This window comes from Cherax quadricarinatus, chromosome 82 (assembly GCF_038502225.1).
Source record: "Cherax quadricarinatus isolate ZL_2023a chromosome 82, ASM3850222v1, whole genome shotgun sequence".
Lineage (NCBI taxonomy): Eukaryota > Metazoa > Arthropoda > Malacostraca > Decapoda > Parastacidae > Cherax > Cherax quadricarinatus.
The window spans coordinates 12,679,340-12,823,518 of record NC_091373.1 but is presented as its reverse complement, the minus strand read 5'-3'; the positions used below and the strand labels follow the sequence as shown (position 1 = coordinate 12,823,518).

At 42.0% G+C, this 144,179-nt stretch overlaps 2 protein-coding genes and 1 long non-coding RNA gene across 5 annotated transcripts in view; 1 reads left to right on the top strand and 2 right to left on the bottom strand.

Annotated features, from left to right (window-relative positions):
- Positions 1–43,707, top strand: part of LOC138855139 (uncharacterized) — a 179,675-nt gene extending 135,968 nt beyond the window's left edge. The window contains exons 3-4 of one of the 2 annotated variants that reach the window (XR_011394297.1): positions 41,560–41,700; positions 43,160–43,707. This is a non-coding gene — a long non-coding RNA (uncharacterized lncRNA). The remainder of the gene's footprint in view (positions 1–41,559; positions 41,701–43,159) is intronic. The other variant, XR_011394298.1, reaches the window with a different exon arrangement.
- Positions 43,708–62,599: 18,892 nt separating this feature from the next.
- LOC128702835 (tuberin-like) lies at positions 62,600–123,997 on the bottom strand. 2 transcript variants are annotated; one of them, XM_053797259.2, is made up of 30 exons: positions 123,887–123,997; positions 108,014–108,235; positions 107,575–107,762; positions 106,471–106,668; positions 104,261–104,435; positions 103,644–103,835; positions 97,877–98,018; positions 96,582–96,733; positions 96,320–96,492; positions 93,899–94,067; positions 91,751–91,975; positions 89,611–89,824; positions 87,232–87,375; positions 85,936–86,054; positions 85,077–85,223; positions 84,518–84,704; positions 84,119–84,315; positions 83,576–83,647; positions 79,998–80,152; positions 77,914–78,065; positions 74,521–76,826; positions 72,969–73,026; positions 72,427–72,591; positions 71,245–71,360; positions 70,646–70,833; positions 67,667–67,898; positions 65,141–65,257; positions 64,264–64,404; positions 63,616–63,786; positions 62,600–63,176 (listed from the first exon to the last, which is right to left on the bottom strand). In XM_053797259.2, exons 2-30 carry the CDS (start codon positions 108,209–108,211, stop codon positions 62,940–62,942), a joined length of 6,930 nt encoding a protein of 2,309 aa, XP_053653234.2. In that variant the 5' UTR covers positions 108,212–108,235; positions 123,887–123,997; the 3' UTR covers positions 62,600–62,939. The 2 variants fall into 2 exon arrangements, with proteins under 2 accessions (XP_053653234.2, XP_053653235.2); XM_053797260.2 differs by lacking the exon at positions 123,887–123,997 and adding an exon at positions 123,455–123,686.
- Positions 123,998–132,999: 9,002 nt separating this feature from the next.
- The window catches only part of LOC128702906 (tuberin-like), a 174,499-nt gene continuing 163,319 nt past the window's right edge, over positions 133,000–144,179 (bottom strand). Inside the window, exons 30-33 of the mRNA XM_070102611.1 lie at positions 139,459–139,578; positions 137,966–138,106; positions 136,758–136,931; positions 133,000–133,726 (exon numbers count right to left, since the gene is read on the bottom strand). Coding sequence (XP_069958712.1) covers positions 133,508–133,726; positions 136,758–136,931; positions 137,966–138,106; positions 139,459–139,578 — 654 coding nt within the window. The 3' untranslated portion in view covers positions 133,000–133,507. The remainder of the gene's footprint in view (positions 133,727–136,757; positions 136,932–137,965; positions 138,107–139,458; positions 139,579–144,179) is intronic.

The following is a 144,179-nucleotide window of genomic DNA, read 5'->3' as shown; positions in this document are numbered from 1 at the left end:
GAGATGTCAGAATGAGGAAGAGTAACAAGCAGGGTACCACAAGGATCAGTACTAGAACCCGTGAGGTTTCTGGGTAATGTGAATGATGTGCCAGATGGGATTGAGTCTGATGCATCTCTGTTGATTTAAAACTAGATAGAAAACTAACAAATGAAGGGAAAGGGTGCAAAGGGATCTGATACTAAGATAACTGGGAAGATACAAGATAATCGAGATAGAGGAATACAGTTAGCAATATAAAACAGCGTTCTTGCTAGACCACTCCTAGAAGACCAGCCAGGCTCCTAGCTCTCTCCTTAGCTGATTTGGTTTCCGGGGAGGAAGTCCTGACGCGAGTCTTCAGCAGATGGTGACCCACCACTGGCTCCCGAAGGAGTGTCGGAATTTGCACAAGCGATGTACCGTTTATAGCCCTATGACAAGGGCACAGTTTCTCTCTTTAGCTACTTTCCCTGATCATATAAAGGCCTCAATCCCCATAACTTCTGGCTAGAGGTCAACTTCCATAAGAACATTCACCACATTGTTTCCTTAACTGCTATTGTGTGAAAATATGTAGCCAACACTCCAGCCTTTGCAAACAGATAGAAACAGGTCACCTGGTTTCCAGGTATTACAGCAGCTCTCCCGTTTCTCACAAACAAGATACTGGAGAGAAACACTCAAGATATCACAGAATGCAACGAGAATAGTTCCATTACCAGGCGGTAATGAACTGTGAATCGAATGACACTGGAGAACGGAAGTTCAGGGACGACATGATAACGTATAAAATACTCAGAGAAAGTGACAGGGTAGACACTTTGAGATGCGAGAAACACGTACTCTGTGGTAAAGCTGGAAGCTAAAGACGCCAGATGAGCCAACAGGAATGTCAGGAAGCATTTCTTCAGTTGCAGAGTGGTCGTGAAGTAGAATAATCTCGATGTGGTGGAGGCAGACTTCACACACAGTTTTAAGAACAGGTAGATAAGGTCCACATGGTTACAAGGGAGTGAGTCAAGTAAGTGGCAGTTTGACAGACGGAGGGCATGCAACCACAAATTAGCGCGGGCACGCACGCACGCACGCACGCACGCACGCACGCACGCACGCACGCACACACACACACACACACACACACACACACACACACACACACACACACACACACACGCACGCACGCACACACGCACGAGATAACGACATATAAAATACTGCGCGGAATTGACAAGGTGGACAAAGACGGGATGTTCCAGAGAAGGGACACAGACACAAGAGGTCACAATTGGAAGTTGAAGACTCAGATGAATCAAAGGGATGTTAGGAAGTATTTCTTCAGTCATAGAGTAGTCAGGCAGTGGAATAGCCTAGAAAGTGACGTAGTGGAGGCGGGAACCATACATAGTTTTAAGGCGAGGTATGATAGAGCTCATGGGGCAGGGAGAGAGAGGACCTAGTAGCAATCAGCGAAGAGGCGGGGCCAGGAGCTGTGACTCGACCCCTGCAACCACAAATAGGTGAGTACAAATAGGTGAGCGCGCGCGCACACGATAAAGCTCATGGAGCAGGGAGAGTGACCTAGTAACGACCAGTGAAGAGGCGGGACCAGGAGCTGTGGCTCAACCTCTGCAACCACAACTATGGAGTACATATACATATACTAGGTTGAGTACATATACATACACTCACTCAACAGGCCAGTGTCTATCGACAAGTTCCTTTGTCAACTAGTAACTACACACACACACACACACACACACACACCAGTTTGGAACCCACACCTAGCTCTGTTCCGCAAGGCACAGTACTCACCCCCATCTTATACCTTATCCTCATATCAGACATAGACAGAGATATACACCACAGCACCGTATCATCCTTTGCGGATGATACTAGGATCTGCATGAGGCTGTCATCTGCTGAGGACGCGGTTAACCTCCAAGAAGATATAAACAAAGTTTTCCAGTGGGCAACGGTAAACAATATGATGTTCAATGAGGACAAATTCCAACTACTCCGTTATGGAAAACTGGAGGAGATAATAACTAGAACAGAGTATACTACAGACTCTGGCCATACAATAGAGCGGAAAAATAATGTAAGGGACCTGGGAGTAGTAATGTCTGAGGATCTCACTTTCAAGGATCACAACAGTGTCACGGTCGCACGTGCAAAGAAAATGATAGGATGAATAATGAGAACGTTCAAAACGAGAAATGCCAAGCCATTGATGATCCTTTTCAAATCACTTGTTCTCTCTAGGCTGGAATACTGCTGTACATTAACATCTCCATTCAAAGCAGGTGAAATCGTAGATCTAGAGAGTGTACAGAGATCCTTTACTGCACGTATAAGTTCTGTCAAGCACCTTAACTACTGGGAACGCTTGGAAGCACTTGGCTTGTACTCGTTGGAACGCAGGAGGGAGAGATATATCATAATCTACACTTGGAAAATCTTGGAAGGAATGGTCCCAAATCTGAACACAGAAATCACTCCCTACGAAAGTAAAAGACTGGGCAGGCGATGCAAAATGCCCCCAATAAAAAGTAGGGGCGCCATTGGTACACTAAGGGAAAACACCATAAGTGTCCGGGGCCCAAGACTGTTCAACAGCCTCCCATCAAGCATTAGGAGAATTACCAGTAAACCCCTGGCTGTCTTCAAGAGAGAGCTGGACAGATACCTAAAGTCAGTGCCCGATCAGCCGGGCTGTGGCTCGTACGTTGGGCTGCGTGCGGCCAGCAGTAACAGCCTAGTTGATCAGGCCCTCTGTATAGCCCTTGTGGCTTAGCGCTTCTTTTTGATTATAATAATAATGATCAGGCCCTGATTCATCGGGAGGCCTGGTCATGGACCGGGCCGCGGGGGCGTTGATCCCCGGAATAACCTCCAGGTAGCCAAGCACGTATAGAAACTAGAGAAAGTGCAAAGGTTTGCAACAAGACTAGTCCCAGAGCTAAGAGCTATGTCCTACGAGGAGAAGTTAAGGGAAATCAACCTGACGACACTGGAGGACAGTAGAGATAGGGGGGACATGATAACGACATACAAAATACTGAGAGGAATTGACAAGGTGGACAAAGACAGGATGTTCCAGAGATGGGACACAGCAACAAGGGGACACAGTTGGAAGTTGACACAGATGAATCACAGGGATGTTAGGAAGTATTTCTTCAGCCACAGAGTAGTCAGGAAGTGGAATAGTTTGGGAAGCGATGTAGTGGAGGCAGGATCCATATATAGCTTTAAGCAGAGGTATGATAAAAATCACGGTTCAGGGAGAGTGACCTAGTAGCGATCAGTGAAGAGGCGGGGCCAGGAGCTCGGACTCGACCCCCGCAACCTCAACTAGGTGAGTACAACTAAGTGAGTACACACACACACACACACACACTCACCCACCCACCCATGCACCCACCCACCCACGCACCTCTTATCACCGTCAGCTAAGGCATGTTAAAGGAACACACTAGAGATCAATACTAAATTATCGTGTAAACAAGCAACATTGCGAACTGAACCATCCAAGCAATTAATAGTGTTTACCTTGTTATGTGTATTTACATTACTCTGGATTGTTAATGAGCTGACTGAACCAGGAATAGGCGATGGCTTGAGAAACAAAGGAAGGACGGCTGACTCTATCCTCTAACCCTGGAATACTGGATCCTCTCCGGTGGTTCATTGTTCGAGCTCTGATACTGCATAAGATTTATTCTAAAGTAGGCGTGTTTGCTCCTCTCACAGCGTAAGATCAAATTATATGATATGAGAGACCTATTGTTTGAGTGGGTTTAGGGGATAGAGGTGGATGTGGGGGGGTGATAGGCGTGGGTGGATTTGTGGGTCCGTGCTGAATGTGGGAAGACAGTTGAAAAGATGGGTGTGGGGGTGTGGTTGGATGCGAGTCTGTGGGGTTGAGATTTAAGGTGGATGTGTGGTTGCTAGAGTGGGTTGTGTAGGTACTGGTTGAAGGTTGGGATTGTAGTTTATGCTTGTATTTAAACCTAGCTGAGGTTTCAACAGCTGAACTCCAGCTTCTGACCCCGTTCCCCATTAGTCAGGTGGTTTCAGCAAGCTTCAAGTGTCTTCGTGTTATCCTCATCATAAACCCTGTAAAATGTTGCTGTGGTGTCCTCTAGCGGGCAACACTCAATGATACTTCTCCAGTCTGTTACCTCGTACACTTCCCAGCACTCCGTCTCTGTAGTTGTGAATCACGTCTTAAGAGATCACTACTTTCAACTTTGTTCTGTAGTTTTCCTACTCATATCAAGAACAGTATTTGTCATTATCTGAGCAACTATAATAAACAGAGGTAAGAATTCAGTAGAATGCCTAGACTTAATAACATCGTTCGTCAGTCCTTATTTTCTCACACGCTAGTCTCAGGTACCGAGTTACATAATATAACTGCTGTTATCAGTCGTGAGTCTACCTATCGTGTAGCTTCTGGTCTGGATGTACACAATATACAGCTTTTGAGGTATTGGCCCCAATAAAAGCTGCATATTACGTCTTTATAGGCATTGTACATCTACCTGAACCTCTGGTGTGAACACTGTCCCTCCCACATAGCTGACAACCCCTACATCATGATCAACTGAGTCACTTTTCTGCCTCTTCTCTTACCTAGTTCCTCTCTCCTTTCTACACTGCTGGGAAGATCAAGTCTCTTATTCCTGTTAATTTTGTCTAATAGGTATTTTTTCTTTACTATTATTACTACTAGTTCAAACATTATTATTATATGAAATGCTAAGCTGTGATCATTCACTGTAAGGAACTGAGAGAGAATCAAGAAGAGGGAAGCTCTCTGACAACTCTAGCAGTAATGACACTCCGGTGATACCTCTGTTGTTTGTTTAACTTCACCACTTTTGTTTGGTATTTTATCTGCATTTCTGTACCATATTTTCTTCCTTTTATTGGGTCATACTATGCTTTGAAATATAGGAAACAGAGAAGCGAGACGAATTCGTTAGGTTTTGGGGGGATGATGGAATACGTGGAAAAGTTTTTGCATGTGTGGGAGTTAGTGCTTGTAGCTGTATGTGTGGGATAGTGCTTGTAGCTGTATGTGGGGGATAATGTTTGTAGCTGTATGTGTGGTATAGTGTTTGTAGCTGTATGTGTGGGATAGTGCTTGTAGCTGTATGTGTGGGATAGTATTTGTAGCTGTATGTGTGGTGTGTAGTGCTTGTAGCTGTATGTGTGGGATAGTGCTTGTAGCTGTATGTGTGGTATAGTGTTTGTAGCTGTATGTGTGGTGTAGTGGTTGTAGCTGTATGTGTGTAGTGGTTGTAGCTGTATGTGTGGTGTAGTGGTTGTAGCTGTATGTGTGTAGTGGTAGCTGTATGTGTGGTATAGTGCTTGTAGCTGTATGTGTGGTGTAGTGCTTGTAGCTGTATGTGTGGTGTAGTGCTTGTAGCTGTATGTGTGGTGTAGTGCTTGTAGCTGTATGTGTGGTGTAGTGTTTGTAGCTGTATGTGTGGTGTAGTACTTGTAACTGTATGTGTGGTATAGTGTTTGTAGCTGTATGTGTGGTGTAGTGTTTGTAGCTGTATGTGTGGTATAGTGCTTGTAGCTGTATGTGTGGTGTAGTGTTTGTAGCTGTATGTGTGGTATAGTGCTTGTAGCTGTATGTGTGGTGTAGTGCTTGTAGCTGTATGTGTGGTGTAGTGCTTGTAGCTGTATGTGTGGTGTAGTGCTTGTAGCTGTATGTGTGGTGTAGTGCTTGTAGCTGTATGTGTGGTATAGTGCTTGTAGCTGTATGTGTGGTGTAGTGTTTGTAGCTGTATGTGTGGTGTAGTGCTTGTAGCTGTATGTGTGGTATAGTGTTTGTAGCTGTATGTGTGGTGTAGTGCTTGTAGCTGTATGTGTGGTATAGTGTTTGTAGCTGTATGTGTGGTGTAGTGCTTGTAGCTGTATGTGTGGTGTAGTGCTTGTAGCTGTATGTGTGGTATAGTGTTTGTAGCTGTATGTGTGGTGTAGTGCTTGTAGCTGTATGTGTGGTATAGTGTTTGTAGCTGTACTCACCTATTTGTACTCACCTATTTGTGGTTGCAGGGGTCGAGTCCTAGCTCCTGGCCCCGCCTCTTCACCGGTTGCTACTAGGCCCTCTCTCTCCCCGCTCCATGAGCTTTATCAAACCTCGTCTTAAAACTGTGTATGGTTCCTGCCTCCACTACGTCATTTTCTAGGCTATTCCACTGCCTTACAACTCTATGACTGAAGAAATACTTCCTACTATCTCTCTGACTCATTTGTGTCTTCAACTTCCAATTGTGGCCTCTTGTTTCTGTGTCCCCTCCCTGGAACATCCTGTCTTTGTCCACCTTGTCTATTCCACGCAGTATTTTATATGTCGTTATCATGTCTCCCCTGACCCTCCTGTCCTCCAGTGTGGTCAGGCCGATTTCCCTTAATCTTTCCTCATAGGACATTCCCCTTAGCTCTGGAACTAACCTTGTCGCAAACCTTTGTACTTTCTCTAGTTTCTTGACGTGCTTTATCAAGTGCGGGTTCCAAACAGGTGCTGCATACTCCAGTATGGGCCTGACATACGGTGTACAGTGTCTTGAATGATTCCTTACTAAGGTATCGGAATGCTGTTCTCAGGTTTGCCAGGCGCCCATATGCTGCAGCAGTTATCTGATTGATGTGTGCTTCCGGAGACATGCTCGGTGTTATACTCACCCCAAGATCTTTCTCCTTGAGTGAGGTTTGCAGTCTTTGGCCACCTAGCCTATACTCTGTCTGTGGTCTTCTGTGCCCTTCCCCTATCTTCATGACTTTGCATTTGGCAGGATTAAATTCGAGAAGCCATTTGCTGGACCAGGTGTCCAGTCTGTCCAGGTCTCTTTGAAGTCCTGCCTGGTCCTCATCAGATTTAATTCTCCTCATTAACTTCACATCATCTGCAAACAGGGACACTTCTGAGTCTAACCCTTCCGTCATGTCGTTCACATATACCAAAAATAGCACTGGTCCTAGGACCGACCCCTGTGGGACCCCGCTCGTCACAGGTGCCCACTGTGATACATCATTACGTACCATGACTCGTTGTTGCCTCCCTGTCAGGTATTCTCTGATCCATTGCAGTGCCCTTCCTGTTATATGCGCCTGATGCTCTAGCTTCTGCACTAATCTCTTGTGAGGAACTGTGTCAAAGGCCTTCTTGCAGTGTGTGGTGTAGTGCTTGTAGCTGTATGTGTGGTATAGTGCTTGTAGCTGTATGTGTGGTGTAGTGCTTGTAGCTGTATGTGTGGTAGTGCTTGTAGCTGTATGTGTGGTGTAGTGTTTGTAGCTGTATGTGTGGTGTAGTGCTTGTAGCTGTATGTGTGGTATAGTGTTTGTAGCTGTATGTGTGGTGTAGTGCTTGTAGCTGTATGTGTGGTATAGTGTTTGTAGCTGTATGTGTGGTGTAGTGCTTGTAGCTGTATGTGTGGTATAGTGTTTGTAGCTGTATGTGTGGTGTAGTACTTGTAACTGTACGTGTGGGATAATGCTTGCAGCCGCATGTGTGGGATAGTGCTTGTAGCTGCATGTGTGGGATAGTGCTTGTAGCTGCATGTGTGGGATAGTGCTTGTAGCCGCATGTGTGGGATAGTGCTTGTAGCTGCATGTGTGGTATAGTGATTGTAGCTGCATGTGTAGTATAGTGATTGTAGCTGCATGTGTAGTATAGTGATTGTAGCTGCATGTGTGGGATAGTGCTTGTAGCTGCATGTGTGGTATAGTGCTTGTAGCTGCATGTGTGGGATAGTGCTTGTAGCTGCATGTGTGGGACAGTGCTTGTAGCTGCATGTGTGGTATAGTGCTTGTAGCTGCATGTGTGGTATAGTGCTTGTAGCTGCATGTGTGGTATAGTGCTTGTAGCTGCATGTGTGGGATAGTGCTTGTAGCTGCATGTGTGGGATAGTGCTTGTAGCTGCATGTGTGGGATAGTGCTTGTAGCTGCATGTGTGGGATAGTGCTTGTAGCTGCATGTGTGGTATAGTGCTTGTAGCTGCATGTGTGGGATAGTGCTTGTAGCTGCATGTGTGGTATAGTGATTGTAGCTGCATGTGTGGGATAGTGCTTGTAGCTGCATGTGTGGGATAGTGCTTGTAGCTGCATGTGTGGTATAGTGCTTGTAGCTGCATGTGTGGGATAGTGCTTGTAGCTGCATGTGTGGGATAGTGCTTGTAGCTGCATGTGTGAGAGTTGGTGCGTTTACCTGCATGTGGGTTAGAGTGTGTGCTTGTAGCAAGAACATATGAATATTTTGAAGAAAGAATGAGAGGTTGTGATAAGTGTTCTGACAGTGATCGATTTTCCCTATTCCAGTGTAGGGACAGGAGGAGACCTGGAGAGAGTTCCGGGAGTCAACGCCCCCGCGGCCCGGTCTGTGACCAGGCCTCCTTAGGTCAGTGTCCCAGGATGCGACCCACACCAGTCGACTAACACCCAGGTACCCATTTTACTGATGGGGAACATAGACAACAGGTGGAAAGAAACGCTGGGAATCGAACTGGCTGGGAATCGAACCCAGGCCCTCACCGTGTGAAGCGAGAGCGTTAACCACCAGGGATGGGAGTTTGGAAAGGATGTGGATGTGAGGGCAGTTTGTTTTGTGGATCCTTTCATTAGAAGGGATCCATTTCAATGGATTCCTGTTGGTTCATTCAGGAGCCTATAGGGGAAGTTAGCTGTTGAAATAGGAGGATATGGTGGGGGGGGGGTTAAGGGAGGAAATATCTTTGAAATTATTGAGGTTGTACTTCGGGAGGGGTGATGGGTAGAAAGACGGGGAAGGGGGTGTTAAAGGTATTTTTTTCACTCTTTCTCCCATCCTTGTGGGGGGGGGGGGGGAATTTATCCTGTAACTGATGTATTCTGTCTCCTAGCGTTCTGTCTTCTTGATTCGCTGATACCATCTTTTCCAGATGGTGACCCGGCCGCTTTCTGTCTTCTATCAGATTCTTCATTTCTTTTTTATCTGAGCCTCTATTGGGTTTCTGCCTTGTAATATGTTTCATTTGTTTTTCGTCCTAAGATCTTGTCTCGAGAAATTTTTGATGTAGAATAAGCTTGAACGGACAGCGGGTCTTCCTGCAATATTTGTCTACCAGCAGAGGAATATTTGCAGTTTTCCAGCCCCACTAACCGCGCATTCCACGATTCCTCTAGTTTTCTTAACCTCATTTTTCCTTCTCTGCCTCGGAAAGTCTGTTAATCAATAATGATCTGTCAACTTTCACCATCTATCTTCGTACATGTCATATTAGCCGTTGCCATCCTATTGTATTTGTTTATAGTTGCTACTAGGGAGAAGAACTCTGGTTGAATAGCCTAGTACCTGGTCCGTTGATAAACTTTAGATCGTGAACCCCAACAATGTACTTGGTCGTTAGGGGGAAGCTGCTGCTGCTGACTGATTGAATGTAGGGAATGCAGGATGTTATGCTTTGCAGACATATCACATAAAATAGAGATTAGCTGAATATTTCAAACCCCAACTGAGGTCCTAGGCAGCATAATGTACGAATGAGGCAAAAAACACAATATAATGGAGATATGAGAGATCATTTAGCGAAATTCTTCAGCCAGGTCACATCTGTACTCATGTTTACTAAGGTGGCAATTTATTGTTAATGTTGGTCAAGTCTAGTAATTAAGGAGAGGAAATTTTAACAATTTACCAACCTGTTGCTCTGAGGCTTGGTGCTGTATGTACGTTTTTCAGTGCAAATTTGGAAAGCACACCCGGTCTTCTCTGTCCATTAGTGTAGGCTAAAGATTATTTGCGGCTTCAGTCAGAACTATTATTTTTCTCCTAAAACATCAATTTGTGTTGAGTGACATTTGCTCCTTTCCAGTTTATAGAGTGATTTTGGATTTTTATGCACTGGAACAGAGATGAATTATCATCTCTTCACTAAGTGTAGATTCAAAGTTCAAAGTTTATTCTCTATAAGGATTACAATGCTGAGTTTACAGAAATTTGGTTATTGTGTGGTTTACATGTAGTAAAATAATGATTACACAGTGTACCACTAGAACACCTAGCATGGCTAGGCATTTCGGGCAGATAAGTGTTCCAATACCCAACACTGTAAACTACGACCTGTCTGGTTTACGTAGTCACTAAGTAGTCTAGTAAACCTTGTTTTTGACGTTTTGAAAAACTATTTCATACAATAAACTTTTATTCCTTTTCTGTGGTATACAAAATGTAGTTTATATGTAAAAACTACTGTTAATCTTAGTAGACTCTTGACATAGTTTATTGGGAGAGAATTAGGCTGTTTCCCTGATTTTTTCCCCCTAATTCTCCATAAAAGTTTATTAAGATTATGAAATGCTTTTTCTTTTTAGTTTAAGTTGGTATAGAAATTTCGGTTAGATTCCTTTAGTCCTTTTAAACCAAAGTTAACCAAAATTTCTAATCAGTCCCCCATCATTGCTAATAATAATAATAATAATAATAATAATAATAATCAGCGTTACTCTCAGTACTTCAGCCTCCCGTCTCCCGTTGGCTTCATTTCCACTGTTTAAGTCCATGACTAATTTCTGGCAAAACTTTCGACAGGGAGAGAGGCAAGTCGGTACTTTTTCTACGTACATTTTAAACTTTGTGTTCTTAAGTGAACCAGGTTCATTTACACGAGTAAATAATATGTTGAATGGAAAGTGAACTTTTTTCTAAAAGACTTTTTTTTTTTTACTTTTTAAATATAACTTTTCAAATTATATATATATATATATATATATATATATATATATATATATATATATATATATATATATATATATATATATATATATATATTAAAGTCTCTCGCAGCTCCTCTGAAGTTGGACTCGAGTCAAGTATGCAGCAAGCATTTCTCTTCTGGATGGCCACGCTGAGGCGCTGCAGTATGAAAATGGCCGCCCTCGGGTCCCTGGTGTTATCACTGAGTCTGAAACCCAGTTCTCTGAAAAACGTGTAGCGTTATTTTCCCATGGTTCCAAGGTCTCTGATCCCACTGGGATAAATTGATACTAATTATATATCTGTACTTGCTGATCTTGTACTCCTCCCTGTTGCTGGCACTGTGACAATAGCATGGGACTATACTTGCGTCGACACGCAGGTATAGTCTCATGCTATACGTATAGCCACGCTATACGTCTGTGGGTCGGTGCGTGTTCCCATTGCCGAAATGGGAATTGTTTGGAGAAAGTCCCCAGAGTGAGGTGTGCTCACTGCTTAGAGACGGGCAGTCTCACTGTTGGATGTAGCAGCCCTGAGCATGTTGGCCAGCACCTTTCCAGCAATGGGGCCATCCCAGTTCGACTGTTTGTAGGTCAGTGCTGCACTAGGTTTTGGTGCTGGAGCAGCGAGTCTCCCATTCGGTAATTACACTGTTGTAGCTAGGATCCTATATTCCTGCTGAGTCATCAAGGTTGTCCAAAAGAATTAGTTTTATTAACTCTCCTGATGCTATGCAGGAGGATAAGAAAGCTGGTAGAGCAATCTGGGAGGATTTTCGTACTCCCACCCACCAAGTCTGACTGGAAGTGAGGCTTCAACCACTGTCATCTTCAAGGGCAAGATTCAGTACAATTTCTAGCATGGTCTTTAGGAGGGAGTCATATTCTTTGATGGGAGGCATCTCAAGAAGTAGGTAAGTTTAGGGAGGGACATGCACTTGGTGAGTAGGTAGAAGGCATCATTTGTATCATTGTCTTTCATCCTGCCTTCCATCGTTCTAACGTCTGAGATTTTTTTCCTAGGATCAGATCAATGACACTGGACCCAAGAGGAGCACCAAGGAGAGTGCTGTTGGCTGGATCGATGACTCGTGCTCCTCACAAAACAGCACCAATATCCTCAATGATTTGTCGATTAGTAGAAACTATTTCACACTTGGTGGGGTTTAAAGACAGGCCCATTGTCTTATTTTTCTGATGTCCTCTGAGAGATTCTTTAGTGCCAGCTAGGGTACCATCATCCAAGAACCAGATATCGAGCTCACTGGAGAGCGCTTCTGTGACCTCCTTGATGACCAGAATTATATATATATATATATATATATATATATATATATATATATATATATATATATATATATATATATATATATATATATTATAAAATTAAGTCCTATATAAAAATTTCTCTTATACATTTGAAGATATATTTTGTCATATATGTTAATGCAAAAAATAATAACTTTATACCAAAAGAACCTTAGGAAACTTGCCTAACCTTATTATAACAAGTGCAATTTAATTTAGCCTAATCCAAATATGTTGTAGATAAGTTTACAATAATTTAATAAACACAATGATATATTTTTTTTTGTTATTCAGAATGATTTTTGCGAAATTATTGCATACGCAAATTTTGTTTGCATTATTCGGCAAGAAGAGCATCGCTATTTAAGGCAAAATCGCAAGTTTTACCTATTCGGCATCACACACACACGAGAACGACATAGCATCGCAAGTCAAGTCTGACCCGAAACTGCTGTATAGCCACATTAGGAGGAAGACAGTCAAAGACCATGTGATAAGGCTGAGGAAAGAAGGTGAGGAACTCACAAGAAACGATCAAGAAGTATGTGAGGAGCTCAATATGAGATTTAAGGAATTATTTACAGTGGAGACAGGAACGTCTCTGAGGGGAAAGAACAGAGGGGGACACCAGCAAAGAATATACCAACAAGTGTTGGATGACATACAAATGAGGTGAAGAAGCTGCTAAGGGACATCAATACCTCAAAGGCAATGGGACCGGACAATATCTCCCTGTGGGTCCTTAGAGAGGGAGCGGATATGCTGTGTGTGCCACTTACCACAATCTTCAACACATCCCTGGAAACTGGGCAACTACCTGAGGTATGGAAAACGGCCATAGTAGTTCCCATTTTTTAAAAAAGGAGACAGAAAAGAGGCACTAAATTATAGACCTGTGTCACTGACGTGTATAGTATGCAAAGTTATGGAGAAGGTTATCAGGAGGAGAGTGGTGGAGCACCTGGAACGGAACAAGAGTATAAATGCCAACCAGCATGGATTCATGGAAGGCAAATCCTGTGTCAAACCTTCTGGAGTTTTATGATAAAGTAACAGAAGTAAGACACGAGATAAAGGGGTGGGTTGATTGCATCTTCTTGGACTGCAAGAAGACCTTTGACACAGTTCCTCACAAGAGATTAGTGCAGAAGCTAGAGCATCAGGCGCATATAACAGGAAGGGCACTGCAATGGATCAGAGAATACCTGACAGGGAGGCAACAACGAGTCATGGTACGTGATGAGGTATCACAGTGGGCACCTGTGACGAGCGGGGTCCCACAAGGGTCGGTCCAAGGAGCAGTGCTATTTTTGGTATATATGAACGACATGATGGAAGGGTTAGACTCAGAAGTGTCCCTGTTCGCAGACGATGTGAAGTTAATGAGGTGAATTAAATCTGATGAGGAACAGGAAGGACTTCAAAGAGACCTGGACAGACTGGACACCTGGTCCAGCAACTGGCTTCTCGAATTTAACCCCGTCAAATGCAAAGTCATGAAGATAGGGGAAGGGCACAGAAGACCGCAGACGGAGTATAGGCTAGGTGGCGAAAGACTGCAAACCTCTCTCAAGGAGAAAGATCTTGGGGTGAGTATAACACCGAGCATGTCTCCGGAAGCACACATCAACCAGATAACTGCTGCAGCATATGGGCGCCTGGTAAACCTGAGAATAGCGTTCCAATACCTTAGTAAGGAATCGTTCAAGACACTGTACATAGTGTACGTCAGGCCCATACTGGAGTATGCAGCACCTGTTTGAAACCCGCACTTGATCAAACACGTCAAGAAATTAGAGAAAATGCAAAGGTTTGCGACAAGGTTAGTTCCAGAGCTAAGGGGAATGTCCTATGAAGAAAGAATAAGGGAAATCGGCCTGACGACACTGGAGGACAGGAGGGTCAGGGGAGACATGATAACGATATATAAAATACTGCGCGGAATAGACAAGGTGAACAAAGACAGGATGTTCCAGGGAGGAGACACAGAAACAAGAGGTCACAATTGGAAGTTGAAGACTTAGATGAGTCAAAGGGATGTTAGGAAGTATTTCTTCAGTCGTAGAGTTGTCAGGCAGTGGAATAGCCTAGAAAGTGACGTAGTGGAGGCGGGAACCATACATAGTTTTAAGGCGAGGTATGATAAAGCTCATGGAGCAGGGGGAGAGAGGATCCAGTAGCAGCCGGTGAAGAGGCGGGGCCAGGAGCTAAGACTCGACCCCTACACTAATCTCAGGTCAAACTAGACTCCAACCTACAAACCTTGGAACATGGTATGCAGTGCTCTACTACCGCACTACACTGGTCCAATACGTTGGCGACAGCTAACGCTAGACTTTTTTGTCAAAGGCAGCCAGCCGTCAGGCAGGTGGTTTTCAGCATTTTATCTCATCCCCTGCATGCATGGGGTTCTATCTCTCTCTCTCTCTCTCTCTCTCTCTCTCTCTCTCTCTCAAATGATGAAAACTGACCAAAGAAAACGAAGACTTGACTCGTACTTGCCAGGATAACTCAAGTAAATTTCTCACACTCCCTAATAATATATCTTTATTTTTACAAGTACATGTACAAGGTATACAGGCCTAACTGACATCAATGACATACTACTATATAGGAAGCCGTTTGTTATGCAGAGGATTTAGGGCAAATTAGGTCAGTTTTGTCCCAGGATGCGACCCACACCAGTCGACTAACACTCAGGTACCCATTTTACTGATGGGTGAACACAGACATCCGGTGTAAGGAAATACACCCAATGTTTCTACCCTCGCTGGGAATCGAAGTAGTTCTTGATATGTCGTAATTTCTTGGTTCAAGCTTGATTACCTTCCATTCCCAAGGCGCTCATTGACCCCTTGTTGGTTTAATATTTACACGTGATTTTATGAGAATATAACGTGGTTAATGGGGTGCAAATACAATGGACTACACACAGAATAATTAAGGCCCCATGCAACGTGTACTTAAATTCAAGAATACTTTAATCCCTAATATTGTTTTAATAGACTGTCAGTGCATACACATCAAGATATATTCGTGAAAATATATATAATGGACTGGTTGTAGTGGTATACACATCAGGACGCAACGAGTGGTTGTGGTATATACATCGGGACGCAACGAGTGGTTGTCGTGGTATATACATCAGGACGCAATGAGTGGTCGTGGTATGTACGTCAGGACGCAATGAGTGGTCGTGGTATGTACGTCAGGACGCAATGAGTGGTCGTGGTATATACATTAGGATGCAACGTCGATTTTCGGATTGTACACACGACTCGAGATGTCCCTCCTCTAACCTTCGTCCAAACGACCTCGACATGTCACTGATGACACGACCTCAGTTTCCTCTGATACTTCCAAGAAACGTCCAGCTAATAAATTCCTTCTCTTAAGGACAGTCTCCTGACACTGGTGTTGTAAGGAGACACCAGTGATAGTCTCCTGTCACTGGTGTCGGACCGAAACTGATGACGTTTCGGTCCGACTCGCTGTGTGTCCAGTTAATGGGCCAAGTCGGACCGAAACCTCGTCATAAGTTTCTTTCTCCTATGTGCGGGTTATCTGTGTATTACGAACACAGGTGCAAATGAAAGGCCTGTCGTACTTCACCCTAAATAATAATACCCGAGGAACGAACCAAGAGAAATGCGGGCAAAGACAAACACCAAGGATAGGTCGAGTATCTGTGAATTCCCACCACCAATGGTTACAATATTTACAGAGCGCAACCAGGCGCTGTATAATCCTCCGGGTTTAGCGCTTCCCCCTTGATTGTAATAATAATACAGAGCGCAACAAAACATTAATGTAGGTGGTTCCCATACAAATATTATAATAAGTGAGTGCAAAGTGAGTTTGCTCACTCCTATTGGATTATAACTCATCCAAAAGAGGCTAGTATGCGTAATCAGCTGTAGTAGGTGAGAGACTGACTCCAAAAGAGGCTAGTATGCGTAATCAGCTGTAGTAGGTGAGAGACTGACTCCAGACTAGGGGTGTAGGTGTAGGTATTGCATCAATTTTTCTGTGGTCAACGCCCCACATTGATGTTTCACTTACTGTTGGACTTTTTTCAGGTACATGATCAATTCCCACTGCGAGTGAAACAGCGTAAAATAAATTTCTACATTGCGCAAATTAAATGCCTTGTAATTACAGTTCATGGGCTTACCCCCTTGTATGCCTGGAATATTCTTGTCGAGTTTAAATCAGGCAGGCATTCATAGTGTAGCTGAGAGCCCTACAACTGCATAGTTCACAACTCCCGGTTTGGATGATTAGAGGAAATGTAAGTAGATGTGTGATGTACCCTCAGTAAAATATAACGCACTTGGAGCACGCGACAGCTGGTGCCCTGACGGGGATCCTAAAGACAGAAGAGTTGGTTAATGGGATTTCAAGCTTGCCCGAAATGCTCTGCGTAACCATGGGCTTTCAATATGCTCTCAAGTGTCACCCATTTATGTATAAATAATGTCATGTTGAAGGAAGCTTTTATTTATATATGGTACACGAGGGGCATCGAGACTACATCATACCTATTCATCACTATTCCATGATACTCTAATACCAAATATGTGCCCATTGTGATTAAAGTAGGGTATTAGTGCATATATACCAAGATATATATCCCACTAGGTTTGTGATTATTATTATAATCAAGGGGAAGCGCTAAACCCGGAGGATTATACAGCGCCTGGGGGGGGGATGTGGAAGGCATTCAGGCTTAATTCGGGGAACTGGAGCACAGATCCAATTCCCTAAATCAAGAGCCCCTCACCAACATCAAGGAACCTTCCTTGAGGGGACTAGGTTTGTGAGCATTGTTGTTCTCGGCGTGCACGCATATTAAGAGATATCCAATCATCAGAATATACACTAAGTGGGATAACATTAGCTGTGTACGAGGAATCTACATAGGGTTTCACAGTATAAATTTGTATAATAATTCTGAAAGCACATTACATATGATGGCGCACATGTGTTACATTATGTAGAGTCTACATAGTGCCCTGGTGGGGGTACCCTGGTGGCTAAAGCTCTCGCTTGACACACGGAGAGCCCGGGTTCGATTCCCGGCGGTGTGGAAACATTTCGACTTGTTTCCTTACACCTGTTGTCCTGTTCACCTAGCAGCAAATAGGTACCTGGGTGTTAGTCGACTGGTGTGGGTCGCATCCTGGGGGACAAGATTGAGGACCCCAATGGAAATAAGTTACAGTCCTCGATGACGCACTGACTTTCTTGGGTTATCCAGGGTGGCTAACCCTCCGAGGTTAAAAAAACAGAGGAAAATCTTATCTTATCTCATTGCAGTAAAACATGAGCGGTGTGCGTGCACTTGCTGGTGCTTACAGATACTGGTCCATATATCCAAGTATGTTGCCTTTATATATATGTTTTGATATATTCTGATGAGTATATCACTCTGGTGTGTAGAGCAATAGTGTATGTATACACTAAGAATTTATTTCAGTCCCTATTTTAAGAATTAAAGTGCTTCTATTGGATGTGTGGGTGACAAGCAACCTTAATGACCCTCGTCTAGTCAAACTGTTTAACATCGTCAAATTTCAGAGTTTAAATCAGGCACAAATCCGTAAGGTATTTTATATTTTAAAGACAAAATCGTCAACTGTATACAATTTATACAATTAACAGACAGATGTGACGAGGCTGTGTGTGTGTGTGTGTGTGTGTGTGTGTGTGTGTGTGTGTGTAACAGAAGAAACAGTGTAAGAGTAGTAAAAAAAAAAATACCGAAATCATATCAATTTTAATATTTATCTTTGAATAAATTTCTTGAGCGATACCCATTTATGGGGGGACGGGGTTATTAATGCTGGTGAAGGGCTCTTGATCTATGGGGTGTTGATGGTGAAGGGCTCTTGATCTATGGGGTGTTGATGGTGAAGGGCTCTTGATCTATGGGGTGTTGATGGTGAAGGGCTCTTGATCTATGGGGTGTTGAAGGGCTCTTGATCTATGGGGTGTTGAAGGGCTCTTGATCTATGGGGTGTTGATGGTGAAGGGCTCTTGATATATGGGGCGTTGATGGTGAAGGGCTCTTGATCTATGGGGTGTTGATGGTGAAGGGCTCTTGATCTATGGGGTGTTGATGGTGAAGGGCTCTTGATCTATGGGGTGTTGAAGGGCTCTTGATCTATGGGGTGTTGATGGTGAAGGGCTCTTGATCTATGGGGTGTTGATGGTGAAGGGCTCTTGATCTATGGGGTGTTGATGGTGAAGGGTTTTTGATCTAAGACATTAAGCTACCTTCTCTTCTGATAAAACCTACTGTATTAATGTATTCATTTATTGAGGGAAGACAAGAGGCAGCCCCAGAAAAGAGGGAATGTGGATATAACTGTCACAAACAACGGGATGAAGTTTCTCCCTGGAGCCGAGCCTGGAGCCGAGCCTGGAGCCGAGCCTGGAGCCGAGCCTGGAGCCGAGCCTGGAGCCGAGCTTGGAGCCGAGCTTGGAGCTACCCAGAATACGTTTATAGCAACTCCTGAGGAATAATATTTTGTTTAAAGCGCTGACACTTGAGGTTCTTCTGGGTGTCGCTGGTTTCTTCACACACACACTGTTGCTGCTCCTGCAACTCTCACTCCTGTGGCTTCTTCTTGTACATTGCTGATTGTTTTCTACCACTGGTGGCACTTTGCCACATATTCTAATACTTCATAGCCACTTAGGTGTGCACATATATATTCCTCTGAAGATGTGTGTAAACACATGAAAGCGATTTGGTTTTTCCTATTTTCACTTGAAACTTGGAAGCAGCTCCCGAGATGATTTGACAAACTATGTACCTAACATCAAGTCAGGTAGTACCGAGGCTTATTTTAATGAAGGAATGCAATACAGACGATTTGGTGAATAATGCATATGTGCAACACCTGGACAAAAAAAAGGTGACAAGTGTTGCACACGTGTTATTCAAGGCTGACGCTGCTTGAACACCTACCCTTTGTTTAACCAACATCTGCTTTGTGTTAAACCAAGACCAGGCTGTCACCTAGAAAATTATTGAGCTGGGCTTAGAAAACCCACTTCTGGAATCGTTACTCGGCTAATAGCAGTAGGCTGGGCAACCTAAAATGCCAGGAGTATTACCCTTTCAGTCGCCACTCCTGGACCACAACCTCCGGGACTACTACTGTTGTCAGAGCCTATGCTAGGCGGCCCTTCGTTGCACCAGAGGGCCACTTAGCACGGCCCAAGATAATCCAGTTGCATGGAATAACACCACAACCATAGATCTACCTCACAATGCTACATCACAACGACCACAGCGCAGCTGATGGAGCTGAGTTAAAGGTTAGGTAAAGTTCGTCAGGAAACAGGAAATGTTTCCTGGCGCGGAGGCTTTGGTCATCTGACCGAGGCCTTCGTTAAAATAAGGCTGATAATAAGTCGTTTTGATAAGGACCTGCCTTGTATGGGCCAGTAGGCCTTCTGCAGTGTTCCTCCATTCTTATGTTCTTATTCCTTTGGCCACGAGGAGTTGAGTTGTACAAGGGAAATTTTCAAAAGTGAAAGAGGGACGGCGAAGGATACTTAGATTCTACTCCAGGAAGAGTGCGTCCTTCACCGCGGCAAGAACGTTCCTTTGAAGGGTAGCCTGATTATGAAAAATACTTTCCATGGCATAGAGAGGGTGTGGGTTGATGAGAGGGTGTGGGTAGGTGAGTGGGTGTGGGTAGGTGAGTGGGTGTGGGTAGGTGAGTGGGTGTGGGTTGGTGAGTGGGTGTGGGTAGGTGAGTGGGTGTGGGTAGGTGAGTGGGTGTGGGTAGGTGAGTGGGTGTGGGTAGGTGAGTGGGTGTGGGTTGGTGAGTGGGTGTGGGTTGGTGAGTGGGTGTGGGTTGGTGAGTGGGTGTGGGTTGGTGAGTGGGTGTGAGTTGGTGAGTGGGTGTGGGTTGGTGAGTGGGTGTGGGTTGGTGAGTGGGTGTGGGTTGGTGAGTGGGTGTGGGTATGAAATATGGGTCGATTGATTTTACAAGCTTTTGTTTGCAGTAATATTTAATATCTTTGGAAATAAAACGCTTGTTTAGAGTAAAAACAATGCAAACACTTTATAAACAACAAGGAAAGCACTTCTTGAAGAGTATAAACAAGAATACTGCCATTCAACAACACACAGCAACCTGTGAACTAAAACGAATGAACATCGGTCACTATTTGCGCACTTGTCAACCCGTCACTCTAGCAGTATTGAAGTGTATTTGTCATGTAGGGGGAGTTAACCGTGGCTGTCAATGTGTTTTTTAATGTTTTTATTGCTGACGAGCGCCACCTGTTGTTGACTCTGGCTCTTTTTATGGCCACCGTGTCTCGTAAAAGACAGTGGCCACAGGGGAACTTACGTTTGTAGTGATGTATGTTGTGTGTGTTCCGTGGGAAACGCTTAAGTTAATTGTCACACGATTGAAACCACAACAACAATCTTGATATTCAATGGGATGGGAGTCCAACACACGCAGCAGTGACTTAGTGCATTTCACAGCTAAGTCACTCAATTTCTGGACTGATACCCTACACCATAACTGAAGGATACTTAAAAAATGTTTTCGGGGATCAGCGCCCCCCGCGGCTGTCCCAGACCAGGCATGGGTACAAGTTAATGAGGGTTTAAATTCACGAAATTTTCCTACGACATAGGTAAGCATTGTACTGATATAAGTGATATTAAACATGACTAACATGCAGGGAACCATGCTAGTCCCCCACTGACCCGGGATGACCTGGGTGACCATGCATAAATGATAGTATAAAAATTAAGCAAATTTTCGTCTGATTATTTTTGTTTCTCATGACAAGTGCCAACGCAATTTTTTTTTAATATTTTGGGTCATTTCTAAAAAACTAGGGGAATAATTGGGTGATAGTGAAAGCATACATGATAATGAAATTATAAACTCTATGCTAATGAATAAATTGTCTCTTCAGGTCACTGAAGCCTTTTTTTTTTTTTTAGTTGCAAGAATTCAAACCAGGTAGTGCCCAGTTAGTCAGGCGGATTATTACGTTGATCTTGTTGACGTGGATGTTATAGACCCAGACTTCATCTTGGATTTGACTGAGGTTGATCCAAGCTGGAGAACTGCCATCCAAGAAAAATGTTTTTAAATATTTGTTTTGGGTTGTCTCCTACTCCTGTTATTCAAGCAGAAGGCCCTATCCATGTACCTATTCTGACTGTCCCTAACAAGAACAGTATTCTTACTTTCCTTGGCGGTGTTCGTTGTGACGTTCCCATTAGTAGACTCTCTCTTCGGGTAGCACCGAGAATGGGTTCGATGTTTCTACAGCAGCCTCCTGGATCTTCTTTTCTACCTCTCCATCCGTCCTCTTGATCCTTAGCTTTGTTCCATACTATCCGGCCACTGTCCAATTTCCTTTCTTGACTTGGATTCACAGCAGGAGGATTACTACGAATCCTTTTGTTTTTCTCAGCCTGTCTCTGTATTTCAAACTTAGCCACCCTCAGCTCCTCCCTCAGCTGCTAGTAGAGTTGCTCGAGAGAGGACATCTTGGTTCAGATTCACAGAGAGAACACTAGACAAGTCTTCACAGAGCAAAGTACAGGTCACCACTGACAAAGGTCACCACTGACAAAGTACAGGTCACCACTGACAAAGTATAGGTCGAAATATTGATTTATGCTTTGATATCATAAGTCTTAACAGTAAGTCATCAAGTAACACAGGATGATAACAGAAACTGGCTAAAAGCAAAGCTGAATAGGAAAAAGATTCAGAAGAAAAAACATATTAATTTATTTTATAGTAACTGTCGAAGCCCCAGAAATAAAATTAATGAATTACGTTTGGTAGCGTGTGCTGAGAACTTTGATGTTATTGCAATAACTGAAACATGGTATAATTTAAGAGTCGGGATATGATTGCTGAGTGTCATATTCAAAGGTTTAAGTTGTTCCATGTGGATAGATATAACAGGAAAGGGGGTGGAGTTGCATTATATGTAAGAGAAAATATAAACTGTTGCTTGAAAAAAAAGGTATAAAAATAGATGAATTAGTAAGAGAATCTGGGTAGAATTTCTAGAAAGTTAAGGAGGGAGACTTTGGGATGAAATTGTTAGGGCTTCCAGACACGATTATTTAGTAATAGTGGGGGATTTTAACTTCAGTCAAATTGACTGCATTTCTTTGACCAGTAATCTGGAGTCCAGTGATTTTCTGGAATTACAGGATTATTTTCTGATTCAGTGTGTAACAGAGCCTACCAGAGGTAATAATCTGCTTGATCTAGTCTTGTGAAATAAACCCTCGTTAATAATCTGGAGATCACTGAAGAAGTTGGGCCAAGTAATCACAAATCTGTTACCTTTAATATTACCTGGGAGTACGAAAATAAGGATAATACAGTAAAAGTCTCCTGGTTTCGTTCTACCGATTATAGTGGACTTAGGGATCACCTGTCTAATCTCGAGTGGGGTAATCTGGCTAATGATTTTATTCACGATGATACTAACGGTAACGAAGGGATTTGCGTTTATAATTTTTTTCTTAAATGATATACAAAGTGCTCGTAGTATATATATTGCCCAGAGAAATTAGGTCAGATAGGAATGATCTCAAATGGATTAATAATAGACTAAAACATCTATTAGGGGAGAAAAGAGGAATTTATAGGCTCATCAAGAAGAGACGTTCACCTTATTGACCAATAATTTAATTTTAAAAGAGAAGTAAAAACGGAGATTAGAAAGGCTCAACGTGACTATGAAAATAAAGTTGCTAACGAGTCAAAGACTAACCTAAAAGTGTTCTTTCATGTATACAGGACAAAAGTCGGGAGAAAAGTAGGACCGCTGAGAATTAGGGATGGAAAACTGACCGGTAATGAACAAGAAATGTGTTCTTTATTTAATTACTTCTTGTCAGTCTTTACACAAGAAGATATAAATATCCCAGAAACTGACAGTTATTCAATTCATGAAGAAAACGACGGAAATGGTTATCAAACAAAATAAGTCCCCGGGCCCCGATGAATTGCTTTCACGAGTACTTAAGGAATGCAAGTTGGAACTTAGTCATTAACGAGTGTTTAATGCGTCCATCCAAACTGGTGTTGTGTCAGAGATATGGAAGATGGCTAATGTAATTCCTATATTTAAATCAGGGGATAAGTCCATTTCCTCAAATTACCGTCAAATTATTAAAATCTATTATAGTTGATAGAAGTCACCTTGAGCATAATTTGATTGACTCTCAGCATGGATTCTCCAGAGGTCTTTCGTGCCCGACAAATTTAATGACTTTCTTTAATAAAACATTTGAGGCAGTAGACAGTGATAAAGAATATGATATTGTTTATTTAGATTTCAGCAAAGCTTTCGATAGATTACCTCACAAAAGACTCTTAAAAAAAAAAAAGTGGACGCTCATGGTATACAGGAGGTAAGGTTCTAAGATTGACAGAGGCATGGCTTGCCAATAGAAAGCAGAGTTTCCATTAATGGGGTCAAATCTGAGGGCGATTAGTCACTAGTGGCGTTCCACAGGGATCAGTTTTGAGCCCATTGTTCATTGTTTACATTAATGACTTTGATGAAGGAATTGCAAGTGACATGAGCAAACTTTCTGATCATACAAAAATAGGCCGAATGACTGATTCTGAGGAGGATACCAATGAACTCCAGGAGGATTTGGGCAAATTAACGTCTTGGTCTGAAAAGTGGCAGATGAAGTTTAGTGTGGACAAGTGTAAAGTCCTAGTCCTTGGTAATGAAAATAACCCTCCAAGTTATAAATTAGGTGATGTAGAGGTTGATCATACGGAGTGTGAAAAGGACTTTGGAGTCATGGAGAGCAGAAATCTGAAGCCAAGAAAACAGTGCCTAAGAGTGCGCAATAAGACTAACAGACTTCCTGGATTTATTTCGAGAAGTTATTCCAAAAGTTATTTTACAGCTCTATACATCACTAGTAATGCCTCACTTAGATTATGCCGCTCAAGCATAATCTAAATGTCCAGGCCCTCGTGGAGGGCCTGGACACTCCCAGCAGCTTGGAAGAAGACTACCATTGTACCAATTCCAGAACCCAAGTACCCGGGCAGTATGAGACCCATATCGCTGACCAGCTGTTTAGTAAAGACTCCTGAGAGGATTGTGTTAAGCCGCCTCCTGTGGAAACTTGGATCGCCACATCAACACACATTCGGCTTCACCAAAGGAGTAAGTACAGCAGAGTACTTAACCACTCTACTAAGCCAGATTGCTGATGGTAACAAGAAACCTAGTATCGTCGTCTACCTTGACCTCGAGAAGGCATATGAGCTTGCCAGCCCCACAGTAATTCTAGCAATACTAGCTCGGAAGGGGATCAAAGGACGCCTCCTGGACTGGATACAGTCGTACCTCAGGGACAGGCAGACCTGTGTCAGCTTCCAGGGACACTTCTTTTAAAACCCTGGAAAACGGCACTCCACAAGGAGTTGTGCTCAGTCCTACCCTGTTTATCATCCTTATGCAAGAACTTGTGAGCCTTCCATTTCATAGTGGTACGCAGCTACTCAGCTATGTTGATGATCTTGCACTCGTAATGAATGGGAAAGGCCATTTGGAGTGACAGGCCCAGAGAGCTTTGAACCTAATAACGCAGTCTTGCAAAGAACTAGACCTTAAGATCTCCACCGAGAAATATATTGCAATGTTCAAGGGACCAGATCCTGTGAACAGATTACGTATTCAGGATATAGAACTTGAGTGGACAGGCTCTTACCTATACTTGGGAATCACATTGATAAAAGTTGACCTTTCAGAAACAGGCCGAGTATGTTAGATCCCGTGCTCTACTCAGACTTAACGCCTTGGTTTACCCAAAGGTGTAGGGAGGCAAAAACTACGTGCGCCAAAGAATGGAAAGTACAGACAACAAAGGACCCAGGAAAATAGATTAGTGGAAGAGCCAGAAACAAGTATGCACAGATAAGGAGGGAGGCCCAGCGACAGTACGAAAACGACTTGGCATCGAAAATGAAGTCTGACCCAAAGCTGTTGTATAGCCACATCAGGAGGAAGACAATCAAGGACCAGGTAATCAGGCTGAGGAAGGAAGGTGGGAAGATCACAAAAAATTACCAAGAAGTATGTGAGGAGCTCATCATAAGATTTAAGGAAGTATTTACAGTGGAGACAGGTCTCTGGGAAGTCAGAACAGGGTGGATAGGGTACACCAACAAGGGAAATACCAACAAGTGCTGGATGAGATACACACAACCGAGGAGAAGAAGCTGCTAAACGAACTTGATACCTCAAAGGCAGTGGGACCGGACATCTCTCCATGGATCCTTAGAGAGGGAGCAGAGATACTGTGTGTGCCACTAACAACAATTTTCAATACATCCATTGCAAATGGGCGAATACCTGAGGTATGGAAGACGTCAAATGTAGTCCCTATTTTTAGGAAAGACAGACACGAGGCACTAAACTACAGACCCGTGTCACTGATGTGTATAGTATGCAAAGTCATGGAGAAGATTATCAGGAGGAGATTGTTGGAGCACCTAGAACGGAATAAGCTTATAAACATCAACCAGCACGGATTCAGGGAAGGAAAATCCTGTGTCAAAAGCCTACTGGAGTTTTATGACGAGGTAACTGCAGTAAGACACGAGAGAGAGGGGTGGGTAGACTACATTTTCTTGGACTACAAGAAGGCCGTCGACACAGTTCTTCACAAGAGATTAGTGCAAAAGCTTGAGGATCAGGCACACACAACAGGAAGGGCAGTGCAATGGATCAGAGAATACCTGACAGGGATGCAAAAACGGGTCATGGTACGTGACGGTGTCAGAGTGGGCGCATGTGACGAGCGGCGTTCCACAGGGGTCAGTCCTAGGGCCTCTGCTGTTTATAGTATATGTAAATGACATGACGGAAGGGATAGACACATCTGTGTCCCTGTTTGCAGATGATGTGAAGCTAATGAGAATTAGATCGGATGAGGATCAGGCAGGACTACAAAGAGACCTGGACAGGCTGCAAGCCTGGTCCAACAATTGGCTCCTCGAATTTAACCCCGCCAAATATAGTCATGAAAATCGGGAAAAGGCAAAGAAGACCGTAGACTGAGTATGGGCTAGGTGGCCAAAGACTGCAAACCACACTCAAGGAAAAAGATCTTCGGATGAGTATAATACCGAGCACATCACCTGAGGTGCACATCAACCAGAAAACTGCTGCAGCATATGGGCTCCTGGCAAACCTGAGAATAGCTTTCCGATACCTCAGTAAGGAATCGTTCAAGACACTGTACACCGTGTACGTCAGGTCCATATTGGAGTATGCAGCACCTGTTTGGAACCCGCACTTGATAAAGCACGTCAAGAAATTAGAGAAAATGCAAAGGTTTGCTACAAGGTTAGTTCCAGAGTTAAGGAGAATGTCCTATGAAGAAAGGTTAAGGGAAATCGGCCTGACGACACTGGAGGACAGGGGAGACATGATAACGATATATAAAATACTGCTCGGAATAGACAAGGTGGACAAAGACAGGATGTTCCAGGGAGGGGACACAGAAACAAGAGGTCACAATTGGAAGTTGAAGACTTAGATGAGTCAAAGGGATGTTAGGAAGTATTTCTTCAGTCATAGAGTTGTCAGGCAGTGGAATAGCCTAGAAAGTGACGTAGTTTTAAGACGAGGTATGATAAAGCTCATGGAGCAGGGAGAGAGAGGATCCAGTAGCAACCAGTGAAGAGGCGGGGGCTAGGAGCTAAGACTCGACCCCTGCAACCACAAACAGGCGAGTACAAATAGGCGAGTACAAATAGGCGAGTACACACACACACACACACACACACACACACACACACACACACACACACACACACACACACACACACACACACACACACACACATGCTGCAGCATATGGGCGCCTGGCAAACCTGAGAACAGCATTCCGATACCTTAGTAAGGAATCATTCAAGACACTGTACACCGTGTATGTCAGGCCCATACTGGAGTATGCAGCACCTGTTTGGAACCCGCACTTGATAAAGCACGTCAAGAAACTAGAGAAAGTACAAAGGTTTGCGACAAGGTTAGTTCCAGAGCTAAGGGGAATTTCCTATGAAGAAAGATTAAGGGAAATCGGCCTGACGACACTGGAGGACAGGAGGGTCAGGGGAGACATGATAACGACATATAAAATACTGCGTGGAATAGACAAGGTGGACAAAGACAGGATGTTCCTACCTTCACTATAATACACATTCACCTTCACTATTATTCACATTCAGCTTCACTATTATACACATTCACTATGAAAGTGAATGTGCACATTCACCATCAGCCTTGTAGAACTATATGCGAAGGACAGAAGGTGAGGTAATCAGTCCCTCAGTCTTGCAAAACTGTATATAGAAGACAGCGGAAGAGAAGGTAATCCGTCCCCCAGCCTTGTGGAACTATACACAGAAGAAAGTAGAAGATAAAATCATCAGTCCCTAAGCCTTGTAGAATTATACACACAAGACAGGAGGAGGTGAGGTTACCAGTGTCCTTGTGGAACTATATAGAGAAGGCAGAAGATAATGCGGCAATCAGTCCCTCAGCCTTATTGAACTATACACAGAAGACAGAAGGTGAGGTAATCAGTCCCTCAGCCTTACTGAATATACACTGAAGACAGAAGGTGAGGTAATCAGTCCCTCAGCCTGAAAGCCGGTATTAATATCTTAACCTTGATGAATAATAAGTATAGGCAGGAAGATAGGGTCTTAAGTACTGGAGTCAGGCGAGATGCAGCAGTCATTATCACAGGTGGGTGGGACCCACTAGTGAAAGTTGGTTATTATCACAGGTGGGAGCGACCCACTAGTGAAAGTTGGTTATTATCACAGGTGGGAGCGACCCACTAGTGAAAGTTGGTTATTATCACAGGTGGGCGACCCACTAGTGAAAGTTGATTATTATCACAGGTGGGCGGGACCCACTAGTGAAAGTTGGTTATTATCACAGGTGGGAGCGACCCACTAGTGAAAGTTGGTTATCACAGGTGGGAGCGACCCACTAGTGAAAGTTGGTTATCACAGGTGGGTGGGAGCCACTAGTGAAAGTTGGTTATTATCACAGGTGGGAGCGACCCACTAGTGAAAGTTGGTTATTATCACAGGTGGGAGCGACCCACTAGTGAAAGTTGGTTATTATCACAGGTGGGTGGGACCCACTAGTGAAAGTTGGTTATCACAGGTGGGTGGGAGCCACTAGTGAAAGTTGGTTATTATCACAGGTGGGAGCGACCCACTAGTGAAAGTTGGTTATTATCACAGGTGGGAGCGACCCACTAGTGAAAGTTGGTTATTATCACAGGTGGGTGGGACTCACTAGTGAAAGTTGGTTATTATCACAGGTGGGAGCGACCCACTAGTGAAAGTTGGTTATTATCACAGGTGGGAGCGACCCACTAGTGAAAGTTGGTTATTATCACAGGTGGGAGCGACCCACTAGTGAAAGTTGGTTATTATCACAGGTGGGTGGGACCCACTAGTGAAAGTTGGTTATTATCACAGGTGGGTGGGACCCACTAGTGAAAGTTGGTTATTATCACAGGTGGGAGCGACCCACTAGTGAAAGTTGGTTATTATCACAGGTGGGTGGGACCCACTAGTGAAAGTTGATCATCACAGGTGGGCGGGACCCACTAGTGACAGTTGGTCATTATCACAGGTGGGAGGGACCCACTAGTAAAAGTTGGTCATTATCACAGGTGGGAGGGACCCACTAGTGAAAGTTGGTCATTATCACAGGTGGGCGACCCACTAGTGAAAGTTGATCATTATCACAGGTGGGCGGGACCCACTAGTGAAAGTTGATGACCAAGAGCTGGACCACAGCTTAACAAGGAGATTGTAGGAGAAATCCTCTGTTACAAGACTTCATGAAGTGTGTCATACAATCATCATTACAATCATTGTATACAATACCAGTATTGTGTACAATCATTACAATCATTGTATACAATACCAGTATTGTGTACAATCATCATTACAATCATTGTATACAATACCAGTATTGTGTACAATCATCATTACAATCATTGTATACAATACCAGTATTGTGTACAATTATTGTAATGAGAGATTTAAACAGGTGACACACCTGGCCAAACATACCCAGCTGCTACATATGTGACAAATCCATCAACTGTGTCAGAGTTGGATTTGCGAGAGCAGGAAGTGTGTGGAGCCTGGATCTGTATTGTGTGAGAATTGTGTAAATGTTGGATTTGTGCAGGATTTGTGTGAGGACAGAAATTGTGTTGTAGCAGTATTAATGTTAAGAGTAATAACAGTGTTAGACAAGCAATGATGTTAGTTAAATAATTTTGTTAGTTATGGAATGATGTTAGTTAAATAATTATGTTAAGGAATGATGTTAAATAATTTTGTTAGTTAAGGAATGATGTTAAATAATTATGTTAAGGAATGATGTTAGTTAAATAATTATGTTAGTTAAGGAATGATGTTAGTTAAATAATTTTGTTAGTTAAGGAATGATGTTAAATAATTATGTTAAGGAATGATGTTAGTTAAATAATTATGTTAAGGAATGATGTTAAATAATTATGTTAGTTAAGGAATGATGTTAGTTAAATAATTATGTTAGTTAAGGAATGATGTTAGTTAAATAATTATGTTAAGGAATGATGTTAGTTAAATAATTATGTTAAGGAATGATGTTAGTTAAATAATTTTGTTAGTTAAGGAATGATAAATAATTATGTTAGTTAAGGAATGATGTTAGTTAAATAGTTATGTTAGTTAAGGAATGATGTTAGTTAAATAGTTAAGGAATGATGCCAGTATCAAATCTTGTTTGCACGCACTTTCTCCGTTATTCACTATTTTTTGCCATTTTCCATTCAAAGTTTGTTTCTGTATCTAGTGTCATATAAGACTATGGTAAATTTATAAGGTTGAATTCATATTTCTCGATTTAATGAGAAAAGAGATGCAATAATTTATATTTAAACCACCATTTGCTATCGTTGATATCCTTGATCATCATCAGTGAGTCAACATCCTGGATATTTCTTTTCTTGTAAAATATTGCAGGTATATGTGTTGATGGCATGTAATTTCTTCCCCCCATTTGACTTCTATATTTTATGTAAAGAATATTGCAGAAGTCGGTAATAAGGAAGGTATTGTCCAAGGATAAAGTCGAGTCATAGGAGGATTCATGGCTACCAGAAGTGTAACTTGACCGAGCTGACAAGACCACGAGCACTGTTACTTGACAGATTTGACAAAACTACCAGCAGTGTCAGTTTACAGAACTGACGAAAGTGTCGGCTGCCAACAGCAGTATCAGGGTGAAATGACTACAACAGCACTATCAGGGTGAAATGACTACACCAACAGCAGTATCAGGGTGAGATGACTACAAAAACAACACTATCAGGGTGAGATGACTACACCAACAGCAGTATCAGGGTGAGATGACTACACCAACAGCAGTATCAGGGTGAGATGACTACACCAACACTATCAGGGTGAAATGACTACAACAGCAGTATCAGGGTGAGATGACTACAACAACACTACCAGGGTGAGATGACTACACCAACAGCACTACCAGGGTGAAATGACTACAACAGCAGTATCAGGGTGAGATGACTACACCAACAGCAGTATCAGGGTGAGATGACTACAACAACACTATCAGGGTGAAATGACTACAACAGCAATATCAGGGTGAGATGACTACAACAACACTATCAGGGTGAAATGACTACACAAACAGCACTACCAGGGTGAAATGACTACAACAGCAGTATCAGGGTGAGATGACTACACCAACAGCAGTATCAGGGTGAGATGACTACAACAACACTATCAGGGTGAAATGACTACAACAGCAATATCAGGGTGAGATGACTACAACAACATTATCAGGGTGAAATGACTACACAAACAGCACTACCAGGGTGAAATGACTACAACAGCAGTATCAGGGTGAGATGACTACACCAACAGCAGTATCAGGGTGAGATGACTACAACAACACTATCAGGGTGAAATGACTACAACAGCAATATCAGGGTGAGATGACTACACCAACAACACTATCAGGGTGAGATGACTACAACAACACTATCAGGGTGAAATGACTACAACAGCAGTATCAGGGTGAGATGACTACACCAACAACACTATCAGGGTGAAATGACTACACGAACAGCACTATCAGGGTGACATGACTACAACAATAGCAGGGTCACATGACAACTGTCCACCAGAGAACATTACACACCTGGTAACAGTACTATTGTAGATACATGACATAATTTGACGAAACACCGGGTGACGAGGGTGATGGATGGTAGAGATTGAGGGCTGAGTGATAAGAGTGTTGGACGTTTGACAAGTACAATGGATAGGTGAAGAGGTTGATGAACTAGTGTTGAGGGTGATTGAAGGGTGATGAGTGTCGAATGGGTGACGAAGTTGATGGATGGGTGATGAGGGTAATGAACAAGTGACGAGGCTGGTCGAGTGACGAAGGTAATGGCCTGGAGACGAAGGTAATGGCCTGGAGACGAGGGTGATGGCCTGGAGACGAAGGTAATGGCCTGGATACGAGGGTGATGGCCTGGAGACTAGGGTAATGGACGGGTGACGAGGGTGATGGACGGGACACATGGCTGTCTAGTAGACACCGGGCAACAATAAAATATTCGTCTATTACTGAAATCAGTGTTTGTGTTCATAAACTCGTGTGTGATGACTTCAAATAAGAAGTCACAAGTGACCCAATACATCAGGATCTTTAGAAAAAAATGCATTTTTCCAGGCATTGTTATAAAGTTAAGTAAACCGTCAAAATTCATATTTCATTTCCCATCAATAAGACTGTGCTCAGCACCACTACATTATTAGCGAGCGGCATTTGTTTTTATGTTTACTGGACGTCCACGAAGGAGCAACTTAGACCCAACACTGCCGGCCATCACTCCTGGTTATATCATGACACTATTAAACCTGGTCCTTGCATATATCACATAAATCTAAACTACTAATTGAAAATGCATTAGAACGTTTCGACTTATTTTGGACCAAGTTAATTCAAGTGAATTCGTAATGTTTTTGACGTATTTTTTAAGTATAAACTTAAATTACAAAGAAACTTGAAGTGTTTCCGTCAATATGCAACTTCAGTAGAGGACAAGCTTTTGTAATAGCTATGGTCCCTAATATAACGAGAGAGAGAGAGAGAGAGAGAGAGAGAGAGAGAGAGAGAGAGAGAGAGAGCTCACTGTTTTTTTTTATTTGTCTAGTGTATATACCAGGCATATTTCCCGGTATATCTAATTGTTTTCGTCAAGTGAATGAAGTCACTGTAAATTGTGATATAAATTTATATCCGAGCTTGTAAATATACATTAACTAGGAAGAGTCTTACCAAATAGTGGGACTGACAGCTGGTGTTCTTAAGATCATCAGGTCGAGCCGATAATGAGAACCTATCTTTTTCAGTTATGTAAATCGTTTTCTCTAATACTTACTCAAAAAGGAATATTTGAAAAGTCGAGTAAAATGTGTTGGGTGTGTGGGTGGGGGCAGAGAGAGGGGAAATGTTTGAGTGTGGGATGTGTGGAAGGGGGTGAGGTGGAATGGTGGTGATTGCTAGTTATCGCTTGAAAAAAGGTACATATCGATACACACGGCATTTTTTTTTTTGGCGTGTAATTACCTAATTGCAGCTAGAGGAGTAGCGAGATGCTCGTGATGTCCCGTCCTCAATAAACTTTTCATATTTTTTAATGACTTAGGTACTTACTACCTCTTTTTAAATCATTTCATTGATCGCTCTGGGTAGAAAAATTATCTAGTATTCTTTCGGTCCCACTTTTTACTAAATTTACAACTTTGACCTCTTATTATCGCTGCTGCAGATACTGATAAATCCTCTTTATCTATTCTTTCATGTCTTTTTATGACTTTGTAGTTATATTTGTTCCTTTAACCTGATCAGCCAGCGTACCGTAGGTATCTTTACTGTTAACACTCATATAATTCAAATTTTTTAACTTTGTAAGCAATTTCGTAGCTTTAGACTTCTAATATTCAATGTGTTTTTAACCGTGGCTGTCAATGTGCTCTGTAATGTTTTGATTGCTGATGAGCGCCACCTGTTAACTTTGCCTCTTTTTATGGCCACCGTGTCTCGTAAAAGTGGCCACAGGTGGACTGATGTTTGTAGTGAGATATGTTCTTTGTGTACCGTGGGAAACGCTCGAAGTTGTCACACGATTGAAACAACAATCCTGAGATGCACTGAGCAGGCACGAAACCGACAGGGGTTGAATGACTACTTGAGTGGAAGAGTGAGGTTCAATGCAAGGGACGGAGAGAGGGTAGGTTCAGTTACTAGGGCACCTAGATGCCCTTTCATCGGGATCAAGGTGCCCTTTGGAAAGGGGCTGTTGGTGAAGTAACACGACCATGGTTGCTGCTCTCGTGAGGTAACACAACCATGGTTGCTGGTGCTGGTGAAGTGACACAACCATGGATACTGGTGCTGGTGAGGTATAAAATACCGACACAATGGAAACATAAACACATATGCAGTTTAATGTGATCCTTTATTGACAACGTTTCGCCCACACAGTGAGCTTTTTCAGGTAACACACAGATCTACCTGGGGTGGAAGGTACGGGAGTATTTATAGTCAGGTTCAGAATGTTAAGGTCAGGTTGAGAATGCTGCATCTGATGATCTACCGGGTGGGGTTAGAGTCTTGGGTAGCTTGGCAGGGGTATTGGACAAGTTGTGAGTAGACCTTCTGCAGTGTTTTATGTTCTTATGTGGGATAGCGATGAAGAAGTTTCTTGGCAAGTGGTTCAGCTATGTTATAGAAGCCATTGTTCTGGTTGAAATTGTTGGTTATGGACATAAGCGATGTCTTCTGTGGCGATAAGTCTTGAGTTTCTGTAGTTAATTAAATGGTTGTGTGAATTGCGATGTTGTACACAGGCATTCCTTGTATCGTCAGTCCTGCTTGCGTATTGGTGTTCTGAAATACGTGTTTGGAGGTCTCTTGATGTTTCGCCCACGTATAATTTGTTGCAGTCATTACAAGGGATTATGTATATCCCTGCAGAGGATGGAAGCTTGTCCTGTCTACTACTGGTGATGTCCTTGATGGTCGTGGTTGTGGAGGTAAATACTTGGAATGATGTATTGGAAAAGATGTTGGAAACATGTTTGGCAATGGAGTTGGTGGGGAGGACTATGTATCTCTTCTCGGCAGTGTCTTCTCTGGGTGTGTTGAAGATGTTTAATGACCGCCGTCTGCAGTCTCTGATGAAGTGACGAGGATAGTGGAGTTTAGAAAATACTTGTTCAATTATAGTGCATTCTTCCTCAAGGAACTCATTGCTACTGATTCTGAGTGAGCGCAGGAAGAAGCCTATAATTACACCACGTTTAGTTTTGATGTCGTGGTGAGAGCAGAAGTGGAGAAGATCGTTTTGGTTGGTGGTTTTCGATAGACTTTAAAACGAAGTTCATGGTCAGTTTTGCAGAGAAGAACATGTCAACATAACGGAGCCAGGTGACAGTCGAAGGAATAATGGTGGAGAAACGCTCGGCTTCCAGATGTTCCATGTATAAGTTCGCCAGAACGGCACTGAGTGGCGAGCCCATGGGTAGACCAAAAGTCTGTTGAAAGAGGTGATTTTCGAAAGAGAAACACGTAAAGCCGACACATAGTTCAACGAGGTCGATGAAATCGCTGGCTGGAATAGGAAGATCAAGTGAATCGTCAATTTTTCTGCGCAGGAGATCGATGGCTTGTGCAGTAGGTACTTTGGTGAACAGGGAAGTTATGTCAAGGCTGGAAAGTTTCTTGTTCCTGATGTTGATGTTGCGAATGCGATTGAGAAGATCACCCGAATGTTTGAGATGTGCTGGACTGATAGTGCCGAAGAGTTTGGAGAGGTGTTTTGCGAGAATTCCTGAGAGTTGGTGGGGAGCAACTAACCAAGTGGACAACCTTACTAAAACTTTTCTTCAAAGGACTCGCCGCATTCTGAGGAACTCAGAACAAGGGAAAAAACTTCTGCACACCATACCCAGCAACCCCAGACCTGTCAGAATGTACGGTCTACCAAAAACTCACAAGCCTGGTATCCCATTGAGGCCCATATCTTCGGGAATATGCAGTGCTCCCCACCAACTCTCAGGAATTCTCGCAAAACACCTCTCCAAACTCTTGGGCACTATCAGTCCAGCACATCTCAAACATTCGGGTGATCTTCTCAATCGCATTCGCAACATCAACATCAGGAACAAGAAACTTTCCAGCCTTGACATAACTTCCCTGTTCACCAAAGTACCTACTGCACAAGCCATCGATCTCCTGCGCAGAAAAATTGACGATTCACTTGATCTTCCTATTCCAGCCAGCGATTTCATCGACCTCGTTGAACTGTATGTCGGCTTTACGTGTTTCTCTTTCGAAAATCACCTCTTTCAACAGACTTTTGGTCTACCCATGGGCTCGCCACTCATTGCCGTCCTGACGAACTTATACATGGAACATCTGGAAGCCGAGCGTTTTTCCACCATTATTCCTTCGACTGTCACCTGGCTCCGTTATGTTGACGACATTCTCCTCATAACTCCCAGGCACTTCAACGTTCAAGTTCTCCAAGACAAGCTCAACCAGGTCGAGCCCTCAATCCAGTTCACACTTCAAGAAGTCGACAACACTCGTCCTTTCCTTGATGTTCTTCTCTGCAAAACTGACCATGAACTTCGTTTTAAAGTCTATCGAAAACCAACCAACCAAAACGATCTTCTCCACTTCTACTCTCACCACGACACCAAAACTAAACGTGGTGTAATTATAGGCTTCTTCCTACGCTCACTCAGAATCAGCAGCAATGAGTTCCTTGAGGAAGAATGCACTATAATTGAACAAGTATTTTCTAAACTCCACTATCCTCGTCACTTCATCAGAGACTGCAGACGGCGGTCATTAAACATCTTCAACACACCCAGAGAAGACACTGCCGAGAAGAGATATATAATCCTCCCCACCAACTCCATTGCCAAACATGTTTCCAACATCTTTTCCAATACATCATTCCAAGTATCTACCTCCACGACCACGAACATCAAGGATATCACCAGTAGTAGACAGGACAAGCTTCCATCCTCTGCAGGGGTATACATAATCCCTTGAAATGACTGCAACAAATTATACGTGGGCGAAGCATCAAGAGACCTCCAAACACGTATTTCAGAACACCAATACGCAAGCAGGACTGACGATACAAGGAATGCCTGTGTACAACATCGCAATTCACACAACCATTTAATTAACTACAGAAACTCAAGACTTATCGCCACAGAAGACAACACTCAATTCCGAAGAATCCTGGAATCATCGCTTATGTCCATAACCAACAATTTCAACCAGAAAAATGGCTTCTATAACATAGCTGAACCACTTGCCAAGAAACTTCTTCATCGCTATCCCACATAAGAACATAGAACACTGCAGAACGTCTACTCACAACTTGTCCAATACCCCTGCCAAGCTACCCAAGACTCTATAACCCCACCCGGTAGATCATCAGAAGCAGCATTCTCCACCTGACCTCAACATTCTGAACCTGACTATAAATACTTCCGTACCTTCCACCCCAGGTAGATCTGTGTGTGACTTGAAAAAGCGCACTGTGTGGGCGAAACGTTGGCAATAAAGGATCACATTAAACTACATATGTGTTTCCATTTTTGCTGGTGCTGGTGAGGTAACACAACCATGGTTGCTGGTGAAGTAACACAACCATGGTTGCTGGTGAAGTAACACAACCATGGTTACTGGTGCTGGCGAGGTCACACAACCATGGTTGCTGGTGCTGGTGAGGTAACACAACCATTGTTGCTGGTGCTGGTGAGGTAACACAACCATGGTTGCTGGTGCTGGTGAGGTAACACAACCATTGTTGCTGGTGCTGGTGAGGTAACACAACCATTGGTGCTGGTGAGGTAACACAACCATGGTTGCTGGTGCTGAAGTAACACAACCATTGTTGCTGGTGCTGGTGAGGTAACACAACCATTGGTGCTGGTGAGGTAACACAACCATGGTTGCTGGTGCTTGTGAAGTAACACAACCATGGTTGCTGGTGCTGGTGAGGTAACACAACCATGGTTGCTGGTGCTGATGAAGTAACACAACCATTGTTGCTGGTGCTGGTGAGGTAACACAACCATTGGTGCTGGTGAGGTAACACAACCATGGTTGCTGGTGCTGGTGAAGTAACACAACCATTGTTGCTGGTGCTGGTGAGGTAACAACCATTGTTGCTGGTGCTGGTGAGGCAACACAACCATGGTTGCTGGTGCTGGTGAAGTAACACAACCATTGTTGCTGGTGCTGGTGAGGTAACAACCATTGTTGCTGGTGCTGGTGAGGTAACACAACCATGGTTGCTCCTGCTGGTGAGGTAGCACAACCATGGTTGCTGGTGCTGGTGAGGTAACAACCATTGTTGCTGGTGCTGGTGAGGTAACAACCATTGTTGCTGGTGCTGGTGAGGTAACACAACCATGGTTGCTGGTGCTGGTGAGGCAACACAACCATGGTTGCTGGTGCTGGTGAAGTAATTCAGCTCCGTCAAGAACCAAACATTCTGAAGCTGACACAAACAATTAGCGAAACTGTCCAATAAGGTTCTCTCAGACTACACACTGTGTTCATGTGTTGCCAGTCTACCCAAAAACTCAAACACAACCCAAACAGAAACAGCTTTGTATATCCATTACTTTCCTCTGATAAAACTATTTCTGTGCCTTGTGACAGCAAGAGAACCTTGCAAGATAAATGCCTCTCCAGTTCCCACCATTAACATCATTTATGGTAATGATACCATAGTCATTTATGATATACTATAGTTATGATACTATAGTCAGTTATGATACTAAACTCATGATAATGATACTATAATTATTTGACCTTAAAATTGTTATCGTCATTATGTTTCTATACAAGATGAATGTCGTCAAGTATTCTTGAAGAATTTTCAAAATATTCTTATTTTGCGCAATATTCTAGAAAAACTTTATAAAACTGGGTTGTTTAAATGTGCGTGGATGTAGTGCGGATGACAAGAAACAGATGATTGCTGATGTTATGAATGAAAAGAAGTTGGATGTCCTGGCCCTAAGCGAAACAAAGCTGAAGGGGGTAGGAGAGTTTCAGTGGGGGGAAATAAATGGGATTAAATCTGGAGTATCTGAGAGAGTTAGAGCAAAGGAAGGGGTAGCAGTAATGTTAAATGATCAGTTATGGAAGGAGAAAAGAGAATATGAATGTGTAAATTCGAGAATTATGTGGATTAAAGTAAAGGTTGGATGCGAGAAGTGGGTCATAATAAGCGTGTATGCACCTGGAGAAGAGAGGAATGCAGAGGAGAGAGATTTTGGGAGATGTTAAGTGAATGTATAGGAGCCTTTGAACCAAGTGAGAGAGTAATTGTGGTAGGGGACCTGAATGCTAAAGTAGGAGAAACTTTTAGAGAGGGTGTGGTAGGTAAGTTTGGGGTGCCAGGTGTAAATGATAATGGGAGCCCTTTGATTGAACTTTGTATAGAAAGGGGTTTAGTTATAGGTAATACATATTTTAAGAAAAAGAGGATAAATAAGTATACACGATATGATGTAGGGCGAAATGACAGTAGTTTGTTGGATTATGTATTGGTAGATAAAAGACTGTTGAGTAGACTTCAGGATGTACATGTTTATCGAGGGGCCACAGATATATCAGATCACTTTCTAGTTGTAGCTACACTGAGAGTAAAAGGTAGATGGGATACAAGGAGAATAGAAGCATCAGGGAAGAGAGAGGTGAAGGTTTATAAACTAAAAGAGGAGGCAGTTAGGGTAAGATATAAACAGCTATTGGAGGATAGATGGGCTAATGAGAGCATAGGCAATGGGGTCGAAGAGGAATGGGGTAGGTTTAAAAATGTAGTGTTAGAGTGTTCAGCAGAAGTTTGTGGTTACAGGAAAGTGGGTGCAGGAGGGAAGAGGAGCGATTGGTGGAAGGATGATGTAAAGAGAGTAGTAAGGGAGAAAAAGTTAGCATATGAGAAGTTTTTACAAAGTAGAAGTGATGCAAGGAGGGAAGAGTATATGGAGAAAAAGAGAGAGGTTAAGAGAGTGGTGAAGCAATGTAAAAAGAGAGCAAATGAGAGAGTGGGTGAGCTGTTATCAACAAATTTTGTTGAAAATAAGAAAAAGTTTTGGAGTGAGATTAACAAGTTAAGGAAGCCTAGAGAACAAATGGATTTGTCAGTTAAAAATAGGAGAGGAGAGTTATTAAATGGAGAGTTAGAGGTATTGGGAAGATGGAGGGAATATTTTGAGGAATTGTTAAATGTTGATGAAGATAGGGAAGCTGTGATTTCGTGTATAGGGCAAGGAGGAATAACATCTTGTAGGAGTGAGGAAGAGCCAGTTGTGAGTGTGGGGGAAGTTCGTGAGGCAGTAGGTAAAATGAAAGGGGGTAAGGCAGCCGGGATTGATGGGATAAAGATAGAAATGTTAAAAGCAGGTGGGGATATAGTTTTGGAGTGGTTGGTGCAATTATTTAATAAATGTATGGAAGAGGGTAAGGTACCTAGGGATTGGCAGAGAGCATGCATAGTTCCTTTGTATAAAGGCAAAGGGGATAAAAGAGAGTGCAAAAATTATAGGGGGATAAGTCTGTTGAGTGTACCTGGTAAAGTGTATGGTAGAGTTATAATTGAAAGAATTAAGAGTAAGACGGAGAATAGGATAGCAGATGAACAAGGAGGCTTTAGGAAAGGTAGGGGGTGTGTGGACCAGGTGTTTACAGTGAAACATATAAGTGAACAGTATTTAGATAAGGCTAAAGAGGTCTTTGTGGCATTTATGGATTTGGAAAAGGCGTATGACAGGGTGGATAGGGGGGCAATGTGGCAGATGTTGCAAGTGTATGGTGTAGGAGGTAGGTTACTGAAAGCAGTGAAGAGTTTTTACGAGGATAGTGAGGCTCAAGTTAGAGTATGTAGAAAAGAGGGAAATTTTTTCCCAGTAAAAGTAGGCCTTAGACAAGGATGTGTGATGTCACCGTGGTTGTTTAATATATTTATAGATGGGGTTGTAAGAGAAGTAAATGCGAGGGTCTTGGCAAGAGGCGTGGAGTTAAAAGATAAAGAATCACACACAGGGTGGGAGTTGTCACAGCTGCTCTTTGCTGATGACACTGTGCTCTTGGGAGATTCTGAAGAGAAGCTGCAGAGATTGGTGGATGAATTTGGTAGGGTGTGCAAAAGAAGAAAATTAAAGGTGAATACAGGAAAGAGTAAGGTTATGAGGATAACAAAAAGATTAGGTGATGAAAGATTGAATATCAGATTGGAGGGAGAGAGTATGGAGGAGGTGAACGTATTCAGATATTTGGGAGTGGACGTGTCAGCGGATGGGTCTATGAAAGATGAGGTGAATCATAGAATTGATGAGGGAAAAAGAGTGAGTGGTGCACTTAGGAGTCTGTGGAGACAGAGAACTTTGTCCTTGGAGGCAAAGAGGGGAATGTATGAGAGTATAGTTTTACCAACGCTCTTATATGGGTGTGAAGCATGGGTGATGAATGTTGCAGCGAGGAGAAGGCTGGAGGCAGTGGAGATGTCATGTCTGAGGGCAGTGTGTGGTGTGAATATAATGCAGAGAATTCGTAGTTTGGAAGTTAGGAGGAGGTGCGGGATTACCAAAACTGTTGTCCAGAGGGCTGAGGAAGGGTTGTTGAGGTGGTTCGGACATGTAGAGAGAATGGAGCGAAACAGAATAACTTCAAGAGTGTATCAGTCTGTAGTGGAAGGAAGGCGGGGTAGGGGTCGGCCTAGGAAGGGTTGGAGGGAGGGGGTAAAGGAGGTTTTGTGTGCGAGGGGCTTGGACTTCCAGCAGGCATGCGTGAGCGTGTTTGATAGGAGTGAATGGAGACAAATGGTTTTTAATACTTGACGTGCTGTTGGAGTGTGAGCAAAGTAACATTTATGAAGGGATTCAGGGAAACCGGCAGGCCGGACTTGAGTCCTGGAGATGGGAAGTACAGTGTCTGCACTCTGAAGGAGGGGTGTTAATATTGCAGTTTAAAAACTGTAGTGTAAAGCACCCTTCTGGCAAGACAGTGATGGAGTGAATGATGGTGAAAGTTTTTCTTTTTCGGGCCACCCTGCCTCGGTGGGAATCGGCCAGTGTGATAATAATAAAATAAAAAAAAAATTCGTTTTTTTTTTTTTTAATTTTGTGGTGGTTTTTAAGACTGAAGATTTTAGAGGATATTCTAGGAATTTTGTAGAATTTTTGTGAGGGGGGGGGTGATATTTTGCAGTCGAAGATTTGGAGAATTCGAAAATTCGGAAAGTTGGCGTGAAATCCCCATAGATTATTTCCTCAACTACATTAACTGGTATTTTTTTAATTCAAGAAATGGGAATATCTTCAGAAAATGGAAAGATTGATTGGAAAACTTAAGTTTTGAGAGCTGGACTTCAAGTTTACGGATGGGAACGTTTGATGGTTCACATGAAAAGTGTCGGCACAAGCTTCCGACGACGTTTCGGTCACGGTATTGTGCCTTTTTTTATTTGTTATTAAATAGCAAGCATTCAATTATCTTAATTATATTTATATTTTTAAATAGCAAAATGCCAAGCACCTTAGTTATAAATATATTTATAAGTTGAGTTTTAAATTGTTAATACTCATTTAAATTTCAATTACCACATTTTGGGGGGGCTGTAAATTGTAAAATGGCACATTTAAATATCATTAGTCTTAAATTGGAATAGTTTTTATTTTACAGTTCACCTGTGTTGCAACCCCTGAATGGGTTACAATGATTATTATGTATATATGTAATGTATATTACCTTTTCATTTAATTTTATATTGCTTATATTTGCGATAATAGCTAAATCGCAAATGTATTGCCTTGTATTGTTATTTGACGTAGCTTATGTTGTTAGGATGTATATAAAATGTGCTCAGTTAGTCTTGATTGTCAAACTACTGTAATTATCGCTTGTCGCTCGTTATACTGCCGGCTTCTGAGCTGCGCTGTCCACAGGGCTATCACGTGTTCGACGGGGGGGTGTCCTCACCTCTCGTGAAGTAGTCAGTCTGCTGTAGACTCGCTTGGTGGTTGGACAGATTGTCTCATTATTCTTGTTAGTTCTGTAGAACTCTGTTCTCAGAACATTGTATAGACTTAGTGATTTTCGACGTTGTACTGAGGTTGTGTGTCGCTTAGACACTCTGAACATCTCAGGTCCTTAGCTATAGCTTCTGACCTAATTTTGTACTGGTTTCTGTGTATTGTCACAGTCAGGGTATTTTCCTATGCTGAACTTAGATTCAGTAGTATGGGAGTTTTGTAACTTTTGTGGAGGATCTGCTGATGGTCCCTATTTAGTGTCGTTATATTATCTCCTTGTTCCTGATTGTGTGTTGCAGTCGCTTATTGCATTGCTATGGGGCTTAGCATTCTTTGTTGTTCAAGCAGACTGTTCGGGTTGCCAGTCGGTCAAGAAGTTAGTTTATTTGAGGACTTTGTCAGTCACTTGTTTAAGTCTAGTCGAGTCGTGAGACATAGCGAACTACTTAGAGCACTTACACACATACACACTTACTTGTACATATTTGTAATATCTTATTAAATGTTAATGTACCTGACGGAACTTAAGAATTATAAATGTGATATGTGCTTTCAGCATAATAATATTGAAATCGAGAGATTGATTTTATTTTGATTGCTTTGATTAATTTAATTTGATAATATACCTCTAGACTTAATAAATTTATTAAATTTTAATTTCTCTAGTTAGTAGCCTACCAGTTGTAATCCTAAAGCACTATTGAACCATACTGAATTTTAATGGATAATTGGACAAGGATACTGACTACTTGTTACGAAAACCCAGTAACAGGCTGGATGCTAGAAGGGCAGTCCTTTCTAGTATTCACTGGAGATCTCTAAGCTTTTAGAATCGCGTTTTTTGTAACCTGTATTTTTTATTTGTTTTACAGTTCGTCCAAAGGCATCAAAGCTACAGCTCTTGAGTGGCACTGACGACAGGGTCATGATCACACATCTCTAAAACAGAGAGTCGGATGGTATATGCGACTTTTTACCTAAGTGAATAACCTCTCTGTAATTCTTGCTTCCTGTGCAAATAGGATTGCAAGTCCCTCCTGAACTGAGACATCCCGTGCAAGATTGAAGAAACCAGCCATTCCATGTACGCTCATCAGATGAGGCTGTGAGTGTTGCTACAACGAAATCAGAGAGGAGCCATTAAGGCTGTATCGCCTCAGGATTGAATAACGTAGTACATCACACTCCACAGTTCTAAGAGAGACCTGTTAATGCTGAGGGATTGAACAGTGCAGTCCAGAGAATCCTGTTGTACCTTCCCTTCCCTCCAGTTACAGGATGCACCGCCCTCTTCCAGTTACAGGATGCACCGCCCTCTTCCAGTTACAGGATGCACCGCCCCCATCCAGTTACAGGATGCACCGCCCCCATCCAGTTACAGGATGCACCGCCCCCATCCAGTTACAGGATGCATCGCCCCCATCCAGTTACAGGATGCACCGCCCCCATCCAGTTACAGGTTAATCCTGTAAATTTAAGAAAAGTCTGCAACAAAACTTTGGAGAAAGATGGTGCCCTTAGCGTGAATGAAGGGGCCCTGCCCCTATAGAGAGAATAAAGGGGTCTAAAAGGGGATGCCGGTATCAAGAACCCTTCATTATCATCCCAGGTATCAAGAGCCCTTCACTTGCATCAATCCACATATCAAGAGCTCTTCACTGACATCAACTCGGGTATCGAGAGCCCTTCAGCCTCAACACTCCAGGTATCAAGAGCCCTTCAGCCTCAACACTCCAGGTATCAAGTTTTGCACTACATTCACCCCCCTCCTCCATAAATGGGGGTCACTCAGGTAATCATTTTACAAATTTTAATAAACTTCAAAAATAACGACTGTGACAGATATACCCTTTTCTACCCCTCTCTTCTGCTGCCTTCTTCCCTTTCAAGTTTTCCTCTTCTCGTAACTCTTCTGCCTTATCCAGGTCTGATGCTGATCTGACATTCCCTATTCTTCCCTATTCAACACCGATTTTCCCCCCCTCACCCTATACATGATCTACAAAAAAGGGATACCCAGACACGAATTCAGGTATACCTTCTTACCCTCACTGAGGGTGATGGGTTTCTTTGTACCGTGATGAGTTCTTGCAAATATTTAAGAACATAAGAACATAAGAACGAAGGAACACTGCAGAAGGCCTACTGGCCCATGCGAGGCAGGTCCAAGTCTCCTACCGGCTTAAGCCAATGCACCCAACCTAGTCAGGTCAGGTCACATTGACTTAAGGGAGGAACACGGCAACCGACCTGTTAGCACAAGCTATCAGGTCTAACTCACACCCACCCACATCTACTCATGTATTTATCCAACCTATTTTTAAAGCTACACAACGTTCTGGCCTCTATAACGGTACTTGGGAGTTTGTTCCACTCATCCACAACTCTATTACCAAACCAGTACTTTCCTATATCCTTCCTGAATCTGAATTTTTCCAACTTAAAACCATTGCTGCGAGTCCTGTCTAGGCTAGATATTTTCAGCACATTATTTACATCCCCTTTATTTATTCCTGTCTTCCATTTATACACCTCAATCATATCCCCCCTAATTCTACGTCTTTCTAGAGAGTGCAGTTTCAGGGCCCTTAGTCTATCCTCATAGGGAAGGTTTCTGATACATGGGATCATCTTTGTCATCCTCCTTTGTACATTTTCCAGAGAATTTATATCCATTCTGTAATACGGTGACCAAAACTGTGCAGCATAATCTAAATGAGGCCTAACCAAGGATGTATAGAGTTGAAGAACAACCTGAGGACTCCTATTATTTATGCTTCTTGATATGAAGCCAAGGATTCTATTAGCTTTATTGCGAACACTTATGCACTGTTGTCTTGGTTTCAGATTACTGCTAACCAGAACTCCTAAATCTTTTTCGCAATCCGTAATATTAAGATCTACATTATTTAGTTTATATGTGGCATGGTTATTGTCCTGTCCAACATTTAGAACTTTGCATTTGTCTATATTAAACTGCATCTGCCACTTCTCCGACCACTGCATCAGTCTATTCAAATCTTCCTGGAGTGCTCGAATGTCCTCGTCAGAATGAATTCGACGGCCTATTTTGGTGTCATCGGCAAACTTGCCGATGTCGCTCTTTATGCCCTCATCTATGTCGTTTATGTAGATTGTGAACAGCAGGGGGCCCAACACTGACCCCTGTGGAACACCGCTCGTGACGCTTCCCCACTCTGATTTCTCCCCATTTATGCAAACTCTCTGCTGCCTATTTGTCAACCATGCCTCTATCCAGGAAAAAATTTCTCCTCCTATTCCATGTGCTTTAATTTTCCTCAATAGTCTCTGATGTGGGACCCTGTCAAAAGCCTTACTGAAGTCCATATACACAATATCATATTCATTACCATGATCTACCTCAAATACCTTAGTGAAAAAAGTTAATAAATTCGTAAGGCAGGAACGCCCCTTTGTAAAACCATGCTGAGATTCGTTGATTAATTTATGCTTTTCAAGGTGGCTACGAACTGCCTCGGCAATTATTGATTCCATAAATTTTCCCACTATGGAGGTTAGGCTTATTGGTCTATAGTTCGAAGCTAAGGACCTGTCACCTGTTTTGAAAATAGGTATCACATTTGCCATTTTCCACTTATCTGGCACCATGCCAGTTTGTAGTGATATGTTGAAAAGATTAGCCAAAGGTGTGCTAAGCTCCTCTTTACATTCCTTTAGAACCCTTGCATACAGTTCATCAGGGCCTGGGGATTTGTTAGGTTTTAATTTATCTATTTGCATAAGGACCATGTCACTTGTGACCCTAATAGTGCACAGTTTATTATCGTCCTGTTCTACATAATTTATCATTACTGGAATATCGCTGGTATCCTCCTGTGTAAAAACTGAGAGGAAGTATGTGTTAAAAATTCTACACATTTCCTTATCACTGTCAGTGAGCTGACCCGAGGAACTTTTGAGTGGGCCTATCTTGTCCCTGATCTTACTTCTGTATACCTGAAAGAATCCTTTTGGGTTAGTCTTCGATTCTCTTGCAACTTTAACCTCATAATCTCCTCTTGCTTTTCTAATTCCCTTTTTTATTTCTCTCTTTAACTGAATATATCGATTTCTTAATTGCCCCTCTCCTCTTTTGATTTGCCTATATATGCCTCTCTTTTGACCAATCAGATATTTTAATCTATTGTTCATCCATTTAGGATCATTTTTGTTTGATCTGATTTCCCTATTTGGAACATAATTTGACTGAGCAGCTAGAACTATGCCCTGGAAAGCATCATATCGGCAACCATCACCACCTACCTGACCCTTAGGTGGGCTGAACTGGAATGACCTGACTAAGTAATTTTTCAGTCCTATGAAATCAGCCAAGCGAAAGTCAGGGACGGAGACTTGATTGCCATTATTAGGGGAATTCCATGATATATTAAAACTGAGTGATTTGTGATCACTCTCCCCAAGCTCATCATTAACCTCAAGATTATTAATTAGTGTTTCCCTACTGGCAAGAACCAAGTCAAGGAGGTTATTTCCCCTAGTTGGCTCTGTCACAAACTGTTTTAAAAAACAATCCTGGATCGTATCAAGAAAGTCACCCGACTCTAAATTTCCTGTCAAATTGCTCCAGTCAATCTGTCTATAGTTGAAATCTCCCATTAGCACAACATTTTCGTATGTAGATGCCTTACGAATTTCGTCCCATAGAAGTTTACTGCACTCCCTATCAAGATTTGGGGCCCTGTAAATCACACCCAAAATTAGTTTTTCTCGGCCCTCGAGAAGCTGTAACCAAACAGATTCAGTGGCTGACGCTTCTAATTTAATATCTTGTCTAACACAACAATTTAAATTGTCTCTGACATACATCGCTACTACACCACCTTTCCTGTTGACCCTGTCAGTGTGGAATAATTTATAGCCTTGTATGTGACATTCAGAGGGCATCTCTCTATCTTTCAGATTGAGCCAGGTCTCTGTTATAGCAATAATATCTATGTTTCCTGCACTTGCAATTAATCTTAGCTCATCTATCTTATTTCTAACACTCCTGCTATTAGTATAGTAAACCTTAAGGGAGCTAGTCCCTTGCTGCCCTCTGCTGTCCCCCTTTGTTTGCTGACCTGTTCTATTGTCTTTATAACTTCATGCTGAATGCCTTTTATACATTTACTGTTTCCAACCCTAGTGTTGCAACCTGCTTGTTTCCCACACACACCCATACCTCTATCTTCCATCAGTTTAAAATCATAGGCATTTCACCAATGGCCTTCTCAATCGAGTCTGCAAGTGCTACCACCCCTGCCCCAGAGAGATGTACCCCATCCCTTGCATACATATCATGTTTGCCATAAAAGTTGTTCCAGTTGTCAATGAATGGGATTGCAAGTTCCTTGCAGTATCTGTCTAGCCAGCAATTTACACCAATTGCCCTAGACAACCATTCATTTCCTACTCCCCTTCTAGGCAAGATGCTACATATGATTGGGATCCCTCCCTTAGACTTAATGAAATCTATAGCTGACCTGTACTTATCTAGCAGCTCTTCTCTCCTACCCTTCCCAATATCATTTCCACCAGCACTGAGACAGATAATGGGCTTGTTCCCATTACCTGACATGATATTATCCAGCCTGTTGACAATGTCCCCAACACCAGCTCCAGGTCTCTTGTTTTCAAATGGAGCCCCCAGATCTTGAGCAAGTACTCTGTCTACTTGGGCTCGTGCAGTGCATTTGAAGCGTGCTGCGTGAGGTCGTTATCGTTACAATAAGACCGCAAAGCGGATCCTTGGTTTTCGGTGAGCGAGGTCGGTTGCCCGACGTGTTATCCGTGAAGCAAAACGCATTTGTTTTAATGTTATCTTTATTTATACAAGTATACAGGGTATACAGTCGTAGCTGACATCAGTGATATACTACTATATAAAAAGCGGCTTGTTATGCAGCGCATTTCGGCTAGATTAAGTCAGTTTTGTCCCACACCAGTCGACTAACACCCAGGATGAACGTAGACAACCGGTGTAAGGAAATACGCCCAATGTTTCTACCCTCTCCGGGAATCGAACTAGGACCCTCGGCGTGTGAAGCGAGAACTTTATCCACCAGGCCAAGGGGCACTGGGTTATATTTCTATCACTTCCACTTCATTTATGAGTGCAGTTAGGACAAAAGTAAGACAGTTGAGTAGCAGGTACTCTCCAGACCCAGCCCCCCCCCTTAAAGTAGCCAGTGTCAGGAATACTGAAGTTGCCACAGCAGACATCTTGTCCGTATATCTCAGGGGCTCCATCTGTGCCCCTCGTTTTTCTCCAAATCTGCCGGTGTGTTAACGCTTTTAGAATTTACTTCTAGCATAAAAGTCTTTAATGTGTGTTATGCTTCTAGAATTTGAGTCGACACTTCCCGCTTGCTGGGCATCGGCAGCTGGACCTGATAGCGTTCATATTTGTATGCTACAGCATTACATCTGACAGCCCTCGCAGTCCTCTTACGTCTCTAATCTTGTTTGGTCGCAAGTTTTTCCGCGTCAATGGTAAGCTGCTGCTGCTGCTGTTCTCCACTTAGGTAAACCGGGTACTCTGTACATGATGCCTTCCATTATCTACTTAGTGCAGTTTGTAAGTTGCTGGAACGTCTGGTAAATAGACGTTTGATGTATTTATAAACCCTTTCCACTCGTTAAATTAGTTTCCGTAAGGCCGATCCATTGTTGCCTCTTACTCCGTTTACCTATGTTCGTAACGCATTTACTGCCAAACACTTGGTTATCGCATGTTTCTTTTTTTTTTTTTCTATCTTGAAAAATTTTGACACTGCTTGTTGATATAACATCTTGGCCTATGCACATTCCTTAGGCCTTTTTAATTCGTTCTTGGGAAGTTCTGACTATTCATGTCTGGTTCTAAATCCTCTAAAGGTGTCGGGTTTGCACCAGTTTTACCTGCATTAGAAGTAATTTGACTCCATTAGTGCTTTACATGCTATCCAAAATATCGATGTCGTGTTTGGGAGACTACACACTAGTCTCGAACACGCTAGTCTTGTGGATATCTCATTGGCAAGTTTTCTACGAGGGGGTTTGCGGTATTTCCCTACGACATCGTCACCTTTGACGCAGATTTGCTGTGACAGCAATAGCTTTGTCCCCCTAACTCTTGCCTCTTACGTTCTCGTAACACGCTGATCTTCGCACATTTCATCTTCCGCCCATCCTGCCCTGCAGTACTGTATGACCGTAGCTTTATCGCTTGGTTTTTGATTGTAGTAATTGTCACAGGTCAGTCTATTAGACACTTGAAAACCTTGGAGCGAATTAACAATGCTAAACAATAAATTGCTGTATAGCCCTTGTGGCTTAGCGCTTCTTTTTGATTATAAATAAATTTCTTAAAATTTAAGAACTGCTGGTCATCAGTTGAGGCTTCTACTCCCCTCAAGGATGGTTCCTTGATGCTGGTGAGGGGCTCTTGATCTAGGGAATTGGATCTGTTCTCCAGTTCCCTGAAATAAACCTGAATACCTTCCTTTACCTATCCTCCCAGGCGCTGTATAATCCTACGGGTTTAGCGTTTCCCCTTGATTATAAAGAAGTCTTGCTTAGCGCGTCTTTGATTATAATAATATAAAGAAGTCTCCTATATAATATCCACCTTGAAACAGGTCGTGTAGCATCATTGTCTTAATATTCGGTAATAAAACAGCTTGTTGGGTTTAGTGTTAAGTTGTGATTGTAGTAATAAAACCTGGGCATATGTATTCACTTTCCTCGGAGCAGTAAACCCTCATGAGTTCATTTTGGCAGAAATGGATAAATTTGTGAAAAGAGAGTGCTGTATAGCCCTTGTGGCTTAGCGCTTCTTTTTGGTTATAATAATGTGAAGAGTGAAATTCCCAAAGCTTTTTCTCGTTTTCTATACCACAAATTTTCAGGGCATCACAGAAAACGGGAAATTTCTGAAAGTGGGCGTGAAATTCCCATAGACTTTTCCGTTTTCTATGATGCCCTGAAATTTCAGGGCATCACAGAAAACGGGAAATTTCTGAAAGTGGGCGTGAAATTCCCATAGACTTTTCCGTTTTCTATGATGCCCTGAAATTTCAGGGCATCACAGAAAACGGGAAATTTCTGAAAGTGGGCGTGAAATTCCCATAGACTTTTCCGTTTTCTATACCACAAATTTTCAGGGCATCACAGAAAACGGGAAATTTCTGAAAGTGGGCGTGAAATTCCCATAGACTTTTCCGTTTTCTATGATGCCCTGAAATTTCAGGGCATCACAGAAAACGGGAAATTTCTGAAAGTGGGCGTGAAATTCCCATAGACTTTTCCGTTTTCTATGATGCCCTGAAATTTCAGGGCATCACAGAAAACGGGAAATTTCTGAAAGTGGGCGTGAAATTCCCATAGACTTTTCCGTTTTCTATGATGCCCTGAAATTTCAGGGCATCACAGAAAACGGGAAATTTCTGAAAGTGGGCGTGAAATTCCCATAGACTTTTCCGTTTTCTATGATGCCCTGAAATTTCAGGGCATCACAGAAAACGGGAAATTTCTGAAAGTGGGCGTGAAATTCCCATAGACTTTTCCGTTTTCTATGATGCCCTGAAATTTCAGGGCATCACAGAAAACGGGAAATTTCTGAAAGTGGGCGTGAAATTCCCATAGACTTTTCCGTTTTCTATGATGCCCTGAAATTTCAGGGCATCACAGAAAACGGGAAATTTCTGAAAGTGGGCGTGAAATTCCCATAGACTTTTCCGTTTTCTATGATGCCCTGAAATTTCAGGGCATCACAGAAAACGGGAAATTTCTGAAAGTGGGCGTGAAATTCCCATAGACTTTTCCGTTTTCTATGATGCCCTGAAATTTCAGGGCATCACAGAAAACGGGAAATTTCTGAAAGTGGGCGTGAAATTCCCATAGACTTTTCCGTTTTCTATGATGCCCTGAAATTTCAGGGCATCACAGAAAACGGGAAATTTCTGAAAGTGGGCGTGAAATTCCCATAGACTTTTCCGTTTTCTATGATGCCCTGAAATTTCAGGGCATCACAGAAAACGGGAAATTTCTGAAAGTGGGCGTGAAATTCCCATAGACTTTTCCGTTTTCTATGATGCCCTGAAATTTCAGGGCATCACAGAAAACGGGAAATTTCTGAAAGTGGGCGTGAAATTCCCATAGACTTTTCCGTTTTCTATGATGCCCTGAAATTTCAGGGCATCACAGAAAACGGGAAATTTCTGAAAGTGGGCGTGAAATTCCCATAGACTTTTCCGTTTTCTATGATGCCCTGAAATTTCAGGGCATCACAGAAAACGGGAAATTTCTGAAAGTGGGCGTGAAATTCCCATAGACTTTTCCGTTTTCTATGATGCCCTGAAATTTCAGGGCATCACAGAAAACGGGAAATTTCTGAAAGTGGGCGTGAAATTCCCATAGACTTTTCCGTTTTCTATGATGCCCTGAAATTTCAGGGCATCACAGAAAACGGGAAATTTCTGAAAGTGGGCGTGAAATTCCCATAGACTTTTCCGTTTTCTATGATGCCCTGAAATTTCAGGGCATCACAGAAAACGGGAAATTTCTGAAAGTGGGCGTGAAATTCCCATAGACTTTTCCGTTTTCTATGATGCCCTGAAATTTCAGGGCATCACAGAAAACGGGAAATTTCTGAAAGTGGGCGTGAAATTCCCATAGACTTTTCCGTTTTCTATGATGCCCTGAAATTTCAGGGCATCACAGAAAACGGGAAATTTCTGAAAGTGGGCGTGAAATTCCCATAGACTTTTCCGTTTTCTATGATGCCCTGAAATTTCAGGGCATCACAGAAAACGGGAAATTTCTGAAAGTGGGCGTGAAATTCCCATAGACTTTTCCGTTTTCTATGATGCCCTGAAATTTCAGGGCATCACAGAAAACGGGAAATTCCTGAAAGTGGGCGTGAAATTCCCATAGACTTTTCCGTTTTCTATGATGCCCTGAAATTTCAGGGCATCACAGAAAACGGGAAATTCCTGAAAGTGGGCGTGAAATTCCCATAGACTTTTCCGTTTTCTATGATGCCCTGAAATTTCAGGGCATCACAGAAAACGGGAAATTCCTGAAAGTGGGCGTGAAATTCCCATAGACTTTTCCGTTTTCTATGATGCCCTGAAATTTCAGGGCATCACAGAAAACGGGAAATTCCTGAAAGTGGGCGTGAAATTCCCATAGACTTTTCCGTTTTCTATGATGCCCTGAAATTTCAGGGCATCACAGAAAACGGGAAATTCCTGAAAGTGGGCGTGAAATTCCCATAGACTTTTCCGTTTTCTATGATGCCCTGAAATTTCAGGGCATCACAGAAAACGGGAAATTCCTGAAAGTGGGCGTGAAATTCCCATAGACTTTTCCGTTTTCTATGATGCCCTGAAATTTCAGGGCATCACAGAAAACGGGAAATTCCTGAAAGTGGGCGTGAAATTCCCATAGACTTTTCCGTTTTCTATGATGCCCTGAAATTTCAGGGCATCACAGAAAACGGGAAATTCCTGAAAGTGGGCGTGAAATTCCCATAGACTTTTCCGTTTTCTATGATGCCCTGAAATTTCAGGGCATCACAGAAAACGGGAAATTCCTGAAAGTGGGCGTGAAATTCCCATAGACTTTTCCGTTTTCTATGATGCCCTGAAATTTCAGGGCATCACAGAAAACGGGAAATTCCTGAAAGTGGGCGTGAAATTCCCATAGACTTTTCCGTTTTCTATGATGCCCTGAAATTTCAGGGCATCACAGAAAACGGGAAATTCCTGAAAGTGGGCGTGAAATTCCCATAGACTTTTCCGTTTTCTATGATGCCCTGAAATTTCAGGGCATCACAGAAAACGGGAAATTCCTGAAAGTGGGCGTGAAATTCCCATAGACTTTTCCGTTTTCTATGATGCCCTGAAATTTCAGGGCATCACAGAAAACGGGAAATTCCTGAAAGTGGGCGTGAAATTCCCATAGACTTTTCCGTTTTCTATGATGCCCTGAAATTTCAGGGCATCACAGAAAACGGGAAATTCCTGAAAGTGGGCGTGAAATTCCCATAGACTTTTCCGTTTTCTATGATGCCCTGAAATTTCAGGGCATCACAGAAAACGGGAAATTCCTGAAAGTGGGCGTGAAATTCCCATAGACTTTTCCGTTTTCTATGATGCCCTGAAATTTCAGGGCATCACAGAAAACGGGAAATTCCTGAAAGTGGGCGTGAAATTCCCATAGACTTTTCCGTTTTCTATGATGCCCTGAAATTTCAGGGCATCACAGAAAACGGGAAATTCCTGAAAGTGGGCGTGAAATTCCCATAGACTTTTCCGTTTTCTATGATGCCCTGAAATTTCAGGGCATCACAGAAAACGGGAAATTCCTGAAAGTGGGCGTGAAATTCCCATAGACTTTTCCGTTTTCTATGATGCCCTGAAATTTCAGGGCATCACAGAAAACGGGAAATTCCTGAAAGTGGGCGTGAAATTCCCATAGACTTTTCCGTTTTCTATGATGCCCTGAAATTTCAGGGCATCACAGAAAACGGGAAATTCCTGAAAGTGGGCGTGAAATTCCCATAGACTTTTCCGTTTTCTATGATGCCCTGAAATTTCAGGGCATCACAGAAAACGGGAAATTCCTGAAAGTGGGCGTGAAATTCCCATAGACTTTTCCGTTTTCTATGATGCCCTGAAATTTCAGGGCATCACAGAAAACGGGAAATTCCTGAAAGTGGGCGTGAAATTCCCATAGACTTTTCCGTTTTCTATGATGCCCTGAAATTTCAGGGCATCACAGAAAACGGGAAATTCCTGAAAGTGGGCGTGAAATTCCCATAGACTTTTCCGTTTTCTATGATGCCCTGAAATTTCAGGGCATCACAGAAAACGGGAAATTCCTGAAAGTGGGCGTGAAATTCCCATAGACTTTTCCGTTTTCTATGATGCCCTGAAATTTCAGGGCATCACAGAAAACGGGAAATTCCTGAAAGTGGGCGTGAAATTCCCATAGACTTTTCCGTTTTCTATGATGCCCTGAAATTTCAGGGCATCACAGAAAACGGGAAATTCCTGAAAGTGGGCGTGAAATTCCCATAGACTTTTCCGTTTTCTATGATGCCCTGAAATTTCAGGGCATCACAGAAAACGGGAAATTCCTGAAAGTGGGCGTGAAATTCCCATAGACTTTTCCGTTTTCTATGATGCCCTGAAATTTCAGGGCATCACAGAAAACGGGAAATTCCTGAAAGTGGGCGTGAAATTCCCATAGACTTTTCCGTTTTCTATGATGCCCTGAAATTTCAGGGCATCACAGAAAACGGGAAATTCCTGAAAGTGGGCGTGAAATTCCCATAGACTTTTCCGTTTTCTATGATGCCCTGAAATTTCAGGGCATCACAGAAAACGGGAAATTCCTGAAAGTGGGCGTGAAATTCCCATAGACTTTTCCGTTTTCTATGATGCCCTGAAATTTCAGGGCATCACAGAAAACGGGAAATTCCTGAAAGTGGGCGTGAAATTCCCATAGACTTTTCCGTTTTCTATGATGCCCTGAAATTTCAGGGCATCACAGAAAACGGGAAATTCCTGAAAGTGGGCGTGAAATTCCCATAGACTTTTCCGTTTTCTATGATGCCCTGAAATTTCAGGGCATCACAGAAAACGGGAAATTCCTGAAAGTGGGCGTGAAATTCCCATAGACTTTTCCGTTTTCTATGATGCCCTGAAATTTCAGGGCATCACAGAAAACGGGAAATTCCTGAAAGTGGGCGTGAAATTCCCATAGACTTTTCCGTTTTCTATGATGCCCTGAAATTTCAGGGCATCACAGAAAACGGGAAATTCCTGAAAGTGGGCGTGAAATTCCCATAGACTTTTCCGTTTTCTATGATGCCCTGAAATTTCAGGGCATCACAGAAAACGGGAAATTCCTGAAAGTGGGCGTGAAATTCCCATAGACTTTTCCGTTTTCTATGATGCCCTGAAATTTCAGGGCATCACAGAAAACGGGAAATTCCTGAAAGTGGGCGTGAAATTCCCATAGACTTTTCCGTTTTCTATGATGCCCTGAAATTTCAGGGCATCACAGAAAACGGGAAATTCCTGAAAGTGGGCGTGAAATTCCCATAGACTTTTCCGTTTTCTATGATGCCCTGAAATTTCAGGGCATCACAGAAAACGGGAAATTCCTGAAAGTGGGCGTGAAATTCCCATAGACTTTTCCGTTTTCTATGATGCCCTGAAATTTCAGGGCATCACACCCCTCACCTCTTTAAGGAAGCTGCCTTGAGGTCATAGGGTGTCCCCCACAATGTTTTTCTCAGTTATGTAATGTCAGGATTAAGCGCTAGACCCACACGGCAGCTGCACTTACTGGACAACCAAACTTTACCATCTGTTTCAACCGAAGTACCTGTTTGTAGATCTAACCTGGCGAGACAAAATATGCTAATTATTGTTTTGAGTATTACTATTAGCCGACTGGTAAACCCGAGGGGGTCATAGTTATTAGGTTACATAGTGCAGCTATATACAGCTGTAGATAGCACTATACCTGCAGGGATAAGAGATGGGCCAACATCCTTGGATCAAGAGCTTCTTTCTAGCGCTGTATAGTAAGTTGCTTGAGGGAATGGGCCAAACCCGTAGGTCATGTGGCGGGGAATGGGAGGTATTCAAGTTTGATACTTCCTTGGATCAACAGATGGAAGATGAGGATCAAGGTGGTCTTTATAAAGGGTAACTTATTACCCTGCCACCATAATCACCGTGCCAACATCCTGCCGTCATTATCACCACCACCCTGCCTCCATTACCCTACCATCATTACCATTACCTGCGACAGGGTCTCAAATTATCAAAAAGAAGCGCTAAGCCACAAGGGCTATACAGCGCTGCAGGGCAGGAAGGAAGCGAGGGCATCAGGTGGCAAAAAGGAGATGGACGAGTAATAGGTTACAGATAACAGTGGGGCAGTGGATGGTGAAAGGGTAAGGGCAGCAAGAGACTGAGCTATAAAGGGCTGAGGGGAGTGCAAAAGGTATCATCATCAGAGTTTGTGGAGTAAATCAGTCGTTGTCAAGAAGTCAATGAGAGGGTCAGGATTAAAGGAGGGTCCATCAGCAAGAAGGGAAGGTAGAGAGAGTAGTAGTAGAACGAAGACGACGTTGGAGGTAAATTCCGCGTGCTCGTTGATAGAGGGGGCAGTAACAGAATGTGGCTAATCGATACTGGAACTTGACACTGCTTACAGAGAGGAACAGGGTGCCTCTCCATGAGATACCTATGAGTAAGACGAGTGTGGCCAATGCGTAGGCGGGAGAGATTGGTCTCCCAACCTCGGCACTGATGACAAGAAGACTGCCAGTAACCTATGTTGCAGCAAAATAGTCCAGAAATGGAACACCTCTATAGGAAATTGGTAGATCATGTACTGCTGACCGCGCAGCAGTCTGCCTGTTCATTGGCCTGTACGTCGACATGACCAGGGACCCAACAGAAAACAATATCTTTATGCTTGGTAGAGATACGGCATAGCCAAAGTTGGATATGGAGAACTAGGGAGCGAGATGTATCAAATTTTCGTATAGCCTGTAGAGTACTAAGGGAGTCTGAGACTACAACAAATGATGACACAGGCATAGATGCAATACGAATAAGTGCTGCAAGAATAGCATACAATTCAGCAGTAAAAATGCTAGCGGAAGATAGTAAATGCCCCTGCACGACGCTGTCCGGAAACACTGCTGCGAATCCGACGCCATCTGAAGACTTAGAGCCATCTGTGTACACAGCGATGGCATGAGAATGAGAGTGGAAGTGATCAAGAAAAAGAGCGGGAAGCCACTGTAGGCAGTTGGGCTTTCGAGCAAGGGAGTTTGAAAGAAGATCCAAACAGCTGGAACTTCCCAGGGGAGTAAGGAAAAGTGAGATGCTACATGAACATATAAAGGTGGTAACTGAAGGGAAGACAAGAGCGAATGTAGGCAAAGAGAAAAGGGATGGAGCAAACAGGGGCGGCGAACAAATAAAGAATGTCTACTAATATCGGTAACCATTCTATAAATGGAAGGATTGCGGAGATCGTGAGAGCGTACATAGTAGCGAAGGCAATGGGCATCATGGCGATCAGACAAGGATGGAACATTCGCTTCTGCATAGAGGCTCTCAACAGGGAAAGAGCGAAAAGCACCAAGGCATAAACGTAATCCTTGGTGATGGATGGGGTTAAGGCTAGAGAAAGTAGCAGGAGAGGCCGCTGAATAAATCTGGTCACCATAATCGAGTTTCGATAAAACGAGGGTTGAATGTAGGCGAAGCAGAGTTCGATGATCAGCTCCCCAGGAAAGATGAGCAAGGGTTTTAAGAAGGTTTAGCAGGCTGTGACAAGTTGCCTTCAGAGAGGTAATGTGAGGTTTCCAGGATAACCTAAGGTCAAAGAGAAGGCCTAGAAACCTGACTATCACGTTCGGGGATACGGGAGCCAGAGAGATACAAAGGATGATTGGAGATGACAAAGCGTCTAGTGAAAGTAATTTGGCGAGTTTTTGTACTGGAAAATTTAAACCCATGCGTGGTGGCCCAAGTGGACACACGGTCGACCGCATGCTGGAGAGAAACTGCAATGAGATGACAGTCAGCGCCTGCACAAGCAATAGCGAAGTCATCAACAGAGTGATGACCAAATATTGGGTGGAAGTACAGAGGCCAAATCATTAATAGCAAGGAGAAAAAGTGTTGTGCTCAGAACACATCCCTGAGGGACACCTTCAGCTTGGACGAAGTCCGGGGAAAGCACATTATTGACTCGAACACGGAAGTGTCTGTCAGTCAAAAAGTTCTTAAGGAAGGATGGTAGATTGCCTCTGAGGCCTAAGGAGTGGGCTTGGGCCAAAATATTATACCTCCAAGTTGTGTCATATGCCTTCTCAAGGTCAAAAAACATGGCAATAACCGAGTGATTATTCGCAAAGGCATTACGAACATACGTATCCAAGCGTAGTAAGGGGTCTATGGTAGAACGGCCCTTACGAAAGCCATATTGACTAGCGGAGAGACTGTTCTCTCTAAATACCACATTAAACGTCGATTTACTAGACGTTCCATCACTTTGCAAACTGCACTAGTAAGAGCGATGGGACGATATTGGGAGGCATGTCCTGTAGTACCCGGCTTGCAGAAAGGGAGAACAATGGCAGATTTCCACAGCTGGGGAAGAACTCCTTGTGCCCAAATAAGATTGAAGGTGTCAGAGGACTACAAGGGCTGACTGATGTAAATGTTGTAACATATGAATATGAATGTCGTCAGGCCCAGCTGCCGATGATCGGCAAGCTGAGAGTGTTGCCTCCAGTTCCTGAAGCGTAAAAGGCACATTATACTGTTCTTCTCTGAGAGAAGAAAAGTCCAAGGGTACTAACTCTGGCAGATTTTGAGGAAAGAAACGAGGGGCACAGATGGAGCCCCCGGGAAATACGGACCAGATGAGTGCCAATTTCAATGGCAACGTCAAGAGGGTTTGCTACATCAATACCGGCGACCCGTAGAACAGGAGCCGGGTCAGGAGAGTATTTACCACTCAATTTCCTCACTTTTTTCCAGACTGCACTCAAAGGAAGCAGAGGTGATGGTGGAAAAAGTCTCGCCAGCAAGTGCGCTTAGCATTACGGATGACACAGCGAGCGATCACACGCTTCTGCTTAAAATCAAGAAGTCTCTCATTGGTTCTATTGTATCGGTACCTGCCCCTTGCAGCACGTTTCAAACGTACTGCACGAGCACAAGCAGGAGACCACCAAGGCACGCACTTCTGAGAATGCCTGCCTGAGGTTTGGGGGATAGAATGAGAAGCTGCGGTATAAACTGACGTCGAGAAGAGGTGTAGAAGCTCATCAATGGAGGATGAAGAAGGAACCTCACTAAAAGCAGTTAGTTGCGAGTAAAGGTCCCAATTTGCCCGATCAAATTGCCACCGAGGGCTACGGAAAGGTGGTGAATATGAAGGAGAAGTAAGAATGATTGGAAAATGATCGCTGTCATGCAAGTCCGGTAGAACAGACCAGGTGAAGTCTAGTGCAGTGGAGGAAGAGCAGACTGATAGATCGATGCAAGATAGAGTATGAGTACGAGGGTCAAAATGGGTGGGAATACCCGTATTTAAAACATGGAGGGGGTGAGAGGAGAGAAAAGCCTCCAACTGGATGCCACGCGAGTCACAATGAGACCCCCCCACAGAGGAAATGGTGGGCGTTAAAATCACCAAGTAACAGAAGTGGTGGTGGTAAGGATGAAACTAGAAAGGCAAAATCTGGGATAGAAAATGCTCGAGAAGGAGAGAGATATAAAGAACATATTGTAAACCACTTATTCAAGTGGATACAGGCTGCAGTATAATGCAGCGAGGCATGGACAAATAGTTGATATGGAATATCACTGCATAGAAGGGCACTTTCATTAAAGGTCCCATCTGAGAAAGGATCCGAAGAATACAATAAATTATAGCCTGAGATAGGTTGGAAAACAGCTGAGTGTAATTTTGGTTCTTGTAAGCAAGCACCAACAGGGGAAAACCTGGAAAGCAACATCTGAAGCTCACCCCAATTACCCGAGACTGCGGATATTCCACTGTAAATAGGCCATGATTGGCAATGAAGAAAATACCAGGAATCCATAGGGAAGGGCACCTATGGACTAGAGGGGTTAGAAAAGTCAACGTGTGGTGGCATTGGAAGACGTTCAAGCAGTGAAGGAATGGAGCGTTGCGAAGAATGGAGTTGTGAAGATGGAGGAGAGGGAAGAGAAGGAACAGGAGGTGAATCAGTGTCCATTGAAGGTTTAGTCTCTGCAATACATTCTGAAATGGCTTCAAGTGTTTCTGAATTCAAAGATGTATGGGAGACCATATTGGAGGTAGAAGGAGGAGGGTGAGCAAAGATTGGGACAGTAATGGACTGTACCAAAGTAGAGGGGGACGCAAGAGTGTAGGGGGGGGGACAAAAGAGGCAGAAACCTGGGAGGTGGCAGAAGAGGGAGAAACTTGGGAGGGGACGGGGGTGGAAGGCATAGTACGAGGAGGAGGGTGAACCTCCACACTTGTAATAGAGCCAGAGAGGGGGAAAGAACTGGGCACAGAGACTGGAAAGGTAAAGTGCGGAGGTGGAAGAAGGGAAGGAAGGGGCAAAAAAGATTTGACCAATGTGGATTTTTTGGACTTCTGAGAAGTAGAGGGGCGATTGGTATAAGGTGTCGTACGAGGTCTTGTCGATACTGGGGCTTGTGAGGAAGGACGCGAATATGAGAGAACAGACCGAGTTGTAGTCGGGACGTCAGAGCCAAGGACAGCAAAAGGATTAGATGCCGGAGTGGCTATGGGAGGGGTAACTACATAGGAGGCTGCAGAAGATGGGACCCCAGAAGCAGGGGGGGGATGTTTTGAAACACGAGAATAAGAAACACAGGGTAGTCTTCCTTGGAGGCAGAGATGAGTAACTGCCATAGCATAAGGGAGACCTTCTGCCCCTTTGAGGCAATGGATTTCACGCTCATTTAAGTAGACCTGGCAACGGCGGGAGTACGAAGGGTGAGCTTCATTGCAATTAAGGCAAGATGGAGGTTGACTGCAAGATGTATTAGAATGGTCGTCGGCACCACAGACTGGGCATTCGGCTATAGATCTACAATATTTCGCTGGGTGACCAAAACGCCAGCAATTTCTACACTGTTGCGGTGTAGGGATCACCTTTCGAACTTGTAACCTATGTCCCGCGACAAACAGAGGACGGGAGTTCTCGGCTGTCGAAAGTTAATCGAGCCACATTGCAAGGGTAACGTCTCCGCCCACGGGCAAGAAGGACTTAAGTGTCGACTTTGAGGATTGGGAGATCCTGGAGTTCCAGCTGTTCGAGAATGTCATTGCCACATGACTGGAAATTCTGTTGGACTATGGTATGGGGTAGAATGACAGTACCACTACAAGAATTGAGAGAGAGATGTTTTTCAATAGTGATAGTAGTATCGATATGCGAAAGGAGAGAAAAATCATGAGCTTGGGTAGCATTCTGGACAGTGATGATGCGCATACCGCTTTTGAGAGCATGAAATGAAATATCTCTACCAACATGATGCAGGAGCGCTTTGCCAATACTATGGTCAGAAAGATAGGCAAAGAAGTCGGTCTTAAAGTAAAGAATTTAGTCCATTGTGTGGTCCACAACTGAGCGTGGAGAGGGAGTGCATGATGTGTCGGTCTTTTCCGAGTAGAATGGGAAGGTAACGAAGGAACATCATCAGGAGATTGATGTTGGCGTTTAGGAGTAGGACCGGAGTTGGTCCGTTGTGAACCGGGCTGGCGATTCGAAAATTGCCGTACCATAGAGGGAGAGGCCGGAAGCATAGTCAAAGGAGAGCAGAGGTCAGACAAATCGAAGGAGTCAGTTGAAGCCCCGGTACCTGAAGCAGGTGAGGAAACATCACCAGCAAGAGGTACAGGGGCATCAGGAGTGTCCGAAGAGTGGTCTATAAACAAGGCAGGGTCAGAATGGGGTGCGGTATCAAGGGACCCGGGGGTAGTGGGTTCATGGATTGGGTTCTCCATGGTTAGGTTACTCCTTTGCTTTTTGTTTTTAAGAGAAAAAAAAATAAAACTAAAAAAAGGAATAAAAAAGGGGGGAGTGGGGAGGAATAGTTCCCAGGAGGAATGAAAGGGCCGGAAATCTCCCTCCGCGCCCAAGAGGACCTCAGCACCGCTAGTAGCACAGATGCAGCATGGAACCCGTGCCATACCCTACCCTTCATGCCAGTAAACCAGCAATCCGGGATAGCAACCTCACATCTGTCGAGCTACCTCGGTGGACAAAAGAGAGGGCAGCCAGATATCCGCCACAAAGCATACCTCCTTCGGCCACCACCCCCGGAATCTGAAAGGTGGCTTCCAGAGATACACCCAAAGCTACACTCGGGGATACCGGAGAGGGATCAGGACATCCCCAGGCGATCCAGATTCCACGGCAAACTACGCCACCGCCAAGAACCTCAACGGAATGGAATGGAATGGACCCCGGTATCCTTTCCCCTACCTAGGAACTAGTGCGCCTGTGGGAGAAATCCCAAAGGCCAAAGAGAGGAAGGGCAAAAGGGAGGGGTGGGGAGGAGGAGGAAAGGAAAAAGGGGTTGGATGGGGAGGATGGGATAGGGAAGGGGGGATTGGGGGTAATTAGGTTCGGTCTGAGGAAGGAGACCGACAGGTCCAATTCCTCAGACCAAGAGCCTCTTCACCACAAGGAGCCCCCCTTGAAGAGGACAGGGTCTCAAAATAAAAGTTAAATAGCAGGAAGACACTTTTAATATTTCACTATTATAAATAACAGAAGCAACTTTATAACTTAGTTTAGGGTTAGTAAGACACTAAAAAACAACATAAATTAAACTTCATATTTATCATGCAATAAAATTTTTTTTAATTTTCTGAAGAATTTTTTTTTAAACGAATTGTGTACACCAAAATTTCTGCATTAATCAGCATTTGACAATCTTTCATTTTCCTGATCCTTCTGTTTTTTTCTGGATCTCTTCACGTAGTTTTTACCCCTCAGTCTTAACTTGTATTTTCGACCCTTATTCTTAATCACTTATCATATCTCGTCTGCGTAGCTAAAATATTTCTAGATCAATGTATAAAGGGTATCCGATACTTAACTTTCCCCGTCCCTCTCCCTCGTCTTTCGTTAGGTTCTACTACGGCTGTAAAATCCTTAGAATCTAAAGCTTTCTGTCTGGTCCCATCCTTTGGCATACTGTCAGTCACAATCTTCCGTAGCTTCCTGATCCTCTTGAGTCTCTCCATCCAGTTACTGGCTAGTGGAGCTCCAGTTCGATTTAGAGAGTCCCACATTGTTGAAGCAATCTGGAAAGTGAAAGTGTATTAAATTTCCTCCATAATCGTTAGCATTTTCACAGGAAAATAAAAAAAGAAATTGCTGTCATTTGGGCCTATGTCAACTGAAAAGCATGGAGTTTTAAGGCAAAAACCAGTATTAAATATTAGTCATGCATATAACCCCTATTAATTTTTAGCTAGTAATATCAATGTATGGCAAGTTTTAGCTAGTACTGTATATTAATTTTTAGCTGAGCCTATCAGTTTCTACAAATTATATGCACATTCTGCTACCTTTGTATTTTTTCTTGTTACGAAATACAAATTTGAGCTTAAAATATTTATATCATTTATCTCAAATTTCATTAGCAAAGTGATCGTCATTAAACCTATCTGAGCAATAATTTACAAAGGTAATAAACGCCACAAGCCCTATTTTTGTAAAGTGACTTAATTTTCCACTCACATTAGCATGCAGAGCAAGTTGTCTGACCAGGGCAGGAAGACTAGCGTCAGACACAAGTCTGGTAATTTCACCGCCAACAAACTCTTGGAGTTCAGGTTTACGCTGGATACTGACTCTGTTGATTCCGTGGTCTCCTGGAACCACTTCAACTACAACATAGTTAAATTGGCCCTGAAATAGAGAATTGTGTAATTAATTCAATATTGCGTAGTAATAATGTAACCCTGCATTTTCCACATGTAAATTATTACTAGATTAGTTATACAAATCCTTAGCTTACTGTATATTGGCTGTGGATCCAAATCTGTACAATGATTTGGCTCACTATTAATGTTCACATTAATGGGGAGAAGCGCTAAACTCGTAGGGAAGGGGGCGATTCAACTAAGCAATTAATGCCAATCCAATGAAAGAGAAGAGATTCAATGCCTTGGCTAAAGAACCTCTCGCCGGCCTCGAGGAACCTCCCTTGGTCACTCACAGGAACCATTAAGTGCTGGAGTTTTACAATATTTTTCCAACTATAGGTCAGAATTGTCAAATTCGGGTGCTAACTTGCGTGGGGGTTTTGCCAAAATTCGGAATGCTAGATAATGTGTACAGATATTAGACCACAAGTGGCAACTACAGAATACTTGTAATGCTTACTCTTATAGTGTTGATATCATAAGATTCACCACTGTCATTGTAAACAATGGTTACAAAGTCGTTGCCTATATGTCTCTTTTTCCCATTACAGTTTGGATCTGAATCTCTTGTTGGCATGACAGTTGCAATGTGGAATACAACCTGGAATAAATCCAATGGTCGATTAATGAGTTTCACAGTTCCAGAAGACAAAATAGGTTGGCACATTCTAAACGAGTCGACGGGAATTACAGATACTATCTAAATGGTATTTAAGTGTAGCTGAAATGAAATACATGGGTTCAAAACTAAAGATTAGGGTGCGTAAAATTCCTCAAAGTTTAGGAGGAAGTCCAAGAAGTGTGCCATAATTTTGAAATCAGTTTAAACATTTAAATTCTGCAAGGCATTTTAATATTCTACAAAGGTCGAAAGATGAGAATTTTTACTTAAATGTCTTAAACACGAGGGAAGACGCAACTTGGTTATATAAAATTTAGACTAACAATTTACAGAGTACAGATATAGCTACATTACAAAGATATGTCAGACTTGTGTAATTTGATTTAATGGCCCATGACTTCGAACTGATTATAAATATGAATTGCATAATTTTAACTGTTAATGCTAGCAGCAAATAGACTGATTTTATCTATTTAGACTGCTAAATAAGCTTTGGTTTCGAATTTCGAAATCTTTCAGACCAATCCAAATGAAAAGCCAGATATATTTCATTACAATTTTTTTTTTTTTTGTAGAGGGGCCGTGTATCACCTTATACTTCCTTATTACATTATGAAATTTCAAATATGTACAAAATGATAGAAGTTACTTTAGATTACCCGTTAACTAATCTAATGACATCTTTGTGGACAGTAGTCAAAGAAAGAGACCAAACCTGCGTATATACGTCTTGCCACACATGGACACATTCTCCATCTGTTCCTCCCTTGTCAAGACCACCAAGAAACAAATCCTCAGAGGCAGAGCTGAGTTTATATACTGATCCCAAACCCTGGAAAGAAACATTATGGGTTAGTGTACTTAAGTAGATTTAAGGCATTTCTACGTGTTATAGAGGAGGAACCCAACTTACAAGAATTTACTTATTTTTTTTTCCAATATCAGCACACAAGCACTATGGTGTTCAAACCACATACGTATTTGTACTGTGGCTCTGTGACTTAGTTTACAAGTGTTCAGTGTACAAGTGAGGATGTATGCAACTGAAGTTTATGTTGGGCACCTTCTCTAATTTGAGACTTTATACTAGTGTTTGAAAAAATATATCTAGGCGAAATGTAAAAAAACACTTTTTGAAGTGAGGTTGGCTTCGTGCGGTAGCTAAATTACTTTTCATTAACATGTTTCACTATACAAGCACAGACTAAAGTCCCTCCTTCCCCCCCCAGCTGGACTATCGTAATCACTACTACTACACACTAGGGCAGAGATCTGACATTTGATCAGTTTTATCCCCCGTCAAACTAAGGGTATTCATTCTTTACAGTTGGGTTATAATGTACCTACAAATTTATTTTTATAGGTTCCAAATATTTCCCATTAAGATGGATAAATCAGTAATGGGAGGGACAAAATTATTTTTTTTCCGCTATTCTTCAAGACCATCCAGTTACATACTTCTATTATGAACTAGGTTATCCATTGTTAATTGGGGGTCGAAAGTTGTATACAGAGCGTTAGGTTCAATCCAACATGTAGAGGTGCAAGTTTAATGGCGTCCCCCGAGGCTAACAACCTCAAGTATATAGTACTAACATTAAAGAAAACTGTAGAAGATATATTACCTAACATGAACCTGGTAGTGATTGATGCCTTATGCTCATGAGAGTTTAGGGCATCAATCAAAAAATGTCCACCTGAAGAATAAGTTTTAAGACATTTTAAATAAATTACATCAATAAATTATGTAGAGTATGAAGCTAAAGAATACAAAAAATACAGGGTTACAGTAAAGAAAATTTTTTCACAACAAACTATAAACTGACCATTTCGGATTATACATAATCCTTTCTCGTCATCCCCTTTCCCTTTTGTACCTAACCTAGAACAACTGTATATTAAATTGTGGAAAGAATCTTGAGAAGCTGACCAAGTATAAAGGCAGAGAAAGTAGCATTTAGTGATAGTTTCGTACATACAATTTTGACATGCATCCTTTTTTAAAAATAGTCGTCTTCCCCCCCCCCCCAATGATGAATGGTATACTCGCCATTTTTAATGGGATAGAACTTTAATGATATGTCTTACTTTTCTTGGATTCACCATACCTTCAAATCTATATATATACTAAATCTATATACTAAATTTGGTTCTTGCTGATTGATCCAAATCTCATTGTCTCACCTCTGATAAAATTTAGTTTGGTTAATGACTCAGTGAGCAAACATGCAAATAGGAAGTGAACATTAGTTACAAAAAGAACAAAACTAAAGTATTAAATGCTGGTTTAATGGCAAAAAAAAAATACTTAAGTAGCCATTTGCGCAAAGAAATTTACTATATTAATGAAAACTTGTACAAAATATGTAACTACATTCCATTATTTTCTACCACTGATTACATTACACTAATAAATTATCTTCATATTTCCATTACATTATGCCTCAGTAACGTGTAGGTCCAGAAGTGCTACGAAAAATACTTTTATTATTCTCGGCTAATATATGACAATGTTAATAGAACGTTAATAGAGTAAATTGTATGGCTGTACGAGTATTAAAAACTTGGTAACTAGTGTATTAACGAGGGGAAAAAAGTGACAGGGAGAATCATAAGATACAAATAAAATGCATCAACAGTAATGGGTAATTAAGTATTCCAACAAGAAGTAATTAATATTGACAAGGAAGGAGTCTGCAGGTATGACTATGAAGACGGTAGTTCGGAAACTTAAGAAAATAAACTAAAACTGACATTTCAAAATATTAAATCTAGCATTGCCGAAAACAATGAATATGTTAAAAAGAGAAGGGTGGTGACCAGTTTGGTACTAACAACCATCACTCTTGCTGAAGAAAGAGTAAATGAAGTAGTCCCCAAAATAAGCATTCTGAAGAACTCAAAACAGCGAAGACAAGATGAAACCAACAGGTCGACCCCACCACCACTCGGTATTAAGTATTTCATGTATACGAACTTCATTAAAGGGGAACATGAAAATAAAATGCTACATAGTTAAAGGTTAAAAGGCTCCTTAAACCCCTCAACCAACAAGATTTCACAATTATACACCAAAGAAAACTTGTTAAACTACTAGATTGTGTATGTATACTACGAACAGTACATAAACAGAATGAGCTACAAGAAGCACGTACTATAATTGAGGAAATACTGAATACTGAAGATAGGACACCAAGCACTATAATACTGTAGTGCAAATAGTCCATGATAACATCATTACCTCAATAAAATTAAAGTATCTGGAGGAGCCGAAGGTGTTCCTCAAAATTTCTTGTTCAGTTCTCTGTCCTTCGCCCACATACAGCACTCCTACTTTGTGAGTCTCCTGAGGCCTGATTAAATCTATTATTTTCAGTGCTCGTTGGATTTCTAAACTCTCCATCGGAAGTGGTAGTGCACGCTCACCAGGGTTTGCTAGTTGTCCGTGGTAAAGCAGCTGAAGAAACACATTACTGACGAGAAAATAAAAACTTATTGAAACGATTTGCACTAGTCTTAATTAGCCAACTGGGACCGAATTTCCAATATTTCGTTCATTACTATTAACATTACTGAAAAATAAAATAGATATACACACTACTGAAACACCATATACAATATTAAAGGCATCAAAGAGGGAGTGAGGCACTAGTATTTCAGGTTACTTGATGCGGAAGTGGACATGTGCTCTCCTTTCTTGGGTCAAACCTGAATACCTCTCATTCCCCCCTCCCCCCACAGGCGCTGTATGAGCCCCCTATGGATTTAGCGCTCCCGCATGAAAAAAAGGGGGGGGTTAGGCAGGAAAATTCTTAAAGTTTTGGAGGCTAAGGAAGTTTGACAGTTTTCCCTGACGACATTTTACGAAAGTGGTATATACAGGAGTGATACAAGGCTATTACAATGTATGCAAAATTGTTAGGAAAATACGATTATAATCATGGGGAGCGCTAAACCTGTAGGGATTATACAGCACCTGTGTGGGGGGAGGGATGGAAGGCATTCAGGCTTAATTCAGGGAACTTGAGCACATATTCAATTCCCCGGATCAAGAGCCCCTCACCAGCGTCAAGGAACCTTCCTTGAGAGGAAAATGCGAAGTTATAAGGAGTGTCTTGAAGGGAGCGGCAATGTTAAATCGGATGCCACAAGATCAGTACACTTTTTTTTTTATTAATTATGAAAAAGTTGCTGGAAGGACGAGGAAACAAATTTGCCGACCGATAAAATGTACAATATAAATCCCCATAGCATAAATCTGATGAATTGAGCAAATGGTGAATGCTGGATGAATTTCATGTACATTAATGTCAGGCCACGTAAGACTCAGAAAATATTATGTATCAAAAAGATGGAGATCTGGAACATCTGGAAAAATTGAGAACAGATCATGTAAATGAAATTGAGAAAATCTTACTACGCTGGCAAGTTATAAATATATATATGGAAAAATGTTAAGGCTAGTCACACCATATTAGGCCAAAATTAGAATGCTTCTGCTCTGATGCATTGGGTTTAATATAAAGCGAAATTTCACTAAAATGTGCATTTTCCCCATTTCAAAAAAAAATCCAGACAAGCCCGAGGGTCACGAAAAATGCCCATTTTATAAACATTAAACATTTGTTATGGCAGAGCAATTCAAGAAAAATAACTTCACTGCCACCACCTCTGGCTTCATCTCTAAACGTAGACTGACATCGTAATGCAGTCTAAACCATAACATACCCATCAAACATCTTAGTCCGGCAGCCACTTCTCAATTTATTGTTCAGTTTTAAATGTTCGGGTGTTCAATGTTTTTATTTGCAGTTTCATTATCCTGAGGCGTCCCTAATATAGGAAGACTGCTAACATGGAAGCAATAAAAAACTGGCACAGTATACACTGATAAGATGGCAGCCATGACAATGAATATGTTTTGTCCATTTCATACGAATTTTAGATAGTTCAAATGTCTAAACTTATGCTGTCTCATCCAGAGAAAAATAAGTTATAGAGTAAATAAAATATGAAATTCATTGTGCTAGAGAATGAGCAAGCCAAACTTTGCTTAAATGAAAATAAGGATTTAAAAAAGATTGCAGTGTAATGGTTTATATAGCTGCAAGCATTTTAATGTACCATGGAAACACAGGTGGAGGACTTACACATCTCAGTAGCCGACCAGTGATAATTCAAATTCTAAGTTTATTCTCTATAAGGATTACAATGCTGAGTTTACAGAATTTGGTTATTGTGTGGTTTACATATAGTAAAATACTAATTACAGAGTGTACCACTAGAACACCTAGCATGGCTAGGCATTTCGGGCAGACTTAGATTAATTCTTAACTTTAAAATATTACAAATTATGAGGTAAGTTGGTATTATGGCTAAGTGACTAAATACTAGTTCGTGAGTTTAGCAATGTGAATGCTTTTGTTTTGGCACAATACATAGTTTCACTATTGGAGTATCACAGGCCAACTTATGACTAGTTAGGATTCATTATTTTAAGATTGAGATTGATATTTCTGTTTATCAACCGCCCAGGGAGGTACTACCGTCCTGCCAAGTGAGTGTAAAACGAAAGCCTGTAATTGTTTTACATGATGGTAGGATTGCTGGTGTCCTTTTTTCTGTCTCATGAACATGCAAGATTTCAGGTACGTCTTGCTACTTCTACTTACACTTAGGTCACACTACACATACATGTACAAGCACATATATACACACCCCTCTGGGTTTTCTTCTATTTTCTTTCTAGTTCTTATTCTTGTTTATTTCCTCTTATCTCCATGGGGAAGTGGAACAGAATTCTTCCTCCGTAAGCCATGCGTGTTGTAAGAGGCAACTAAAATGCCGGGAGCAAGGGGCTAGTAACCTCTTCTCCTGTATATATTACTAAATGTAAAAGGAGAAACTTTCGTTTTTCCTTTTGGGCCACCCCGCCTCGGTGGGATACGGCCGGTGTGTTGAAAGAAAGAAATTTCTGTTTATGGTCAAATGGGCGAGTATGAACCACCAGGTGGTATTCGTGTAATTAGTTGACGGTGTATCAGGGAGATAAGATGTTTTCTAATGGTAGTTTTGAAGGTGATGAATGTGTCTGCAGTTTTAGAGTTTTCAGGTAGGGGGTTCATGATGCACCAACAGTCAAATGGCCTTATAAATCAAATTATCACTGCCCATTCTTTCCCCATGCCACTGATATTCAACATTTTCTGGGGACAATTACCTGGGTGTTATGCCTCTTTCAATTTCCTTGGGCGGCTCCTCTTCAGAGTCCCAGTGTTCGTCATGAGCCCTGCTGCTCGGAGAACGCATGTCAGAGATGGTGTATCCTCTGTCGCGTCTCACCCGGGGGGGAGATGACGGCCCAGCACCACTAGCCTGGGACACACTGCTGCTCCTACTTGTTCTTCCCTGCATAAAATTACTAGTTAAATACAATTCATGCATGATGATGTGCAGGTAACTGCAGTAGACAAAAATAATTATTCTTTCAGTAAACTATGCACAAATTTAACTGATTAATAGTATTTCTACATCGCAAAATATGTAATCATGAATTAGTAAAACTAACTAGGTATGTTTTTGAATTATTGCCCAACACTAGCCTGTTCAAAAATTAATTTCGTGAGCATTGTTTACTTCCATATTTTTTGACTAAGCAAAATTATGTATACGAACTAGTTAAAAAAAAAGACGTGCATTTTAAATTTGGGGAACAATTCACCACAATTTTCAGTGTCAATCACATAAATGAAGGACCTGTATTCCACTACTGAATTTTCAGGCCCCATTTGCCTGTGGCCAACAGATTTCATTAAGTACCTCAGCCTTTTGTTTCGCACTTTTTGTCTTGCATTGCTCCGTCAGCTCCTGCAGGTCAAATTCCCGAGTAGTCAATGTTGGCAGATTTTTCCCCGTCAGAGTCCATGATGAATCACCTATAGAAAATATGCAAGCATTAGCATCATGCAGAACAACCATCCTAATTAACTCTGCTTAGCCACAAGAACATTAAGAATCTTACGTAATATTTACAAATTAGACTGCCACGAGTTCAGCATTTCGCCTTTAACAGGTGTTAGCCACAAAGATTGTGTGATAATGTACACCGCTATTGAATGACAAGATATTGTTTTCCCTAATATTTAGCAAGATTTCTGAAATTAGAGAAAAACTTTCAGTTCCAATTGCTAATAAACAAATGGTAAACTTAGTTAAGTAGGTGCATTCATAACTGGGTTGTTCAGTCTCAAGATTTTATGGCTTAATCCCTTCAAGGGAGGTTCCTGAAGCACAGGTCAATTTCTAAGGAACTTAACCTGTAATGATTCCTTCAACTGACTTGAAATGTCTACCATTTCCCCTAGGCGTTGCATGACCTATTTAGAGCTCCCACATCAATGTAATAATTCTTATCTTCTCTCGAGTTTAGTTTCTTTGAAATGCAATTTTTTATATATGCTAGTATAATGAAAACTGCCATTTCCACTACCAATCGCAATGATACGGAAGCTGGAATACAATGTTACATCATAAGACTGCTATACCATAGGGAAATCATTACCAAAATCAGTTGGTCAGCACTGTTGATCTTGTACGACTGATGAGGGGAGGACCGAGCAAGTCTGACTGAAATGTCATCGTTATAAGTATATGTGTAGCTTATTGTGTATTGTACAAGTCCTAATACTATGACGTTCATTTATGGCAGGATTTTTTTTTTTATTAAAGCTGTATTAGATGAGAAATTCAGTTGTTGCTGTTACGGGTTATTTTGTCGAATTTTGATGCCTTTCTGTTGTGAATACTAATAAACCCTTTACCAGAGGAAGTGACAACTTCGGACCCGAAAATAGTTACTGATGACATTGAAACGCCCAAGACTCCACAGCTACGGTTATATAAAGTCCCGAAAGGATACTAATCGCTAACTCATTTAAAAGCACGAATGAACAGAGCAATCCACCACCTCCAAATTACAGTATTATTACTACCCCCACCCACCAGTTGGCTGTCTGACGGATATTTCCGCTTGTCTCCCGCACAAGCAGCCACACTGAACGACGGGGTCTTTCTGCTTGATCTTAGTGCGACGCCTAACAGCCCCTCCACTGCTTTCAAGTGGTAAACCTCTTTCACGTTCATCTGATTCCAATCTTGCAAAAGTATCTGTAGAATAAACCAAAAGATTAGCAGCAAATTTAACTAGAGAAATAGGACGAGGTAGCAACTCACTGCAGTAAAAAACTTAATACATTTCTTCATTAGCAAAGTTTTGCAGTGTTCGTAAGTGTTACTGACAGCAATTAAAGCAGCTTTATACACTTTCAGTCTTAAATCGTTTTCCTCAATTACTAGTCTAGCCTCACAATCTCATGAGGTGTCCATGATCCCTGTGTTGAACACACGCACTACTTTGTCACAGTAATTAAAATTTACATGCGCTTTCTCTTATTTTTTCTTAGTTTCCCCTTGAAAGCAGGATGACACCAAGAAAAACATTACTCATTCCTTAGGTAACTGAATAGGACAGACAGCTAGCTCACCTTCACTCTTTGTAAAGACTGGTGGCTCTAAATCTCTACCGGTTAAACTTTCCTCTGCCTGAAATTAAAATACAAAATTGTATGGGTCATACAGCTGCGATTAGGGATGTGCAAGAGTAAGGATTGATGGAGATCATGGAGTGGGGGTGAAAAATGGAGATCATGGAGAGTGGGTGAAAAATGGAAATCAAAGGGTTTGCAACATATTTCCATTAGACATCATTGTTAAATGTGGGTCGAGGTCAGTGTGTCAGGGCACCGTAGATGTTAAAAGTAAATTATGAAAGCTCTGATAGGACACTCTTAAATGCCAAACTGCCAAACTTAGTAGTGACCTAGTACTCCTGGCAGCCCTGGCTGAGGTGCCGAGTCTCTCCCCCAGTGATATTTATGCGATAGTTGTGTGCCAGATTCGTAAACCTGACAGTTACCTTGACCCAATAATGGTGGATAAATAGCTCGCAACCTAATTTGTTGCATTAACTAGAACAAATGCAATAGAACCTAGGTAGTAAGCTGGTAGACAGGAATCACCCAGGGAGGTGGTACTGTCTTGCCGAGTAAAACAAACCTGTAATTGTTTTACATGGTAGGATTGCTGGTGTCTGTCTCAAACATTCAAGATTTCGGGTACACCTTGCTACTTCTACTTACACTTAGGTCACACTGCATGCAAATATACACACACTACCTTTAGGTTTTCTACTTTCTTACTAGTTCTTGTTTATTCCTCTTATCTCCATGGGGAAGTGGAACAGAATTCTTCCTCTAAGCCATGCGTGTCTTAAGAGGCGACTAAAATGCCTGGAGCAAGGGGCTAGTAACCCCTTCTCCTGTATACATTAAAGTTTAAAAAAGAGACTAGTTTTTCTTTTTGGGGGCACCCTTCCTCGGTGGGATACGACCGGTTTGTTAAAAGAAATGCAAGAAATTTTTCAGTAGTAATCTAACTAGAAAGTTATTGCCAGTAGTTTCCAAGTAATTTAGGGAGTTTAAAACAGTTCCAGGAGGAACACCATTGCTGTAGACTGGTAGGCGACTAGATGACCAAGCGAAAGTGTTCATTCCTCTGCTCACAAGAAATGCTATTACCAGTGTTATGAAAGACAGGATATGGATAATCTAATTTCTCTATAGCTTGTAATACACTTCAGAAGTCAAAGAACTAATGACGAGGCTGCAGTGTGACAGCTATGAAGATTATGTACAACACTGCTGTGGAAAATGGTCAACTAGTAATTAATGTACTTAGAATCCTCTACGTTAAACCTACCGCGTACCCTGCATTCATCTGGGGAATTTGGAACCATCAATGCATATGGCTATAACATGTTAAAGAGTGTACTTAAGTCTGTAGTAGACAAACGAGCCTCTGGGAACAGAAGGGAGTAGCAGGTACCTTGAATTAATGTAACTTGCCAAGGGAGGAGTAAGATGCTTTGTGATCTTAAAGTAGAAGTAAGAGGCTGCAAAAGTAAATACGCTACTCTCCCTACTACGTCCCTGGCTATGATACTGGTTATACATTCTATATACAATACTGTAAACTTACACCTTGAACTGAAGAGGAAGGGAATGGAACAGACACTGAAGAGACAGGAAGTGGTGAACCAACCACCCTACGACCATGTGTTGAACCAGGCGTACCACGACTCTGGACGGATGAACCAGGCGTACCACGACCCTGGACGGATGAACCAGGCGTACCACGACCCTGGACGGATGAACCAGGCACACCACGACCCTGGACGGATGAACCAGGCGCACCACGACCCTGGACGGATGAACCAGGCGCACCACGACCCTGGACGGATGAACCAGGCGTACCACGACCCTGGACGGATGAACCAGGCGTACCACGACCCTGGACGGATGAACCAGGCGTACCACGACCCTGGACGGATGAACCAGGCGTACCACGACCCTGGACGGATGAACCAGGCGTACCACGACCCTGGACGGATGAACCAGGCGTACCACGACCCTGGACGGATGAACCAGGCGTACCACGACCCTGGACGGATGAACCAGGCGTACCACGACCCTGGACGGATGAACCAGGCGTACCACGACCCTGGACGGATGAACCAGGCGTACCACGACCCTGGACGGATGAACCAGGCGTACCACGACCCTGGACGGATGAACCAGGCGTACCACGACCCTGGACGGATGAACCAGGCGTACCACGACCCTGGACGGATGAACCAGGCGTACCACGACCCTGGACGGATGAACCAGGCGTACCACGACCCTGGACGGGTGAACCAGGCGTACCACGACCCTGGACGGGTGAACCAGGCGCACCACGACCCTGGAGTGGTGAACTAGGCGTACTACGACCACTTAGTGATAAATCAGTAAGTGATGAACTAGGCACTTTTCGACCAGGGAGTGAGGAACGAGGCACTCTACGACCAGTGTGTGGATCCCAGGTCTGTGCCCCTGACTGTGTAAATCTAGAACCTCTCAAGTCTGATTCTGAAAGGCTCAACGACTTCATAGATAAGATGCCGAAGGAAGAGTCTGAAACAGCAGCTTCGGGCGGGAGGGCAGCAGCACCTTCGGGCGGGAGGGCAGCAGCAGCTTCGGGCGGGAGCGCAGCAGCAGCTTCGGGCGGGAGGGCAGCAGCAGCTTCGGGCGGGAGGGCAGCCAGATTTCGTGGAAGTGATACAGGTATTGACTCTGGCTGGAGGTATGCCGATTCAGGCGAGATATAAACTGGGACCGGATCAAACCGAACAGATGGCTGACACCTTTCAGGACAGAAGTATGTCAAGGACCTCTCGGGTGATAAAGGCGTCAGGGAAGAATCGGACGATTCAGATATCAGGGTCGTTTCAGGCAAGAGGGGAGCCTGGGTGGCTTCAGGAGAGGCAGACGGCTCGGTCCCTTCAGCAGAGGCAGACGGCTCGGTCCCTTCAGCAGAGGCAGACGGCTCGGTCCCTTCAGCAGAGGCAGACGGCTCGGTCCCTTCAGCAGAGGCAGACGGCTCGGTCCCTTCAGCAGAGGCAGACGGCTCGGTCCCTTCAGCAGAGGCAGACGGCTCGGTCCCTTCAGCAGAGGCAGACGGCTCGGTCCCTTCAGCAGAGGCAGACGGCTCGGTCCCTTCAGCAGAGGCAGACGGCTCGGTCCCTTCAGCAGAGGCAGACGGCTCGGTCCCTTCAGCAGAGGCAGACGGCTCGGTCCCTTCAGTAGAGGCAGACGGCTCGGTCCCTTCAGTAGAGGCAGACGGCTCGGTCCCTTCAGTAGAGGCAGACGGCTCGGTCCCTTCAGTAGAGGCAGACGGCTCGGTCCCTTCAGTAGAGGCAGACGGCTCGGTCCCTTCAGTAGAGGCAGACGGCTCGGTCCCTTCAGTAGAGGCAGACGGCTCGGTCCCTTCAGTAGAGGCAGACGGCTCGGTCCCTTCAGTAGAGGCAGACGGCTCGGTCCCTTCAGTAGAGGCAGACGGCTCGGTCCCTTCAGTAGAGGCAGACGGCTCGGTCCCTTCAGTAGAGGCAGACGGCTCGGTCCCTTCAGTAGAGGCAGACGGCTCGGTCCCTTCAGTAGAGGCAGACGGCTCGGCCCCTTCAGTAGAGGCAGACGGCTCGGTCCCTTCAGTAGAGGCAGATGGCTCGGTCCCTTCAGGAGAGGCAGATGGCTCGGTCCCTTCAGGAGAGGCAGATGGCTCGGTCCCTTCAGGAGAGGCAGATGGCTCGGTCCCTTCAGGAGAGGCAGATGGCGTAGTTTCAGGAGAGGCAGACAGCGTAGTTTCAGGAGAGGCAGACAGCGTAGTTTCAGGAGAGGCAGACAGCGTAGTTTCAGGAGAGGCAGATGTCTCGATCGTTCCAGTAGCGGCAGAGGCCTGGGTCGTTTCAGCTGGAAAAGTTTCCAGAGGATTGATCATTCGAGGGGTGACTGACAGCGCTGTCAAAACTTTCAAATCAGTTAGAAAAAAATATGGTTAGTCTGGACAAACTGATTTTTAACACTAAATTTTAAACTTTTTTTTATTTTTTTTAGAATTTAATGTATTCAGCTCACCCCTCCCAACAAACTTAATTTACGAATGGCTCTATTTATCCAAATTTATTAGTGTATTTAGTCATTAAGACTCACTTTGCCTTAGATGCGCCCGAATCGTAGGTTGCGTGTAACTTATTGTATAATATTACACATGTACCCATCTGCTACCAGTGTTACATTATCCTAGTGGTAAATATACTTGTCAGTGAGCGGCAGGGAAGTGACAAGTTTACAGGCCAAACAGAAGAGGCTAGTGCCACCTTATTGAACAGTAAAAATTAAAAAAAAAAATATGAAATTAAGATTGCGAGGGAATCAGATCAATATCAATGTTTCCTGTAATGATCTGTATATTTCGATCTCAGAAAGGGATCGAAATATACAGATCAATTAATCTTCCGAGTGTACATGGATTATTACTGAGCACTGACAAGAGTTCATTATACTTTAGTTATCCATGTAGCAATAAGATTAGGGACAAAGATAAGCTGACTTGAATGTAACTCAAGTTAGCTTACGCTAATGAAAAATGTGCAGTATTGTCAACACTCATTTCCTTTGCTTTTACACAAGAGGATACGAACGAAATACCAGATAATTATACCAGTTAGGAGGAAAATTATGCAGTACTAGTCACTAGTGACACTGTCTTTCAAGTAGTTTGGATCAGGTAAATACCAAGTCCACAGGTCCTGGTTACCAGTTTTCACGTGTTCTAAAGGAATGGCAGCAGCGGCTTCTTAATAAACCATCAGATAGTATCTTCCACACATTACATTCATGCATCATACTCTGGTAATAAGCTTTAAGCCATCCACAAATACTATACAAACTGAACTTCACAAAAAATTCTAAATCACCAATATACAGTGTTTTGTCGAAGAAAATTCCTTAACCTAATAGAAAAAAAAAAGTTATTTAAAGTTTTATGAAGTCTAACCATGTTTCAAGCCTCTCCTCGGAAGGCAGATGTCTTCACACACTTCACAAAATCCGCTTTTCAGAGCATATTGAGTACAGCCTGACGTCGAAATGGTTATTATTTTGTATCCGACTATCCATGTTTTAGTTCGACCTCCTTCCATGACGCTTCTGAAATTTAAACTCCAATATATTCTGGAAAAGTGGAGGGAGGGACGGGGGGGGGGGGGGAAGGGGCGATGATTCATGTTAGGCGTTAATAATTATGGGAAGAAATCACAGTGCTTGAGAAAACATACGAAAAGTAAAGGTTGGGTTTTATGTACATTTATTGTGTGCACACCCGCCAACACCACCCGCCAACACCACCCACCAACACCACCCACCAACACCACCCACCAACACCACCCACCAACACCACCCACCAACACCACCCACCAACACCACCCACCAACACCACCCACCAACACCACCCACCAACACCACCCACACATTTCACTTCAACATTTACTATAGCTAATAAACTTGGAATCCCTGGATTGCTTGAGTTTACCGACAGTTTACATCAGGTCGGTATCAAATTTACAACTTACATCACTAGTGTAGAAGGAAGCTTCGCATTTTGAGCCGTGAAAAAATGAAATGTCCTAAGTATTTCCTGTAAAATACCTGGAGAATGTTTATTATAACTAAAAAAAAAAAAAGGGGGGGGAGGGGACTTTGGGTTGATTGTTAGGTCGTAATGCCTATTTGCCAATTTTATTTAATTTTGGAAAATTTGAAGGGCTGTTTTCCCATGCAATAACTGGTGAATGTGTCACCCGATCAGCTTTAAACCTAAAACTCCGATAACGCGACTTCTCAACATTTGACTATTGTTCCGTTATAACTAGAATGATTCGTCTGATCGTCTTTGAACTTTCAAAACTGGTGCATCTTACTGTGTACTAGGTTTGAATATTTTGGGCTGTGTAGTAACCTGCCATTTTCATTGAAGAATTGAGTACAGTATTAGTTTCCACGAGATATGGAATGGTATAACGTAGTGATTCAACCTTCTCTAAACCCACACCAAGAAAATGTTTGATTACTGTAGCAACCACTATGTAAATGGTGTCATATGAAGATTAAGTCAAATATGCAATATTTATGATAAATCTTTTATTCTGCATTTTAATGAAGGTAAAAACCTGGAATATCTAAAACCGAAATGTCGTCTCTCGCCCTTGGGGTGTGCCCCCCCCCCACCCCAGGTTGGGAACCCCTGGTATAACAAGTTGCAATGGGTGAAATCATTGTGTTAATAAGAAAATGTAATTTTCAACGGCTTGGAGAAGTGCAGAAGCTGAGGAATGAAAATCTCCAAGCCGTTGAAAATTACATTTTCTTATTAACCCAATGATTTCACCCATTGCAACTTGTTATACCAGGGGTTATACCAGTGCAGAAGCTGAGGAATGAAAATAGTAAATAATGTGTATAAGAAATGTGAAGTAAACAAGAGTAATTTCACTACTGCACTCTCCTAAAGCAAAGTACAAGAGTGTATATGGAATATCTATCAGTAGTGATGTACAAGATGGTGCAGCATATGAGTATTTTAAATTTGTAAGCTTTTCGCCAGTTAGTGGTTATCTATACAAGGACAATGTGAAGAATAGAACTATATACGAAGGATGAGGTAGTCAGTCCCTCAACCCTGGAAGCTGAGGGACTGATTACTTTATCTTTTGTATATAGTTCTACATTCTTTTATGTCCTTTTGTAGATGAAGTCAATAGATTGCGAAAAGTCTACAAATTTAAGATACTCAGAGGCTTCACAAGTGTCTTCCTTCAATTGTGGTGAAAGGATTTAACAATCAGGTCTGAAAATTAAGGATTTTCGAAGTCACTTCTGGAAAGGAAAGCCCATGTGACCACAAAAATCATTTAAACAAAGCAGAAAATGTCTTTCAATTATTTTTTATGATGCTAATCCATTTTAGACATTAAAAAAAAAAATATCAAAAGTCCAGCTTTCAACTGCATTTATAACTTCATGGACATACATTTATCTGTACATATCTGCTGGTTGCTCAAAGAAAATATTTTAGTACGTTACCCTTTTGTATAAGGTGAACACACTCCATCTGTACACCTTGACATTAAGTCGATACAGGTATCTCTCAAGTCATTGAAATAGTCTATCATATCCTGTGCTTTCTTCAATTCCTCTTCCCTCTCCTTGGCCTGAATTTTCTTGGCTTTGGCTTTCACCTGTAAAATATTAATGGCTAAAGTAAAACAATGAAAGTTACAGTACTGTGGCGGTCACAATTCACAACCGAGAAACTCAAGATGGAAAAGAATACTTCAGTCCAGCCGTGACTTACCAAGCAGCAGCCTTGATGATGATCCAGGATGGACAGATTAAGTTTAATCTCAGATAAACATTGCAGTACATTATGGTAGCAGATTTTAAAGGCACAGCTGCAAAACTAAATCTTGTACGTATTTATCGAACCTTGCGGCAAACGGTTATAACAAAATTCTAATCGAAAGCTGAAATGAACTCAAAATTAAGTAGGGGAACCAGGGTAAGTGATCCAAAATTTAAATCTACTGGGTAACAGGCTCAAAAATTGCACAAATTATTTAACAAGCGAGGCAAATAATGAAAATTATATTTTTTAGTACATACTTTTCAGCTTTTATGACTATTCTCCATACAAATGGATTGAATAAACTATTTTGAGTTTGAATGTTCCTTGTGTTCTCCGGATTCTGTGGACTTTCAAGTCTAGTGGGTAATTTCGCTGTACACACTTGCTTTGGGCTAATACCCAATAAAGCTCACCGACCTTTGACGGTAGAACATTGGAGTGTTAATTTACAAACTGCTGTTCGAGCCCCTCGTCCACTCTTCTGTTTATTCACTGAAAGCAATAATCATTAACAATTAGTAACTGGTACAACTGGCAAACTCTTGTCGACTCTGTGGTAGAATTGGTAAGGCGAGGCTGTGGTCAGTATGCATGCTGGAATTACAAGTTGAGTCGACACACTCCTGAGGGCCTCTTGTTACTGTGCCTGAGTAGATGGTAGTGAAAGGTTTTAGCTATGATGACACTTGCTGCATCATAACGTTTAGCAGCTGTAATATTAGTACTGGTTTTAAAAGTCCAAAACTTTCGTCACTACTGTAGTGTCCCAGTCCAAAGCACATCACAGGTCAGCATTTCAGTCCAGGGGCACATCACAGGTCTTACAGAGAAGTTAGGGACCCTTTACGACTCGAGAATTAAGATAGTTTATAGCAGTGGTCACAGATCTGGCTATGGAGGCGTTGATCCGCGAAACCTCCTCCAGGTACACTCCAGGTAGTAGTACCTTTGGCTCACAGCCGAGGTACTGGCATTCTACCCCAGGAGACTCGAGAAGTGGGCGAGGGTGTATACACAAGTTGACCCCCTTCCCCCAATCTCTGTTCACTTAAAATAGTTCTGTGGGTGACAGCTGACTGTTTTGATCCCATCCTAGGGGTAAGTGTACCTTAAAGAAAGTTGATCTTTGAAATGTGTTAAGTAGGGTAACAGCTAAGCCTATAAGATAAATTTTAAATGCTAGTGTTGAAAGAACGACGGACGCAAACTTCACCTTCCATTCTACACACCTGTTTTAGTGCAAGTATCACTGGGCTTGTCAACAGTTATTTGTGTAGCATTACACATTTCCTGGTAACATTTATAGGCAGGCTTTCTGGCCAAAGCAAGTCACGTGACCTACCCTTCACACAGGCCTCTACCTCAGACTACCAGCCATAGCAGGTGTGCAAACCTGACAGGTTGGGTTAATCTTTTTAACATATCACTACAAACTGGCATAGTGCCTGATAAGTGGAAAATGGCAAATGTAATACCTATTTACAAGGCAGATAACAGGTCCTTGGCTTCGAACTATAGACCAATAAGCCTTACCTCCATAGTGGGAAAATTTATGGAATCAATAATTGCCGAAGCAATTCGTAGCCATCTTAATAGGCACAGTTTGATTAATAAATCTCAACACGGTTTTACAAAGGGACATTCCTGTCTTACGAATTTACTAACTTTTTTCACTAAGGTGTTTGAGGAGGTAGATCATGGTAATGAATATGATATTGTGTAGATGGACTTCAGTAAGGCTTTCGATAAAGTTCCACATCAGAGGCTATTGAGGAAACTTAGGCACACGGAATAGAATTTTTTTCCTGGGTAGAGGCATGGCTGACAAATAGACAGCAGGGAGTTTGCATAAACGGGGAGAAATCAGAATGGGGGCACGTCACAGGCGGTGTTCCTCAGGGGTCAGTGTTGAGAATAAATAGCGACATAAGCAAATTTGTTGATGACGCCAAAATAGGCCGTCCAATTCATTCTAATGAGGACACTAGAACACTCCAGGATGATTTGAATAGACTGATGCAATGGTCGGAGAAGTGGCAGATGCAGTTTAATATTGACAAATGCAAAGTTCTAAATGTTGAACAGTTAAATAACCATGCCACATATAAACTAAATAATGTAGATCTTAATACTACCGATTGCGAAAAGGATTTAGGAGTTCTAGTTAGCAGTAATCTAAAACCAAGACAACAGTGCATTAGTGTTCGCAATAAAACTAACAGAATTCTTAGCTTCATATCTAGAAGTATAAATAATAGAAGTCCTCAGGTTGTTCAACTCTATATATCCATGGTTAGGCCTCATTTAGACTATGCTGCTCAGTTCTGGTCACCGTATTACAGAATGGATATAAATGCTCTGGAAAACGCACAGAGGAGGATGACAAAGATAATCCTATGTATCAGAAATCTTCCCTATGAGGACAGACTGAGGGCTATGAATCTGCACTCTCTCGAAAGGCGTAGAATTAGGGGGGATATGATCGAGGTGTATAAATGGAAAACAGGAATGAATAAATAAAGGGGATGTAAATAGCATGCTGAAAATTTCCAGCCAAGACAGGACTCGCAGCAATGGTTTTAAGTTGGAAAAATTCAGATTCAGAAAGGATATAGGAAAGCACTGGTTTGGTAATAGAGTTGTGGATGAGTGGAACAAACTCCCGAGTACAGTTATTGAGGCTAAAACGTTGTGTAGTTTTAAAAATGGGTTAGATAAATACACGAGTGGGTGTGGGTGGGTGTGAGTTGGACCTGACTAGCTTGTGCTGCTGGGTCTGGTGCCGTGCTCCATCCTTGAGTGGAGGTGACCAGACTGGGTGAGTCATTGGGCTTATCCCGGGGGATGGGTCATTAGGCTAATCCGGGGGGGGGGACATGAACCTGCTCCGCATGAGTCAGTAGGCCTGTTGCAGTGTTCCTTCTTTATGGTCTTATGTTAACTTTTTTTCCTCCCACCATCGCTCCTGTAAAGAACCCCCGTAACATACTAATTCCTCGACATTGCAATGTAAGATAACTATTCACTAATTGTAGAAGCCTCCAATTGTGCGCTCAACCACTAAATATATTACAGAACTTAAATAGTTACTTATCACTTAAAATGAATATCCTACTTTCACAGCTGCTGCCCTTCTCTTCTAATGGAAATATTCACCACTTTTTTTTTTTAGGGGGGGGGTTGTCGTTTACCTTGGTCATGATCTTCAAAAGATTCAAATAATTTAACTACCTTACAAAAAATTATAAACACTTACTTTTGTTTTTTTCTTATCTGTGGAACTCGAAGTTTTCATGGACGTCACTTCACTTAGAATCTGGTCTAAACCCTGGCAATATATGAACGATTTGAAAGAACATTCAATGAAACAAATTGAAAATGGTACGTAAATACAAATTTTATTAGAGAAACTCAGAACTATGCAATTCTTCGTACCAAATGAACTATTTTTAAACACCACATAAGTACAAGAAAATGTGAGAGGACGCAGTCTAGCAACAAGACCAGGACGACCAACAAATGATCTGTCAAGTTTTTAAACGTAATGATCAGCTTCATGAGTCAGAACAGGTTAGGCCAAAACTAATATGAAGCAGTTGTACAGTGCTGCATATTAATTCTTTGTCTTTATGAAATTAACTTCCTCTTCACCTGTGTATTTCTAACTTCCACGAACCTGGCAAGTCTCTGGGTTGGAAAGTTCCGTATATTGATTCCAAGTTGATCTAACCAGGATAAAGGGTATTCCAGTATAAACTAAGTATATAGCTTTGAAATACTGATTCTGGGAGGACCTTACCTGAGTTATGAAGCTTACAAAGTCCTTCCTAAATGCCACTCTACACTTGATAAACCACATAGCAATGACACGGTAGGCCAGGGAGATTATGTAGTAGTTGAACTTCTCAGGATTGGTATAAGATAAAGCAATGGCAAAGGCTTCCTTGTAATGTTCTGTCACAAAGTTGCAATATACATTGGGAAAGTGCAGGAGAGCTGAAAAGAAATTTTTCGAAATTAAACTGCAAAAAGTAATACATCTGATATGTACTTCTATCAGCACAGAGAACTTTCATATATTACGTTCATCTGTTAGCAATATTTGGCCACTTTAGTTTCGCAAGCAAGCTTCACAATTTTGCGTTAGGTATCAGTCTAAAAAATTATGTAACTTAACACACGAATACAATGTATTTACTTGAAAGGAATTCCATCATTGCCCGGGAATTAGAGACAGTGGCAGAGATCCTGGCGAAGCTGAAGATCACTTTATTGATGACCTTAACCATGGAGGCTTCCATCTCTAAGAGACACAGTGTTATAGAACTCACACACAACGGTCCTGAAATCTTGTTTATTATACCATTCTGTAAACATCCAATTATCTGAAAGAAATTCGTACCATCAATATCAAAATATAGAAAGTATTATCTTCGCTTTGATTCTAAAATAGCTTATAATATAGTATTAAAGGCGTCCTGTTGATGGACTGGCATTATGTACTTTATTATAATTAATTCATTGGATGAAATGGATTGCATTATTCTTTTTCCTCTTATTTAAAATCTTTCTCCAACTCTCGCGACAAATCTGGAAAGTAAAGACTAAAAAAAAATTAGGCGAATCAAATATAAAAGGAATATATAGTTAATACTCACGAGGCAACATTCTACCTTTATTATCTGTGTATATAATTTACTTTAAATGCATGGTTAATTACATTAGAGAACATTAATATGTACATTATACTTAATTACCTTCAACTGGACAATGGGTTTCAAATGATGTTTGTGTGGGATCAACATTGTCAACACCGGGTAGACGTGACTGTGGAAGTCTGACATTGTGAATGCATTTGGTACATTATACAAGGACGCTGGTAAACCCAGGCTTCTATCCATAATCTAAAGGAAGAAAAGCTTATATATTAACTCCATTTATATATTTAAGTAAATTTTCTTTATACAGAATTTGCAGACGATTATAAATATTCCGCATCAAGAATGAGAATTTAACAATTCAGCATCTTTGATGAAAAAATTTCAAGGGAGAACAGCGAGTGATGGGAAGGATATTGTAGAACTTACAGAACTGTCATACTTAAGTTTTAAGAGTTTATGACAGAACTATACACAAACACTAGTCAAAACTATAAATAATCTGACCTAGCATAAAATTATCCAAGTCTACATTACTCACAGCAGGTGAGAATATTTAATTTCACACAATCTAGAACGTATACAGGTATAGAATGTGTGTTAGTGGTTCTGGGAATGATTCCAGAGCCCGGCCTCAGGCAGGTCTTTAAAAGTAACTGAAGAAATTCACAACTAAGAAATATTAATAAGCAGAGGAAAGTAAAATTCGTACGTAATGTATATTTACGTCATTTAATGTCATTTACGTTCACTAGACAGGAAAGACAGTAATCAAAGCATAAAAAACACTAATGCCTTATAAATTGATGAAATTTATTAAAAAAAAAAAAACGCTCCAATGGTTTATTTTTGCTCTTGAGGAAATAAACAGTGGCGGAGGAGACTGCAACATGGGCAGTTAACAACAATGCACGCTAACAAGGACTGCATACTCAGTGTTCATGGTAAGAGTACTAACCAAGGACATCAGCGCAGATGCAAGAAAATCCAAGTCACTGTTGCCAATAGCTGGGATGAGAATCTTGTTCTCCAGTACCTTCAGCAACATGCCTAGCACAGCGCCCAGCACCAACCAATCTAGAGTTAAAATAAGTTTATTTAAAACTAGCAGACAAATTGTGAAACATTAAAATACACCTGACAAACCTTACCAGAATAACATTTCACGCGAGTTCTTTAGATTCACAGTCATGTGAAGTAAATACACATTAAACACATTAAGTTCTAAAACAAATTTAGGACAATTAAATTAGATAAATCATGAAGTTAAGAGATCGAATACTTCACAAGATTGTTAGAGAGAAAAGGTTGAAGACGCTACCGAATGTGAAGAATAATTGAACCAAGAGGTCAGGGGAATTCGATCACAATATCCGAGAAAATACAAAGATAATTTTGGTTCCACTTCTGCTCACCAGGTTACCAGCGACTGATGTGCGTTACATTCAGGTGAAAATAGTGTCATGTAAATATGCAAACCTCCAGATCTGTTAAAGTCTTATCCTGGGCAAGAGTAGAAAAACTCCCAACCTGCTGGAATTAGTATTAGATGAAAGGTATACACAAAGCAGTATAGAATATAGAAAGATTAAAATAAAATATTTATGATGATTTGGTATAATATAGAAAATGTAACAATGCCTCTGATTTAACTTTTAATAAAGTTAAAAATTATATTTGCACATTCCACTGTGCTCTTGGACAACTTTCAGAAATTTTGTATTTATCAAGTTTTAACACACTTTTAGAGTTAACATGTATTAATATAGCAGATTCCTTCTATCCATTATTTATACAAACACACAGTTTAGGTATGGATACAGATCGCAGGTTCCTCGAGATCGGAATATATTTTGTACCAAGTGTACAACCCACGATGGTTATCTCTAAGTGATCTCCAAAACTATTTTGAACGCTGGAAGATCCTACTCTAAGTTTTAAATTGACACATTGACAAGTAACAGTTATCTGAACAAATAAAATTTATTAAAACATTAAAATTCCTTTAGATCCTAAGGCCAATCAGAAAAAAATCTGGACTTTTCACCCGATATAACTAACGTTTTGACGACACTAGGGTCGATGATCTTGCGTACTCACGTAACACTGATTAATGAGTAATAACTTTTTTTTAAATATTCATCAAATTCATTAAATTCAGTTTCTCATACAGTCAGCCCGACAACCGGAATTCAAATTAAAGTATATACTCGAATATAAAGATAAATAGAAATTTGTGGAAAAAAATATTTACCCCTCTCTTGCTGGAGTACAGTAATGATTAGTCTTCTGGCCTTGGTGAAAGAAAAGAGTGATTGGTCGTTCTCATTTACTCTCCTCTGAAAGTTCCCTGTGAAGCTTACAACTCTCACTCTCCTCCTCAACCAACTGGATATTTCTGTAGATAAATTTGTCTTATAAAGTTGTGTTGTACTTTAATAGACAGAAATAGAGTAGTGCAGCAAGGTACTAAGATATAAGTTGTTAGATTGGTGGATAGTTGTGTTAACAGATGGAAGAGTTAGCTTATGATTGACCTAACACTGGAACAGTTATACAGGGGTTTAAATAATGTTATTAATTTTTAATGGACCGAACAGACTCCAGGCTGGGGAACTGATTGCCTCAAATTATTTATCTTCCACATTCCTTCTCTGTATTGAACTGAAGAAGCCAGTGGCTGACTTAACTTCCACAAAGATTCCATAACGTTGAACAAGTGTCTCGTTAACTTGTCTGTTTACTAAACCTTTAATATTTTAATTATCGGTAACATTGTTTGTTTACAAATTAATTTACTTCTCTCTCTACCATGTCAGTAAAACAAGTCGCAGTATTAACGTCATGTTACAGTGGCATTGTTTCCTTTCAATTTGTGAGCGTGTTAATCGTTCTTGTTCTATTCTAGTATCATACAGGACCAAGAGTGTTGTCAGCGGTATCATTTACCAGGTAACAGGTGTCCACCGGAGCATGATTCACTGAACCACCCAGACATAAAATCGTTCAACTGTGAGCTAAGTTACTTGGTAGTCTCCTTTCCCTACGTGAAAGACTGAATGCTCATTCACGCAACACTTCGAAGAATCTGCCTTATTAAAATCATTTTAATCTATAACCAAACTTTAAACCAGAGCTTTGGGGTCGTAGTGGAGTCTGAAGCCATTCTTGGGTTACTGGAGTCGGTAAAATGTAATTAAAGGAGTTGGAGGAACCGCAAATTTGGGAGTAGAAGTCTAAGGTTTCAAGTGTAGACTACAACCCTTCTTAAAATTCTTATAGCTATTCAGAAAAAAAAAATCCTGCCTCGAATCAAAGTGTTAACCACTTAAGGGTACTCAAATTTCACCAAAACTTCTGCATGCATGAAACATTATATGTAAGCCGGTTCAGGTCCAAAGACTATAAAGTAAAACAAATTTGTAATATGTCATGTCTTAAGAGGATTCCTCCACAAGCTGGTCACCAGGAATGGTGGTGTGCTGAAGCATCTATTAAAGAATTATGTAAAAAATTTCCTAGGCTGATTAAACACATCCTGCTGACCCCCCCCCCCCCGCCTTTTCTTTTGGCCACCGAAGAGCAAACCCCAGGTGTCCCAAGGTTATGGGACAAAGATGCTATAGATTGCATTCTACAACAGCCTTCACCTCAAGATTAATTACTTGCTGCCTTAACATTGTCCAGGCATGAACAGAACCCCCAGTTCCGTATGCTGGACGTGGGAGACTATTCAACCTTGACATTTGTGGATCAGTGTGCAGCTGAACTACCCAGCCAGGGTGAAAAAGGCACGCATTAGTCAAAAATGAAACAACCTACTATAGTCTATTAGAGCAGTAATCTCTAGCAATGCATGTTATTTAAGAAAGTTGCACAAGACCATTACCATTGACGATGGGCAGGTCGAAAATCTAACCTAGACTGGAAACATCTTGAGCACAATCTTGAGAGTGAACCAGCATTCACTCAGTCCATCGAGCGAACAGCAGGAAAAAAAAAAAAAACCTACCACCAAGACAAGGGCACAAGTTCGAGTGCCAGGCGTGCACCTGATACAAAAGATAAATGCGAGTTTTAAGTCGCTCGAATTTCACTACCAAGATATGATAACCGAGGGATGGAGGAAAGTGTATTTTGATGGGTATCCAAATAATATAAAACAAATACACAGAAGTAGCTGTCTTGACAGCCACACCTTGCATAGAAAGCCAGGCAATGCGACCATGGCATCGACCGAGGCTTAAAATCAAATATTAATCACCCTACATGTGGAATATATAAATTAAAAATACAGCACTTCTACCTACAGAAAGCAAAATGTTGATTTGCTAATCATAGCAATATATTTAACAATTAGTAATGGTAGAATTACCGACAATGTTAGTTAAATGGACAGCCGCCGCAAACATTTCGTGGCAACATTGCCACAATAAAATGCCACAGTTGCATCCTTGTTCATTTACCTAACATTTTGTAGACAAGTGTTTCAGAGAACATACAAGTTGATAAATTAAACATGTGCAACACTTATCTTTATCCAAAATCAAGACATCAAGACGTTGCACACCTCTAATTTACCTAACATCTACCTCAACGTTTACAAAATGTTTTTCAATTGTAAAATTCTTACTTGGAGGTGAACATGTTAGATATTCAGTGTCCTCTTGCACCAGCACGCAACACTCGTCATCATGATCAAGAGGTTTGCGCTCCAAAATAAGGAACTGAGAAAATTGCGAAAATTGAGCCATTGGATCAACACCACCAACAAAATGTTCATCTGATCTCATAAAACCAATCTGATACTTCTGGTCGACTCTCATCTCTAGGATCATTTCAAGGATCTGAAAATAAATAAGGAAATTTCGCAACCCAATATGCAGTTATATGTTTTGGTGCACAGATGTTATGGAGGAGACCAAATTTCAACTACGTGTTCAAAATTTGCTATAAATGCTTATTTAAATGTGCATGTTCTTAAATGTTTAATACTGAAACACTGAGTAGGTTAGTGTGAAATTATATATGTTAAGTAGTTCTGAAATTCAAAGAAAACTGACAGATAATTTTACCCTTGTGGTAATAAATAAACTATAAATTCTATCACCATGAAAAACACATTATAATCAAACCATGTATAAAATAATCATCAGATTAAAAATCACATTAAAACACTCCTTAATGTTCCCAGAGATCCCTACGGTAACCCAATGACTATAAAAACTATGAAGCAAAATGGCCCAAGTCATGGGCCGACTTAAAAAAAATTTTATCACAGTCATCTGCACTCCACAAGCCGTGTGCATGAGGACAAGCGCACACAGGCTGCAGTCCAGGAAGCAGCATCCACCCGCCAAACGGTACAGGCATCCCCCCCCCCCCCTAAACGACGAGCAACAGGCTCTCTTCCCCACCCTTTTCCTAAGACAGCAGCTGGTGAATACGACACTTACACTAACTGGGGTATCAGATTTGTCGTTTTTTCAGTCAAATACAGAAGTGACACGAGGCAATGGATAAAGTGGTTAGGTATTTTAAGTGTTCAGTCTTTCAGCCTAGATAGGTGTTCTGTTCCTCAGTCTATTAGTCATATTAACAAAGCCTAAGGGATTGAACACTTCATAATTGCCTTTTTATTTCCACCGTCTCCAGTATACAAGTCAATGATTGAAAAAAACCTGCCGAAAGTCAAAACGTCCGGTTAAGATACCCATGTGTTACATAGGTCTGAGTCGTCAATTTGTCGGCAGTTTCAACAATTAATGTAAAAGCTTAAGCTAGGTATCCACGTATGCTGAAACTGAAACCTGTAGAGCAGGCCGAGCACCTCACGGCTCGGATCAAGGGGAAGCTCACCCGACTCAAAGAAGTTCTCGACATGGGGAAAGCATGGAACGCAAACTGTCCTTAAGTGATACTAATTTTTCAAAGTGCAGTGGGGAAAAGTTGGATTAGTATCAGCTCTGGCAGCCACGTACAGATACGGTGGTAGAGAACGCTTTAAAAGAATGTCTAGTGCCCACAGAGCATCCACTTCGAGCGTGTTTGAGAACCTCGACAAGCCCTCGATCATAGATCCACATGAAAGTCACTTGCTACTCATAGGAAGGAACACCACACTATGAGCAACACATGGGTAGCAGGTTCTAACCTGAAACCGGGTAACAGTTGGCACCATCATCAAAGTGGGGAAATCTGTAGTCATTAGAAGCAGCAACTCTACGTTATGTCTACTGCTACCTGAAGCTGGTGGCAGAGTGGGCGAATAACTATTATCAATGAAATGCCGGTGGGGTACAGGGTATTCCCTGTCCGAGACCTTGTCACTGAGGAAGGCGAGAGCCTAACCTGTTAGGACGTTTATTAACAGAGACTACCAAACTCGCTACTTCCTCGTTCAGTGGTGCCGATGATCCAGGATAGGTCAACGAGTGCTGGGTGTATGCACCAGTATTGGCGCCATTAACTTTTAAAGGCACTTCGCCAGGAGGGCCATTAATCCCCAACCTAAGAAAGTCTAGTAATGCGTCTTACTGTCAATAGTGGTCATTCTGTTATCTTACCCATCATGCAACCCAAAACATTGTTAACACATCGGGAATTATTTACCACTGGGTAAAGAGACAGTAAAGACTATTACAGTGTTTCGTCTCGCTTGGAATTGAACCCAGGTCTTCCAGTTTCCAGTCAACATACTCACACGAAGGACATTATGAATGCAAAGACTACAGTAAGTACTTTAAGAACTAATAAATGTAAACAGAACTTACCATGTATCTGACTGAATAGACCTTCTCAAAAATTATTTTATTGCAGTAATGCTGTTCCAGATACGAGAGTAATAATTTATATATCTCAATAGCATGGGAAGATGGTAGTGTCCATATTTTAGCCTTGAAAGCTTGTATCAAACCATCAACGGCAATAACAATGTCATCAGTTTCTCTCTCTCGCAGAGGAGATACTTCCTCTCGTCCATACGGTGCCAGTAGAACCTTCAGAAGCAGAAAGAGGAGGTAGTTATAGATTTCTTTTGGTAATTTACATGCTGCCACTAACACTAGAGCCTAAAAAATATAAAAATCAAGCAAGCAAACTGTTAAAATCACAAATAAATACCCCCTTCCTGAAAATGTCTGAGGTCCTGGTAGGCACCTCATTACACGTTAACTTAAATTGGATCAACAAGTATTAGCCGTGAGGAACTAATTAAAGTTTGCTCCATATTTGTTTTTAGTTTTAAATCACGTCGAATATACTTTGAATTTAAATGTTTTAGAACGGCTTCAACATCTTCACTGGCTCAGGCTTCTTGTACGTATAATAGTACCATCCAAGCTGAGTCTGCGTAGACAAAAATTTTCCAAAACACGAACAGTAATTGAACTTGTGATGCAAATTACAATGCCTCTCAAGATTGTTTAACTAAAATTACAACAGTCTTACCTAAACGAAGACATTTTCACGTCTTTCGTGGCCTCTGATTTCCTATTTTTTATATTAAAGGACAAAACGACACAGTACCGTGACTGGAACAATGCAAAACTAACACTCGCACATATATAAACGCTTATGACTGTTTCTGTCCGACTTGGGCCAGTGACTACTTACTGATATTGAAGTTAGTCATTTTAAAAGACCAACTTGCAAAAACATCTGTCTGCTAGTATGATATAAACAAGAGTTTCCAGACTACACATTTCAAGTAAACTATGATAATCATCTAATATTAAGTGAATGTCTTGTATTAGTGAATGTATACAACGTACATATACAAATGCACGAGCAAACAACACACATTTACGTGCGCATGTATACATACGCAAATTTATACACATGCACAAATACCTATACATTTTCATTATGTATGCATATGCGTACAAGAATAAATACGTGTTCATACGTATACACTATTATAATGAAGCGCTAAACCTACAAATACATTTGCACAAACACACAGTTGCACTCGCATTCAAATGAACATACGTACATGCCAGCTGTGAATCGACCCTTGCAACCACAATTAGGTAAGTACAGAAACTTGGGCACTTGATATTTTGCTGAACTAGGATGTAATTACCACCCTCCACTATTCCTTTAGCTTGTAGGATACTGGGATTCCTTTTTGCTTGTAGGATACCGAGATACCTTTAAAGCCAGTTTGAAAAGTGTATCCTCGACCCCAACATGGTAAGCCACGGAGACACCTACACAACTGCAGCGGGCGAAACATCATCAATAGACTTTACACTACATCTGTGCACCCACATTTCCATCTAGTCGCAGTTTTACATCTCTAAATTAAAACAGTCACAACACAGTGGCTGGAACAATACACAAATAACCCGTACTTCATGAGAAACTCGAGATGTATCTACCAGTCCTGGACCAATCAGTGAGCCAGTTAATGGACTGGGTAATGGTCCACATCGGACGAAATCCTTATTTTCAGTTTCCAAAGTCCGGGTTATTTGTCTAGGGAGAAAGTCCCGCGAGCCAATTCAGGTGTTTTTCGGAGTAGCCTCCTAGTGCCATAGTCAGGTTCTTAAGTTCCTGAAGTACAAGTAAAAGATTGACTTCTAGTACAATCAGATAATTCAAGGAGCTCCTGTGGCCAATTTTTTTTTTTTTTAGTCACTCAAATTACCTCCTGATCCATTTTTCATTTCCCCAGCTTAACTTTAGTTCCCACTGCGTAACAACCATAGCCCTGGGTAGTAGCACAACTTTGATTTATCCAATTTGGTTAAAATTCCTTCCTTTGCTATGATGCCTTCAACAGTAAACATTTCATATTAAAGAAATTTGACAACTAGATATGGGCCAAACCATGAATCTTAAATTTTGAATTTGTACCTAAATTTTCTTACATATAATACTCCAGAGAAATTTGTTTCAGTGTAGACTCAAATTTTTACCTTCTCCAGTATGCCCACCACATCCAAGACGAGGTCTGACTGGTGGGTCAGAACCACCTGGACGAGAAACTTGGCAACACATGTCCTGACCTTAATATCTGTTAGAGTTTCGGCATCATTCAGATTGGTCAAGATTACGTCCCTCACCAGCTCTGTGCCGTAGATATTCCTGAAAGATTCTTTGGAATTAATCAATAGAGAAAGATATTTACGGTCTTTAGCTTTACGTACAAAACCTTTGCTATCTAAATTACTAGAAAGCTAAGTTATATTTCTTGGCCTTAGTTTACAGATAAAGATATATAGTATATTTTTTTCAAAGCCCTGTTCTAAGATACTGGTACACTATGTACCCTTCAAGGCTGCCACCTACGAACACCTAAGCTCTAAACAGTACCAACTGGTTTAAGCAGACGCGCCCATACATCTTAACATTAGTGAACATTTTTGCTAATGCTACAGTAATTACAGTATTAAATGTCTTCAGATAAAAAAAATGGCATTTCCTAGAAAGCTTAATAAAGAAAAGCTCAACAGGGGCTCTTAGTTCCTCTCTGTGGTGTGTGTTTTACAAACACTGACAGCAGTTCATACAAATATATACCATAAAACCCTTTCCACGACTGTCAGATTTGATTACTTTTTTAATGGCAGAAGAGAAAAAATTCATTATAGAAGCGTTTTATAAGAGTTTGCTGTACAGTATTTAGTATAACTGAAGACTACAAACATTCTTATGAATTCTGTATAGAAAAGTACATCGCTAATTGAAGTCTTTAGTTTACTTCCCCCCCCTCCCGGGGGGAGGGGAGTGTGGAAGGCATTCAGGCTTAATTCAAGGAACCGGAGCAGATCCAATTCCCTAGATCAAGAGCCCCTTACCAACATCAAGGAACCTTCCTTGAAGGGTGTGACAGATGTAATATAGCTATTAATAACATGACCAATATAAGTTATATCTAACTGGAGTGAAAGAACAGTGTGGAGTCCTGGTACAATAGTAATCCTGGGCGTCTTCCAATAATTATAACTTTTTTTTCAACAAATCTGCCGTATCCCACCAAGGCAGGGTGGCCCAAAAAGAAAAACGAAAGTTTCTTTATAAATTTAGTAATATATACAGAAGGGGTTACTAGCACCTTGCTCCCGGCATTTTAGTCGCCTCTTACAACACGCATGGCTTACGGAGGAAGAATTCTGTTCCACTTCCCCATGGAGATAAGAGGAAATAAACAAGAAAGAAAATAGAAGAAAACCCAGAAGGGTGTGTATATATATTCTTGTACATGTATGTGTAGTGTGACCTAAGTAAGTAGAAGTAGCAAGATGTACCTGAAATCTTGCATGTTTAAGAGACAGAAAAAAGACACCAGCAATCCTACCATCATGTAAAACAATTACAGGTTTTCGTTGTACACTCACTCGGCAGGACGGTAGTACCTCCCTGGGTGGTTGCTGTCTACCAACCTACTACCTACAATAATTATACCTATTCATAATAATTATTAGACTTTTATGCAAAGTCCACTAACTGAACCTACTTTTGTTCCGTTAAGGCTATATAATTATACAAAAAATAAAGCTTGAGGCAGCCTCACACCCCTCGCATTAACATATTACTGATTTTGTTAAATTTTCTTCTTCTTTCTTTCTTTCAACACACCGGCTGTATCCCACCAAGGCGGGGTGGCCCAAAAGGAAAAACGAAAGTTTCTCCTTTTACATTTAGTAATATGTACAGGAGAAGAGGTTACTAGCCCCTTGCTCCCGGCATTTTAGTCGCCTCTTACAACACGCATGGCTTACGGAGGAAGAATTCTGTTCCACTTCCCCATGGAGATAAGAGGAAATAAACAAGAATAAGAACTAGAAAGAAAATAGAAGAAAACCCAGAGGGGTGTGTATATATGTGCTTGTACATGTATGTGTAGTGTGACCTAAGTGTAAGTAGAAGTAGCAAGACGTACCTGAAATCTTGCATGTTCATGAGACAGAAAAAAGGACACCAGCAATCCTACCATCATGTAAAACAATTACAGGTTTTCGTTGTACACTCACTCGGCAGGACGGTAGTACCTCCCTGGGTGGTTGCTGTCTACCAACCTACTACCTACAATAATTATACCTATTCATAATAATTATTAGACTTTTATGCAAAGTCCACTAACTGAACCTACTTTTGTTCCGTTAAGGCTATATAATTATACAAAAAATAAAGCTTGAGGCAGCCTCACACCCCTCGCATTAACATATTACTGATTTTGTTAAATTTTCTTATACAAGCAAAATGTGGTAAAACAAAATTAGATCAATAAAATTTAAATAATATTTTGAGGTTAAGCACTGTGAAAGCAAACTAAAGATTATAATAAACGTGTCTGAGGGAAATTTATTAGCAAGAGCCGTGAACAATACTGGAACCTGTTTGTATTGTACACATCTTCCAGTATCTCCAGCGCCTTGATCTTAACGTTGGCTCTGGGGTCCGGCCGGTAATGCTGGATGAAAAGCATGTCTAAGTTGTTCAGCCATTTTTCATGAAATGAAGCTGTGCTTTTTGCCTGAAAGTCCATCAGTCTGAGTACAGAATTTTCCTGCAGGAAAAAATGAATATTATGAAAAATACTATACTAATTACACAGTTTTTAAATATACGAAATATTAACTATGTATTTTTACTTACTGGTCGATAATTTGAGTACTTTATGACCAGAACGTAAAAGTCCTCAGGTTTGCCATTAAAGGTCTCTGCCTCCATAAGCTCTTCTATGTACTTCATAACGTCACCAAGAATATCTAATATTGAATCTTTGTCTGGACATTCATCAAGACTGACTGGAAAATACAAGATTCTCATTAACATTTACAAACATTAGGTAATATATCGGCATTACATTTGTACACAGAGCCAACACTACTGGTTACACCTGGGGTGGGTTTCGGGAGTCAACGCCCCCATGGCTCGGTCTGTCCAGGTCTGTGTGGTGGATCAGGGCCTGATCAAGCAGACTGTTACTGCTGGCCGCACGTAAGTCGACGTACGAACCACAGCCCGGCTTGTCAGGTACTGATTTTAGGTATCTGTTCAGCTCCTTGAAGACAGCCAGGGGTCTAATGGTAATACCCCTTATGTATGCTGGGAGGCAGTTGAACAGTCTTGGGCTTTTGACACTTGTCTCAATGTACTCCTGGCTCCTTTGTTTTCCATTGGAAGGGGTGCATCGCCTGCAGTCTCTTTTGCTTTCGTAGGGAATTAGCTTTTAAAAGTAATTCAGTCTAACGGTGAAGAAAAATATAGTTTGACAATAGTCATCACAACTGATCTTTGCAATAAAAGGCATACGAAATAAAATAAAAAAATTAGACGAAAATGTCGGATGGTAAATCCATGAAGACACTAAAGGTCTTACAATACTTTGTACAGTTTAATGAATATTTACAACTTTCAATAACATCAACTATAAGTCAGTTGACCAAATGAAGCAGCTGACAGATCGCTCCAAGTTTATCCTGTTACCTGTCGATATGTCTCAAAAGGCTTTCAAACGAGCTGATATAGGCAACAGCTTTTAGCTTTCAAGTTAGGAACTTTAACCTAACCTTGTAAAGCCGTGTATAACCACGTGATGGGTTCAGTAGGTAACCATAGCTAGCCTTGGTCCAACATTTTTAAAATGTTAGCAAATACACCTTTGAGAAGTTTCAAAAGCCTTACTACTTTCGAGCCCGGCCATGGGCCAGGCTCGCACGTTGAGTTTTAATAGGAAAATATAGAGCATAAGGAAGTCCCAAAAAATTTAAAAATGTGACGATCAAAGTGTAAACCGACCTCAATATTATTGGTTATTTTAAGAACTGACAGCACACCCCCGACAGCACACCCCTGACAGCACACCCCTGACAGCACACCCCTGAGTGCGAGAGAGACACCCGCACCCCAAATTAAAAGAGGAACACTACAGTCACTCCGTCACTTACTAGTGTTCCTATAGGCATTATTCATCATTTCCAGGACGACGCTCCATGTACTTTCTTTCATTGTAGTACCTTGGCTGGACAATAACTTCTGGACGCTCATGGCTACCTCAAAAACCACTAGTTTACTGGGGTTTTGACTGGCCTGTAGAAAATCATGCAATATTTCAAAAATTCGAAAAAGTCTGTGAAAGGAAAAAGTGGATAGAGATACAACAATGATGGTAGAATTACATATAAAGTATTAGGGGAAAATAACACTGATGCAGCAAATTAGATTTTACTGTGGCAACGTTTCGCTCTCCAGGAGCTTTGTCAAGTTGTTACAAACTGCTTGATAAAGCTCATGGAGTGAAACGTTGCCACAAAATGTTATTAGTTGCACCTTCTTACCTTTAACAAAACTAAATGTCCAACAGTCAATCACTTACAACTTAATTTGATTACCGAATTATTTCTAGACAATTTTCCTTGACACTGACCAATATTGTAAGAAATATTTTAGGCTTCGCCGGATTTCAGTCCTGAAAGTATAAAGTACCTCGTCTACACTCTTAAGAAATTGTCAGAGAAGATCTGAAGTATGACAGTAGCGGTGAGACAGCTGCTGAACGTATGATTGTGGGTGGGCACGAGTTGGGGAAGGGGGGGGGGGTTATGTTCAGGATCACTTAAGTTGGAGACAATCGCTATTAAAAAAAAAAAACAGAACCAAGAGCTAGAGGATTCGACTTCCCTGTAATTAATATATATTTAAATACAGGTGTCAAAAGAATGCACCAAGTCAGTTTCTCGTCAAAAGATGTCGGTGGTATCGCCAGCTCAGTATACTGGAAGGGGAGGGGGGAGCGTTCCATTACAACTACGTGAAGTACTAAAAATATGCTGCTGCTGAGCTACCGATACCAAACCATTCAAGCCTCCTATTAATACTTTACATAAACAGCTTAATGAAACCGATGAAATGTTTGCCATCTCGCGCCAGTCCTGGCCTTGGAGATTTACAAAGTACTAGCTTCATTCTACCAACAAATTAACACTTTCATTATCAGCTTGCTACCGATTTAACAAATTCACATATTTCACATTAATCAAACAAACCAATTAAAAGTAGTCCAAGTATTTTGTACATTCATTAGTCCATAACCTAAATTTGTTTCGCTTCATTATTCGTGTTAGCATTAGACGAAAGGGGAAAATGCTCATTTATGCTAAGAGATGCTAAGTTTTCATGCGAGCATTGTGGGCAAAGTAATACCCTTGAAAAGAACCCATAAGCACAAGACAGTTATAACGGGAGGAAGTATTACACTTTACCATATAAATGTAAAAGATGCCAGTAAGTGCAGCGAATGGCATCTTTTAATGTAGCCGATCTCTTCCCAGAGACGTAGAGGGAGCTTCCCAACGGGGCAGGGAAAGTGAGATACTACATGAACAGAGAGGTGGTAACTGGAAAGAAAAGAGCTAATGTAGGCGAAGGTAAAAAGGACCGAGTAAACAGGGGCAACGAACAAATTAAGAAAGTTTACTAACATCAGTGACTATCCCTATATATGGAAGGATTGTGGAGGTCATGAGAGCGAACATAATAGCGAAGGCAATGAGCATCACTGCTATCGGTCAAGGATGAAATATTCGCCTCAGCATAGAGGCTCTCAACAAGCACCGAGGGATAAACTTAATCCCTGATGATGGATGTGATCAAGGCTAGAAAAAAGTTGCAGGAGAGGCCGCTTAATATATCTGGTCGCCACAATAGTTACGATAAAATTAGGGCTGAATGTAGTTGAAGGAGAGTTCTACGATCAGCCCCTCATGAAAGATGAGCGAGGGTTTTAAGGAGGTTCAGCCGGCAAAACAAGTTGCTTTCAGAGAGGAAATGTGAGGTTTCCAGGATAACCGATAGTCAAACAGAAGGCCGAGAAACCTGACCGTATCACGTTCTGGGATACGTGAGCCATATAAGTACAAGGGATGATCAGAGACGACTGAACGTATAGTTTAAGTAATTTGGAGAGTTTTAGTACTAGAAAATTTAAACTCGCTAGTAGTGGCCCAATAGGAAACACGATTGACCGCATACTGGAGACAAACTCCAATGAGGTGACAGCGCCTGCACAAACTGTAGCAGTCATCAACAGTGATGACCAAATATTAGATGGAATAGATGCCAGATCATTTATAGCAAGGAAAAAAAATGTGCTCAGAACACATCCCTAGGGGACACCTTCAATTTGGACAGCCTGGGGAAAGCATATTAACCCGAGCGCTGAAATGTCTCTGTTAAGAAGTGCTTAAGAGAAAAAAATGATAGATTGCCTCGGGGGGCCTAAGGAGTGGGTCTGGGCAAAGATGTTACGTCTCCAAGTTGTGTCATTTGCCTTAAAGATCAAAATAGATGGCGATAACCGAGTGGTTATTGGCAAAGGCATTACGAACTTACGTATCCAAGCGCAGTAAAGGGCCATTGGTAGAAGAGCCCTTACAAAAGCCATATTGACTAGTGGAGAGTATCGAGTCTCCATACCACACCAAACGTCTATGTACCAGACGTTCCATCACCTTGCAAACTGCACTGGTAAAAGCAATGGGACGATAGTGGGAGGCATCATGTCCCGTAGTACCCGGTTTGCGGAAAGGGAGAACAATGGCAGATTTCCACAGGTGGGGAAGAACTCCTTGTGACCAAATAATTGTCTTAAGAGGACATCAAGAGCTGACTGATGTAAATGCTGGAGCATACGAATACGAATGCAGTCAGGCCGAGCTGCCGATGATCGGCAAGCGGAGTGCTGTCTACAGTTCCAGAAGTGTAAAAGGCACATTATAAGATTCTTCTCTGATAGAAAAGTTTAAGGGCTCTAACTCAGACTGGGAGGAAAGAAACGAGGAGGCTTAGATGGAGCCCCTGAGAGATACTGACAAGATTACCAATTTCGGTGGCAACGTCAAGAGGGTTTGCTATAGCGACGCCGGCATTTTAAGAACATAAGAAGGAACACTGCAGTAGGCCTACTGACCCATGCTGAGCAGGCCCATGTCCCCCCCCCCAGGATTAGCCTAATGACCCACCAACTCTGGTCACCTCCACTCAAGGCAGGAGCACGGCACCAGACCCAGCAGCACAAGCTAGTCAGGTCCAACTCATACCCACTTGTGTATTTATCTAACCTATTTTTAAAACTACACAACGTTTTAGCCACAATGACTGAACTCGGGAGTTTGTTCCATTCATACACAACTATTACCAAACCAAGCCGAAGTGACTGTAGAAACAATCCCGCCAGCAAGTGCGTTTAGAGTCACTGATGACACGACAGGCGACCGCTCTCTTCTGCTTAAAATCAAGGGGAGTCTCTGGTTCTATTGTACCGATACCTGCCCCACGCAGCGAGTTTCAAACGTACTGCACGAGCACAAGCACGAGACCATCAAGGCACGCACCTGAGAATGCCTGCCCGAGGTTTGGGGTATAGAATATGAAGCTGCAGTTAAAACCGAGGTCGAGAAGAGGTGTAAAAGCTCATCAATTGAGGAAGAAGGATCCTCACTACAAGCAGTTTGAACAGCAAAGATCCCAGATAAATCAGGTAAAGTCTAGTACATTTGAGGAGCAAACCGAGAGATCTATGCGAGAGAATGGGTACGAGGATCAAAATGGGTGAGAGTACCCGTATTTAAAACAGGAGAGAAGCGAGAAAAGCCTCAAACTGAATGCCAAGGGAGTCACTGAGCTGCCCCTCCCCCAGAGGAAATGGTAAGCATTAAAATCGCCAAGTAACAATAGTGGAGGCGGTAAGGAAGAAACCAGAAATGCAACATCTGCGATAGATAATGACCGAGGAGAGATGCAAAGAACAGATTGTATGCCCCTTATTCAAGTGGATGCGGGCTGCAGTGTAATGCAGCGAAGTAAGAATAGAGTTGTTGGTATGGAATACCAGTGCGTATAAGTGCACTTTCATTAAAGGTTTCATCAGGAAAAGGATCCAATGAATATAATAAAACAGCTTGAAATAGGATGGAAAACAGATGAGCGTAATTTGAGTTCCTGTAAACGGGAAAACTGGGAGAGCAACACCTGAAGCTCATCCAGGTTACCCGAGGCCAGGGATATTCCACTGCAAGTAAGCCATGATTTGCGATGAGAGATACAAGAAATCTGGTATCTTCGGATAGAATGGCTAGAAAAGTCAGTATTTGGAGGCAGCGGAAAACGCACAAGCAGCAGAGTTCTGGGAGGCTGCGAAGAAAAGTTGTGCAGACGGAGAAGAGTGGAAAGGGACAGGAAGTTGATCGGTGTCCATCAATGGTCTAGTCTCTTCAGTATATTCGGAAATAGCTTCAAGTGTTTCGGAGGACAAGCACGTTGTATGTGGGACGATATTGGAGGTGGAAGGAGTAGGGTGAGTAAAGATCCAGGCGACGATGTAATGTACCGAAGTAAGGTGAGACGAAAGGGTAGAGGGAACTGGAGAAGCTTGGGAAGGGACAGGAAAGGAAGCGACCTGGGAGGGGGCAGAGGAGTAAGAAACTTGGGAGAGGACAAGGGAGGAAGGTACTGTACGAGAATGAACCTCCACTCTTAACAGTGCCAGTTAAGAGGTGAAGAACCAGGTACAGACTAGAAAGGAAAAATATGTGCAGGTAGAAGAGACGGATTTTTTGAACTTCGGAGAAGTAGAGGGGAGATGGGGAAGAGTTGTTGTACGGGGTCTTAGATAAACTGAGTCAGAAGAGGAAGAGGAGAGCAGAATGAGGTGTCGAGGTAGGGACCTCAGTCCAGGACAGCAAAAGAATTAGACACAGGGATGACTGTAGAAGAGGTGACCTCAGAGGAGGCTATGGAAGTTGGGACCCCAGGAATGGGGTGACCATATTTCGCTGGGTGACCAAAATGCCAGCAATTTCTACACTGTTGCAGTGTAGGGATCACCTTTTCAACTTGCAAACGGTGTCCCGCAATATAAACCGAGGACGGAAGCTCATGGTAGTCAAAAGTTAAGCGAGCTATATTACAAGGGTAGTCTTCTCTAAGGAGACGCTACCCAGAAAAGGGGGCAGCCGGATACCCGCCACAAAGCATACTTTCTTTGGCCACCATCCCCGGAATCTGAAAGGCAGCTTCCAGAGTTACACCAGTCACCCGAAAGACACCCAACACAATCCCCCGGTGAGCCAGAGGGGGAGTGGGACATCCCCAGGTGATCCAGATTCCATGGCAAACTACACCACTGCCACGGACCTCAACGGAATGGGATGAACCACGGTACCCTTCCCCCTACCTAAGAACGAGTGCGCCTGTGGGAAGAATCCCAAAGGCTGAAAACGGGAAGGGGATAGGGAAGGGATGGGGAGAGGAGGAAAGGAAAAGGAGGGATTGGGAAGATGGGATAGGGAAGGGGAGATAATTAGGCTTGATCTGAAGGAGACCACAAGGTCTAATTCCTCAGACCAGGAGCCTCCTCTTCGCGCCAAGGAGCCTCCTTGAAGAGGACTATATACACAAATAACCCGCACAGAAAAGCTTATGAGGAAGTTTCGGTCCGAATTCTCCTCTCTTCTCTATGTGCGGGTTAGTTGTGTATTTTTCCCAGTCACGGAATTTTGCCTATTTTGATTTGATGAAGTCCTACTATAGGGCGAAACAGTCTAATAACACTCTTCGCTCACTATATTTTAGATTCTTTTGTCAGTCAGCTTAACATTAGTGTTGAAATTACAAAAGCAATACTTGTACAAGTGAACAATACTTTTTTGTACTAACTGTGGTTATTGATGGATATAGCGATACAATTTCGCAGTCCAACGTCTCTATCTTCTTTGGTCCCCATAATACATTAGCCAAGAAGAAGAGTGATCCTCGCGCAATCAACTCGTCAGTCGCATTCACAAGTATCCTGCACAGAATGTTCAAGCAAGTCCGACCATGTTCCGCACTAAAGAGTGAGCGAGTTATCTGGAAATGAAGGAAGGATGGCAACATTCAACATTAATGCGTTATGATCTTCCAAAAGGATCATAGAAAGGAATTTAATAAGTATTATTAAGCCATGTGATGTGGAGTTATGATACAGTCTTACCAAACCACGGGCGGGGATAGAACCCGCGATCAGAGTCTCAAAACTCCAGACCATCGCGTTAGCCAGCTGGCCCAGTGGCTAACGCGATGGTCTGGAGTTTTGAGACTGATCGCTGGTTCTATCCCTCCCGTGGTATGGTTTGTTTACAATCTTGTAATTACGATTTCGTGAGTCATGTTACAGTCTTCAGTATCAAGGTTTACTATTTTCAATTTTAAAATTAAGATAATTTTAAGTGAAAATAAATGATAAATTCGTTAAGATAATGGGGTACTGCAAACTCTTAAACGAGGTATCTTACCCTAAATGTTAATTGAGCAATTTTAGGCGAATTAACAACCCTAACGAGAGCGTAAAGGACAGTGTCGAGTGCTTCATAGTGCATAGAATTGTAGGCGATGAGAGATTCCAAGACATTAAGACAGCAAATAGCTTCTGCCTCGCTTAACGCTCCATGAAGTCGAATTGAAATAATCCTGCAAAGACTGACAATATTTTCACGAGATACTGGACAAGTAATCACAAATGCATTAATATCCATCATTGCATATCAAACAAAAAAAAATGCTGGCGAAACTTAAGAACCTCTCTATATCCGAAAAAGTTCGAAGCTCCAGGCAGGTTTATATTGTAGCGCCTTGTGGAGGCAAATTAAGCTTGTTCTATTAGGCCTAATGTAAACTATACAACTTTTCATGCAGTGAAAGTAATGAGAATTTTCTGTACATTTTTCCTTTACTTCCATGTTGGCCACCCAGCCCTGTGATTGCTAACACTAAATGCAAACCTGTGGAAAACTTTTGCATCGAGAGTGCACATCTAGTTAGAAAACATCTTATCTCCCTGATTCACCCCGACAACAAACTACATGATAACCACCTGGTGGTTCACAATTACACTCACTCACCCGCTGACTATAAACCCAGAAATACTAATCTTAATCTTAAAATAATAAATCCTAACTAGTCATAAGTTTGCCTATGATACTCCAATATATACACTTTGTATTGTGCCAAAACAAAAGCATTCACATTGCTAAACTCTCAAATTATAATGTAGTCACAGCCTTAATACCATAATCTGTAAGGATTTAATGTTAAGAATTAATCCAAGTCTGCTCGAAATGCCTAGCCAGGCTAGGTGTCCTAGTGGCCCCCTCGGTAATTAGTATTTTATAACATGTAAACCACACAATACCCAAAACCTGTAAACCCCACATTGTAACCCTTATAGAGAATAAACTTGAATTGAATTGAATCTCTTAACGTAAACATCTTTCCTCGAAACAATGTCTGCCAATGAATTTAAGGTTAATACAAGTTGGATAAGTATCGTTACCATTGGTATACAATACCGACAAGTTGACAAGACATTTACAACACCTGGGTATCTATTGCTGTAAAGTTACGACTGCACAACAAGCTTCACTCGAATAAAGGTGAATACAGCATTGGAAGCAAAAGTTTTTGACCATCAGTCATGACCACGACAACCTTCCTAAGGTGGCCTACAATCATGTAAAAAGAGACTATGTCGGTATAAAATACTGACAAATTGATTTTTAACATGTGCAACAGTTGGCTATCTGTTATTGAAACGTTTCGCCTAACCAGTAGACTACTTCTGTCAAATACAAAGGCAGGAGGTGTAGTAGTGAAATGAAAATATAATGTCGAACCCGTAGCTCGACTGCTAGCTCTCACAGAGGTCCGGAGATCGATCGTCGATACGTCTGGAAAACATTGGGACGTGTTCCCTCAAGACACCTTTGCAACAATAAGGATACCAAACTGATACACATGTCTTTACTATTGTTGTTTTCTGTTATATTGAGCTGTGTGACGAGCCTCTTGGGCAGGAGAAAAATTTCAGCAATGTACCTCAGGTATTGCATGCATTTTATTGAATGTATAATTGCCATTTATATAAAGGTGCTTGAATACAAATTAGTTAACATTATTAATGTTTGCTTCTCAAAGCCGTAAACCATAACCAACTAACCTTAAAGAATTTTGAACCATGACATTAATAAACAATTACCAGTGATTAACATTCCAACAAGTACATGGAATGATTTATGAAGGGATCATTATAAAAAAAATTTATTATACTTCTTAGAGGTGATGAATTCGTTAGCAGATGTAGTGGTATACACCCGTGTACGAAGAACTGGACGGGCAGCAATTTATGATACGAGACAAATGGTTTAAAGTTTTAAGCCACTTCAGTTAAAAGGAAAGAATTAATCTACTTTAAAATTTTGTACATTTTCTACAAACTTAGCGACGTAGAAACTTATTTCCACCAATTTTTTTTTTTTTTTTTTTTTTTTTTTTTTTTTTTTTGTAAATTAAAGACTAAATAGCTAGAGTTTCCTTCAACCTTAAAAACTGGGATGTCCAATTAAAAAAAAAGTATATTAAAGATGTACAGATGGCCAAGTATTAAATTATATATTATATACCTAAAGTGTTTAGTCAGAACTCAAAAAACTAAACTATGAACACTTACATGGCAAAACCATAAATTACATTCCCTTGCAAAGACGAAGAGTTGAATTTCACAAGATTGTTGACAACGTTTAAAACATCATTCGACCGAGGTGAATCTAGAAGATCTTTTAACCATTGTACTATTAATAAGCCAGCGCGTTCCTCAATGTGTTCAATGTTCTTTCCCTGGCATATAATACCACTTAGGAAGTCAAAGCTGAAAATTCAGTTTAAATTAATAAAATCCAAATATTACATTACTATTCAGGTGCTGTATTTCATAAATTTAGAAAAGTTACAGTAATACATTTTAACACTTAAATCGTGCAATTCAATTCTCTAAAGAATCACAAAATTAAAAAAAGTTTTTGCAGAATGGTTTAAATACATTTATATATCAAACCATACCCTCGGCCGGGTTTGAACCCGCGGTCATAGTCTCAAAACTCCAGACCGTCGCGTTAGCCACTAGACCAGCTAGCCACAATAAGATTCATCCAACTAGGTATATTTCTACACCATAGGAAGGTTAGCACAGGCACCACTGTGACCACAAATGCAAGTTTTTACAGACGAATCTCCAGCTATCGTGGCCGTGACGAACTCTAGCTCAAGTCCCTTCACTGCCGTCAAGATGACTCAAGAAATCGTAATGACACGATTGCAAACAAACCATACCCTCGGCCGGGATTGAACCCGCGGTCATAGAGTCTCAAAACTCCAGCCCGTTCAATCCCGGCCGGGGGTATGGTTTGTTTGCAATCGTGTCATTACGATTTCTTGAGTCATATTTATATATGCTCAATAATAGGTCACATGGAGAAACTCGTCTGAGCGTCTCCATGAGGATTATTAATGAACACTGACAAGTGCTCATTAATAACCCAGTATTATAATGATCACTGACAAGTGCTTATTATACTACTTTTTCCATACTGATATATTGCATTTGTAGAAGTTAGATATTAAATTTAGCCATACAAGGCAGGCAAGACAACTTCCAACTCCCAGGTTATTACCCGCCATTTATATTAATAAAAGTTTAATATTTACTAAATATGTAATCACTAGTCAGGCTAATGAAACAGTTACAAACGCTACATAGAGGGAAAAAAATACATACACAAGATGCTTTTCCTTCTCAAAATTCAGACTAATGTGATTGAAGAATACTAGCCGCATATATCCCATGTCGTCACTATGGGCCAGAGCCAGAGCAGTAAGCATCTTCAGTGTTGGGCGAGAACGTTCAGCGGGAGAGTGCGCAACCACCAGGTCCTTCACTTCTTTCCATATCTTAGCAATGCCACTCTGAATTGGGGGAAAAAAAAGCATTCGTCTTATTTTTATATATAATGTAATCAATCTAGTAACCTGAAACGAGTTGCCAGACTTAAGCTGGCCTTTAATAAACCAACGTAACACATTTAAAGTATATCATTGAATTAACTTAACCTGTTTACCTAATCTAGAGTAAACAGTTTTAATCTCAGCTTTAATCTCTGAACAGACAGGCAATAAGACATGCTAAAGACAGAACAAGAGCTTTACAATGTGCCAACCTCTGGTAGTTTCCTTGTGGCCAACAGTTCAGTCAGTTCTGTGATAGCTTTGAGCCGGGTAGCAAGTGGAGAGGCTGAAGAAAGTTCTGTAATCAGTTCTTTCGTTACAGTAATTCTTAGCCCAGGAGGGACATTACCTCGATCTGTCCTGAACCATCTCTTTAGTCTCTCGGGAAATTTCCCCTTGTCCTTGCTCATACCGGATTTATGAAGATCAGCAGACTAAAGTGAAAGGAATAAAACTGATAAAACATAAGTAATATTAAGGTACAAGTTTTTTCAATGCTTTACAACAACCGGGCTGCATATATCCCAGGCGGTACACTTCCCAAAATCAACTGCAGATAAATTGTTCAGAGTACCGACAAGTTGATAAATTAGACAGACTTTGGTATCTTCATTGAGGAAACTTTTCGCCACACGGTGGTTTAATCGGTCCAGTACAAAGAATGGCTGAAGATCATGAGGAGTTTGAGGTAATCAATCCCTCAGCTTGGAGTCTATGTCAGACGTTCATCACGATTGATGGACTGATTACATCGACTCCAGGCTGAGGAAAGGTTACCACAAACTCTTCCTTATCTTCAACCATTCTTTGTATTGGACTGATGAAGCCGCTGTGTGGCGAGACGTTTCCACAAAGATACAAGTGTTGCACAAATCTAATTTATCAGCAAAATTAAAAAAAAAATCTACAATTATCTGGGATAGTTAAACTACAGCAAATTCATTTCAAAAGTGGCTTTAAATCCCTAATCTTATTACAGTATCCCAACAAATCCTCGACTCCCAAAAAGTTGTCCATCGCCACGCAAATACTTTAAATCTTACACATACCAGACCCTGCAAGTTAAACCTATAATCCTTACCACAAAGAACACACATTCACCCTGATGCTCAGTAAAATATTCACGGAATTAAATTTTCCTATAAATAATACATAAATAAAATTTAAATAAATATTGTCTAAAGTTCCCAAAAAGAACTTAAAAAAAATTCCAACAGATGCCAGACTCTGCAAAATATATGCTAGTTAAGAGGCACATCTCAACAGTGGGGTAGAATGGCCCCTCAAGCAGGTAAACACTGGCAAGGTGTCCAGAATATTAGAGAAATTTATAAAAATTCTTGCTTTATAGAAGAGGAACAAGACATCCTGCCAAAGCCTTTTTTCTGTACTCATTTGTAGGTCCCTCTCGGCCTGTCACTTACCAAGTCTTTTAATATAAACCAAAATATTCTCAGGCCCACTGGTAGTCTTTGCTACATTAGTTGGACAAAAAAAACTAATTCCAGCATTTAATGTTTATGCACTCACCCCCCCCCCCTCCTCCCAAGTCAAAGTCCATTCTCCAGAAGTCAACAATGGTGAAAACCACTCCATACAATGTAAAAAATTTATGGTACGAGAACAGACCAATAATTAAATGCATCGCATTATCCAGCTAACGAGTATCTATCTAAATTTAACCACCCAAAATTAAAACCAACCAAGAACGTTAAATTAATATTCTCAAAAATCCCATGTCAATTAAACTTAATGCTAAGCATTACTCTATTTTTCCAAGATATTAACAATTGTCCTATCAATAAAGGAATATACACTAGTGATTAAGTGAAGACTAGATAGTCAACAGAAGCTTCAGAAACAGATTTACTTATATTATCAGAACTAAGCGCTAAACCCACTAGGGTCATACAACGTTGCAGGTTCACCTATAAATGGCTGGACGTGTATAAAGCAACACTTTTCGTTGTGATAATTCTTGTGGAATGACCCCCCGACCCCCGTACCCCAGTACCCTCGACCCATACACTGCGTTGAGGGTAAGGCTGAGTATCGGTAATGGAATTATTACTCTGGAGGAAGCAACCCCCTCATGGGAAGTTCTTCGATGCCAAAGGGGGGGGGGGCTCTTGACCCAAGGAATTGGACTTGCCCTCCCCTTGGATCGAACCTAAACGCCTCCCAGGCACTATACAACCCCTATGGGTTTAGAGTTTCCTGAAATAAAACCGAGGAAGCAAACAGCGTGCTGAAAATTTCCAGCCAAGACAGGACTCGCAACAATGGTTTCAGGTTGGAAAACTTCAGATTCAGAAAGGATATAGGAAAGCACTGGTTTGGTAATAGAGTTGTGGACGAGTGGAACAAACTCTCGAGTACAGTTATTGAGGCTAAAACGTTGTGAAGTTTTAAAAATAGGTTAGATAAATACATAAGTGGGTGTGGGTGGGCGAGAGTTGGACCTGACTAGCTTGTGTTGCTGGGTCTGGTGCCGTGCTCCTTCCTTGAGTGGAGGTGACCAGACTGGGTGGGTCATTGGGCTAATCCCGGGGGGATGGGTCATTGGGCTAATCCCGGGGGGATGGGTCATTGGGCTAATCCGTGGGGGTGAACATGGACCTGCTCCGCATGGGTCAGTAGGCCTGTTGCAGTGTTCCTTCTTTCTCATGTTCTTAACCAAATAGGAAATTTATCGCTGCCTAAGCCAGTGTTACTAGCTTTAGTTGTGGAGAGGGTTTAAATTTTTTCTACGCAGATCAATATTTTCAAAGCACTAGAATCATTGTTATTTAAAGGTCTAGACATACTGACTCGACCGCTATTAAAATTACACTGTCATTATCTACTTGTTATTGTTGTCACCATTCCACTCGTATAAATGTAAGAAAAAACCAGCTTCGTAAAAAAATTAAGCAAATTTAGAAATATTTCTACCAGTTATGAAAAAAAAATGATGCTGGAATTTTAAGGCACCCTGTGGGGAGTGGGGGGACCCCTATCTATGGCAAAAACCAAACCAAACTTCGTGGGAGAGCAGATAGGAGAGGGGATAGGAGAGGGGATGCCCGCCCACCCCTTCGATGAAGCACCCCCTCCCTCTTCATACTTGCTGAGACTGTTCTGTATGACATGCCTTTACCCTATGTCCCCCCATCCCCGTCGAGACTTCAATTCTTGGAATTTTAGTTGCCACTCTCCTCTCACCTTGGGACGTCAAGCCGACGGCTCATCTCCCCAAACCACCTCCAACCCTGACTACAGTCGCACAGCATCAACATTCTAGTCTCGAGTCTCAGATTTTTCTTTTTCCCTTCTATACCAAGTGTCCAACGTGGTTAGGCAAGATTTGTCAGACAATTTGACAAGCTTTTCCTGATGCGGGTCTACCCCAAAATGCTCTGCATATAAAAGGGCTTTTGACACGTACACTCAATTGTTATACTCCTTTGTACAAACATGTTTCATGCTGAAATTAAATTATAAACGGTGACCTGCCACTAGAGGTTTGGTCATCTGACGAGGCTCCAACGGCGGGCCATCTGATCTAGACCCGCGTCAGGAAGCACTTGCCCAGTTTCCTGAAGAACCCCTACCTAACCTGAGACCTTCCACTGGCTTAACCGGTCCCACCCTTCAAAATTTAACCAACCAGGGCTGCATGCACAGTTTAGAGATTAATAGAGCCTAATAGAGCCTCAGCTGGTGGTGAAAGAACAGTCCCCATGATACAACATACCATTTTATACTATGTTTAAACTAAAATTATTAGTTCTTAAAAATTACGTTAATAAATTAAGGAGAACATGAATCAAGAGCAATAAATGAGTAGTCAAACTTATGTTCAAAGTAAGCTTCTGTTCACTCGGTAATCTGGATCTTGCTACTGCAAATGGTTCTCGGGTGAAATACAAAACTTACTTCCACTCAAATGCTTTTTTTTCTTGGAATGTCTTGTGTTGTTAACTTTAGCCAATTTTAATATTTTTTGTGCACTTCTGAATATGTTCCTTGTTACTAGAGTATTTTGGTTCTTCATTACTAATTCAGTATACTTGGGTTTTAATTTGGTTTTAGTTTCACTATCAAAATTTTTACAAGATAGGGTGCCGGGGGGATGGGGTTATAGTTTGTTCGGCGTTACACAAAAATTAGTCCTCCCATTTCCTAATTGCATTTCCTGGTCTCCCATACATATTTTCTTTATCCCTGGCTTCGCAAACTCTTTCCAATCTACTCTTCCTCAATCCTGTGTAACTGTCCTTTTGTCAATTAAGAAGACCATCTCTCTCTTTCCTGCCCAAGAGGATTTTTTTTTTTATCTCGCCGCCAGTTAGCCCCAGTTTGCAAAAACCACTACCGATAAATCAGCATACACTGCATCCACCGTATATACCGCCCTCCTTTAATAAATTTTATACCAACACTTCCCGTAACGGCCCCTAAAATAAGTTAGCTTATTTGAAGAAATCTCTCCTAATCATGCCATTCAAATATCGTTAAACAACCCTCTTAACATACGAGAAATGCACGCCATCCCTCAAGGAGAAAAATCTTTCTTCATCTCGCATTTCTAGTCCCATGCCACACGAAGTGTCAGATCTAATGTGTACCAGATCCTCTAAGAAAAAAATTATCTTGATATCTTCCGCGGGGGCACATAATGCCCTACACACCCATCCAGTATCCATCCATTCTTAATACCTTCACTCATGCCAATGCAACAGGAGCTGTGCTTCCTTGTAACTACCGCTGGTGGAGCAAGTTTGTTATGTTAGTTTATTTTAGCTTAAGTTTTATAAGGCTAAGTTTCTCATAGTATATGCACAACATACAATGTCCATGACAAATTACTATAATCATGGGGAAGCGCTAAAACCATAGGATTATACAGCACCTGTGGGGATGATGGAAGGCATTCAGGCTTAATTCGTGTAACTGGGGCACAGATTCAATTCCCTAGATCAAGAGCCATTCCTCGTTTAGCTGCTGGTGAGGGTGGACACACTGCATCTCTCTGACCTGCACTAGTACTAGCTAGGGAGACGTATGGGATTGAGGATCAGGATCTTTACAGTGTTACCTTAAACAGTAATTACAGGACGTTTGTGAAACTGCTGTCTTCACAGATGTACGAGGACCTACTCGATCGTTATCAAGATATCTGCATTGAGGTTAATGAAGAGATCCAGGCGAGGATGATTGACGTGTCGCGTCAATTTACGTATGTTATGTAATGTGCCTTTTTGAGGCAAATGAAGTTGACCTCCAAAGTGTTTTCAGCAAGTTTGGCACCATACACGTTGCACAACATGGCAAGTGGACGGCAGGGGCGTACGAGGGTTATCCGGAAAGCACTTTTAGCCTAAAGATGACTTAGGCAACCGATACCATCATGCGTGTTCTTAGAGGAATTCAGAACGCAAATCCTAGTTACGTACGCTGGACAACGCAGGACTTGTAGGCTGTGTGATGGTTATGATCACACGGCGGCAGAAAGTGGGAGGCGGAGAAAGGAGCAGGGGATGTCAAAAAGTGACGGTTTGCGGCAGGGGTCTGTGGCGAATGATCAGTACCGTCAGGATGGACGTAGGCATGGTTGGTTGCGAGATGAGGAATTGGAGGAACGGCAGTGTGTGGTGGAAACTGAAGATGTGGAGTGGTCGGGTACGTCTGGAGCGGTCATGGAGCAAGAGGCAGAGAAGGAAGCAAGTGATGTGGAAATTAATGTAGTGCTTGAGAAGGTTTTGAAGGAAATGTTCCCTAAATCGGGGAAAGCCTTACCAGACGAAAAGATTGGAGACCATGTGACAGGGTATGGGGTAGAGGAGCACAGGCCTGGAGGACGGCATAGTGTGTTTGATTTTCCAAACAGTGAGAAGGGGAAACGGGTGGTAGAAGTGGTGGTGCACAATGAGGAGGGTCAGGAGACAAGTATGGAGGAGGAGGTAGTGTCACGGAAAAGGGCAGCAGTTACGTCCGATTAGGATGATGTCCTAACACCAGCACAAAGACTCGGGAAAAAGTCTGGGGGCTGACAGGGTGTGCAGAGGTAAGGGGAGAAAGAAATGCCAGTAAGGGGTTAGAGGTGGAGGAGGGGGGAGGGGTGGAAGTGACAAGGACAGTGTGTCAGGGACTTTCGAACGGTCAAAAAATGAGGGGGGGAGGCGTGGGTGGAAATGTAAGCAGGCCTAAGGTGTATGACAATGTGAATGGTTTAGGTGCTAGTGGTAAGACTGAATGGTTGTGAGGAATGCTGTATCGTTACAGGATGGATGTGGTTTTTGTACGAGAGCATAATTTGAAAGCTGGAAAAGTGATGGAAGTGAATGGATATCAGGCTTTTGTGATGCCATCGGTGCATTTAAAAGGGGGAGTAGGCGTTTTAATTCGTGAAGCAAGTTCTTTTGTTTTGCAAAGGTATGAGGGGGAGGTGAGGGGAGAATCATGAGGGTGGATGGATGGTGGATGAATGACTGCAGGTCTTTTATTGGGGTATATGCACCGGTAGAGGGCGATGCGAGGGTAAAATTGGCATTCATAAGGGAGGATCTTGTGTACTTCTTGAGAACACTACCTGCAGTAGCATTGATAGGGGAAGATTGGAACTGTGTAATAAGGAGAAATGACGTCATGCCACAGGGGGGTGGGGCATTTCACGAATGTATTAAGATAATTATGTAGAGATATAGGAGTGAGGGAGGCATTTTGGGGTGGGACAGGTGAAGTGGAACATGCTTATGTAAGGGGGGATTATGCAGCTAGGTTGGACAGGATATATATGACAAGGGGTATCTGTGGATTTTTTTCACACCATTGAGGCGATTTATTCAGATCATAGAGCAGTGGTGGTGGGGGTGGCTTGGGATTCGCTGGCAAAACTGTTTGGGAGCTATTGGAAGTTAAACATGTGCATCCTTGAGGACGAGGAGGGGGGAGGGGTTTGCCTCACTGTGGATGGAGCTTAGTGAGGAGGCAAAGGGAGTGGATAATGTGGTTTGTTGGTGGGATAGTGTGGCTAAGGAGAGGATTCGTTGGTTTTATGTGGGCGAGAGGAAACGTGTAAATCAATTAAAGTATGGGCTAACCAACTACTTGGAAAGCAGGTTGGGGTGTTATCATGAGCGAGGTGTTATGGGGGGAGCTTTCCAGACAGGAAATAGAAGAACTGAAGTGTTGGTTAAGGGAGGTGCAGGAGGAGCAGTTTCTTGCGGTGAGGGTGCAGGCAGGTGTGGAGGAAGTAGTTTGGGGGGGGGACAAGCCATCGGCATGCGTGTTGCAGGGACAACAGCAGAGGAAAGCAACCACGATATTGGGTTTGGAAGTGCACTCGGGGGTGAGGGGGTTTCAGGGTGGGGCAGGTGTTGAAAACGACGGAGGGAATGAGTATGTTTGCAGACGAGTGACACGGGCATTATTGGAGGAGCAGAGGGTAGGGAGGATCTCTATGGTTGGAGGAGTAGTAGTAGTACTAGTAGTACTAGTACTAGTAGTACTAGTACTAGTAGCAGCAGCTTTGGGGAAGGAAGGATAGGGAAGTGCTGGGTGGTGCCATTGAAGAGGGGGAAATATGGAGGGGGCTTGTAGACATGAGCAGGGGCAAAGCACCAGGTATTGATGGATTACTAACTGAATTTTACATGCAAAATTGGGATCTGTTGAGGGGTTTTTTTAGTGATGTTGTTCAATAGGATGAAAGAGGATGGAAAGTTGGGGGCGATGCAAAGTACGGCAGTAGTGGTGCTTGTGCCTAAGGGAAAGGCGCAGAGTACACCGAGGGATTATAGGGCGATTTCTCTCATGTGTGCCGACTATAAACTGTTTGCAAAGGTTTTAGGGAACAGGTTAAAATGTGTTGTGGGAAGGGTATCAGAAGGTCAATTTGGGTTGCCGGGAAGGTCGATGGTGCAGGGGCATGGGATCCTTAAGGGGTTTGTTGAGGGTTTGGAGGAGATGCAGGAAGGGGGAGGGTATGTTGGCATTAGATTGGCAGGGAGCTTACGATCAGGTGGAGCGGGAGGGTTTGAAATAGATCCTTCATAAACAAGGTTTCGGGGAGGAGATTGTGGGGTGGGTCGAAATGTTGTATAAGGGGGGCAAAGGCGAGAATTCAGATCAGTGGGCGTGTGGGGGGTGTGGTGAACATTAATCAGGGCTTGAGGCAGGGGTGCCCACTGTTGCAGTTATTTGCATGTGTGCAAGATCCATTCTATAGGTTGGTAGGGGAAAGGGTGTGTGGGGGGACGACCAAAGGAAGGCTTGATCAGGCATGATGTGGTAAGGTACGTGGATGATACGACATTGAGGGAACACGACTGAGTGAGCTGGGGGAGATGGTTCATATGTTTGGAGGGGCTACAGGTATGAGGGTAAATGCGGAGAAAACAAAGATCATGGGGCTGGGAGCGTGGAGAGTGTTTCATGGGATTGCGAGGTGGTGAGGAGGCAGGAACGGCAGTTATGTGGCATTTTGTATAAGGGGACAATAAGGGGGGCGAGGGAGGCGAATTCAAGAATGGTGGGATGAGTGGAAAGGCATTTGGGGGTGCTGAGGCCTTATCACTTGAGGGTATTGCAAAGGGCGATTGTTATTAATGTGTTGCTTTACAGCAAGGTATGGTATGTGGCAACAGTTTTCCCGTTGTTGGGAACCGATATTACTCGTATCTTTAGATGTGTTTTTAGGCTCTTATGGGGCTCAGGATGTGAATGGATGAGGAGGGAGGTGGTGACCTTGCCGGTAAGGAGGGGAAGTTTAGGGTTGTTCGTCCTGCGGAGGCGGGTGAAATATGTTTTATCAGGTAGGAGTGGAAGAGGCTGAGGGGGCAGACAGGGACACACATGCAGAGGTTGCATGACATATTGAAAGGATGTATGGGGGTGGGGAATGGGGGGGGGAGTGAGAGAATAGAGGGCACTAATGTGGGAGTGAGAGCCGGAGAAATTGAAGGCAAGAGATTTATATAGAACGTTGGTAGTTAATGAGGTGGCCCCGGTAGAGGGGCTGTTCCCGACGTATGCATGGGAAACAATATGGAGTCGCTTCAGTAAACTAAGGCTATGGCCCAGGGTGAGGGAGGTCATGTTAAAGTTTTTGCATGGGATTTTCCCATCAGGATCGGTCCTAAGAAATAGACGGATTGTAGAGGAGGGTTGGTGTGGGTTATGTGGGGGACTGGAGATGGCATACCATGTGGTATATTTTTGCGAATATTTAGGCAGTTTGAGGGAATGGATGGCGAAAGCGGTTAGGAGGAACAGGAGTGTCAGTGCTGCGAGCGCTTAGCCTTGATATTGGGGGGGGGGGGGGGCGAGAACGTGGCAAGGGGAATTGCATATATAATGGTTGATTTCGTGTATATATTGTGGGGAATGCGAGGGAAGAATAATTGGGAGGTGAGAAAACTGGTTTTAGCGACGACGTTTTGTAGCACGATGAGTAGGAATCGGGAGGTGTATGGGAGGAGATGGGATGAAGCTTTCACCGAGGATTACAAGTCCATCACTGTTGGGGAGTTGCGAGAGGGGGGGCGAGTGGGTTCAGTAGTAGAAAGGGTTTAGTCGCAGGGAGGGGAAGAAAAAACGGACTTGCCAAACGAAAGAGGGGAGGTGGGTGGAGGTTGGTGCGTGTTAGCGAGAGGGGAAGTGGAAGGTGTGTGAGAGAATGGTGGTGTAAAATGGGCTAAGTGGTTGAAGTTTAACAGAAGTGATATGGAATAGGAGGTGCGGTTTGTGTGGGGTTTCACCCTTTTATTAGAACTCCTGTGCCTGTGCGCACTAAAGGAGAGTTCATCCGTTCTTCGTGTTGAGTGTGTTCAAGTGCATGTTACATGGTTAGGGAAGAACGTATGTCGGTCAGTGGTGAGCAGGTTGAGTTTTACTCGTGCAAAGTTTGGTCCACCATAAGGTGGGTGGCAACATACGGTGTACCGAAGGATAAATGTAGGTTGGATGGTGCTAATTAATCTTGTAAATTAATGCCCAAGTCTCCATAGGTAGCAGAGACACGAGTGCCTTATGAAATCATAGGGTGTGTCAGATATGAAAACTGCCTTATGTAGCCATGTATAATATTAGATGACAGCGAATGCTTCATGGGACAGCAAAAACGTTAGGTTAGATTTCCATTGCAATTTAAAATCATGAATGCTTTAATTGGAGCATAGAGTTTTGTTTATAATATAATGGAAAAGTCCAACATCTCTTGGTGTTTTGGCATATAAAACGGCGGGGGGATGACCTGAAAGGTGGGCATAGCCGGGAGGGGGAAGGGTGGAAGAGAGCATACTTATGTTGCGACAAACTTAAGTATTATATATGGTGAAGATTTGGTATTCCCCCATGTTGGGCAAATGATTGAGATGTTTAGGCTGTGCTAGGCTGGAGGTTGAAACGTATGCAGTTTTATGTACATTGTGTCGACAGGAATAAAAGAGCTGGTATAGGCCACCATTGACATTTTGTCAGGTTTTGTGATTTGTCATATGTATCTATCTTGTATGTAAAGCATGGAAACGTAGGTTTGAATATTCGAGGTGTTTGCATCTTATGTTCTATCATTATTCATAAAGAAACCATACCACGGGCGGGGATAGAACCCGCGAACAGAGTCAAAACTCAAGACCGTCTCGTTTTGAGACTGATCGCGGGTTCTGTCCCCGCCCGTGGTATGGTTTGTTTGCATTCGTGACATTATTCATAAAGTCTTGTATGGAGGGGGAAGAGAGAAATAGAAAGGCAGACCCAGACAGACAGGCAGACACAGACAGACAGGCAAACAGGCAGACACAGGCAGGCAGGCAGACGCAGACACAGGCAGGCAGACACAGGCAGGCAGACACAGGCAGGCAGACACAGGCAGGCAGACACAGGCAGGCAGACACAGGCAGGCAGACACAGGCAGGCAGACACAGGAGACACAGGCAGGCAGACACAGGCAGGCAGACACAGGCAGGCAGACACAGGCAGGCAGACACAGGCAGGCAGACACAGGCAGGCAGACACAGGCAGGCAGACACAGGCAGGCAGACACAGGCAGGCACAGACACACACAGGCAGACACAGACACACAGGCAGACACACAGACAGACACAGACAGACAGACTGTCTGCCTGTGTGTGTCTGACAGACACAGGCAGGCAGACAGACACAGGCAGGCAGGCAGGCAGACAGGCAGACAGACACAGGCAGGCAGACAGGCAGACAGACACAGGCAGGCAGACAGGCAGACAGACACAGGCAGGCAGACAGGCAGACAGACACAGGCAGACAGACACAGGCAGACAGACACAGGCAGACAGACACAGGCAGGCAGACAGGCAGACACACACAGGCAGGCAGACACACACAGGCAGGCAGACACACACAGGCAGGCAGACACACACAGGCAGGCAGACACACACAGGCAGGCAGACACACACAGGCAGGCGCAGACACACACAGGCAGGCGCAGACACACACAGGCAGGCGCAGACACACACAGGCAGGCGCAGACACACACAGGCAGGCGCAGACACACACAGTCAAGCACGTCAAGAAATTAGAGAAAGTGCAAAGGTTTGCAACAAGACTAGTCCCAGAGCTACGGGGATTGTCCTATGAAGAAAGGTTGAGGGAAATCGGCCTGACGACACTGGAGGCCAGGAGGGTCAGGGGAGACATGATAACGACATATAAAATACTGCGCGGAATAGACGAGGTGGACAAAGACGGGATGTTCCAGAGATGGGACACAGACACAAGAGGTCACAATTGGAAGTTGAAGACTCAGATGAATCAAAGGGATGTTAGGAAGTATTTCTTCAGTCATAGAGTAGTCAGGCCATGGAATAGCCTAGAAAGTGATGTGGTGGAGGCAGGAACCATACATAGTTTTAAGGCGAGGTATGATAGAGCTCATGGGGCAGGGAGAGAGAGGACCTAGTAGCAATCAGCGAAGAGGCGGGGCCAGGAGCTGTGACTCGACCCCTGCAACCACATCTCGGTGAGTACAGGCAGGCTCAGACACACACAGGCAGGCGCAGACACACACAGGCAGGCGCAGACACACACAGGCAGGCAGACACACACAGGCAGGCAGACACACACAGGCAGGCAGACACACACAGGCAGGCAGACACACACAGGCAGGCAGACACACACAGGCAGGCCGACACACACAGGCAGGCAGACACACACCCGCAGGCAGACACACAGGCAGGCAGGCAGACACACAGGCAGGCAGGCAGACACACAGGCAGGCAGGCAGACACACAGGCAGGCAGGCAGACACACAGGCAGGCAGGCAGACACACACAGGCAGGCAGGCAGACACACACAGGCAGGCAGGCAGACACACACAGGCAGGCAGGCAGACACACACAGGCAGGCAGGCAGACACACACAGGCAGGCAGGCAGACACACACAGGCAGGCAGGCAGACACACACAGGCAGGCAGGCAGACACACACAGGCAGGCAGGCAGACACACACAGGCAGGCAGGCAGACACACACAGGCAGGCAGGCAGACACACACAGGCAGGCAGGCAGACACACACAGGCAGGCAGGCAGACACACACAGGCAGGCAGGCAGACACACACAGGCAGGCAGGCAGACACACACAGGCAGGCAGGCAGACACACACAGGCAGGCAGGCAGACACACACAGGCAGGCAGACACACACAGGCAGGCAGACACACACAGGCAGGCAGACACACACAGGCAGGCAGACACACACAGGCAGGCAGACACACACAGGCAGGCAGACACACACAGGCAGGCAGACACACACAGGCAGGCAGACACACACAGGCAGGCAGACACACACAGGCAGGCAGACACACACAGGCAGGCAGACACACACAGGCAGGCAGACAACAAGAAATGACCGTGAAGTATGTGAAGAACTCAACAAGAGATTCAAAGAAGTGTTCACAGAGGAGACAGAAGGGACTCCAGAAAGACAGAGGTGGGGCACACCACCAAGTGCTGGACACAGTGCACACAACCGAGGAAGAAGTGAAGAGGCTTCTGAGTGAGCTAGATACCTCAAAGGCAATGGGGCCAGATAACATCTCCCCATGGGTATTGAGAGAGGGAGCAGAGGCGCTATGTGTACCCCTAACAACAATATTCAATACATCTATCGAAACAGGGAGATTGCCTGAGGCATGGAAGACAGCAAATGTAGTCCCAATCTTTAAAAAAGGAGACAGACATGAAGCATTAAACTACAGACCAGTGTCACTGACATGTATAGTATGCAAAATCATGGAGAAGATTATCAGGAGTAGAGTGGTGGAACACCTAGAAAGGAACGATCTCATCAACAGCAGCCAACATGGTTTCAGGGACGGGAAATCCTGTGTCACAAACCTACTGGAGTTCTATGACATGGTGACAGCAGTAAGACAACAGAGAGAGGGGTGGGTGGATTGCATTTTCTTGGACTGCAAGAAGGCGTTTGACACAGTTCCACACAAGAGATTGGTGCAAAAACTGGAGGACCAAGCAGGGATAACAGGGAAGGCACTACAATGGATCAGGGAATACTTGTCAGGAAGACAGCAGCGAGTCATGGTACGTGGCGAGGTGTCAGAGTGGGCACCTGTGACCAGCGGGGTCCCGCAGGGGTCAGTCCTAGGACCAGTGCTGTTTCTGGTATTTGTGAACGACATGACGGAAGGAATAGACTCTGAGGTCCCTGTTTGCAGATGACGTGAAGTTGATGAGAAGAATTCACTCGATCGAAGACCAGGCAGAACTACAAAGGGATCTGGACAGGCTGCAGACCTGGTCCAGCAATTGGCTCCTGGAGTTCAATCCCACCAAGTGCAAAGTCATGAAGATTGGGGAAGGGCAAAGAAGGCCGCAGACGGAGTACAGTCTAGGGGGTCAGAGACTACAAACCTCACTCAAGGAAAAAGATCTTGGGGCGAGTATAACACCAGGCACATCTCCTGAAGCGCACATCAACCAAATAACTGCTGCAGCATATGGGCACCTAGCAAACCTCAGAACAGCATTCCGACATCTTAATAAGGAATCATTCAGGACCCTGTACACCGTGTACGTTAGGCCCATATTGGAGTATGCGGCACCAGTTTGGAACCCACACCTAGCCAAGCACGTGAAGAAACTAGAGAAAGTGCAAAGGTTTGCAACAAGACTATTCCCAGAGCTAAGAGGTATGTCCTACGAGGAGAGGTTAAGGGAAATCAACCTGACGACACTGGAGGACAGGAGAGATAGGGGGGACATTATAACGACATACAAAATACTGAGAGGAATTGACAAGGTGGACAAAGACAGGATGTTCCAGAGATTGGACACAGTAACAAGGGGACACAGTTGGAAGCTGAAGACACAGATGAATCACAGGGATGTTAGGAAGTATTTCTTCAGCCACAGAGTAGTCAGGAAGTGGAATAGTTTGGGGAGCGATGTAGTGGAGGCAGGATCCATACATAGCTTTAAGCAGAGGTACGATAAAGCTCATGGTTCAGGAAGAGTGACCTAGTAGTGACCAGTGAAGAGGCGGGGCCAGGAGCTTGGACTCGACCCCTGCAACCTCAACTAGGCGAGTACAACTAGGTGAGTACAGACAGACACACACGCGCACACACACACACGCGCACACACACACACGCGCACAGACACACACGCGCACAGACACACACGCGCACACACACACACGCGCACAGACACACACGCGCACAGACACACACGCGCACAGACACACACGCGCACAGACACACACGCGCACAGACACACACGCGCACAGACACACACGCGCACAGACACACACGCGCACAGACACACACGCGCACAGACAAACACGCGCACAGACACACACGCGCACAGACACACACGCGCACAGACACACACGCGCACAGACACACACGCGCACAGACACACACGCGCACAGACACACACGCGCACAGACACACACGCGCACAGACACACACGCGCACAGACACACACGCGCACAGACACACACGCGCACAGACACACACGCGCACAGACACACACGCGCACAGACACACACGCGCACAGACACACACGCGCACAGACAGGGGAAGGGAGTGTATGTGCTTGTATTCCTTGTTGTGTGAGACTGGCGTTTTAGATATATTGGGGAATATATGATGTCTCTGATGTGTCGACACACACGTGGTGTTTGGGTGTAGCGAGTGGGAGGGGGGATCATGTTAAGTTATTCTGTAAGTGTTTGTAAAATGATTAGAGACGTGGGAAGGGCCGGTATATGTCACTGTACGGCATTATGTCTTGTTTTATGGTTTTAACATAGTACATCCAAGATACATGCATGTTTCAAATAAAATCTCCAAGAGTGTGAATTATAGAAATGATTTGTACTGGCTTCCGTAAGCTTATGCATTACTGTTTTTTCGTCTCTGGTTCTGCGTAACGCACGTAACACTTTTTTCTGTGTTACGATCTAAGTTATGTGTACCGAGTTTTCATTTCATGGCATGGACAACAAATATGAGCCATCAAAATCAGTGTACCCTCATTCTAACCACTGACCTCCGTGTGCCACACTATTCCACACGTCTCGGTAATTTCCGAGAAAAACCTCCTAGACTTTATACAGGAGATTTTAACAGGACATACGTACATTTCTTTGACATTCACAAGCCTTACTATTTACCTCCTTGTTGACGCGTAGTACTTTATCTCGAAATCAATCAACCAATTCACAATCCACCTCAGAGCTGAAGTTTGCAAGTTGGCTCAAATTCACGATGACTAATATCACAGCGTTAGTCGCACCATACACGAGACTACGTTATCACATTTTTTTTACTTATTCCAATCTCACAGTATTTACACGCTTTAATACTGGAGCCACTAAGACGTTCCTCCCCTTGCAGAATACTCGAGACAATAAGGTTTGGTAGCAGTTTTCACTGCCAGAGCGCACACAGCCCATGTCAATTCCATCAAACGGTTGTTAGCCAAGTCCTCATCAGAACATTTTGGTGTTATCAGCCAGAATTACAAGATAAATACTATATATATATACGCTTCCTTCATAAATGTAGCTGCAACATTTCGATAAAAAAAAAAAAATAAAACTTACTATTTGGTGTTCAACAAGAGATATTAGCTGTACGAATGTATGGGTGCTGCCTTGACCAAGCTCCCAGGTCTATTAACAAGCCCCTGAGTTCTCTGTTTCACTCAAACTGTGAGTGAAGCAGTTTCGATGTTTCATTTTTTTATGTTCATAGAAAGGCACTATGATTCTGTACTTCACCGTTCAATGTTCTTTCCAGGTTCTTTAAACTTGAAACTCACTTGGAAGCTCTGACGACTAAACACCATTTCATTATCAATAAACTTACACAAGATTAAATAAATATACTATAAGTGGAAGTAGATTCCGGCTTTACCGGAAATGTAGGAAACGGATTTAAAAAAATACAAACCTAATAGACCATTTTAGCTTTATATATAAAATGAAAGTTTTTAACTTAGTTGAATTTTAAACATTGTCGTAAAATTACAAGACACTTCTGTACGTCTATCACAATGTGGTATCACAACACAGTTTGCTCTGTAACACTGGAAGAGATAAATAGATAGGTATATATATTTATCAAGACGGAATATATACTCACTGAGGTATATGCCTCTGTCCATATACAATAAAAATTTACTTTGGCTAATAATGAAGTCAGATCCTTGTCAGAACTCGCGCATTTTTTTAATATAAGCTCATTTTCAGGGATTTTTTTTATGATACCTTGAATTGTGACTTGAATGACCTACGCTCAATAAATGAATTTTAAATTTTGAAGGAAAGTATCTCGGATTTACAAAATATATCCTGCAAGTCCAAGATAGTGATTATATATTCCGAGACGTATGCATAAACACTTAAATTTTGCAATAATCTATTTTAAAGATAAAAGTATTCTTGGTGTTTGAGTCTAACCAATAGTTTATTATTATTATTATTATTTATTTATTTATTTATTTTTAGGGTAAGTACTAAACCCGTGGGAGTCATGCAGGACCTGGGAGACTGAGATGCATTCTGGTCCGATACAAGGAAAGGAAGGATAGGCTCAATTCTTTACTTCAAGATCCCTCACAGGCATCAAGGTGATGTATACTCGACAGGGTTTAAATCAAACAAACGCGGACAAAACTATAGGTTTAAAGCCTAAGGACTGCACTTCACAAAAAAAAAACGCACTTAGGAGAAGAAACTTAGAAAGATGCTTCACTCCGTCCTGGATCACAGTCAAATTGCAATGGTCCGGGAGGGACAAAAACGTCAACGTAAGGTTGGTTGGTCTTCTACATAAGTGCGGAGGTTGGTGAATTGTTCCGGTCATGGTACTGTGACTTTATTCTCTATTGACTATACCCGAGTCATTACAGGTTCATTTCGCCTGTACATTAACAATCAAGAATAATTTAAGCCTTGATATATAGATTATACCCTGTATATGAGAGATACACACCTCTCGGTGTATATGCGATGACAGTATGTATTATCGTGGATGTTGTGGATTTCGAAGGCAGCTTTAAATGATTTGTTTCCCTGTCCGGTCGCCAAATAAGGCATTCAACGAGTGTTTTGTTTGTTCTGCTCCTGTGTTCACAAAGCTGCAGCTCTGCCTTCGCAGCCTTACCCAGACTCAATTATTATTATTATTATTATTATCAAAAAGATGCGACCCAGACTCAAGATTTCCCTCCATCCTCAGGGAATTGGATCTGTGCTCCAGTTCCCCGAATTAAGCCTGAATGCCTTCCACATCCCCCCCCCCCTGGGCGCTGTATAATCCTACGGGTTTAGCGCTTCCCCCTTGATTATAATAATAATAATAATAATCCATCCTCATGAATGGTGGTACATTTCGTGAGCCACACACACTTAGTATTGATGCAAGCAAGCCTTGTGTCTATAGATACGGAATATAAGAACATAATAAATTAACATACATAATTTTTTTTTGTAAATAAATACATCACTTAGCATTATCTGCTACAGTGAAAGTCATAGAGAAGACAGCTTCTTCAGTGTTGGTGCTGGATTCCCATGTCAGTTGAAATAATACTGAAGTGTGGGCGTGGCCGTCGCTCTTGTAAGGTCGAGAATGGGTTTCTCAGATAGGAATTTATTGACCTCTTTTCGCTTCATCCTAATCTTGCATATTACCATTCTTGGGGTATTCCCAACGTCAGGTCAACAGGTGATTCGCCAGCCTTGCTGTTTTGGGTCAAGCCCATCTCCCACATAATAACGAATAAACATTTTTTCCTTATTTATATATATACAGTGGAATAATTTGAAGGGCCATATTTGACCTGCGGGCCACATCTTTCCCACCCATTCTAATCTTCTGAGGAACTCCCTTTCCCCTCCCCTCCCACCCTCCATTTGCTTTCTGTTCCCCCTTCCCACTCATCTTCCATATGACATCTTTTTCCCTTCCCACCTTTCATGTGATTTCCTTCTCTCACCATCCTTCTCTCTCACCCTCCATATATGTTCCTTACCCCCTCCCATAGGACTCTCCAAATGACTTCCTTTCTCCCCTCCTTCCATAACACCCACTAAATGACTTCCTTTTCCACTCCCTTCCAAAAAGCACCTATTCCTGGCCCTCCATTTGAGCCAGGAATGGCTCAAGTGACGCAGAGTTTCTGAGAGTTGAGAGGTTCATACGAGCAAGAACACTGGTTCTGATATACCAGAGATTTAACCTTGACTCCTCTGCACCAGCATCTCTGATACTCCCTATGATCTCTGTGAGTGAGGAGGGTAGCAGACGAGTCTAGAGTCAGAGATGACTCACACCATCGTACACGCCAGACTAAAGACATGTACCCTAGCTACAGGATGTCTGTGACGTTTACAGCCAACTTCTTCACCACTGTGCCTTGTAAATGGCATTCCACCTGACCCAAAGACTCACCATGCCCGTGTGATAGGGCTGTAAACGGTACATCACTTGTAGAAACTCCGACAATCTTTCAGGACGAAAGTAATGGGTCACCATCTGCCAAAACCCTGTGTCAGGACTTCGTTCCTGGCGAACACAATTATCATTATCAACTGGAATCGTCACTGGGACAAATCTTTGTTGGTTGAGGAATGGCATAAGTCTCACCCATAGGCACCTGTTCACAGGTGCTCCTGTTCTCTTTTTACCTTCAGTGGGGGCAAATGACTGTACTCGGAGTTGTGTTTATTAGGGAGAGTTAAGACTCAGCTCCTCACTATATCTACTAGACTATTTTAATCATTATAATTATTATTATTATAATCATGGCAGAGCGCTAAACCCATATGATTATACAGTGGATTGGGGGGGTGTAAGGTAGTCAGGCTCTATTCAGGGAACCGGAGCACAGATCAAGAGCCCCTCACCAACGTCAAGGAACCTCCCTTGAGGGGCTACTTTAATCAGCATATTTGATTTCTGTCATCTTGGGCCTTATCTGCTCTTAAAGCTGTGTACTGAATTTGTCTCCACCACTGCCTCATCCAAGGCATTCTGTTTTTCAAACACCATGAAAATAAATACTTCCTTATATCCCTATAACTCCTGTGTCTCTACTGTCCACCTATGTAACCCTGACCCTGGTCCTCCTAATTCAAACCACCTATCCTTATCTGTTTTATCAATTCCACTTAACATTTTACAAGATACTTTCCATGCAAGATTCGTCAAGAAGCAGGATCTAATGAACGTAAACGAACATAACCACTGACTAAGCATAGTAACAGTTTTCAGTGCTGATAAGAGCTATGGGTCTACAATATTAGTAGCGTGCAGTACCTGGTTTATGGAATAGTAGGACTACTGCAGTTTTCCACTGCAGGGATTATTAGTTTAATTAGAAAGCACTAAACCTGTATGAATCATACAGCACCAGGGGAAATGAGATATTCAGGTTTGATCCAGGAAAGGGGAAAGTAGATCCAATTTTTTGGATCAAGAACCCCTCACCAACATCAGAGAACCTTCCATGAGGGATCCCTTGTAAGAGATAATTATTTTAATCATAACCAAGTGCTAAACTCTTAAGAGTCATACAGCACTGCTGTTAGAGGTAAAATACCTTTGAATCACAGTGGGTTGAAAAAGTGTTAAAGAAAGTGCTGTGATGTAAGTATTGCAACTTGTGAACATGTGGAAGACTGAGACACTTATGCAACATATGGGAATCCTTATTAAGTAAACGTTTCACGACATCGATTCCAGGCTGAGGGACTGATTACCTCAAACTCCTCTCCTTACCTATTCCTGCTCTGTAATGGACTGATGAAGCCACTATGTAGTGAAACGTTTCCATAATAAAGATTTCCATATGTTGTATAAGTGTCTTAATCTTCAACTTGTCAGTTTTCAAAACCATTTATCACACGTGAACATGTCTATCACCAGGCCTGGCTTCTGTACATCAGAAGCCAGAATGTGAGGTAAAGTTTACTAGGGTGGTCTCCCACCCTGGTTTGGCTTAAAGAAAGAAAAGATAATTGTATATACTATGTGAAATGCTAAGCTAAACTTGTGTAAGTCATTGAGATCAAGGAACAGCAGAGGCTTGATCTTGTCCACTACTCATGAGACAGGAGTGCTATTCTCGCATTCAGCCATACTAAGGGAAAAATATAAAAGTTAAAGAGGTAGATATAGGCCTTGCGAAATGCAAATTAATGTTTGCCCAATTGCTTCAGCAACTTCATTCGGGTCTCCTACTTCTTCACTTACAATGACAAGAGCAGGACCAAAGTCAGGTGCATACACTGCCTAACTTTCACACATTTTTTCCCAGACGTCTCACATGATAGAAGGGTCATTTATAGTGGGCATATAAGCATGCAAATTATCATCATCATCATCAAAACCAAGTGCTAAACCCACTAGGGTCATATAGCATAAGCATGCAAGCTGGTTAAGGTGTCAATATAATGCAACATGAGTGCACTCTTGCTGGTTTCCAAGTTAGGAAACAGTTTATGGTATGGTTGTAATGGTAGCAGCCCAGTGCAGCAAGCTTTTTAACTACATAAGCACAGTTGGAAGACCAGCAGGGGACATTTCTAAAAAATGTTTACCATTTATTTTATTCAGTGGAAAGCACTAAACTTATAGTGGCCACAAGTGCCTGGGTGATGTGAGGCATATATGTTTGATCCAAGGAAGGGAAGGATAATTCCAGCTCTACGGTTCAAGAGCCCCTCGCTGGCACTAAGGCATCTATCTCCCTTGAGTACCTCTGGTTCAAGGGCTGGTGAATATACCAAAGAGACGAAGACATAATAGCTTACCTGTACGTACATCAGGAGGTTCCAGAATGGTACATAGAGTGTCCATTTCACATGCTCAAGTTAGCAAAGCGGGTGGGTTAAGAATGAAAAGTAAACCATACCACGGGCGGGGATAGAACCCGCAGTATGGTTTGCTTGCAATCGTATCATTACAATTTCGTGAATCAATGAATAGTAGTAATTATAATAATCATTATGAATAGCTAAACCCAGGTAATTCATACAGCACCTGGGGAATGGGTAAAAAATAGGGCCAAGTCCATGGATCAAGATTATTATAATCAAGGGGGAGCGCTAAACCCGTAGGATTATACAGCACCTGTGGGGGGAGATGTGGAAAGTATTTAGGCTTAATTCAGGGAACTGAAGCACAGATCCAATTCCCTAGATCAAAATCCCCTCACCAGCATCAAGGAACCTTCCTTGAAGGGGCCATGGATCAAGAGCCCTCACTGGTATCATGGCACTTCCCCTGAGAAGCAAGAAGTAATAAGAAAAGGGGAATGATCACTGTCATATAGATCAGTTATTACTGTCCATTCGAATTTTAGGGCTACTGAGCAGATAGAGTTATATACAATAACATACTCGTTCATGGAGCAAGATGTGTAGGAACATCAGTGCTTAAGATATGGAGAGGGATGAGAAAAAACTAACCAGTTTCCTTGAGTGACAATGTGACTCTCCCTAGAGCCAATGATGAGAGCTAAACATTACCTGATAGGAGTGACATAGGTATGGCTGAAATCAAAGATTCCATATTAGTTAAGGACAAGGTGTGTAAAGGGAAGAGATACAAAGAGCAAACTATATAACATTTGTCCAAATACACAACAGCGAGAGTATAGTGAATTAGGGTATGAATATATATTTGGAAATACTGGACACTGATGCACACAAGAAGGTTCATTGGAAAAATGGGTTCAGGTAATGCTTTTTTTTTTAATACTCCACCTGTCTTCCATTTGAGGCAAGGTGATTTTCCAGAGGAGCACCAATATCACAGTTCAGATGACCTTCCAAACTGCAACAACCCCACCCCCTCCTTCAGAGTGCAGGCACTGTACTTCTCACCTCCAGGACTCAAGTTCAGCTAACCTGAATCCCTCCATAAATGTTACCTTGCTCACACTCCAACAGCATGTCAAATTATAAAAACCATTTTCTTCCATTCACTCCTAACAAACTCTCAAAACCTCCTTTACCCCAACATTCCAACCTTTCCTGGGACAAACCCTGCCCTTCCTTCCCTCTTCCCAGATTTACACACCCTCCTAGTTAGTCTATTTTTCTCCATCCTCCCTAAATGTCCAAATCCCCCTCAATAACCCCTCCTTTGCCCTCTGAATAATACTTCTGGTAACTCCACACCTTTTAATTTCCAAACTTCAAATTTTCTGCATATTCACACCACACATTACACTCAAACACAGCATCTCCCCTGCCTCTCTTTTATGTATAAAAACAGAGAAAAAAAACTGTGTTCAGTATTTAGATTCTTGAAAACAGGGAAGCTAACATTTGGTGCTTCACCCCTCCTCCCCCCCCCATATATTCTTTTACATTTCATTGCAAAATTAATAATTAACTTAATTTTTATACAGAAACAATATTTCTCAAGTATTTTCTCCATCTGTGAGCTGGGCAGATATGTTTTGATTCTGGTGGTTGGGAGGTATTCCAATTCTTTGTCAGGATAGTAGTGACCTGTCTTCAGACGAATGGACCCTTAAAATTATTATTATAATAATAATCAAAAAGAAGCGCTGAACCACAAGGGCTATACAGCTGGACCCTTAAAAAGATCCCATTTTCTCTAATCACCTTTTTCCCCTTCTTTTCATATGGGTTTACTACAAAATTTGTGATTAAATTATCCCCAGATACCTTGAAGTCTGCGTTACATGTTTGAGAACGAATAGTGCCGTTCCCTTCTGTGAAGTTTTGCTGGACTCCCATGTGAGGGATGACATCAGTTCCACTGCATGAGCTGAGTGTGGTGTCAGTGGACACCACACTCAGTTTTAGGCTCTGCAGAGGGTGGAAGTAGATGCCTTAGCTAGCATGAGTCCTAGTTCTTGTGTTATTATGTGGTCACTCAGGTTCTGTGCTGAGGTCGTTAAAACGTGTTGCAGTCACTGGGGTTACAGGAGTGTGAGTGCTCTTATTTTTAATAAGGTGGAAAAAAAAAAAAGTAGGGGCAGTTAAGAAGCAACTGAGTCAACTATGAAATCATCCTGAACCACAATTACCTCCACTGTGATGGGTAATGCTGCTGTTCCCTGAAAACTGCCTTCAGTGCCCACCACCAGGATGGCACCTCCAGAATTAACCTAACTAGGCACAGTGAAACAGCCTGCAATCATCTTTTCATATAATCATAAATCAGATTGGAGGGAGAGAGTATGGAGGAGGTGAACGTATTCAGATATTTGGGAGTGGACGTGTCAGCGGATGGGTCTATGAAAGATGAGGTGAATCATAGAATTGATGAGGGAAAAAGAGTGAGTGGTGCACTTAGGAGTCTGTGGAGACAAAGAACTTTGTCCTTGGAGGCAAAGAGGGGAATGTATGAGAGTATAGTTTTACCAACGCTCTTATATGGGTGCGAAGCGTGGGTGATGAATGTTGCAGCGAGGAGAAGGCTGGAGGCAGTGGAGATGTCATGTCTGAGGGCAATGTGTGGTGTGAATATAATGCAGAGAATTCGTAGTTTGGAAGTTAGGAGGAGGTGCGGGATTACCAAAACTGTTGTCCAGAGGGCTGAGGAAGGGTTGTTGAGGTGGTTCGGACATGTAGAGAGAATGGAGCGAAACAGAATGACTTCAAGAGTGTATCAGTCTGTAGTGGAAGGAAGGCGGGGAAGGGGTCGGCCTAGGAAAGGTTGGAGGGAGGGGGTAAAGGAGGTTTTGTGTGCGAGGGGTTTGGACTTCCAGCAGGCATGCGTGAGCGTGTTTGATAGGAGTGAATGGAGACAAATGGTTTTTAATACTTGACGTGCTGTTGGAGTGTGAGCAAAGTAACATTTATGAAGGGGTTCAGGGAAACCGGCAGGCCGGACTTGAGTCCTGGAGATGGGAAGTACAGTGCCTGCACTCTGAAGGAGGGGTGTTAATGTTGCAGTTTAAAAACTGTAGTGTAAAGCACCCTTCTGGCAAGACAGTGATGGAGTGAATGATGGTGAAAGTTTTTCTTTTTCGGGCCACCCTGCCTTGGTGGGAATCGGCCAGTGTGATAATAAAAATAATAAAAAAAATAAAGGTGGGTGAACCAGAAAGAACACCAGGAGACATACACCTACAGTTGACCCTTCTGGACCTGCAGGCAATCTCCTGTAATATTATGGTCACTGGAGGATCTACAAGATGGCCTCCCAATGTGTCACCTGCCCAAAAATCATCTAATTTCCATGAGGTGGAGCAACATGACCACTGCAGCTCCCAACAGACGCTGTGCTAAAACAGGGTGATTGCGGATATGTTTCAGTCCTGAGACCAAAATAGTCATTATTTCCTATCTAGAAGCTGGATTCCACAAATAGGAGGGAAATTTTCCCACTAATGAAGCCAAATAAAAGGGAAGAGTTGAGGTAGGGTATTTAGATTTGCTCTGAGGAAGAGGTATAATGGCCCAATTCCTCAGATCAAAGAGCACCTTTAACACAGCAAGGAACCTCCTAGACAGGGACAAATGTGGTATCAAGACACTATGTACAGAACAAACCTTTACTTACAGATTACATTTCACTGTATAATATAAAGCTCTACTTATGTTATAGATTTGTTTTGCACTTGTTACCTTCACCAAAGATTACAAAATACTCAACTTAAACATCAGTTTATGATGTATAATTTTGCTGAATTGGCTTGGCAAATTACAGGACAATAAAACTTGAATGTAGGTAGCTTTTTACTTTGCAAAAAATGTTTAACAAATTAAAATTAAGCCATAATCACACTTTATATTAATGGTAACTTCAGTCCAAAATTCATATTTCGTAGTGGTGGCAGTCAAGCTGCAAGTGGCACAAAATGTAAGAATTTCTTTGATAAAACAAGGCTTACATAATGTCATTAGTTATGTAATACTGAACAATATTAAAATGTACTAAATGACTTACAAGTTTGTCTTCCAGACAGACAAATACCAAATTAAAATTTACAAGCTATTGAAACAAAAAAATAAACAAAATTAAAAAAATAATTTTGTAAATCACACAACTAAAATGCTTGTTTCAACAGATTTGTGCAACCACTTACTGGCCACATACGTTTTTATTTACAACCCAGTGCTTACATTCATTTCATGAATGAATCTCCATTCTAGCTTGCATAAATTATGCAAACCTTTACTAACAGAGCCACTATTTGAGCACTAGTATTTACTTCAGAAATCTCTCTACCCTCAACTTAAGATATGATGCCAATATCCATCACCTCCACTCTTTACCCTATCTGGGTCTGTCAAGTCAGTGAAATCCATAGTGTACGAGTTTTGGTGTCCTTCATTTTCTTCAAGCACCATCTGGCGGATTTTTCTGATCTTCCTCAATCTCTCCAGCCAATTGCTAGCATATGGTTTGTAAGGTGGACGATTCAATGACTCCCAAATTGTTGATGCAAGCTGTAAGTAGAAAGCAATTAGTTATAATGAAAATATTCAGTAACTTTTCTCCACAATAAAAACAATAATTTAATTTACCTCTAAAACTTTTTATTTGAAATGCATCATAAAAGCTTGAACATCATTTCAACTAAAAACATATCACTTATCCTCTTCCATCCATGTCATACATATTTTGTAGCTCTGAATGATACATACCAGTTTAGCACTACAGAATTATTACAGTAGATCATCAATTATTGTGTTATTAGGGTCTTATTTGTTTTATCCAGCACCTGAAGAGAGACTGCTATAAAGGAATGTACCATAAAAATATATAATGTGATATTCTGCCATGGATGAAAATCCAACATATCTCCTTCCACCTTCCCCAAGGAGGGTTGAATAACTGATAATCTACTGTATAATGATACAATGTAAGCTACTGATGAGAGGTGGTACTGTGAACACACACCCCCTTTAACAACCTCACTGCACATCCCTTGATTACTACTCTAGTAAGCCCACTTTTGGGATTTCTAATCTCTCATCTAACCATCCACTTTCATTATCATCACAGTAAATATCTATTTTAGTTTCATCTTCAAAATAATAACTACACAGTACTAGAATGTGGGGAAGAAGTTTGTGGTTATAGGAGGGTGGGTGCAGGAGGAAAGAGGAGTGATTGGTGGAATGATGAAGTAAAGGGTGTTATAAAAGAGAAAAAGGTAGCTTATGAGAGGTTTTTACAAAGCAGAAGTGTTATAAGAAGAGCAGAGTATATGGAGAGCAAAAGAAAGGTGGAGAGAGTGGTGAGAGAATGCAAGAGGAGAGCAGATGATAGAGTGGGAGAGGCACTATCAAGAAATTTTGCTGAAAATAAGAAAAAATTTTGGAGATAAGCAAGTTAAGAAAGACTAAGGAACGAATGGATTTGTCAGTCAAAAAAAGAGTAGGGGAGTTAGTAGATGGGGAGCTGGAGGTATTAGGTAGATGGTGGGAATATTTTGAGGAACTTTTAAATGTCAATGAAGAAAGGGAGATGGTAATTTCATGCACTGGCCAGGGAGGTATAACATCTTTTAGGAGTGAAGAAGAGCAGGATGTGAGTGTGGGGGAGGTGCATGAGGCATTACGTAGAATGAAAGGGGGTAAAGCAGCTGGAACTGACAGGATTGTGGCAGAAATGTTAAAAGCAGGGGGGACACAGTGTTGGAGTGGCTGGCATTTTTGTTTAATAAATGTATGAAAGAGGGGAAGGTACTTAGGGATTGGCAGAGAGCATATATAGTTCCTTTATATAAAGGAAAGGGGGACAAAAGGGACTGCAAAAATTATAGGAGAATAAGTTTACTGAGTATACCACAAGGAGGGTTTAGAGTGGGAAGGGGATGTGTTGATCAACTGAAGCATATACGTGAACAATATTTAGATACAGGTAGGGAAGTTTTCAAAGCATTTATGGATTTAGAAAAGGCATATGATAGAGTGGATAGGGGAGCAATGTGGCAGATGTTGCAAGTATATGGAATAGGTAGTAAGTTACTAAATGCTGTAAAGAGGTTTTATGAGGATAGTGAGGCTTAGGTTAGGGTGTGTAGAAGAGAGGGAGATTACTTCCTGGTAAAAGTAAGTCTTAGACAGAGATGTGTAATGTCACCGTGGTTGTTTAATATATTTATAGATAGGGTTGTAAAAGAAGTAAATCCTAGGGTGTTGGGGAGAGGGGTGGGATTAAATTATGGGGAATCAAATACAAAATGGGAGTTGACACACTTACTTTTTGCTGATGATACTGTGCTTATGGGAGATCCTAAAGAAAAGTTGCAAAGGTTAGTGGACGAGTTTGAGAGGGTGTGTAAAGGTAGAAAGTTGCAAGAGAACATAGATAAGAGTAAGGAGTATCAAATGATTTAGATAAAGAAAAATAGGGTAAGGGTTGTCCTTGAAAAGGTTGGAGGGAAGGGGTAAAGGAGGTTTTGTGGGCGAGGGGCTTGGACTTCCAGCAACCGTGTGTGAGCGTGTTAGACAGAAGTGAATGGAGACAAATGATTTTTGGGACCTGACAAGCTGTCGGGGTGTGAGCAGGGTAATATTTAGTGAAGGGATTCAGGGAAACCGGCTATTTTTATATAGCTGGACTTGAGTACTGGAAATGGGAAGTACAATGCTTGCACTATAAAGGAGGGGTTTGGGATATTGGCAGTGTGGAGGGATATGTTATATCTTTATATATGCTTCTAAACTGTTGTATGTGGGTGCCTCTGCAAAGACAGTGATTATGTATGAGAGAGGTGAAAGTGTTGAATGATGATGAAAGTATTTTCTTTTTGGGGATTTTCTTTCTTTTTGGGTCACCCTGCCTCGGTGGGAGACGGCTGACTTGTTAAAAAAAAAAAAATAATATAATAATAATAATGTACTATAATAATAATTACAATAATAGACGGCTTCAAAAGGCCGTCACTAGATGGCAGCGAATACCACAACAATGCGGGAGTGGTTATGGCCGCCTCCACTCGCCATATTATGGCCTATTTTATTCATTCTAGAGTATATATCATGTTTCTATGTTATTTATATATTTTTTATGCCATATTAGATCAACTGTGATAGATAAATAAGCCGTAGAGTTGATATTAGCATTATATTGAAGAGCAGTTTTCCTGCCTCTGAGAGCAGGAATTCCACCAGAATGGATTAATGACTTTTCAATTAATTTAAATGAGTAAAATTAACTCAGCATACAAACAAATCAGGATACGATTAAGGTCACAGAACGGATTAAGTTCGTAAGCAGAGGTTCCACTGTATAATATGGGTCAATCACACCAGCCTGTCAAAAGTTTCTTAGATCCATGAGTCGAAGTGTTCTACTTCCTCTAAAAATCTTTCATACCTCTCAAATCTGTTTCAAACAAATGACTCATTCAATTCTCATACAATGAATTTGTAAATAATTAACATTTCTTTCTATTTCTTGAAGTAAAACTATGGTATACTATAACTTGTTTAATACTTAAATAGTTATACTAATATTTTTACTTACATCAGCATGAAGAGCCAGCTGTCTCACCAGGATAGGAAGATTAGTATCTGAAACTAGCCTGGGATTACCCCCTCCTCCAACAAACTCCATCAGCTCTGGTCGGCACAAAAGGCCAACACTATTAGTGGAGTGATCTGCAGGAACTATTTCTACAACTGTGTGGTTGAACTGACCCTGTTAAAGAAAAAGAACTATATAACAAACAGGATTTGCTTGTAATACTGTTCTCCATGCTACATTATAAGCCTGCATGTATCTTTCCCATCCACATTCTTGATATAGGATCTTAACACTTTAGTAGTCGACAATATATATGCAAGTGTAGTAGGTGCAATTAGCTAAATGTGTGAAAGAGTGTATAAAACATAGCAACCAAGAGTGAATAAAAAAAAAGACAGAGGTAAAGTTACTATACCTTGATCTTTCCTTCATTCAGCTTGAGAAAAAACCTTATTCTGATTAAAAGTATGAAGTTAATGTATTTAAATATGTATTTTAAGGGGATGCAATTTTCTTCATGGGTTGCATTTCTGTTGTGAACACCCTGTAGTTCTCCTTCATGCAGCAGTTTGTTTCTAATTTAGGAAGCCTGGTCCAATCCAGGCTGCAGGGACATTGATCCTCGGAGGAATTAACAAGTGTAACGTGTGTATTAATAAGGAAGAGAGTGGAGATAATGGCAAATTGTGCTTAAAATTAACAACTGTTGTAAATTTTATATAGGAAATGCAAATTTCCTCATCCCTCCTTTAGAGTACAGGCACTGTACTTCCCACCTCCAGTACTACAGTCCAGCTAACCGATTTCCCTAAATCCCTTTATACGTTACCATGCTCACACTCCAACAGCACCTCAAGTCATAAAAACCACATACCTTCACTCACTCCTGTCGAACATGCTCACACATGCTTGCTGGGTGTCTAAGCTCCTTGCACACAAAACCTCTTTAACCTCTCCCTCCAACATTTTCTAGGACTACGCTTACCCCACTTTCCCTTCATTACAGATTTGTATGCCCTCCAAGTCATCCAATTTTGTCCCATCTTCTCTGAATGTATAAACCACCTCAACAACCCCTCTTCAGCTCACAGACCCCCAAAAACCATTCGCCTCCATTCTAACACACTCACACAAGCCTAGTCTCAATAACATCTACAATATCCCTATTTTTGTTTGGATACTCTAATACAATATAATAAAGTGCTTACCTTTATGGTGTTAATATTGTAAGGATGACCACTCTCGTTATAAACAATTGTAACATAATTATTGCCAATGTGACGTTTCTTTCCATTACAGTTAGGGTCTGATTCCTTAGTTGGCATTAGTGTTGCAACATGAAAAACAACCTGTACAAAATAATTGGCATAAGATAATATTTTAAACTATTTCAGGCTAAGAAAAATTATTCAGAACATATCCTTCAATAGACTATTAGCTGTTTAATTCTATAGTGTAAAAATATAGAAAAATAAATAAAGCACAATCAGCCAACAGGTAACACAAGTTCTTTTAACACAAATTCGTTTCTGCATACTATGCAGATTGTGTTTCACAGAAATGATGTATAACCCATAATGATCATACAACATACCTGAAGGATCATACAGAAATAAAATGTAGTGTAATCAGAATTGATCCAAAGGAAACTATACTGAATTCTTTGCATCAAGAGCAATTTACGAGAATCAAAGCAACCCTTCCTTGAAGAATTTTTTTTTTTAACACACCAGCCATCTCCCACTGAGGCAGGGTAACCTAAAAAAGAAAGAAACACTTTCACTATCACTCACACATAATCGCTGTCTTTGCAAAGGTGCCCAGACATGGCAGTTTAGATGTCACTCCAAACAACCAATATTCCAAACCCCTCCTTTAAAGTGCAGGCAATGCACTTCCCACCTCCAGGACTCAAGTCTGGCTAATGGTTTCCCTGAATTTCCTTAAGTTGAAGGGAAATATAGAGTTGAAAAACTTTAATCACTGTCGAGTTGGGGGTTGAGTGACAATATACATTCCGAGCCCCCACATTAATAATTAGGTCTTAAACACAAAGTAAGAAGGTTAGAAAATGACTGGTAAACACACATTAATTACAACCCCTTATGCCCAACTGTATAAACTGTAGTATATTTGACTATTTAAATTTTATTCTATTGTATGACAACTATTCTTTGCTATTTTGTCCTCTTAACCCTTTCAGTGATCATCACGTAGAACTGACTTTTGTGCACTTTATAGGGCAGTTGTAATGGCTGAATGAGTGGTTTCTTGTGCTCAATCAATAGAATGAAATGCATAATAATTTAATAGCTAAGAATCTGGTCAAATGGAGTAATGATAGTGGCATAAAACAGGACTCAAAGTGGGCAAAATTGTTGCTGCGTAAATTGCGCCTAGACCACTAGCTTTGTGCCTGTGTAATTTTGTAAGTTTTCCATCAAATTTTGTCCTTTTGGTGTTAATTCTTGCAGAGAGAATATTATCTACCGTTTCAAAGGAAATTTATTTTTTAAAAAAGTGGACACTGAGAGCAATATTAATTTCAGGGATCTGTCCGGACAGTGAAGGGGTTAATGGCCATTCCCCACCAAGGTAGGGATGACTAAAGAAAAAAATAAACTCATTTACCACCATTCACTGAATACGTCTCAGAAGACAAACATTATAATACCGCAAAAGAAGACTATGAGAAACAAACCTGCATAACATCATCATGCCATACATGAACCAGCTGGCCATCATTACCCTTGGTGTCTAGACCACCAAGGAACACTTCCTCTTGTGATACAGAACTCAACTCAAGTACTGAACCTAAACCCTGTAATTATAAATGCTATTAGTACCCTTATTCTAATATATATACACACATACACAAATATGCATACACCATGAATCAATATTATTAATAACAAATATGTTATTAAAAAAAGACTAATATTTAATGTTATTATATTACCATAACTCATTATAATGTACACACATGAAAAGAAAATTGTATGACCAGGACAAGAGGGCACAAATGGAAACAAAATAAAATAGAGAGATGTATGGAAACAAAATAAGAGATGTATATGGAAAAACTTAACAGGAGGGTGGCAAGCAAGTGGAATGAATGCACTAAGAGATATAAGAAAATAGAGGAATGGTGAGCAGATGGAATGCACTAAGAAGAAACTTATAACCAGGTAGGTGATGAGCGGGTGCAATGCTCTAACATAGGTTTAAAAAGACATTTATCATGAGAAGGGTAGTGAGCAGGTGGAATACTTCAAGGGAAGAGGTAGAAAAAGGAAACTCAGGCAGAAGTTCAAGAGTGTGACAAAGCTGCTCACTACCTGTAACTTGATCTCTAAAAAACACAGACATGGAAATACACATTAGAGTGCCTGCACTCTAAAGATGGGGTGGGGATATTTGAAGTTTTGACGGGCATCTGAACCGCAGTATATATGCACCTCTGGCAAGGCAGTGATGGTGAAAGTGTTTCTCTTCCAGGTCACCCTACCTTAGTGGGAAAATTGCCAGTGATAAAAAATAATATTAATTATTTTTAACATGTCGGCCGTTTCCCACCGAGGCAGGGTGACCCAGAAATAAAGAAAAACCCCAAAATTTTTAAATATTATTATTAATAATAACCAACATCAATAATAATAATAATATTATTATTATTACTATTTTTTTTTTATTATTAACACACTGGGGGTCTTCCACCAAGGTAGTATGACCCGAAAAAGAAGAAACAATTTTACCATCACTCACTCATTCCACCATCTTACCATAGGTGCACCAACATTACAGCTCAGGTGACACTCCAAACCACAATATCCCCACCCCTACTTCAGAGCACAGGCATTGTACTTGCCACTTCCAGGACTAAATCCGGCTAACTGGTTTCCCGTGAATCCTTTCATAAATGCTACCGTGCTCACACTCCAACCACTTGTCCAGTCATAAAAACCATTTTCCTCCACTCATTCCTATCTAACACATTCACACACACACCAAGCCTCTTACAAACAAAACCTCTTTTTGCCCCCCACCCCTGTCCTCCAACCTTTCTTAGGGTGACCCATACACCACCTTCCTCCCACCCACTAAAGATTTATACAGTTTTGCACCATCCTTTCTTGAATGTCCAAACCCCCTCAACAACCCCTCCTCTGCCCTCTGGAAAATACTTTTAGTAACCATGCCCTCTCATTCTTATCTCCAAACTATGAATTCTATGCTTAAAACTCACACCACATATTGCCCTTCGACACATCTCTGCTGCCTCTAGCCTACTCCTCAGTGCAACATTCATAACTGATGCTTCACACCCATACAAGAATTTTGGTACCACTATACACTCATACATTCCCCATATTGCCTCCATGAATAATACTCTATCTCCAAAGATGCCTCAATGCACCACCCACGTGTTTGCCCTCGTCAGTTCTATGGTTCACTTCATCTTTCATAGACCCATCTACCGACAAGTCCACTCCCAAATATCTGAAATTAGGAGGTAGTGTGGAGTTACTAAAAGTATTAGTCAGAGGGCTGAAGAGGGGTTGTCGAGGTGGTTTGGTCATTTAGAAAGAATGGAACAAAGTAGAATGACTTGGAGAGCGAATAAATCTGTAGGGTAAGGAAGGCAGGGTAGGGGTCATCCTCAAAAAGGTTGGAGGAAGGGGATAAAGGAGGCTTTGTGGGCAAGGGGCTTGGACTTCCAGCAAGCATGCATGAGCATGTTAGATAGGAGTGAATGGAGACAAATGATTTTAGGGACCTGATGAACTGTTGGAGTGTGAGCAGGGTAATATTTTGCGAAGGGATTCAGGGAAACCGGCTAGCCAGACTTGAGTCCTTGAAATGGGAAGTACAATGCTTGCACTTTAACCCTTTGAGGGTCGGTCACGTACTTGTACGTGTAAATTCTAGCGCCTTCAAATCTGGTGGAAGCTGCCAGCCCTACATATGAAAGAATGGGTCTGCATGGTCAGTGTGCGCAGTATAAAAAAAATCCTGAAGCACACAGTGCATTATGAGAAAAAAAACTCCAACCATGTTTTTGGTTTAAAACAGCGACTTTTGAGTGTATTTACGTATGGTATTTATGGTTGTATTCTCATTTTCTTGGTCTCATCTGATAGAATGGAAGATACATGTATATTACAGAAATAGAGATGATTTTGATTGGTTTCATACAGACAAGTACCTTAAAATTGAGCTCAAAGTAGCAGAAATGTTAAATTTTTGCCGATGTTCACAAGAAAACAAATCATGCCACAAGTCCAATACACGCCAACTGGTGAGTTTAATATTCTTTCACAAGTGCACTGATATTATTTATACCATTTTGCAATGATGCAGTAGTATACATAGAAGTAAATCTATTATTTGTGAGAATAAAAATTCAAAATGGAAAGGAAAAGTAATGTAAGAGGGGCCTGGAGACGTGACTATTGAACAGATATGTTATTTTAGTGCCAGGAATGTCTGTCTTGTTTATTCTGGACCCTATTTTGAAATTTATGTGAAATTGGCCAAATTGCCAAATTCTGACCACTTTATTGGGTAACTGAAATCGGTAAATGGGCGGTTTCTGGTGTTCGATCGATAGAACAAATGGAGTTCTAGCAAAATAGCTATGATTTTAGTCGACTGGAACATTGGAATTGGCCAAAAATAGGGCTCAAAATGTGTGAAATCGCCAATGCATAAATATCGTCGAGACCACTAACTTCGCAAGACCATAAGCCCGTAGGTTTTCCATCAATTTTCATACTTTTGGTGCCATTATGATTGGAAAAAGATTCTCTATCAATTCATAAGATTTTTTTTTTTTTTTTTCAAAAATATTTTGACCTCTTGACCCTCAAAGGTTAACGTTAAAGGAGGGGTTTGGGATATTGGCAGTTTGGAGGGACTTCTAAACTGTCATATCTGAGCGCTTCTGCAAAGACAGTGATTATGTACAAGTGATGGTGAGTGTTAAATGATGATGAAAGTATTTTTCTTTCTTTTTGGATTTTTCTTTCATTTTGGGTCACCCTGCCTCGGCGGGAGACGGCCAATGTGTTAAAAAAAAAACTACTTTCTCCATACTCCCTTCTTCCAATCTGATATCTAATTTTTCATTACCTAAATTTTCTGTTACCTTGCTCTCTCCTACGTTCACTTTTAATTTCCTTCTTTTACATGTTTCCCAAATTTGTCCACTCACAACTGCAACTTCTCTTCATAATCTCCCAAAAACACAACACAGTGTCATCAGCAAAATGCAACTGTAACAACTCCCACTTTGTATTAGTTCTTTTTCATTTAATCCTACACCTCTCCCTAACACCTTAACATTCATTTCTTTCACAGCTCCATCTATAAATAAGTTAAACAACCATGGTATCATCATACATCCCTATTTAAGGCCTACTCTTGCTGGAAGATAATTTCCCTTTCCTACATACCTTAACCTGTGCCACAGTAACCTCATAAAAACTCTTAATTGCTTAAGTAGCCTACCACCTACTCCATACTCTTGCAATACCTGCCACATTGCTCCCCTATTCACCATATCAAATGCCTTTTCCAAGTAGATAAAGGCAATGATAACTTCTTTACCTTTATCTAAAATTTTTTTTTTAACAAGCCAGCCATCTCCCACTGACGCAGGGTGACCCAAAAAAGAAAGAAACACTTTCACCATCATTCACACATAATCACCGGCTTTGCAGAGGTGCCCAGATATGACAGTTTAGATGTCACTCCAAACAGCCAATATACCAAACACCTCCTTTAAAGTGCAGACACTGTACTTCCCACTTCCAGGACTCAAGTCCAGGTAACCGGGTTCCCTGAATCATTGCACAAACTATTACTCTGCTCACACTCCAACAGCTTGTCAAGTCCCAAAGACCATTCGGCTTCATTCACTCCTATCTAACACGCTCACACATGCCTGCTGCATGTCCAGGCCCCTTGCACACGAAACCTCCTTTACCCCCTCCCTCCATCTGTTCCTAGGATGACCCCCTACCCCTCCTCCCCTCCACTATAGATTTATACACCCTCCAAATCATCCTATTTTGCTCCATCCTCTCTAAATGACCAAACCACCTCAACAACCCCTCTTCAGCCCTTTGAATAATGCTTTTAGTAACTCCACACCTCCTAATTCTTAAAAGAGCAGGTTCTCAAAAATAACAGAATTTAATATATATCATCATCATCATCATTCTTCTTATTATTATTATGCCACATTCTGGAAATGTATGGAGTGTGTGCTAAGCTGATGAAAGCTATAATATCTTTCGCAGGAGAAAGGTTTTTAGAATGACTTGAGATTTTACCATGCAATGTTATCTTGATTATTTTATGTTTAAGTAAATGGGGTAAGAGAGGTGAATGCTCAAGTGTTTGAGAAAGGTGAAATCC

Coding starts and splice junctions, on each gene's coding strand:
- LOC128702835 (XM_053797259.2), bottom strand. CDS start 108,211: ATGAGCAAGGACAAGGGGAAATTTCCCGAGAGACTAAAGAGATGGTTC. Junction 104,436..106,470: donor GTAATTTATGGTTTTGCCAT/GTAAGTGTTCAT, acceptor CAGTCTTTGCAG/GATTATTTCAATTCGACTTC. Junction 64,405..65,140: donor GGCAAGACGTATATACGCAG/GTTTGGTCTCTT, acceptor GATTTATTCCAG/GTTGTATTCCACATTGCAAC.